Raw genomic sequence first — 141213 nt, 5'->3', positions numbered from 1 at the left:
TTTGCGTCACAGCTGACTTTAGATACTTGACTAGTTTGGTGTGTTCACGCAGATGATTGGCATTTATGACTTGTCTTGTCCTGTAGAGTGAGCTGGACAAGTAGTTAAAGCTGAATGGATTCCAGCAATATTCAATGAAATTCTAGCTTGAGGAAAAATAAATAAATGGAGAGAAGAACGTCGACCTTATTGTTGGGTTTGGTATCTGAAAGTACTTTGGGGCACCAGAGCACAAAACCAAAACCACAGAACTTAATGGCCATAATGATTTTATTCTAGTGTACTAAGCCAATGTAAGCAGATTTTTTGTCTTGAATTGAGCAATTTGAATGTAGTTTTTGAATATTGGGTACTTTTTTAGCTGAATTGATGAACCCTAAAGAATATATATACTGGAAATAACATTTTTGAAATTGCACAACTTGAAATTGACTGTTGACAGGGGAATTCAGACCACATAAATTCAGATAGATGGTGCTATAAATTCCACGGAATTTAAATATCAACAATGTTAAAATTTAGTGACTAAATTTAACAACTCATCACATACTTTATCTCTCCTTGTGTTTGGAAGCGTGTGTGTATGGCTGACAAGCGTATTGAATGTATCTTTTCCTGTTTATGTTTCCATGGTTGTTAAATCTTTATAGTGTGTGAATCTTAACTCCAGCACTCGACCAATATCAGCCAGAGAAACAGAGGTTTCTTTTGGACCTCAGTCAATGGGAAGTTGGCACGAAAGGAAGCACACGTCTCTTTAATTTGTTATTTCTGTTTTTAATTGTTTTATTAGATGCAAGGTTCTTCACACCTTCTCCTCCTTCAGCTTGATTTTTATCTTCCCTTGCAACATCCACACTCATCCTTTCAGCAGATACTATCAGAAAAACAGACTATACAAATGTGTATAGAAATACAGCATGAGCACGTCATGTTCTTTTTCTGTCAACACACGGTGGTCATGCTTTCTCTACCCACTCTTTCTGATGAAAACCAGGGAGAGACACAGAGACAATAGACCTCAAACGATGGAGAGGAGGAGAGAGAGAGAGAGAGAGAGAGAGAGAGAGAGACTGGATTTTTTCCCCCCCGTCTTTGAATCCAGACCAAGTTTCTGTCATTTAAACGTCAACACGTTGATTAAAAAGGCTATGATGACACATCTCACACGAGCACGTGCGCACACACTGATACACCCAAAGCACAGCTGGAAGAGCTTTCTGGGATCAGGGGTTTTGTAAACATGGGTTAAGTGGTGTGTGTGTGTGTGTGTGTGTGTGTGTGTGTGTGTGTGTGTGTGTGTGTGTGTGTGTGTGTGTGTGTGCGTGCGTGTGTGCTTGTGTGCGCGCGCGCGCGCGCGAGAGAGAGCATGTGTGTGTATGTTCAAGGGTCTTACGCTTTCTGGGAAATAATATCCCAGCCAATGACAGATTTTCTAGCGGGGAGGGGGGGTTGCCGGGCAGAATAGCTGCCCACTGATGTCATGAGAATCAGAGATTGCAGGAGAAGTTAAAACACTAGACTGAGAAAGGGAGAGAACAAATTGAAGTTCTAACCTCCAATGCTTCAAATGAAATGCTAAATTACAAATCAAAGTGTTTCATTGTTAAAGATTTGCATAGATTGGCTCATATGCTGTTTTTTATTAGAACATGTAATTCAATATTGATTTTGTAAGCCCTTTTTCGAGGGCCAATAGTCCTCTCCATGATCAGTAAACTGACCTTCATGTGTAAAGTTGGTGGAAGGCCCCTTTAAACTGCTGGCTTTAAACTTGTGGATCTATTAGCAAAACTGGACATTCTGGATCGTATTTTATCTTCTCTCTGGACCAGTAACAACACGGCCACTCGCTGCCCCTTCAGTGTATTTAATAAAGGGCTAGCTTTCATCTCACTCACTCAAATTTCAGGTCATTTCAGCGTGTCAGTAAAAGTCAGTGATGATAGATAGATAATTTTGTGTTGCACAAAGGGTGGGTCATTGGAATTTGGATTGGAAGAGTGGCCAGTGCACCATGGCCATCTTGATACACTTATAGCCACGCCCCTGTAAAACCAATGTGTTTGTGTGTGTGTGTGTGTGTGTGTGTGTGTGTGTGTGTGTGTGTGTGTGTGCGCGTGTGTGGAGGAGTTGTAACAGGTGGGAAACTGCAGTCATTGCTTTGATGGTGTGTAGTGCATGTATGGTGTTTGTGTTTGTTCTCCACCCCTCTCTCCCGCTCGCCTTCTCTCGCTCTTTCTCTCTCTAATTATCCCTCCATCTTTTCTCCTATCCACATGTATCTCGCCCTCTCATCTCCACTCCTTCCCGGCCACATTCAGGACTTTGAAGAGTCTCTCTCTCTCTCTCTCTCTCTCGCTCTCTCTCTCGCTCTCTCTCTGATAATGAGCCAGAATTGGCCTCTGGCTGTAGGAGATGGAAGCAAGCTGTGCCTAATGTCTGTGTCTGTGAGTTTAATTTTGTTTAGGTGTAAGTGTGTGTGTTGTTGTTGTTGTTGTTTATAGTGGATGATGCCTCTGATGGTAAAGAAAAAGTCCATCCTTAAACATCATTAAAAAGTGTTAGTGTGCCATATGTAGACAGTGTGACCAACTGGCCTTTCAGAATAACACTTGAAACTCACACTAATTAACAGTATTTCAGTGGATCCGAGGCACACCGCCAAGATTTGGGGCTGGATCCCCAACTGTGTCACCCATCCTGATGTGTGCTCTCTGGAACATTTTAAAGCAGAGTTGCACACAATTCTAATCATATTTCTACGTCTTTCACATTCTTTTCTAATGATTCCCCTGGTTGTTTCTACTCTGCTGTTTTCCCTCCTGATTTTCCAGAAGTAAGTCAGAGGGCTGTTGTTTAAATTGTCTTGTGTGTCTGAGCCGTGCGTTGGTATGAGGAAACCCTGAACACACATCCGCTCACTCATCCCTCTGTCTGTGTGTCTCTCTCACATATATGTGTGTCTAACCTTATCCATATGTTGAATATTGCGAACATGAAGGGAGTCACTTCCTAAGAGGAAACCGTCCTATGGGAATTTGTCTGGAGAGATTTTACATGTGTGTTTGGTTAGGCTGTCCTGTAATCACTGCTGTAATCATTGGACTTTTACTGTTGAATAATCCAGATCTCAATTCAGGACATGTGGAGTGTGGCAGAGTCTGTGCAGTACATTCTTGTCATGTGTCCCTCTGGATGCACAGACAGTAATTGCATTATGTTACTGTCTCTTTAGGTTTATTTGAAACCTATTTGTTTGTTTTTTTATCTCATCTCTATCGTGCTGCTAAATCCTCCTCGCTTGGGTGTTTTTACATTGGTCCCAGAAGTAGTACTGTACTAACAGTTTCACTATCAGCACTAACAAATAATAGTTTACAACCCAGACCCCCGAGATTTATCTTGTTACCGCTTGCATGGGACCGGGCTAAGCTACTGAACTGTACTGTAAATAAGTAGCTGCGATAAAATTGTTCCTTTTTGATGCATCTGTATTAACAGTGGAATAATGTAATAATATATCAGTCACAACTGCCAGTCTGCATAATGAGTACTTCTGCATGTGTTCAGAATCACTGTTGTGTTGTATTAAACAGTGATGATTTCTCTTCTGTCCCTCATGTTATTGAATCTGTCTCTGCTCCTCTCTGCAGTTGAGCCCACAGGGCCAGAGCTGGTCAATCCCTGCTATGCTGGGAACCATGACTGTGACACCACGGCCCAGTGTATCCCGCTGGAGGGCCAGGCCTTCCAGTGCCAGTGTGCCACTGGTTACAGAGGGGATGGACGCAACTGCTACGGTACCTTTGTCTGTCAGCACTTTATATGGGCATGCATGTACATGCACATGTACAAGATATACTGTCCAGCACCGTGACAGTGTATGTACACCTCCTTTTTGCTTAGTCTATTGCTGTCTCTCTCCCTCACACGCTTACACATGCCGACAAAGTTAAAGACAGTTCAAGGCAGTGTGTCTGTGTTTCATCAACATCTGTCCATCCAGTGTAGAGGGGTCAAGTACAGGCTGGATGGAAGGAATCATGTGTACTCTCATCTGTCTCTCTTCTCTTCTCTTCTCTTCTCTTCTCTTCTCTTCTCTTCTCTTCGCTCCATCCTGCCTCTCCCTCCTCCTCCAGTTAATTCTTTAGTTAACAGGGACTCTCAGGGCTTAAAGCTGGTGCGTGGCCTGTCATTAGCCCAGCAGCAGGTCTTTCTCTCCTGCTGACAGCACTAGGAAAGCCCCAGGCTCGGCCTTAGTTCCCATGACTGGGCCTCAGTGCCTCTCTCTGGTCACATAATCTGTGTGTGCTTTTGTCCTGTGTATTACACATTTAAGAATGCAGACACAAACAAGCAGGCACACAATGTATATACACTAAAAGCACCAGTAATGACAAGTAATGATTTTACACTGCCGCACACATGCAGCATGCTACATGTTGTCATAGAAAAACTGTCTCACTTAACTCTCCTTTTCTCTCACTTCAGATGTAGATGAGTGTGCTGAGGGCCTGAGTTCATGCGGTGCTCACGCTCAGTGCATGAACCTGCCTGGTAGCCATCGCTGCCAGTGCCAGAGTGGCTTTGAGTTTGGCTTCGATGGCCGTACCTGTGTTGGTGAGTTGCAATGAGTGAAATGTACTAAATCCAATAGTTGTTGAGATATTTCATTCTGGAACGAAGTGTTGGACAGGCCAACCAACGGACCAATGTTGAGCCTAGAGCCCAGCATGACTAAAATTTTAACAAAAAGAGATCTATACTATCTTGATAATTTGATGTACTCACTGTTGGTATATTAACTCTCAGTAAAGCAACTCTTAAGTACTTCAAAGTTCCCTAAGCATCATCACCTGCCCCCCTCTTTGTGTTTTTGGTCTGACAAGTTTCAACACCTGTTAATTATTCTCTAAAATGAATGACAAACCCATTGTAGTGGTTTGTCTTTAAGCTGACATTTCATCATTTCACTGAAAAACTACATCAGCAAAGATAAAGCCACTAAACATAAAGGCCTGACTTTATACAACGTCATATAGAACCATTAAAGATGCTGCTGTCTGCTGAGTCGAGCGGCATCAGCCTGTTCTCCTGCATGTACTGTAATTGTGATACATGTAATGCAAATACACTCCGTAAACACATACTTTATTACAATGGCAACCATGTCATTCTCTCATCTTCACCATGGTCTCATCTGGTCCTTTACATGAGATGTTTTGGAGCATGTCCCAAAATGAGCTGAATATTTGGAAGACACCCACGTATTTGTCCAAGCGCAGGCAAAACATTTCTTCCACAACAGTAACGCACAGCTGCAAAAGCCAGGAAACACAACGAGAGGGGAGGATGGGTGACAAATGTGAGAGCAAGAGTGGGAACGAGAGGACTAATGTGAGAACGAGAGGGTGAGATTAGACAGGGGAGGAGGGGGTGAACGTGAAAGACAAATGGAGCAATGACACAATGTGTGTTTGGCTTTGGAATGTGTGGAGGAGAGTCCTGTGGAGTCCTGCCTGTGTGTGTGTGTGTGTGTGTGTGTGTGTGTCCTCGTCCTCCTTTCACCCATCAGTATGAACTTCTGATGAACTTCCTTTAAACCCTCCCTACAGATAATGACAGATAATGTAATACTTTACACAAGGCTTTGAAATTAACCAAATACTGATACGATAAGATAAGATAAGATACCACTGAACTGAATTATTTCCAGCCAGCAGCCAGACATCATTTTATATATCCATATACATTTGTGGAGTTAGTGGAATTTATATTTATGAGTTTCTACATTTTTGGTTATTGATTTTGTTTTGTTTTTTTGCCCCCTTCTGTTTTCTTAGATATGGATGAATGCAGCTCCTCTCCATGTCATATCAGTGCCAGATGTATCAATGGACTGGGTTCCTTCCAGTGTCAGTGCCTGCCAGGGTTTTATGGCGATGGTTTCTACTGTTCCCAGCAGGAAGGTCAGAAAAATTGCTAACTATAGTCATGCATGAATTTTTGTCATGCATGAATGAAAAAGTTGCAGTATGAATTTTCAAAACAAATCATATTTTTATAATGTTTTGTACAGTTAGGGATAATTTTTGTCTCTAATTGCAGCATTATATTTTTTTAATTACTTTCATTTCAGTTCATCTTTGTCACTTGTTCTGAGCTCTCCCCATGTGCACTAATCAGTTCTCCTATTAAAATACTGTAGCTATTTTATAGAAACAAAGTACAGTTTGTGAGATAGGATCATGCAATGTGGATATAACTGATAGTGTAGATATACTCTATAAATAACAATACATATCCAAAAATAACCAAATACAAAGATATGGGAGTAAAGAAAACTAAGCAATAAAATGTTTTTACAGGACAGACAATTCGCCCAAAGAGCCAGTGTGAGCAGCACAGAGACAGTCTGCAGAGTGGTGATGAAGGTGGTCGTCCGAGTCTTGGGGCCTTCATCCCTCAGTGCGACTCTGACGGACTGTACCGACCACTGCAGGTGGGCACTGACTGATAGACAGGCGAAGTGCATGGCCGACTGATGACCTGAGTAAAGTGACGTACTGATTTGGAAACGTTTAATAATTCATTCCAGTGTCACGGCTCCACTGGACACTGTTGGTGTGTGGACGGTAGGGGACAGGAGAGAGCAGGAACCAGGACACCACCTGGTACAGCCCCCAAAGACTGTGACAAACCAGGTGAGATATACACCCACTGACAAAAACACACCTATAGTCTATTGTATCAAAAAGCATCAGAGTGATTGCTTGATGGTAACATATGTGTTTTCAAAGTTATTAACTCTTTCCCTGGTAGTTGGTCTTCAAGAAAGGGGTATATATTTGTTTTTTCTATTTTGCTCGTCATTATCTCCCCAGATGAACCAGAGCGGCCTAAAACTCACTGTGAGCACCACAGAGACAGTGTTCAGACCACCAGTCCAGAGGGATATCCTATAATAGGAGCCTATGTGCCCCAATGTGGTGATAATGGACAGTACATACCTTTGCAGGTTTGTTGTGAATTAAGTGAAAGGACTTTTTATCACCCCCAACTGAAAGAACTCTCATACTGATAAAATATATTGTTGTTGCTTTATTGCAGTGTCATGGTTCCACTGGACATTGCTGGTGTGTGGAAAGTAATGGACAGGAGAGAGCCGGAACAAGAACTCCACCTGGTACAACACCCACAGACTGTGACAAACCAGGTGAGGAAAATGCATTCTTCTCAAAATCTAGATATTCTCTTGAGTGTGTTGTAAACCAATTTGGACACACACATATTATCATGACATATTAGTGTTTTAGGCTCTAATTTTAGGATCTAAACTTGGTATGTCTGGACATCAAACCTCATAAAATGCTCATATATGCAAATGACACCACCCCGGTGTGCCTCATCACCAGCGAGGAGGAGGAGGAGAAAAGATGAAACTCAATTTAAAAAGAGAGCATCTCATTGCTGTGTAAACCTAGCTTAGCCTGAGAAAATTGACAGGACACCACTTTCCAATTTTTGAATAACATTTTAATAAACAAATTGTCTTGAAGCTTATTATTTAGAGGATATGATGGGGTCAAAAGATGAATGAATAATGAAGGTGCTAGAATTTGCTAACCAGCATGGCAGAGACATCACACAATCTGTTCCTGAGAGACCACATTAGTGCAAATTTGTTCAACAGCACATTCATTAGTAATTGTCAATTATTTAATTACTTCCTTTACAGATGAACCAGAGCGTCCTAAAACTCACTGTGAGCACCACAGAGACAGTGTCCAGACTACAGGTCCAGAGGGATATCCTGTTGTTGGAGCCTACGTACCTCAGTGTGACGCTAATGGACAGTACAGATCATTACAAGTCAGTGTTTGTAATTTGTTTAATCCATGAAACATTATTTTCATATCAGTCATTTCAACAAACTTAAAATACATGAATTTATTGTGTTTACTGCTGTTGTTATTTTAGTGCCATGGCTCCTCTGGACATTGTTGGTGTGTGGACAATAGGGGTCAAGAGAGAGCAGGAACCAGGACCCCACCTGGTACACAACCCAAAGACTGTGACAAACCAGGTGAGGTTTTGGCTGGCAGCCTGTGCACACTGCACCCGAACACACCAAATGTAATCAACATTTAGAGGAAACACCCAGCTCGAGAATGAGCTCATTGTTCAAGCAGACAACCTCGCGTCCTTCTTGCTGGAGAGACCTTCAGGCGTTAAAGGTTCAGTTCAACATTCTGGGGAATCAGCCTATTTGCTTTCTTTTGGAGAGTTAGATGAGAAGATGGATACCACTCTCATGCCCGTACAGTTAATATTAAGCTAGATCCAGGAGACTGTCAGCTTAGCTTAAATACTGGAAGCAGGGGGCCACAACCATAAATTGTTATTTTTACATTTCATTTTTTTTAAACAAACATGTTAATTAGCGAGCTTTAGAGATACTGGGTGGCAGTGTTTGTTGTACCTTTGGACAGAGCCAGGCCAGCCGTTTCCTCCGCTAGCTAGGCAGTTTCTCGTGTAAATACATTTTATGCTTTCCTCCCCAGATGAACCAGAGCGTCCTAAAACTCACTGTGAGCACCACAGAGACAGTGTGCAGACCACCAGTCCAGAGGGATATCCTATAATTGGAGCCTATGTGCCCCAGTGTGATGCAGAGGGACAGTACACACCACTGCAGGTCAGCATCTAATGATTGATTGGCTAATTGACAGACAGATGAACTGATATTGTTTTTGAATTTCATTTGATATAACATGATACATTCTGCCTGCATGCAATTAATAAAATGTATATTTTTCAGTGTCATGGCTCCACTGGACATTGCTGGTGTGTAGACAATAGGGGACAGGAAAGAGCAGGAACCAGGACTTCACCTGGTGCACCACCTACAGACTGTGACAAACCAGGTGAGAAAGAAACATATACATGAATAGACAGACCTCTCCTTCTACTCAGCTTCCCATGAGTGCTTAAAACTGTTGTATCTGCAGTAACTTTACCAGCATCAGCAGGTGTATTATGTCATGGCTCTCCGAGGCTTTCCTTGCCAAACATTGACCTGTGAACCCCATAATTCCTCACGTCAATGACAAGTCAAACAGACACGTTTACGTGAGCGTGTGTCTAACCTTTAAGTGGTGCACTATTGAGGTCATTGGGTCATAGCCTTGGAATGCCTGGAAAAACAGGTGATATCACTGTGTGCGGTGGGAAGTTAAAGGATGGCAGAGTGAAACAGTAAGATGAAGCTAAAAAGATATGAGAAAAAAGAAAAAAGTACATTTGATGTATATACTGTCGCTAAAAGTAACTGCAACTTTTTTATATTAACTGTATATATCAGCTAAAGGAGTCGTCAATATTACTCCAGTCATCCCTTTAAAATGTGCCTTTTTAAAGTACATTTGTAGATCTTAGCTCAAACACAGCCCAGTCCACACATCCAGCATTAACCTAAAGCAGTACCCTATGCAGAAAAGGATAATGTAATTATAATACAAAATTATAATTTGCAAAAGGATATTTAGCAAATGCGTTAAAACATGTATATTTGTAACAATTTTTAGTCGTGATTGATTATCACTTTATGATAGGCTGTACTTGTTGTTCATAATTAACTATGCACTCCATATGGGCATAATCAGTAATGATTATATACACTTGATTAGTCTGTATTAGAAATATAGACATGTCTTGTAGTTACAAACATTACACATGGAAAATCACTTTTTACAGTATATAATAATTTAGATCTAATTGTTGTTGTTACTCAATGTATTTAATGACTTACCAATCCATTGTGGAATGATAGGAGGGTTCCTGCTGTATCTGCTATGATACATGCTCTAAAAGAATATGTATATTATTATTGTCTGTCTTTCTCATCGAGATGAACCAGAGCGTCCTAAGACTCACTGTGAGCACCACAGAGACAGTGTTCAGACCACCAGTCCAGAGGGATATCCCATAGCTGGAGCCTATGTGCCCCAGTGTGATGCAGAAGGACAGTACACACCACTGCAGGTTAGCATCTGATTGACAATTGGTAGGTTTATTTATCAATTTCATGAAGCTTTTAGAAACATGAAGAAATATAACCATCATTTTTTTATTGCTCCAGTGTCATGGCTCCTCTGGACATTGTTGGTGTGTGGACAATAGGGGGCAGGAGAGAGCAGGAACCAGGACTCCACCTGGTACACAACCTAAAGACTGTGACAGACCAGGTGAGCGAAAAGGTCAATTCTCTTTGAGTGAAGTATGATTCAAATGTAAAGAGAGAAGTATCTGCTCACTGGATTTAAGGCCTCTGGAGTGACTATGTATTTTCTATTATTTAATCTGAAATGCTCAGATGAACCCGTGCGTCCTAAAACTTACTGTGAGGTGCACAGAGACAGCGTACAGACCACCAATCCAGAGGGATATCCTATACCAGGAGTGTTTGTGCCTCAGTGTGATTCAAATGGACAATACACAGCTCAACAGGTAAGATCTGGTTTCAATGTATGGAGACGTGATGTCTTTCCTCTGTCATTATGATTACTATTATTCTGTATTACAGTGTCACGGCTCCTCTGGACATTGTTGGTGTGTGGACAGTAGGGGACAAGAGAGAGCCGGAACCAGGACTCCACCTGGTACACAACCTAAAGACTGTGACAGACCAGGTGAGCGAAAAGGTCAATTCTCTTTGACTGAAGTATGATTGCCCAAAACTTGTTGCAGAACATATAGACACATTCAATTCTCAGCTAAATGGGAAGCCAGAATAGATAATCTATGGTGGGTAAAATTAAACATTGTGCAGTTTACAGAATGAGCTTTAGGGACTTAAGAGAATACTTTAGGAGCCCAGTCAGAATGGATTTATAGTAGTCCATGCAGGATATGTGTAGATGTTGGACAAGGTAGCAGGAAGGTCCTGGATTGTCCCAATAGAGCTGTGGGGTTTCGTGTGTGGAGGAATAGTAGTGGGCTGAGTGCTGAACCATGTGGTACCTCAGTGCAGAAGATGTGTGGTAAAAACTGAAACCCTATGCACAGTCAGGGAGGAAACAGTACATCCTAAACCTCCTAAAAGCCTTTAAAAATGGAAAGCTTGTACGGTTTAGGAGGACAGGGACTGAGGAAAGAGAGTCCATCAGCAAAAGCAAGAAATGAGGTCATATAACCTTAAAACAGTTATTTCGACTTTGATGATATTTCTCTGTGAAAGATATTGATGTATTAAATTGGTATTTCCTTAATGTTTTTTTTACATTTTTCTTATCCAGATGAACCAGAGCGTCCTAAAACTCACTGTGAGCACCACAGAGACAGTGTCCAGGCTACAGGTCCAGAGGGATATCCTGTTGTTGGAGCCTACGTACCTCAGTGTGATGCAGAAGGACAGTACCTACCTCGACAGGTACAGCTGTGATCTCTGTGCAGACAGTGATGATTCCTCTGTTTCTTGTTTTTGTTCTTCTTATTGTTATCATTATTGATGACATTGTTTTTAATCGTTATGTATTTCAGTGCCACGTTTCCACTGGACATTGTTGGTGTGTGGATGGTAGGGGACAGGAGAGAGCAGGAACCAGGACACCCCCTGGTACACCATCTGTAGACTGTGACAGACCAGGTGAGACAGTTATCACTGCTTGAGACATATAGTTTGACATTTTGGGGAAAATGCTTATTTGCTTTCTTGCTGAGATTTCGATGAGAAGATCATTAAAGCTGAAAAGCTTTAGAGGCTGCTGGCTGCAGTCTATATTTAGCAGACAGATATGAGAGCGGTTTTGATCTTCTCAGCTATCATTTATCTCTTGGCAAGACTTAATTTTAAGACTTTAGAATAGACACAGTGATTCGACCAAAGCAAGAGCTTTAGAACAAGAAGGCACTTTTATGAACTTTGCATGTACAATTATTCATTTGATTAGTTGGGTAGGAAGAAGCAGTGTACACCACTGCTATTGATTGAAAATCTAAAAAAAGAAGAAAATCTAATAATGTCTTTTTGGAAATTAACAATTTAAACTGAAAAACCATCACCTGATTATTTGCCTCTCTCTCTCTCTCTCTGTTTGATGCTCTCTCGCCCTCTCACTCCCACTCTATCGTACACACTGTGGCCGTTCTATAAATTCACTTCTTGCTATAAATTCCATTTATGACCGTCCAAACATCTGAAGGGGTCATTACGTGGTAAGATGAGCTGTCGGCTGTTGCCAGGAAACCAAACCAAAACAAGACGGTGCAGCCTGACCAGCTGAGTGACAAAACAGTGTCACACCCGCCCTACAGATGCACAGACGGACAGAAACGCATGCTTGTGGATTTGAATGTTTGCTCGGCTAATTTATCTGAACGTATAATTTATGACTATTTTGTCTCATATTCAGCTGCAGTCAGCTGCACAGTACAACTACAGTCTTTTTGTGTATTTATGTTTTGGTGGTTACTGCACTGGAGCCTTATTCAGGGATTGCCTTGCTGTAGTTCATGATGAAGGAGGCAAGGGCATTTCCAGCTCATTTTCGGTTTGGCCATTCATATCCTCTGGTCCAAATCAGCAGTTGAGACAAGAAACATTATTTGAGTGGATGTAACCCCATAATTTGTATTCACAAATTAAATTTAGCAGTTTACATGACGTAGGCATCAAACACCCACATTAAACTCTCAAATTTGTGCGCTGGTTGAAGCCAGTCTGTATTTATGTGTACCCACATAAGTAACGCAAGTCATTGCCAACACAGTAAGTCAGCCTGAGGATTGAAATCTCATTGATTTTGTGGATAATCCACATGCAAGGTCGTCAGAGACACAGGACCCACTAAATTCATTTGGTCATGTGGTTAAATAGAAGTAAAACCAAGTGATTTATCAGACTGGGTTGCAGCACGCTAACCTCCACTATAATCAATCCTGCTGGAAAAACCTATTGCGAGACGTCAGCCTTGTTGTTTAGTCAGTCTTTGTCTCTCTTTACCTCTCTGATGTCTCACAACAGAGCTGTTCTCTTCTCACCCACCTTTCAAATATTATCCTAATCTCCTCCTCAGTCTGGAAGCCGTGCTGTCTCACATTAGAAGTGTAGAGAGAGAGAGAGGCCAGTATAAACATTAGTGGAAGCCTAAAGTGGTTTCAGGTTTAGTTTTAAAGCTCTCCGATAAAGTGAGTTATTAAAGGGATTTTACAAGGTAAACAGTATTGACAAAAGCAAGATGTGTGTATGCGTGTGTGCCTGTTTAAACACAGGGCCTCCCCACCCCATTAATCAAGCACTCCACCTATCACTGTTATATAAACTCAAGCTAGAAAACACCCTAAGAATCTAATTAAACAATGATAAACTACAACAGAATATGATCTGAATTTTAATCTTACAACCACGTGGCATTTTATTTAACTTTAAAAATGGTGACAACATAGGGTTTGTTTGATTTGTGTCCCCCTCAGTCCCTGTGGTTCCGACCCAGCACCCCGAGAGTGTGTGCGAGCGCTGGAGGGCCAGTTTGATTGAGCACTATGGTGGAAAACCAGAGCCACAACAGTACGTGCCTCAGTGCGAGCCAGATGGACAATTCAGGTACACACCACACACACACACACACACACACACACAAAACAGTAGTTGAAATTGTTTTTTTATGACAAATTACTTGAGAAAGTGAATTGTCTCTCAGCCCAGTCCAGTGTTATGGAGAGACCACATACTGCTGGTGTGTGGACCAGGACGGGCGGGAGGTTTCTGGTACCCGATCACATGATGTCGTCAAACCTGCGTGTAAGTATCTTTCCGCCTGTACCACACGTCTGTTTACATGGTGGAAATGATTCCTACTGTTTTGTGCAACCATTCATGGCTGAAACTTATTTTTTTTTAATCTATCCAATCTTGTCCCAGGCCTTCCCTCAGTGGCCCCACCCACCGTGCGCCCATTGCCCCGTCCAGATGTGACCCCTCCGACAAACACTGACATCACACTGCTGTACGCTCAGGGACAGAAAATAGGAGCGTTGCCTCTCAACGGGACCAGACTCGATGCGACCCGGTCCAAAACACTACTGACTCTACATGTAAGAGCATACATTCTGTCAAGTTTTACTCTCTGGTGTTTATTTTGTTAGCTGGTTCTCATGCACACAGTTAGTTCTTGTGGTTCTTTGATAATATAGAAAGAAATGCACTCAACATTATCTCCCATTTTGAAAGCCAATTTTCTCTACATCAGCATAAAAGTGTGTTATTGTGAAGTGCTCCGTTGTTTTGCATTTTAACTTCCTGTCTTCACCAGAAGTGGGAATGTGTCGCATTATGTAGGTTGACATCTGCATTTTACCTGAATATCTCACCGGTTCTACAGTTTAATGTTGCATTAACTTTAAGGACAGAACACTGACTGCTATCTACACGCCATTGCTAATTAGATCAGCTCTAGCCACTGCTACAACATAAAGCGAGCTAGTTGAGCTAGTTATCAGCTAGTTAATGGTGACCACCTTTGTACCAAAGGTCTTTTTAATCTGAAATCTGCGGTGAATGAGGTGGTGTCAGGCCATATGACCTCTTCATAAATAAAAAATTCCGCAATAGCAACCGGAAATGGAACAAACAATAAAAGGGGCGAGGTCAATACTGATGTGGCGGTAATTATGTTAACAAATCTCATTATGTGTGTGTTTATGTTCATATGTGTGTGTCCAGGGTTCCATAGTTGTTGGTATAGCCTATGACTGCCAAGAGAACCGAGTCTATTGGACAGATTTGTCTGCAAGAACAATCAACAGAGCTTCGATGGCACCTGGAGCCGAGCCCGAGATACTCATTAACACAAGTAAGAACGCACACATGCACTCCTTACTTTCTATCAAAAATCTTGTGTGACGTTTTAAATGATCTTAATGCTTTCTATATGGTCCCCCTGCTCCATGCAGATCTGGTCAGTCCAGAGGGTTTGGCGGTGGACGCAAAACGTAGGTTGATGTTCTGGGTCGACTCAAACCCTGACATGATCGAAAGCGCCAACCTGGACGGCAGTGGGAGGCGGACGCTGTTTGACGCCGACTTGGTCAACCCCCGGGCCATCATAGTGGACTCTTCCACTGGGTAAAGCCCTCTGTCCATCCACCAGCTTCTGTTTTTGTCTTTCTGGCGTTTGTTGTTTCGTCTTGCTTAAAGTTTTAAGTGCCAAAAAAAAACTCGAGCCACAACACTTCTAAAGCCTTGGGACAGTTTAGTCTGGATTTGCAAACATGTACAAATCTCTTCCCTGAGCAAGAAACAAACAAGCGCCCACACACTCTCTTCGCGATCGAGTGTAACATCCTGGAGGGGCTCCACTGAGGCAGAATGAGATACAGCTTTCACTGTATCCACAGTGAGTTTATACCAGAAGAGGGCACAGATGGTTTTCAGCCCATTAGCACGACCATGAAGTCAAACACATTTAAATCCTCAGACAAGCTATGAGTCAACAAGGCCTGTGTCTAATTCATTAGCACAGTGCAGATTATATTTAAAGCCGTTTAGCAGAAAGGGTCTTTGTTGACTGGATTCTAGACTTGAAAACATGACTTCATCAGTACGAGACAGGCGATCGCAGGAAAATCGATGGGATTTAGGTTTTAGGGTGGAGTGTCCCTTTAGCGACGCATGTTGATCATCGGTGACTTTTAATGCTTTCGCTGACGGTGTTGCACCAAACTGAGCCAAGAAGGCTGTACTGGATTTACTGATGCTATTAATCCTACACCGTCCCTCACACACACACACGCGCGCACACACACACACACACACACACGCGTGATGAAAGCATGAGGCCTTCATCGGTCAGCTCTCCAGGAATAACATCTGCTTTTCATCATTGCAACTAATCACATAATCAACAGGTATGCGTGTGTATGAGGCAGAGAGTGTGTGTGTGTGTGTGTGTGTGTTAATGTGGTTGATACAAATGATTAAACATAACAGCAACAACCCAAATCATAAAACCTTAAATGTGTGTTTCACATTATTGGTTTGACAGTTTTAAGTTTATTTTCTGACTGAAAGCCAAGTGTGTGTGTGTGTGTGTGTGTGTGTGTGTGAGAGAGAGAGAGAGAGAGAGAGAGAATGTATACATATAAATGTGTGTGTGTGTGTATTCTGACAAAAAGCCAAGTCCTAAAGGTAATTACTGCTTCACACGGGTACACTTATGATTAGGCATGTGCTCTGTGATTTCTGAGCCTGCACATGTTGCCCTTACACACACACACACACACACACAGAGATGTAACCACACACAGCAAAGCAGACACCCCAAAACTACACGCACACACATTCTAAAAGCATGCACGTCTCATACACCAACATCTGCTCGCCCATACGTTCATCAAATTGATTAACACACGCACTCATAAACCCATGGTGTGTGTGTGTGTGTGGGTAAGTTGATTGCTCATGTGGTGTGTATTACCTGTAGATCCCAGTGGACTGCCCACATGTACACCATCATCTACAGATGAAAAGCAGCCCACACACACTCTATTAACAGCGCTTCAGGCCAACAATAAATATGATTTCATTCATCACAAAAACACACCCCTGAAACATGAAGGCACTAGTTTATTCAAAATTAGGAAATGTGTATATTTTCTGATATGTACAGATGAAATACAGAAAAATGCAGTGGGAGAGCTGCGGTCAAAGGTCACACGTTGCTCAGAGTAACCTGACCGTGACCTCATCAGTATGAGACAGCTGGTCCCTTGAGCCCTGTGCTCTTGTACCTCTATGTACCCACTCTGTGTGTGTGTGTGTGTATGTGTGTTTTTCCTCTTGTCTCCTTATATTAGCCAGATCCCAGCGCTCAGTGTCAAAACAACTGCATCCCAAAAACACAGTCTAACTGCAAAAACAGGTCTACTTGTCCACTCTAAATCAACAAAGATGCCAATCCAGCCGAGATAAATCGTTCACAGAATGGAGTTTAAGCATCATAACTTAACCTATACCCCTCGTGTTTTTCTCTCTGCAGTACTCTGTATTGGACAGATTGGAACCGAGAGGCTCCTAAGATCGAGAGTTCGTCAGTGGACGGTCAGAACCGCAGGGTGGTGGTGTCTGACGGGATTGGTTTGCCAAATGCTCTCACGTACGACTCGTCTTCAGGACAAGTCTGCTGGGCCGATGCAGGTACACACTTTCACTGTCTATGTCACCACTGGTCCACTGCTTCTGCCTCTATTACTAGTCATGTCAGGAATTAGTAATACTTAATGCGTAATATATGCATAATGTATAAAACCACAGACAGAGGCCATGCTGCTTATTATACTTAAGATAGTAATGATCCACCTTTTCCTTGGCTCTGTGTCAGGTACAAAGCGTTTAGAGTGTGTGTCCCCGGACGGTTCAGGTCGAAGAGTGATCCACCCCAGTCTCAACTACCCCTTCAGCATGGTGTACTACAGGAACCACTTCTATTACACTGACTGGAGGAGGTAGCCATCTTCACTCATCTTTCTGTCTATGAGGTTTTTTTTACAGCCCTGTTGTCTTTATACATTACTGATCACTGATCAGTGAAGCCCTGCCGCCGTCCCCATCCTCACCGCCTCTCTCTCTGTCTGCTGCCTCGTAGGGACGGAGTGATCGTAGTGAGCAAAGACAGCAGTCAGTTCACCGATGAATACCTGCCTGACCAGCGCTCTCACCTGTACGGCATCGCCATAGCAACCAGCCAATGTCTATCAGGTGAGATATGAATTGTACTTTTTCATGTTTTAATGAACGCTAAACATGGTTTGATGTCTTATTGATTTAATGTGGATGCCGCGCTGTTTCTTACAAACACACACACACTATCACTCTCTTTCACTTCTCTTTCACACACACACACTCTAATCAGACTCTGTTCAGGTGTGTAATTTTGGCTCTGTATAATAACAACCAAACGCCCTCTCTCTCTCTCACACACACACACACACACACACACACACACACACACACAGGCACTGACTTCAAGGTGTACCAGACAGTGAGCTCATTGGTCTGTGTTCAGTGATGTCATCACATCAGTCAACTCCCACCAGATGTCACCTTAACCCTGAAGGCTGCATTTACACCAAGACAGAAAACACAGCTAACATGATGTAGTGGAGGAAAATGCTGCATTCAAGTCTAATGGAAACACAGGATATATTAATTATATATATAATATATATATATAATATATTAATACACACGTACCCCATGTCTGGGGGAGTCAAATGCTAAATATACATCTGAACAACCTGCATAAATGAATCACATTAGATATCAAATATGAATAGTTTTCATATAAAGTAAATCATTACCAGTATATTGGAGGCATGATGGGCCTGAGTGAAAAAAAGAATCTGCAGGTTTCAGTGAGAAACTGAGCTCTGAAAGTCAAAAAAATTATTTTTTCGGCTGATGTAAATGCAGCCAAGTTTGTGTTTCATCACCCTGCACCCAGAAGACAGTCATCACACAGCTGGCTTACACCCTCTACTCCACACCTACACCTGTGAGTGTGTGTGGTGACTTCACGTACACCCACAAAATACACACAAGATTACACAGCTGTCTGCGACCCTCTACTTGGGACCTGTGTGTGTGCGTGCATGCGACCAAAGAACAATGATTATGCAGCTGTGTACGACCCTCTACCTGTACTTTGTGCTTGTGTGTGTCATGTTTGATGTGTTGATGTCTGCAGATGGCTTCGCGTCCTCTCAAAGCCTTGTGTTAAACACCTTGAAAGTACAAAGTACCCCTCTGAACGCAGGATAATCCCTAAAGTAGCACCTTGGCAGATGTCGCTGTCAGAGCTACACACATCTGCAGAGAGCGTGAAATCTGGTCGTGATAGAAGAGTTTGCATGTCCGGCTCTCAAAATGGTCAGAATGATGGCTGTCACTGGTGTGTGTCGCTGTAAATGTCACGCCTGCGCGTCCTCTAACGCTCTCTAAAGCCTCAGACTAAATAACAGCCGCTTGCTTCAAAGACGTCGACGTGTGGTGTAATTCTGACCGTGATGACAGCTCTAAAACACACTTGTTAAGGAGCTGGTTGTAAGAGGCTCAAAAGCTGTTATTGTTGAATACACACACACACACACACATGCACTTTACGGAGATAACTCTCAGTCGCCACAAGTTGTTAAGTGTAGGGCTTTGTTCACGATGGAGGGTCTGTTTGTTCTGTCATTAGGCCTCTGGAGCACTCAAGCTTTCATCCTGTCACAATTGGAGTCACACAGGAAGAGAAGAATCAGACCTTTAACTCTTCGTTTCCACTCGTGATGGGAATTGCCGGGAGCCGGATCTCATGGCTCTGTTGCTTTCAAAAGAACGGCACATCGTTCTTTTTTCTTTTCTTTTAGGGGGCGGGGGTTACTGTGTTTATCTGCAAAATAATCACTAATGATAGGGTACCATTTGGATCAGAGTCAAACTTGCCTTCGTTCGTACCAAAGAGCCGCTGAAGAGAATCGGATCGTTTCGCAAACGTAACGTCACTAATTTCCACCTGCAGCTAAAAGCTTAGAGAAAAAAAAAAAGGTTTGTACTGCCACTAGAAATGTAATACAAGTCATAAAAATGAGCTATTTGATAATAAATGTGTGATTTCTGTGTCTCAGGGAGCCACTAACGGAGGACTGGCAGCCGCAGGGTCCTTTGGTGCTAAAGTTCTGGGGCGATTCCTGATCAGAGGGCAGGACCACCCTAAAAAGTGCCCCCTCCGGTGTCCCTCAGAAGAAAGGACACTCAGCAGGGAGCAAGATGGCTTCCTGTCGCCATATCGACCGTCAGAACAAATTTACAACTCCTCCACTCACCCTGACCCCAACCCCATTATCTCACCATAAAGATATAACCCCCAAAATAAATGTTTTGTAAATTTGTTTTATACCTCATTTTTAGTTGTTTTTTTTTTCTACTGTATTTTTGTACGTGAGTTTTTTTGTTTTTCTATCAATTAAAGCTACAGAACAATGAAATCAGATTGTAAAATGTATGAGTGTAGGTTTTCTGTTCTTTAAAGCCAAAGACTAATGACGAGAAGAGCTTTAAAACTGTTCCGGCCAAAATTCTGTCGTGAGCATCAGATTTTGTTTTTTGGTCAGAGGACCACAGGGGCTTTTAGATTCAGTCTGATTATTTAGCATTCAGAGTGGATTCTGGACAGAAATAAAAACAGGTTAAAGGAATGGTTAAATGTCTTGCTGAGAGTTTGATGAGAAGACTGATACCACTCATGTCTGTACGTTAAATATGAAGCCACAGCCTGGAGACGGTTAGCTTAGCTTAGCATACAGTCTGAAAACAGGGAGAAACTGCTAGCTTGGCGAAAGTTCACTCACGTTATATCTTGTTATACCGGCTATTTTTTGGCAGGTAACCAGGCTGGCTGCTTTGCCGCGCTATCAGTCTGTATGCTAGGCTAAGCTAAGTTTATTGTTCAGATCACAGCGACTACAGTCCTGCCATACTTCTCTGCACTACTAATCTGTATTTCACACACGATGACATGACGTTACATTCTTTTTTTTTTGGCCAAATATTTTTTACTACTACTACTTTTCAAATCTTTATCTTTTTATAAGATGTGATATTTATAACAATAAAATGTGATTTGGTACTTGACAGACTTTTCGTTCTTTTGTGTTTACGTCCAAACTCTGATGCTCCTTTTAAGAAGCTTAACGGAGGAAAATCATCACCAAACAGCCACCCCACAAGAAGCACAGGAGCCAGACTCTGTTCAGCTGTATTTATGTATTTTCCCCACACAGCGTCAATGTAAACCATTTCAAAATAACATTTTTCTCTGGAAACGGAAGAAACAAATATAACTGTCAGTTTGAATATTTCAGGAGCTTCTCTGTGATTCTACTGAGGGAGAGATTGTGGCAGCCAGGAGATAATCAGAAGGTTCAACCTCAGTCTCTGAAGAAATGAAGGACTGAAAGAAGCATTAACAGAAACTACAAAAATGAAAGACAGCATCTGAAATCTTGGCATCAACTTCGCTCCAAATTTCCAACAGTCTGATCTCATGCAACAACGGAAAAAACCCCAAACCCTTTATGTCCAGCTGAAACGAAGAAAGGCTTTTCCACTCAAAATCAAATTAAAACTCCTGTGGTTCAGTCCCTCCTTTTCCTTCCTCCAGCGTCCCTCTTCATCCTCGCTCTCATCTGCCGACCTTGCCCAGCCTGTGGTCTGTCTTGGGGTCGGCTATGATGGCCTGAACGGCTACGATGGCCTCGTTGATCTTGGTCTGGAGCTCCCTCAGCTCCTCGATGTGCAGCAGGCGCAGGATCTGGGCCGCTTCGTTCAGAGTTGCGTCTGAGAAGAAATGTATTTTACTTTCCCACAGATGACTGCGTGTTAACGGACACACAGGAATGCTCAAGAGAAGCAGCACTCACCTCCGGTGTCAAAACCCAAGATGTGCTTGTCTAAAGTTACTGGAATGCCCTGGGAAACACAGTGACATAGAAATGTTACAAATATACATGACGGCCGCTGCAGTCCAACCAAAGAGACAATATCAACCTGGGTGACGTGAATACCAAAACAGAGCCACAGAATCTAAGACTTTTCCTTATGGAGAGAACGCTCCGTTTGAATTTCAATCCATCTCTCGCAAGCCCCCTCAACTGTGTGGAACTGCAATGCTAAAATCTCTGCAGTAAAACTTTAAGGCTTTCATTTAAGTACTTGTAATGTAAAAAGAAGAACCTCTAGATACCATGAAGCAAAATATGTTTATCTTTAATTTACAATACCTCTCTGTTCTGGCTGACTTTAGTGATGGCTTCTGGAGAAAGTCTCTCCTGGATCAGAATACGAATGGCCTGGCAGGAGTACACGAAAACACAGACTGATTAATATGACAATTTCAGTTACATAAGTGTATATATTAGTATAGAAATGTAAAAGCAAAGAGAGACACGTATACAGCTCATGTGCAGACTCCCACCCTGAGCATAACCAGGTAGTCATCATGTCGCTGTATCTTCAGGATGTTGGACAGAGCGGTCACCCCTGCTTTGAAAGCTGGAGAATTACCTGCACAACACAAACACACGGTGATTCCCATCTTTCGCCTGGAGCGAAAAGGGGCGAAGAAATCAAAAAAGAAGAGGCGAGAATGCGGAAGGAGGGGCAGAGGGGCTTACTGTCAAGATTGACCAGAGGGTCCACTGCTTTGTCGCTGTTGGAGGCTGCCAGCGGCTCGCAGTTCTTGTACTTCTCCACTGAGGACAAACACATCCAAGTAAAAGAAAACAGAATAAAAGAGTTAACCGTGCAGTGAAAGGGGGCTGGTGAGCTGGCATCTTTAGAAGACATCGATCCTTTTACAATGCCTCCATCTACTGGCCATCATCAGTATTGCAGCATGGCAGCACACATTCAGACATGTCTATGTAGGGATGATCAGTCTTGACTACAGCTTACCATTGTCTCCATATTCGTATCGTACAGCCAGGCCCAGTAACCAGTCCAAAGCCTCCTGCCTCTCCTGAACTCCAAATGGACAGTTCACGTCCTGCAGGTACTGCACACAGGACAAAGGACACTCAACACACACATCATGCATGTGAAAAAGTGCTCCACCACAGTGATAGTACAGTTCTCTGGTAGCAGGCCGAATTCCTATTCATAAATACCAAGTTTGGCAATGGACCACGGTATCATAAACTCTCTTGACAATAGCAGCAGGACGGTGGGGCTCACCTTCCGGTAGGCTTGTGGCCAGTCCGAGCTTGGGATGTTCCTCAAGTTTCCTCTGTCCTCGATTTTATAATGTCGGATCTTCTGGTCCTCCAGCCACACGATGCAGTTCCTAAACTGTGTTTCATCTGAGCAGAGAGGAGAAGACGGGTGCACATTTGCAGATCGATGGACAAACGTCGACTTCTCAGCAGCTACGTACACTCATTTGGCGTCGTGTAAGGGAGACAACTGAATAAATAATGAACTACAACATAAGGGGCTGCAGGGTAACATGTTGCTTTGCGCCTGCTACTTTTCTAAATTGTCACATTTGCGTTATTTAGCAGTTTAATGCACTGCTCTGACCGTGGTACATTGACATTTACAGCCCAGTAATGAGCCCTTTTTCGTAGTTTTAACGTTAGCTACATTGCTTGCTAAATTGCTAATTTTAGAGTTAGACAGCATAACATTGACATTTTGTCAGAATAAAACGGTGGACACAACTAGCTGTGCCGAATAAAAGTGTGGCGTATTAACAGGCTGTAAAAAAATTTTATCTCATATTTCAATGCACGTAGGTTTGTCAGCCAGAAAAAGCACTATAAAACTATTTTAATAGTAGAGTCCGGCATGTCGTTGTCGCCAGTGACGGGACCTGCGTACACGTTAGCCGGCTCCACGTTACACTCACCGAACCGCATTCAACAGCTCACTGACGCGTTTTTTCTTACCTGTGCAGTCAAATCCATTTGGATTGTGATAATCTATCGCTGTCAGCTTTCTCCGAAACATCTCAATGTGTGTTTTGTAAACAACTGCTTTCTTTAGCTAACAGTTGGCTAACTTGCTCTCCGCTAGCTGACGGTATTACGCATGCGCCACCGGATAGCCTACAACGTCCTGTTGTTACTATCAGAATAAAATTCTCGTGACTGACCACCAGCACTACCCCACACACATCAACGACGCAACAGTTTGATAGCATTGCTACAACTGCAATTTTTTTGAGGTACCTTGCCTGCCCCACTTCCATTTTGATATATACTGGTGTTTTTTGGCTTGACATTTCATTTTGTACCTAATCTTAAATGCAACATTCCTGCAGTTTTGAGTAGCATTTAACTTATTTCAGAATTGGAAATCAACCATAACTGCATTAGCTTAGGATTCCCAGAGCAGTTACAATTTGCTGCATTAGTAGTTTATACAAGCTTCGAAATCTGAAACATCACTGTGGTGCCACCCGGTATTCTGACTCCAAATATGACCTTAAATACGATGAAATAGTGATTTTTCTTCCACAGTACAAATGCTGTTTAATGCGCAGAACAAAAATACTTCAGTTAATGAAGACACAAGTCCTAATACCATGTCACAGTATATTAAGACAGAAAGCGGCAAAAACTTTGGAAAAAATTACAACTTTATTACACATCAATTTTTATAAAATGAGGCAAGAACCATCCAAGATGATGCAAAAGAAAAAATAAATCAACAAAAAACAAACAACGATTGATGTGTGTTGGTTCATGTATGCATATCGGTGTGTGTACGCTCAGAAGGGCCTCATGCGTGTGCTAAGGGGCGGGGCTCTGTTGGGTGGTGTGATAGCTATGTCCAGATAGTCTCCAATCTGGAAACGCTGAGACTGCAACGTCATGGAGTCATCTGTGCCCTTCCTGCCAGATACAGTGTTGCCGATATCTTTCAACCTGAATAGGGAGGGAAGACAGCACACGGTTCAATATACAGTGCTAACAAATTCACCAGACCATTTAGTAAGTGGCCAGCTCCATGAATCCCGTGCTGTTGTAGCATGATACCAACCTGTAGACTTTCCCTCTAGGGTCAGGGTAGACGATGGAAAAGCTGAAGTGGGTCCCCTTTTTCCTGGCCTCTGGATACACTTCTTTCACAAGGCTGGTCAGCTCCTTCAGAGTAGCATCCATCCTGAAAAAACAGATGCAGAATCAGATATCTTGTCACACCAAATTGTACCTCAACAACGGTGCTTTTATTGCCTTAGTAACTCAGATTAAAAAACACTGGAAGTTGCTTGGCAATCTCACCATGTGTATATCTGCAGTTCACTGGAGGGGACGTTGCCACGGGCAAATTCATCTACTCTGTGGTGTCGGCCACTGTTGGTGGTGAATACTCTCAGTAGAAGGGGGCAGGTCTGCAGCAAACACAAGGGTATAAAGAAAAAAAGTTTAGGATGCAGAATGGCTGGCTGTGCAAGACATCAAACAAATCAGAATACAGAAATTATATTTAAAAAGCGTAATAGATTCCTTTTGAATAATCCAATTTTGAGGCACTATAACGATCAACATGAATACGACTTAATACAACACAGGGATCTCTGTGTATTTTGAAAGTTTTATTTTGAAAGTTTGCCGTGGAAGATATGGAATGCCTTTAGCATGACAGCGGTGAGTTCACTGCCCCTTAGCGGCCACACCGTGTAACTACAGCTCGCCAATATACAGTAGATATTAACACCACTATCATCGCCCTTAGAGGTGTTGAAACTGATTAATAGCCATGACCGTACTCATGCAAACACGATCTGCATGTACGCACAAACAAATATATACATCAAACGTCGTTATCAAACTTAACGAACTCGCTTTGTTAACACTTTGTCCACCCCAAATGAACGGAGGTGGAAAGAATATTAGAAACACCTGGTCAAAGTGGACTGGGTCATCTCAAATCCCACTAAAGAGTCTCCTGAAAGTCACCAGTGTACTACTGTAGCTTTACCGTATTTCTTTTGCAAAACACGACCATATAGCGTTCAACCCATCAGGACTAACGATACTGAGCCGTCCAGGGTAAGTTTCATATAGAAAACTCGGTGTTAGTTGCGACTGGATAGAGTCCCAACACGCTAGTTTCGTAATAGACCTATAGTTACATTTAGCTAATTTTGTGGGTTTACCCATAAGCATGGAAACATGTATTTTTCAGTACAATTGCATTTTTCCAATACGTGTCAGTGGAATGCGAGAGAATTACAAGATGTCGTTACCCGTTGATTGATTGAATAGATATGTATGAGTAGCTAGCACGCTAGCACTAGCACGCAGCAATATTAAATTTCCTTTTATTTACTCTAACTGATAATGCAGGGCACCGCGTGGTTTAAAAATAAATCAGGGACGCTATGTTGTACCTATGTTACAATGTTTTGGAGTTTGTCCTGAACATAAATCAACCAGTCTCCGAACTGTTACCATTCAGGGCTAACGCTAGCAGAGCCCAGTTAGCTTACGCTGGAGCTCGTAAGGTAAACAAGCTAAACCAGACTCTGAAATAAGAGTCCCGCTCTCTACCTTTTCTCTGTCAATGGGCTTCTCTGGCTCCTTCTTGATTTCTTCCTGTGTGATCCGCGATTCAAGAGCCATTGTTATTTTTCACCGATATATTAATGCACCTAGGCAGCGACTACCACCACCTCGCTTGAATATTTTAACGGAGCTGCAGCAACGACTGAGACCGAGGCCGTTTCCGTTTCCGGTGTCCATTTAGCTTATAGCGACAATTTTATCGCCCCCTACTGTTTCGGAGTGAGTATCTCTTAGTATTTCTCCGGCATTTTACTGTACAAGGGCAATAATTCACATGTTTTGTTTGCATTTGTTTGCACTGAAGATCAACATAGTTTGTTTTAAAAACGAAATCTGAGTCTTGCAGAGAACATATTCAGTGTCAATGAAGGAAAACAAAAAAATGCAAGTGAAATCACCATCCGGATGTCTTGTAGTGCTTGTGCAGACATTCAGACAGTAGAGTGGCTGGTCCAGGATCAGTCAGCCAAGTCCACCTACGGATCTGAGACCTGCTATTCGGTCACATGCTGCGCTCCCCCTCACTCATTACAGTGTATGTGTGTAGTTTTCTGGGTAACGTATTATGCGAGTGTTGTACAGTGAGTGTGTGTGTGTGTGTGTGTGTGTGTACAGTGTGTGGTTGGGTGTGTGTATCCGGACACTGGTCCCCTCTGTTCTCCTGCTGGCTTGCTGATCAGGAGCTACTCTAACAATCAGCTCTATTTTACCTCTCTCTTCCTCCCTACTCATTCACTTTGTGTGACCCCCCCCCCTCCTCCTCCCCCCCCCCCCCCCCCCCCCCCCGACCACACCACCATCACCACCTCTCATCAGAATGGATGGCATGGACCTGCTTGAAACAATCCTCCAGCCTTTCTCCCTCTGTTTTTTTTTTTTTTTTTTAGCCCTGTCCTGACTGAAAGATCAAACAGTGGGTCTTTGAGTCTGGTCCTGACACTGATATCCATTCATTGATATGCATCAGGAATACGTGTCGCTGTTATTCCCCTAATGACTCCATCAGAATCACAGACGCCCTCTCTGTCTCACCCCAGGACAGATCATTGCCACTCACTTTGCAGGGTCATGTTATATGCAGTGATGTGATGCAGAGGAGACTCTAGATACAGTGTCTGCTGTAACATCTCTTGCTTCATTAGTTATCAAAAGTCATTTGTAATCAAATGATAATTCTTAAACAAGATCCTAAATAGTGGTACATCCCAAGTGATATACCTGTCCTATCATTGCTCAAGCAGAATGAGGAGACTAGCCTCTTGACAAGTTTTCATTTCAGTGTTGTGAGCGTCTGCAGTGTAAACGGAGGAAGTTGGTTTTGCTCCCACGCGTCAACAAACAGTCGGTCACAGTCATTAGCAGCACACAGAGCTGCACTGTCCCGCAGGCTGGCTGCTGCCAAGTCAGTTTGGCTCTGAGACACTTTAGACTCTCTACCTGTGTCCTGTTACAGTCACAAAGGCATCACACACACACACACCTCTGCACCACAACGCAACTTTGTTTTTTCAACCCCCTGACTTCCACACTGCGTGGATGATGACCATTTTATTGAAGTTGATTTGTGTAACATTTGTAAACACCCTTCTTGTCAAATTAATATCCAAAGCAGAAATCCACGGCAATCCCTCCAATAGTTGTTGAGATATTGCAATCTAGTGTGGCTGAGACCCGGAGGTGTGACGTTTGAAAGAAGTGGGCGTTTAGGAGGAAGGTCTAATAAAAGATGTGCAAGATGGAAATTGTAGGATCAAGTGTTTTCAGAGCAGAGCTTGTCCCATGCCAGAGACTAAAAATCAGGATGTCTTGGTCTCATTATTTTTAACATCCATACATTTAATATGGAAATGAAAAAAAAAACAACAACCCTAAAATACAGTTATTAATACAATATTAACTCCATGCCTACTTCTGTAACATTTATATGACCCCGTGCTCAAATTCATTGCAGCAGCTTTGCCACTGCGAGGTTTTATTTTGAAAGTCCTCACAGGAAGTCACCTCGTATTGTGCCCGGCTTGCTTCGACTCTGAAAGGCGCATCTTTTACTTCATGCAAAGGAAGCGGGAGCTGCAGGTTTGTGTTTTGTTCAGCACGTTAGATCCAGGTTCCGTTCCATTTCCATTGTCACTTTGATGACGCCCGCGGCGGTGTGACAGTGAGCTGTTCTGTTTGTTGTTTCATGTTGGACAGGACCATGTGGACCGTTTTCCCGCAAACAGCCTGACTCCCCAGACACAAGGTGAGAAAAGTTACTTTATCTTCCCGATTTGAAAAACATCACTTTTTATTCACCATAGTCACCATAATTCCTATTTTACAGCATTTTACAACTGGAAACAGCTGCTCTTAATGACTGTGTCACAGATGTAATATCAGTACAATCCACATTGAAATAAACGGTGAATCAGTCCATCGCTGAGTGTGAATGGTGAGGCTTGGCGAAGGCTGTAGTAGTGTGGGGTTTGTACAGTGTGCTCAGTGTGTTTTTACTGGAGTGGGTTTAGTTCAGCACAGTCCGCAGTGGGCAGAGAGGTTCATCAGTTCACATGAATGTTGGCGCCGGGCCTTCCCTCCTCCTCCTCCTCAGTTTCATTCCTTTTCATCCTCTTCTTCTTTCAAAAAACTTCTCTTGTTGTTTCACGGCCTGTCTCTTGCTCTCTCATCTCCTGCCACTGCCTGGCACATAAATCCAGAAGAAAAAAAAAACAACCAAAACCTAACTTTTAAACTGGCAACTAGTGTTAAGTTATTGTATTCTCATTCTCATGTTTCTGACCGTCTCCCCAGGATGTCTTGGCCTGCTCTGTACGCCCAGTTGGTGGGGGCGAACCGTCACTCCACCAGCCTGGGTAAAGTCTGGCTCTCGGTGCTGTTTATTTTCCGGGTCATGGTGCTGGTTGTCGCTGCCGACAGCGTCTGGGGGGACGAGCAGTCCGACTTCACCTGTAATACGCTGCAGGTCAGAGACATCATTTTCACGTCTTGTCGCCTTCTTGGATGTGGGATGTTATGTCATCAAGATGTCACTTACCTGTACGTGAATGCAACACCTCAAAAGCAGTACATCAACTTAACCTCAGAGTGCTGAAGAAATCCCTGTCATTAATATATATGTTTTTAATAGCAGCGAGATCACTCAAGTCAGAATATTTGACTGTTCTTGTACTTTACATTTTCATGACAGACTTTCTATACTTTTTTTCAGCCCGGCTGTGAAAATGTCTGCTATGACCAGTTCTTCCCCGTCTCCCACATCCGTCTCTGGTGTCTTCAGCTCGTCTTTGTCTCCACGCCAACGCTCCTGGTCACAATGTACGTGGCCTATCGGAACCACAGGGATAAGAAGAGGCTCCTGCAGGTGTGTGTGTGTGTGTGTGTGCTGTTTCATTTGTGGGACGGAAACCCACTCTTTCATATAACGTCATGCCATGTGACGTAATGCCATCCCGCGTCTGGTCTTGGTTGTGTCTCGTTTCATTTGATGTCATCCTGTGCAACAGGGTTCTGGCAGAGCTGGTTTCCTCAGCAACAAGAGCCAGGAGGAAGAGCTGGAGACCCTGAAGAGACGGAGACTCCCGATAGCTGGCGCCCTCTGGTGGACGTACGCCTGCAGCCTGGTGTTCAGACTGCTGTTTGAAGGAGGCTTCATGTAAGACCTGCGATTCTGGTTTTCTGTCTGTCTGCCTGCCATTGTCGCTGGTTTGGTGTAATCATTACCGTGCGGTACGCGTCCTCCCTCCAGGTATGCCCTGTACGTGGTATACGATGGTTTCCAGATGCCACGGCTGGTCCAGTGCGACCAGTGGCCGTGTCCGAACCTGGTGGACTGTTTCGTCTCGCGGCCCACCGAGAAAACCATCTTCACCGTTTTCATGGCCACTGCCTCTTCTATCTGCATGGTCCTTAACATGGCTGAACTTGCGTATCTTGTCGCCAAGGCTGTTACTAGGTAGAGGTATTAATCACTCAGAAAGTCAGGTGATTAATCAATTGATTCATTTATTCATTATTCCGTCAATTATCATGTTTTTGTGCACCCCACGTGTGTGTGAGCCTCTGATCAGCTCATACAACATAGATACGTCCCTCATCCTTCATCTGGGTTATCAAAATGCAGGAACGTCCACGTCTACCTTCTTCTTCTTCTTCTTTTTTTTCTCCCCAGGAGTCTCAGCGGACACAAGGAGAGGAAAACATGCAATAAATCCGGCAGAGAGAGGACGCAGAATAAGACAAACCACAAGTTCCTCGTCTCAGCCTGAGGACGCAGCAACAAGGTGGATGACACATGCTAGAAGACAAAAATGACTTTCCAAAGACTTGAAACACTTTAAAGCTGCACAATTACAACACACGTGTAAATGCAACTTCAAAAAAAAACAAAACATTTTCTATGATACCTGAGATGTTAAAATGTGACATTCAAGGGGTGGAGAGAACTCAAAACTGTATTTTTACATGACATTCTTTGTCAGCACTTAGTTTCCGATTGTAACTTTTGTATATTCTAATGTAATAAAAAGACTGTCTGCTGTCTGGGAACGCTAAGCTGACTAACACAGGGATTCTTTTGGAGGTGCAATTTCAAACAAACACTTGCATCACACATGAAAGCAGAACCACGCGACTGTATTCACAATTCATATTTAACCCTTTTTTTTTTTACAATGACTTATGATGATGAACTCATTAAAACAGATGCACGAAGAGAATCAACTGACGTGTAAACTGTCCAACTTTGTACCTTGGCAGTGAGGCATGAGTGTATTTTAGAAATTTAAATTCCAATGTACTTTAGAAAGTATTTTTATCATGACAGTAGACTGCACATTACTGAAATCTTCAAAAAGCAAAAAATGGAATAAACCAATAATAAGCTCCTTGCAGTATTGTTTCTTTTGTCTTATCTCTGATAGATTTAAAGATTCCCAGCGCTGATATTATATTTACATTGAAATTTCAAGTCAAAACGGCAAAACAAATTGCATTTTTCATTTGCAACAGACGCATCAAGCGACCTGTCTGCGTTAACCTCTGCTGCCCTCTGCTGGCGACCAGCTGCGCCTGCAAACAGCTCCCTCCTCTCCTCTGAGGGACACAAAACCCAAGTTGCAACAGCAATGTACCGCGATGAGGCGGTGCATCATCCCATAACAAGCGACCACAGTGGACTAGTTACGCAGTCATCTTTCACAAATCCCAGTGACTTGGAGCTATAAACCGACGAAGCTCTTTAAAAGTAATAAGTACTAATTCAGTAAGAAAAGTATGCAAGACATGCTAACTTTGATGCTATGGAGATATTTCTTTGTCATTTTGTGTTCCATTTAATGTTTGTTGTTTCCTCATTTTGACATATCGCCAGGACAACTCTACTCTCAGGATGCTAGGCTACTGCTAAATATTAGCTATTTCTATAACTTCCGTGACTACAACAACAACAACTATATAGAACTACCGATATTATTGCCGCTGCTAGCCTACACCTGTAGCAGTTATAAGAATCCTTTTGTTTTATTCAAATAAATAACAGGGCTCTTTTTTTTCGTCGTTTCAAGCAGCTTGCAGCGGTATTAAAATGCGGCTCGTCAGTGATGTGACGGAGTCGCCTCTGCCCCTACCTACTCAGTCAGACGCACGCGCGCGCGTGCACACACAAGCAACGTACCTTCCCACCCCCCTCGTGCGTCCCATGCGCGGGGACACCCATGTGTGACAGTGGCGGGATGGCCTTGGCCACGCGGGACGCAGCCGCTGCGCTTCGCCTTCGCGGGACAGGTTCCACACGCGCGCCCTTTTTTTTTTTTTAGACTAGACTAGCCTCGCGTCTTTTTTTTTTAACTCTCTCTCTCTCTCTCTCTCTCTCTCTCTCTCTGTAACTCTCTGTAATTCTCTCTCTGTGTCTCTCTCTCTCTCCCTCCCCCTCCTCTCCCACTAATCTCACCTACTCCTCGTTTGGTCGCCTCGAGCCCACCCGTGGGAGTAAAAGAAAGAAGAAGAAGAAGAAGAAGAAGAAGAAGAAGAAGAAGGAGGAGGAGGAGCAAAGGAGTGAGAGAAGAAGCGCGCGGCCGGGAGGGAGACGTGTTCCAGAGGAGAGCGGTAAGCAGGTGGATGCTGGAGTGATGGTGTGCTGGTTGAAGTGGGAGGGAAGAGGAGGGATTATCATCCTTCCACCTGCTGGATTATCAGCACCTCTCATGCTGCGTTCACTTCCCTGTGGGAAAGACGGCAGCCAGGAAGCCACGAATATTTTCATGAATTGAACGTAGGCTAGTTTTCTGATGACCATAAAATCTTTAAAATGAATGATGACACCACAGCTACTAGTATCAATAAAAAAAACACATTAACCTGAGCCTGGATAGTAAATCAGGGAGTGTTACATAACGTCAATTTGCCTTGATAGTTTGTCTCCCCATTGCCGGCCACCCTATTCTCTTAAAAAGGTGGCTCGTGAAGTGTGTAAGATCAACTTTTGCGTTAGTTTTTGTATTTATTCTGAAATTGATTGATTGATATTGATAATTGACATACAACTGAAACACAACTTGCCATTTTTATTATAATGCTGTATTTTGAATATGTACCCAACCTACTAAAAAAAACAGTGTTCCTAGTGGGTGACTAATGTTGTGTTGGCAGACCAAAACAAGGTTTAAACTTTTTTGCAAACTGATTAAGTTATTATTATTAATTTTTTGTGTGTGTGAAAATGTCCTCGTTGATTCAGGTGCCTTGTATTTTGTAGTTGACTACTGCTAGCTCCATGTAAAAGCTATAAAAAGAGGGCGGATGACGGAGGTCCAGTACCTGAATATACAGCGCATGAAGTACTGTAGACCTACATCATGCATCTGACCTGTTACACTAACTTACACTAACATGTTCTCTGTGTGTTGGAGGAATGCTTTGCCGTATAGGTGGAGTATCAGTGTTGCAAATTCAACAGAAAACGTCCATCACAATAACACACTGAAGCTGCTGCTCTTAACCACCCTGTTGTTAAAATGACCATTTCCATATTCCCTGTTTATTCCGGGATGTTTCACCCGTGGACGCCGCTTCCTCGGGGCCCAGAGCTCGGACACCTGGACACGCTGGTGGACTCTTTCCATCAAGGTTTGCCTTCGCACATCTTTATCTGCATTTATAGGACTGTAAACGCCCTCTGTCATACTGTTATGTACTTTTACACACATTTAGCATTATTTACATTTGTGGTATTGCACACCTTTATCCACCTTTACATTCCTTTATACATGCACTTCATGCACCTTTTTGTGAAACATTTATTCACTTTTACGTACATTACATATGCAAACCGTTGTGCATCATCATCAAAATGTTTTGTACCTTTACACACTTTGTGCACTTCATGACCCTGAGGTGTCCGTATCAATCTAACTGATTTTGATTGTAACATTTATGGCTGTGCATCTGACCAACATTAGGCCGCCTGATTAACCGAGTAACAAACAGAATGGCCTCTCATGTGGACATCGCCACTGTCTGCATATCTTAAAAAAAGGGTTTCGGGGTGCAAACGGCAGGCCAAGAGTTAACTGTTTGGGCTGTTTTAGCACAAAGACCTCTGATCCATCAAAAGCACACGCCAGCCAGGACAATGTCTATCTGGCAGCTTCTCCATTGTCTGTCGTGACAGATGGTATTTCATCACGTCAACACATCATGTACATGTACACATGCCACTGTTAGATCGGTGTATCAGTAGACAGTGACAGTAATTAGTCTATTCATGGGTTTGCGTGAATATTATTCAGCTGTAGGGTTTGGAAAAAAGTCACTGAATGGGACTTCCATTTAGCAGAGGTGTATGACATCATTTATGAACGTGGACTTTGAAACTTTTATTGTATTAAAGGGGCAATGTAACGGAACGCAACTTCATTATGACGATGATGTTTCCTTTATTCGGTGCTTTTTCAAACTGCTGATTTACTTCTTGTGAGGGTAAATCAGATAGAAGTCTTGGGTTTACCTTTCATATTAGAAGTAAAATAAGTTGTCAATGGCTTATATATACAGGAGTAGTGTAGGCTGTGTGTGTGTGTGTATGTCTTTTGCGTGTGTGTGTGTGTGTGTGTGTACATATCAGTCGATCCCAGGCAAACATTTGCCCTCCTCAGCATTCCTGGGATGTGATGAGTCCAGCATTCAACTGGGACACCCTGTTATCCACTCATTCACTTCCCACAGATGGCCAGCCATTGTCCACTAGTCAGCAAGCTCTGCGGCGCACACACACACACACACACACACACACACACACACAGTATGCACAAATATGTGCACGTCTGCAAGCAAATGTACATGTGGATAAAGTAAGAAACAGGCGTGCATGTACCAATTTATCCTCACATGCATAAACACAGGGATTGACTCACAGATACGAGCATGGATCCAGTTTTATTCTGTCTTTATAGTTCAAAAACTATAAACAATCTAATGATTTCTTTTAATTATTAATTGTAAGGACTAGAGCTACACCGATAAATCGCCTATTAGAGTATTGCAGATATGTAGAAAGGACTAAAAACGGAGAGTCTGTCATTTAGCAGGCCTAGATTTACTAAACACGAATCTGGTTTAATTTGATGCGTTTTACACTAAACTGATTGCCTCTGGTTTATTTATTATTTATTTATTATTATTATTATTAGTGTTTCAAGAAATTAAAGTGGTGAGATTGAATTCATGTATTCGAAATTTGACAGTAAATGAGAATTTAGTGTGATTTCTGTTTGACAAAGTTGTCTCTCCTTTCCAGATATTGTTTTCCTTCTGATCTCTGGTCGATGGATTTATCACTGACAATACAACAATATTTTAGTAAGTCTGCTTTCCCTTTTCATTATTATGGCACTTTTTGTTGTCTCCTTTCAGTGGTGAAAGAACTAATGTGTTTTAGGTAAACGGGGATCTATCATCCATCAGTGAGCCACACCGATGCACTGGGCGACTGGTGCCATAATTACTCCCTGCACCCTAAATGTGTATTAGTCCCCCACTGGAAATAGATCCAAACAAATGCACTGTTTATTTCTGTTTGAGAGATGTTTGCTAAAAACTACAGTGCCCAGCCTTTTTTTTTTTTTTTAACAATAAACCTATTGTTGTATAAAAGTTGTGTCTTCAGTAGGACACGATGGGCTTGGGTCCGAGTGCCACAGTTGAAACGTTTTTCAAATTGAGAGGCAACCTAACGCATCATTGGTTTCGGTCTTTTCATTAGAAAAATATAGAATAACACCAGCCGTATCCTTCACCCCTGAGCCCTAACTCCATGTACTTCACAACCTCTTCATCACTCATCCTGCAACTCCTCACTGGGGCTTCCTGTGTTGTTCACCTCAGGCTCTCGTTTCTCTCTCCAGGCTAGAAAATCGAGTGAAGCATGGGTGACTGGAGCTTTCTAGGGCGGCTGCTGGAGAATGCTCAAGAACACTCCACTGTGATTGGAAAGGTGACTTGATTGACGACTGATGAACTTGATGAATATGAAACAATATCACATTTGGTTTTCGTCCTGATATTGGACCAACCTTCCTTAACTTTAACCATACCGAACCAATGGCCGCATTCCAGCTGAAGTGCCTGGCATAACCCATTACGTGACCGTCTCCATCTGGACTGACTCCATTTCTTTAATCGTTCCATCCTCCCTCCCCAGGTTTGGCTGACCGTCCTCTTCATCTTCCGCATCTTGGTGCTGGGCGCAGCAGCCGAAGAGGTTTGGGGTGACGAGCAGTCCGACTTTACTTGTAACACGCAGCAGCCCGGTTGCGAGAACGTCTGCTACGACGAGGCCTTCCCCATCTCCCACATCCGCTTCTGGGTGCTGCAGATCATCTTCGTCTCCACGCCCACCCTCATCTACCTGGGCCATGTGCTGCACATTGTCCGCATGGAGGAGAAGAGGAGGGAGAGGGAGGAGGAGCTCAGAAAGGCCGGACGGCACCAGGAGGACCACGACCCTCTCTACCACAACGGAGTGGGTGACGGAGGAGGTGGCGGGAAGAAGGAGAAGCCGCCGATTCGCGACGAGCACGGGAAGATCCGGATCCGAGGGGCCTTATTGAGGACCTACATCTTCAACATCATCTTTAAGACTCTGTTCGAGGTGGGCTTCATCCTGGGACAGTACTTCCTCTATGGCTTCCACCTGAGGCCGCTGTATAAATGTGGCCGCTGGCCCTGCCCCAATACTGTGGACTGCTTCATCTCCAGGTTAGAGAGTGGGATTTTATTAGATGATGTATTTTATTTCCTTCTCTGTTTTTATTTTTGCTTCAGTTGACATTGGCTAAGCCCTGTCCCCCCTGTTAATGTTGCTACGCCTACCGAGCTTTCTGTTCTCACACGACACATTAGCTGCTGCGATAACAATGGCAGATCTACCACTCGGAATTCTTTGAAGCTTTTGCAACAATGGCTCCTGGGTGCCAATGCAGGGTTGTCCAGCTAAACGCTGCGGTTGCCAATTAAATGTGTTTCTGCTGTTGACCTCGTGATCGTCGCAGTGTACTTTCTGTCGTCATAACTTTCCAGACTTATTTGAGTATTTTGGCATGTTATAAACCTTTAAATGTGTTAATCTGGTACTCCATTATCAAAAATGGTGTGTATAAAATGATGTGATATTTCCGTTGTTATGCTACTTCGTCATACATTTTCTACAAATACATTTGCTTTCATTTGTGAATTAAATCATGCTCGTCTGTTGTCGCAGGCCCACTGAAAAGACCATCTTCATCATCTTCATGCTGGTGGTCGCCTGCGTGTCTCTGGTCCTCAACCTGCTGGAGATCTACCACCTGGGCTGGAAGAAAGTCAAGCAAGGGGTCACCAATGAGTTTGTGCCCGACAGCGAGTCGCTGCAGCTGGGTGCAGATGAGCCTGGCGACGCGGAGACGATTCCCGAGCAGACCTCTCCGTCAGTGCTCGACTGTTTGCCGGTGTATGCCAGCGTCAACGTGGTGGGGGGTGGAGCAGCAATAGGAGGAGCCTACGGTCCAACTGAGGCCCCCCCTGTAGCGGTCTCCTTAAACCCTAACACCAGACTCAAGATGGACGGCACAGCGTTCCACCCAGACGACTTCCTGTTGGAGGCCCTGCCCGCCTCTTTTTACGGCAACGGTGACAAAGCGAGCGTCGGGAGCCACGGGCAGCTGGAGGCTATGGAGCAGAACTGGAGCAACATGGCGCTGGAGCTCCACAATCTGGATGGGAGAAACTCCTCCTCCTCCTACCCTCCTCCTCTCCCCTCTCCTCCCACCTCCGCCTCCTCCTCTGCTCAGGAGGAGAAAAGCCCACCACTTCCACAAGGGGAGCAGCACTCCACGTTTCCTACACTGCCTCGTCATACCCCTCTTTACCCCCGCACGCCGGAGGAGGCGCTGGCGGACGAGGACAACACAGCACCTTGCGTGGTCCCACATGACGACTTCACCGTGGTTACCAGGGCAGAGATGCATCAGCCTCCTGCCGCTGCGACAGACATCCGGAAGCCAAGTCGGGCCAGCAAGAGCGGCGGCGTCCGAGCTCGCCCTGACGACCTGGCAGTGTAGCTAAAACACACACACACACACACACACTCACACATTCACACAACCACGCGTACATGCTGTGCACACATAGAAAACCTACATTTTTTTCTCCACATATGCACAACAGCATAAAACCACACACAAGCATGCCCTCCAGCGAAAGACATGCCTGCAAGCAAGACGTGCAAAACGCGTTATCACTGGAGCTGGCTGCTTATTTTCATTTCAGAATCGCGAAACCAGAAGTAGGGATAGAAAGAGTTTGGCCAGATTACTCTGATGGCGCCGTACTGATGCCAGCAGCTCACGGGTGCTTTGCAGAAGTCTCCTAGCAACACACCTGGAGTCATTTTGGAGAACAGCGGAGAGGTGGCTGTGCATCATGCTTATTCACATCAGATTGGAAAAAAGAAAAAAAGAAAAAAAAAGAACACACTGTCATTATAGTTGATACACGAGCCGGGAGGACACCATGGTAAAAGACATGGCTGCCGGAGGGTGTGGCACAGCACCTAGATTATTGTTGCTGTTCTGGCCATACTCTCACTTCTCTTTGGAGAGGCTGCACAGAGGAGGTGTACAGGCCCAGGAAGTGGGGATTACAAACATACACATTTGTACACACATACTTACATGCACACCTACAAAACAAACACAAATAAGGAAAGGTTATAGTGATGATGATGATGATGATGATGATGATGATTGGACTAACTCATGAGTTTGGGAGCGTAGAGGCAGCAATACTATATTCCTTTATTTCCATCTTTCTTTTTCTTTCTTTGCTGGGAGACATCAGAGGAGAGGTTTGCACTTTTGTTTCTTTCTTTTTCATTTTTCTTGTGACGTGATGATGGAGCTGAACAGTCCGCGTGCTGTCGTTGCATCTGTCCGTGTGTGTGTGTGTGTGTGTGTGTGTGTGTGTGTGTGTACTGCTCTCAGCCGGCCTGTAGTTTCAATGAAGAGAGGGATGCACTGGCGTTAGGACAGAGCAGGTGACTAGGAGGAGGGCGATAAAGCAGTCCCACCCTGAGACATAGGCTTTGGCTTCACAGGCTGTGTGTGCGTGTGTGTGCGTGTGTGTGTGTGTGTGTGTGTGTGTTTAGGTACCTTAATCTTGTCTCAGTGTTTACAAAATGACATCTCTGCAGTTACATCAGGGTAAACTATATAAAGTATATAAATATGTAAATATAGAATGACTAATAGTATTGGTAGGCACCACAGGATGTTACATAGAGCTAGCTACTTTCAAAATTAAGTTTCTGGTCAAGCTGCAATTTATAACAAAAGTGCTTTCGCGTTTTTCTGACATTGGCCCCACTGGTCACTTTATGCAAAGATCCAATGTTAAGAGTTGAGGCAATTTTCTTTTAAAAAAAGAGCACACGATCAAGGGCTTAAACTGCTTTTCAGCGCGTTCTGCATTGAGCACATTTAAGCTTTGCAGCTTGAACAGAGCGTAACAACCAGTACACCTTCTTTCTGATGCTTGTGTTTGCAGTGTGTTACAGAACTGTCGAGTTCCCCCTAGCCGTTCTGTATAGGAGGACTCTTAAGTTCATTTTCTAGACTTAGCTGTAGATTAAACAGTAGCTTTTAGATATTTTATTTTGGAAAAAAAGAAAGCAAAGCGATCACTTTTATTTCTCTGTCAGTTCTTAACAGGCATCCCGCATAGGAATGTTCATTTTTTTCCTGTTCTTCTTATTAATTCCTGCCAAAACAAAAGCCCCCCCAAAAAAAAAACAAATACAGAAAATGCTTAATACAAGTTCATATAACTTCCCAACAGCTTTAGTTTATCAAATGTTTCATCCAACATTCAGGAATAAAACATGTACCCTAGTAGCAAGTCAACAAAGGAGAGTGGTTTAGCGTTTTGGGGTTTGTACATCTTTGTGTTTCTCTCTGAGCAGAATATTAGTTGATTACACTTAAGATACTTGAAAAATGCTAGAAAAATAGCTCGATTATATGACACGTGCCTGAATTAGCATTTTAGCAGCATAGCCAAAGTAAGCAAATGAAAGCAAAGACGTCTGATTCAATACGTTTACTTTTCAACATAAACAAAAATGTTTTTGTAGTTTGACAAGATAATCTTAACTCAAGGTCCACTTACTCGCTTCTTCAGACACTTTCAACCAACATCTCGCGGTCGTCGTCGTCGTCGTCGTTATTGTAGTTTTATCCAGGTCTGGTCAAATGTTTTACCACCAGGTACGTAAACCCATGACATCGTCCTGGGTTCCTTCAAGACCGTCATGCTGTGTGAGATTTGTTTTTTTAAGTTTTAGCTGGCTGCCAAATTTTAGAGTGCCTCGATTAACATTTGACTCTAAAATGGACACACGCCTTTCAAATAAATGAGTCAATATACCGGGAATGCTGCTCATCTACATTCATGGCAACTTGGAACCTGTTTATGAGCTCGATAATCAAATTAAAAAGTTTGGGTAAAACAGCCATGGTAGATAAATAAAGTAATAAATAAGTAAATTAGGTAGCTCAGAATTAGCACCGAGGCTAACTTCTAAATTGCTAAAGTTAATTGCATGTTGTATGTTCATCGCACATTATCAGCACCGTCGATGTTTCGGATTAGTCACCTGTTAAAGGAGTAGCTTGGTGTTTTAGTTTGGGTGGATAAAGCTAGCGTCATATTTAATGGAATGGACACGAGTGTGTTACGCATCATCAGCTTTTGGCATTAAGTGAGCAGTTAACAGGTCCAGGCTACAAACGTTGTTCACTGTAGCGTTCCAATCAGGTGTTCCAGGTGCGTCATGGCTTCGTCAGAGCCATCGTCAACACCCCCCCCCCCGCGCACGCACGAAAAGAAGTCTCATTTGATCACCGTGTGCTCTTCCCTCCAATTGTGCTATGATGCTACGCTATGATTTGAGCATGAACATAAAGTTTGCGATGACGGCTTCTTATGCAGTAAAGATGAGCTGTGGCTTGACTTGGGAACTGAGCTTGGCTTGTGCAGGGCCTTTGGCACGGTGCTTGTGATGGTGCATTTTTAGAACTCTTTAGTTTGAAAACGTCTGATTTCCAACTTGTCATGAACGCAACCGCTTAACTTCTAGAAAGCAAATGAAACGTGAGGTGACAAACGAGAAGACTGGATGCAGTAAAAGGCTTTTTTTTAGCTACTTTTTACGACATATTTTCCAAAGATAGGAACGATCCAAAGACTGAACCTCTGCTGTTTGCTGGCTCTGTCAAATGTTTACATGTCTCTGATCAAACCTATTAGGTGCCAATAAACAACCTCAGCACACCATGGCAGCTGAAGCACTTGATCGATTTTTATACAAAAAGTCATTAGCTGTGATGTATAAGATTTAGCCAAAGATATTTAACAAACCAAAGGTATTTTGTGCCAAAGAGATCACAATACATGATGGATTTTTAAAGAGCTAAGCTTGGGAACCTCACCCCTGACCTTGACAATCATGGCTCCAACCACGAGGTCAGTTTTACGACTCCTTTCTCATGACGCCGAGAAAGGAGAATTCCACCAGAAAAAAGACTTCATGTTGAACTTTGTCTCTAAAAGATTGTTGAAACAAGGTTCATTTTACTTATTTCTATTGCTGAAATGTTTTTCATAACCTTGTCGTTCCAAGCTGTTCTTAGTACCTTTGATATGTAGATAAAGATTTGCACAATTAGGTAGTTACACACACCGCTGTTATGAGGATATGAAGATATTATGAATAGAAGAAAAAAGGGTGTCCTTGGAGGAGGGATATTAACATATTTTTGTTTATTTATGGAAATAACACGATCAAATTAGACTTGGAATGGACAAGAAATGAATCTAAAGTGATTGTTCTTTTTCTGTCCTGAATATGAATTGAGAGGCTTTTGGCTACTTCAACTTTTACACCATGGATGTGCCTTGAATCAAAAATCCCGCGACGGAAAACCGAGGTTGTGTGACGGGATTTTCATGGCGCCCCCACCAGCAGGGACACAGACTCCCATGTGTTAAAAATGAAGAACAAACCCCCTGCTATTGCTCCCGTTGTAACATGACAATGTCTTTGAAGAGAAGTGCCTTGCGTCTGAACCTTTTGTTAAAGAACATGTTGATGTAAATGTTCATTTACCTCAGATGTTTACAGAACTGTTACTGAATAAACTTTTTGTACCATACCTGCGTTTTCTTTTTGGATGATTTCTTTTCCATTTGGGGTCCAGAAACCAAAACCATTTGACCAGTTCCCCATCCTCAAACTGAATTTGCAAAAACAAGCGACATTGAAGGGTCATGTCTATTTTTTTTTTGCCTTTCCAAAACCAAAAGCACAAGCCAACTTGTAAGGAATGGATGAAACTGTTTGTTTGTCTGCTGTAAAGTAAGGCATTAATAGTTATATAACGTATAATAAGGACATTATTATGTTCGGGTTGCAAGTTATGTTTAAAAAAAAAAAAAAAGCCCCATTCAGGAGTGGAAGTCGGTCTAACACCAGTTCCGGATGCTAATTTGCCGGAGTGGCCAAACTGTCACCAGTTAGCCTTTTTTCATGTAAAAATGAAACATAGTATTTGAAAACACAAGTAGTAAAGGCCAAATCTCATAATAATCATAATAGAAATCTGAACGTGTTATGTTTTTTTGAGTTAGCGTGACATCATAACCCCTGGTTTCTCATTTCCATGCGAGTCAACAGTCGAAAACTACCTGACTCACATAGCATTTGTTTAATGAACAAGTTCACTAACTAACTAGCCAGCTAGCCCACTACAGCTGATAAAATCTGCCAGCAACAGTCAGACGAAATCGACGGTCGGCAGCTAAAAGCGAGAACCCTGCTTCTGTCTGTTTTTCCCTTCTTTCGTCTGAAATCAAGGGCTCGTTGTTTAAAAATATCACGAAGAATTTTAAGTGTTAAATTTGTCGTTTCGCTGCGCGAGTGGGACAAAATGTCAAATGGGGCGACGTCTGCCAGTTTATTCAACACTAGTTCCACCTTAAAGCCTTAAATAAAGACACTGAGAACTAATGGCTGGGTTGTGATCACATTTGCAGTAGATGTTCATGGTCCCCAGAGAATTAATGACTTCTGCTGCAGTGAAATATTAACACCTAATACTCAGATTGGGATCAAATGTATTGATCAGAATTACGACACTTTAGAATCTGAACTTCCGTCTTCCCTCTGAGTCAAAAAAGATATCAGCGACACCAGCTTGTATCTTCTGGGAAGGAACGATTAAACATCCCGGCATTTTTATTTTTGATGTTTTTGATCAAGCTCAAACGTTGCCTGTCCCAGCCACCACGCACTCCGTCTGACCTGAAGTCAGTTATATTAACTGGAGATAACACCTTAAACATGCTGATGATTTTTTTTTAGGAAAACAAAACATTAAATAAATAAAAGAATGCATGTTAATTATTTTAGCATTATCGCAGGTATTTCTCGATTTGTGTGTGTGTGTGTGTGTGTTTGTGCACGATGAAAACAGCCTGTACTGTCTGCTATGCATGTGTGTATGTGCGGTAGTGTTTCTATGTGTACATGCATGTGTGTTCCGGTGTGTGTGTGTGTGTGTGTGTGTGTCCTCATGGCCTCACCCATTAAGCTGTGCTGAGGCCAGCACTTCCTTTATGCTTGCTGAAAGTCCCAGGGATTTTGGCTGAACAAAAACCTCTCCAGGGAGTGAAAAGGCCTTGAATGCCTGCTAATGCCGTCCCGACCTCTGGACTCTTGCAGGCTGCTGCGTACGTGTCCATATGCTCCAATATGAGCGTGGACGGTTTGTGAAAATACTGTACATTGTAATAATGACAGAGACCGGGACTCTTAAATAAAAGAACCACAGTTTTTCTTTTTTTTTAAACATCTTGGCCACAGACGTTTTGAAGTTTGGAGGGTGGAAATGGAAAGCTTGACTTGCAATTCAATGTTAAATTAGAACTAAATTGAAAATGATCTATCTCTTTGGTTTTAGACAGAACGTAAAGGCCCAGCACGCTGACACTGCAGATGATAGCCATTAAAAGCGAACAATAAAGAGATACCATACTACCCTCGTTCCTGAGTGGGGAAAAAAAAAACCCCAGCATGACATTGAAAGAAGCAAGAAATAGTCCCCTTCAAAGTCAGTCTACTGAAGGAAATACCACAAATAAAACACGCGCCCACAAAGACAGTAACGCTGCAATGGCCGAGCTACGAGAACGCCCATTGCTCCCGTGTGCAAATGATGTTATTTGGGCATTATTTCCTCGACTCTCAGTGGCCTTGTGGCTTTGCAACACTGTCGCGCCGCTGTCCACACACACATCATCCATGTATAGGGATGGGGAAAGGGTTCTTTTTTTAACCCTGGTTTTCACACTGGAGCAGCACTTAAGCTAACCAGCGGGGCATTTGGGCTGACCACACAGGCTCTTGGAGGGCACTTGCGCGTACAAAAGAGCCACTTAGACCACTTAAGTTCCCATCAGGGTGCAGACGTGCTGGTTAAAAATGGGCACTTTGACAGTTTGATGATCGGGAGGTGGCCTGTGAAAAACGGCTGCTTCTTAATGTTGATACATTTCATTTAAGTCTGTGTTAAGACTCTGTTAATGGAGGTGTTTCAATCAGTCAAGCTGATTCTCTCATAACGGCCAGTGTGTAACATTCATTTGTACAGTAGGTCCTCTAGTGGCCAAACTCTGACATTACAAGTTCCCTCTGGATTTAGGTCTTTGTAATTGGTTTTTGGCAGTTTCACATCTGCAAACTCAAAGTACACAAACCAATGAAACACTTCTGTTGTATTATCATAAAGTTGTTTTCATGGTCATAACTGAAATAACACTCCAGATGTGCAGTTTTCCACTTTTTATTCACCAAACAACTATCGACTTCAATTCTCTTTTATGATGAAACGTCCTTCCCCTCCATTGGTGCACAAAATCAAGATCTTTTGGCAGTTTATTACTGTGGTTAACCTTCTTTCATCCAGTCCGAATCACTGTGTGCATGAGGGCAGAGAAACGTTGATGTTTGATGCTAATGCTGTCTCTCTGTATTGTTTGGGGACAACGATCAAGACTGTGAAATATTCTCTCATTCCCTGGTTAACCTAGTCCTGACATCCCATCAAGGCTGAGGTAATATTCAGAGGCACGGGGGCGATTCTGCTCGCAGCCAGTGTCAGGGCACTTTCATATTGGTAATACTGCGAGCCCTTGAACACTTTAACTCCCTCCGGACTGCACAGGGCAGCATCGATGTCGGACAAGGGCAGGGACACGTCTCGGGTCACGACCCTGGGCGTGGCGGTTAGGTCGACATCGCGAATCCTCTGTCCTGTTGGACGAAATGTGTGTGTAAAGATGTTTTGTCAATCGCTTGGAAGCAAATATAAATTTCAAGAGTTCAAAACCTCAAGGAGAAATAAGCAACCATGGAACCCGACCTTGGATTAGATGAACTGTGTGTCCGTCAGGACAGAGGAAAGCAGCGTCCACGTGTCCTTCGATGCCGAGCTCCTCCTTCAGGGTTTTAGGGTAGCCTTCAATCAGGATGGGGTGAGCAGCTGCTTTATAGATGTAAACCTGGTCATCCTGCAGGTGTTTGGCAGAACGGGAGAGATTTTAGTTTTAACTTTGACCGACACACCGAGAGACAGAACACATCGTCCGTGTCCTGTATCTGCGACCAGATGGGAGTCAGAATGTAGAATGGGATGAGGTCTCTAATGAAAGCAGGAAGAATGTTGACCTGTTACTTCAAGGTCTACCTTAATGAAGTAGGTTCTGTCAGAGTGGGAAAAGACAGCATCCACCCCGCCGGTCACCTCCTTCCACGTCCTGGTGATTGGGAAGCCGTGAAGGCCGTCGCGGTGGGTGTCCAGACGCATGAAGATGCGGCCTGAGCAGATTAAACTGTAGCCTTAGTGAAAGCTCGAAAGAAATTATCAAGGCAATAGTTTGACATACTGGGAGATATGCTTATTCGCTTTCTTGCCGAGAGTCAGTTGAGAAGATCAACACCACTCTCATGTATGTGTATGTTAAGGACGAAACTAGAGCCAGCAGGCAATTAGGCTTAGCTTAGCATAAAGCCTGGAGCCAAAAGGAAACAAGGAAATGCTGTATTTCCCAAAATGTTGCACTATTCCTTTTTAACAAGACTACTGTCTTGGTTTATGTGACTTTACCTGCGAAGAAGTACGTTTTGCCGTCATCATCCGTGGTGATGGCATCTATTTTGACCTCACTGCATTTGGGGGTTTTGTAATCACCGCCATGACCTGCAGTCGGATACAGAAGCTTACACATTTACCTTACTTTGAGGTTAATACTTTTATCAATACTTTTATGTAAGATTTGAGACAAAATCTGACAGTTCTTGACTCGATGAACTCACCAAAGTTGGGGCAATTCATGAAGTAATTGCGGGCGTCTTTTGGGTAGTTACCGCTGACCTCACCGGTTACCGGGTTGAACCTGGTGAAGTTGTGTCCATTGAAACAGTAGTAGTGCTCCAACCAGCGCAAAGCAGAGGTGCAGATGGGCAGGTGAGACCACGTCTTGGTCTTCACTGTCTTTGTGGAAATGTCATAAACATGCACATCATGTCCTGTGGGGGGAAATGATTCGTTTTAGAAAATGGTTGCCAATTCTCATTTACTGACAGTATCCTAATTATATCATAGTTTTTCTGCCAATATTAGCAGGACTACCTGATATAATATAGGCATGCAGTATTAGGACAGTTTGACTAACAGGCTCTAATTCCTGGTTTTAATTTGTGGGCGGCTCCTGCTGCAGCTAATTTCCTCCACTAGGAGGCAGCATTATTTTTATAATCCTGAGATAATCCACAATTTAATTGTAGTCTTGAGTTAGTGAGATTAATAAAGTTTTTTTGCTGTGAATGCCGACATACCCTTGAAGAAGAGAACTGAGTTGGTCACGCACTCTCCTTTGGGACACTCCACAGCAGCATCCAGGTGATCGGGGACTCCTGGGAAGTCCTCCTGGATCTCTTTTGGATACCCGTCCTCCAGAGTGTGGTTATAATATTTGAACACCTTGTCATCCTGGAGATTACGCCAGAAAGAGTAAAGACCAGTGGCAGATATTCGAGTTTCATCATATCACAACTGAAAAGTATCTGTGGGTCATACCAGGAAGAAATAGATGTGGTCATGATCGTCGGGGTTCTCTGTGTTGTGCATGCGGAAGGCAGCGTCAACATGGCCGATGTGATGGATGTCATCCAGCTCCTTGAAGGACTCGTTGGAGAGCTGAGCTGGACCCCGGAAACCCCCCCACAAGTGGGCGCCTGAAGGGAAGACATCAGAGGAGTTTCATTACACTGCAAGAAATATGTTTTCAGGTCGGAAAAATATAGGAAATGAAACTTAAATAATCTCATGAGAAAAAAAAAAAAAAGTACATCATTCTGAACCAACCTCGTGTAAAAAGAGACTCTATTTAAAAAAAAAGTGTTCCACACCTTTGAAGAAGAAAGTCTTTCCCTTCTCGTCAGGAGTGATGGCGTCAAACTCAATACCATCACACCGGTCTGGCAGAGCAGCTCCATCTTTATTTCAAACATAGATACTAGAACTTTAAATATATATATATATATATATATATATCATTAATGCAACTGAAATAATGGTAAGAGAACGTCTTGTTTCTGTGAGATTACCTCTGTGATTGATGCTTAGCTATCACGTAACAGACAAATTATGGACACACTTTTAACATGTTTAGCAAAAACCCACCTTCGACTGTTGCCTCTTGTGGGTGCCTGGGGATGATAAAATAGATCCTTATTTTTCTGCAGTTCGGCAAAGCACCACATTACATTTCACCCCCCCCCCCAAAAAAAATCAATCAATCAGTCAATCAGTGACACACCACCAAGGGCATACGATGACTTTGCATTCTTTTATTTGCTCGATTGATCCAACCGGTGAACTTTGTGAACTAGCAAATAGAGTGATGAAATGATTGTACAGTGACTGGCGCATTTCAGCTGCACTGGTTAAACAGATAAGAGAAAATGAGCCGTAGAAATGATTCGAATTAGTAACGGGGGGGGGGTGGACAAAATAACAGGAACAGCTTACAGTTTTGATGTAATCCAATGCAACAAACTCTTGAAACGCGCACACGACGTGAGCAGTGAAGGATCTTTGGGATCAGGATGCGAGGACTAGCACCGTCCTGACCTCAATGACCAATTCTGAGTGTCAGTTCATTGCAAGACAGAAGAGTTCTTTAATACTCACGCGGGTGCTCCATGTGTGGGGGCAAGTGCTAAGCACAGAAAGAGAGTTTTGGTTAACAGCTCCATGCTGCGCGGTCCTCTGGTGAAGTCCTCTGACGTCTGAGTCTCACTCTGTAGCAGAGCTGTGGCTGTGCAGGAGCTGAAACTGCACTTTTATACTGAAATGTGTGTGTGGGTGGACAAGTTAGGAAACTGCCTGCGTGTGTGCATGTGTGTGTGTGTGTGTGTGTGTGTTTGCATAGACAGGGTGTTGGAATTTTTGTCATTGCAAAATGAGGCTTTGTCATGACCAACTTAGGATCAGACATTACAATTTACTCTTGGTGATATACTTTATTTTTCTTTAAACATTAGTATTATGTGCAGCACAAGCTATGTTCTATACTGTCAGCATTTGCCTTGAAGCACATTATACATATCTATGTATGATAATATCTCATGATGAGGATTTCGTATGAAATGATTGACGTTTGGTTAACGTTTTACCGATTTCTTACTGTGTTTGTGAATCACATGTTCAGGAGCGGTAAGCTCCCTTTGTCCCCATTTTTTATTTGGTGGTTTTTGTGCAAACATCAGTCACCAGAGATATACCCAAAAAGCTAATAAACAGCCTTGCAGGTTGCGTGGTAAGGTGTGGTTAGGCAATAGACCCAGTAACAACAAAATCATGCAAAATTAGATGTAAATCAAAGTTTAATTCTTTTTACTCAGACAAATCAACAGTACAAAAATTATTAAGGCCCTCCCAAACTTAAGCCCACTAAATAGTTTGCGCTGCTGATTAAACTGATAGATTACACTGAGAGTTTTCACATTTGTCTTGATTATTGATTGATTAAATGTTTTGCAATATGGGCACAATTCCCAAATTTTCATTCCGTATTATTCAGGCACACAGAATTATGAGCTACCAAACTTTACTGTAGATTAATTGAGAAAAAAAAAAAACATTAGAAACACTCAAGGGTAATTTAAAAGCATGCATTAGTACTTGTATCCACTACTTCAGTATCTTTTGTCCTAAATAGATATGATGCTATTTTTCTTTATACTAATCTTCTACACTTGCCTTGCTTCTACTGATTAATATAATGGGAAGCACAAAGTACTATGTCCATTTTGAAATCCCATCAAACATGATCAAATCAGAGTGGGTTGGAGGTAGAGGCTGTAAATGATACTCAAAGAAACTCACATTATACATTTCCAAGGATATTGTCTGCAATTACAGATGTAACCCTCTCAATCTCTCACAGCAATTGGTCTTTACTCTATCCATGTTTGTTTCTATCTCTGTCTTCATCATCCTCCGTAGTTCACTTGTAACGGTAGATCTTGACACAGTGATTCATGCTGTCTGACACGACCATGTGGCCATCAGGGAGCAGTGCCAGGCCCCTTGGGCTACTCAGGTTTTCGGTCACCAGAGGCCAGCCAACTCCTTTGGATGGGTAGATAAAAACACGGTGGTGCTGCTTGCCCCAGTCGGCCACCAGAACATCTCCATTGCTGTCGATACAGAGACCCCAAGGGCAGGTCAGAACAGGCCCCAGGCCAGAGCACACCCCCAGGATTCGGATGGTGTTCCAGCCAGGCTCCAGGACTCGGATGCATGGGACACGTCCAGTCTCATTTCCCCGTTCAGATACTGCCATGAGCCCAGTGGTGAGACAGGCTGCCACCAGGTAGGGTCTGTGGTACCCGGTCACCACTGTACGCTCCAATCTGGCCCCTGTTTTGGGGTCCAGCTTCAGGGAAGTAAGGGTGCCACGCTTGATGTCAGCAACCAAGAACTCATCTTGATGAGTAACAGTCACCCCTCTAGGAGCATCCAACTCTTCATTGGCAGAACCAATCATTGTGCCTCCAAATGTTTGCAGGAGGCGTCCATGACGGCTGAATACCAACACAGCTCGTTCAGCAGCACAGGTCAGGGCAATGAGGCCCTTTGAGTTCACAGCTATGTCAAAGTAGTTGCAAATGCGGGAAGACCTTTCTGATCCTGAAGGAGACACCTGTTGTACAACATTCTTCTGGAGATCAGTCACCTGAATGCGGGCATTTCCACAATCCACCACAAATAGCTGCCCTTTGACAGTCGCATGGACGCCGCTAGGTAGGTTGAAGTCAGTGCGACCTGATCCTTGTTTTCCAAACTGTTTGACCAGATAAGCCGAGTCAAGCGCAGTTGAACCACCCTCTTCCTCCAGGTCCCTCAAAGCTGGCACAACTCTCTCTTTCTTGTCCTTGCTGTATTGCTGTGATTCCTTGACTTGATGTAATTTGTCTCCTTCAATAGCTGACATTGACAGAGACCTGCTCACGTGGTTTAAGCTTATACCCTGTGTAACACGAGTCTGGGATCTCGATTGTCGTTCATCAGAACTCATGGTGTTCCTGTCAAATTCTGTGTCATTTCCTTGGCCTTGTTCAAGAGTTGAAGGTTCAGAGGCAAGACGCATTCTGTTGACCTTCCTGATTCCTCTACGCTCACCATTGTCACTGTTAATCAAAGGGCGAGGTTTACCAGAGAGGTCACCGATGGACATTGAGTGGTAGTGCTCTTGCTTGAGGGATCCATTGACTGGAGTATTCACAGTATAGGTGTAACAGGAATCCTCACTATCTACTGGGGATGGAGGGCTTCCACTGTCCATTGAAGATTCATTGGAGGTCTTTTTCTTGGATAGAGTGTGTTGAGAAAGCCTAGTGGAAAGATCTACAAGACTGTGCCTGGAGAGTGAACCTTTGCGCCTAGTCTTTGGAGATATTGCTATGTCACTGCTTTTTTCATCAGTTTCTTCAGGAGGGCAGGATGGTTCTTCACACGAGACCAAGACAAGGGCCTTTTGCTTCCTCTTACCCTTGAGTGTGGAGCGCCTCTTTTTTCCATTTTGTCTGCCATCAGATTCATCACCTTCAGATTCACCTTGACTAGAGACTGGTGGGATAGCAAGGAAAAGGTCTTGCCCCTGTGTGTCTGACCACACGGACTCCACTTCCTCATCTTGGGATGACTCAGATACACCACGGTGTCTTGGTATGGATGACTTCAAGGTGGGTGATTTGAGCTCGTCCTCATTCTCTGTAGAGCTTGACAGACGTAGTTTCCGGACAACTCGTATGTTCCCACTGTTTGCCTTATTGCTCTCCTCTGGATTGTACCTTTGCCCTGCTCTGTTTGGTTGTGGTTCCTTTCGAATTTCAAGAGGGGTAATGTTTGAAAACGTTGTATCCCCTGAGTGCAAGGCACACTTTTGTCCTTGGACACCACAGACACCAATTGGGTATGTCATACCTTGCTCACGAACATCAACTTCCCCTATGCTTGAGGTCTTGGACCCAGGGTTTGGTAAGAAACTGACCCTTTTCAGTGTTAGAGAGATCTCCCAAGGTTGGGTGACCTCTGCCACTCCTCTTTGGAGCTGATTTTTGTTGGATCCACCAGCTGTACTGCCCCATCTTTGTATCTGCTCCTTTAGTTGTCCAATTTTTCTAATTTGCATGTCAACAAGTGACTGCACAACTCGCACCGCGGCAGCATTCTCCCTCTTCACCTGACTAAGGTGCTGCTGGGCTTCTCTGTGCTCCTGCCCAATCTTCTCAAGAAGGCGACGCTCCTCTCTCTGAGCTTCAATCACAGCATTGTCCAATTTGCGGTTCACCTCCTCCACTTCGGCCTGCTGTCGCTCCCTGAGGCTCTGCAGTTCTTGTTCTCCTTTCTCCAGGTTAGAAAGGGCCTGAGCCACCCAGGGAGGCGGTGACGTAAGAGATACAGGTGTAAAGATGGACTCTCGTGGGGTGAAGGATAGGGGAGGTTGGGAGGTCACATCTCTCTGTTTTGGAGTGCTGTGTGTCAGCAGGGCTGAGAACCCAAGGAGGGCTCTTCTCTCAGAATGAGACCGCATTAACATCGTGGATGGCAGATTTGGACAATCCTCTTGTCAAATGGAGTTTCACTTATCAGTTCGCTTCTTGTCGCTGCTTTTTGAGTATGTGTCTGTAAAGTCAAAAAGAAAATGCAAAAGAAAACCTTTATCATCAGCCATTAAAAACAGTGAAAGATTAGACGTAAAAATAGAAAAGGCACAGCCCTTACAACCAAGCATTTAAGGATATTACAACATATACTTTAGTTTCAATTCAAAACAAAATGTCCAGCTTTGGAAGAAAGTGACACCGCATTTACAAAACAACATTTGAAACAATTTGTATGCGATAAGAAGGTCTTGGTTCAAATCCGTCATTTCCTCACCAAAGCAGTCACCTGTTATCTTTTGCAAATGAACTCTTCAGTCCTCCTGGAAATCTTTTTGACCTACCTGTTGACTCAGGTGTATCAGATAAATCCTGGGAGGACTTTTCTGTTGCTGTTTTAAAACTGGGACACAGGTTCCCTTTCGTTGCAACTTTATCCATCCCACACAATATTCAGTTTCTCACGAGACTCTAAAGTGCTCTCGGGTAACCACTGTCCTGTTTCCCTGAGGTCAGCGTTGTATTCAGACTTCAACACTGTTGGCAGCCACCGATCACTACAACAATAAATGTCCTAAATTAGATGTTAATTAACAGCTTGCTGAACCCTAACCCATTGCCTTGAATTACCAGATTCGTGCTGTACTTCTTCATCTAAATGATACAGTTCAATCAGTATTTACAGCTATTTCCAACATCAGACTATTAGTTGGATGCCAAGTTGAGGCAGAAGGGTTCGTGAGTCTTTGTTTGCCAAGTCACTTCTCTTAATGTCACTCATCGTGAAACCTCAACAGTCTCAAATAGTTGCTTCCGAATGCAGCACAGACCCTCATTGTCACTTTGGGTTGAAACAGCAGCGCTTATCTGCTCCAGGCATTGAAACTGAACTCTGTCTTTCACCACCAACACAAGGTATGTGAGAAACTGCCAGCAGAGGGGTCAGTTCTTTCTTTCTTTCCTTTTTTTTTACTGACTCTTTCTGACCATGCAAAATGGATCATATTCTGAGTTGGCAATTGTGGGTACCAGCATGTATATGTTAACAGTGTAGACCTAGTTAGAGAGCCTTTTACCCCCCTGGAGCAAAACAACAAGGCTTTTGCAAGGATGAAAGGGTGAGGTGTCAGTTTACCTCTGCATGTTCACAATAACGTCCCCCTGGAAACATGTGACCTCGGAGTGTCAATGGATAAAATCTGTTTCCCATGTTTTAAGACGATGTCAAAGATGTTATCGGTGACATTTGTCATATGCCGCTCAGGAACAGTTTAAGCGTTCCTTCAAAGAGATTTTAAAGGAGAAATTCGGAGCAGGAGAACGCGGAAAGCATAATCTCGAGTACAATCTCAATGTCAAAACTGCACTTTATGCACAGACGGGTCAGCAGTCATCAATCTGTTTGCTGGAATGAGGGAAAATGTAGGTTACGTGTCAGTTACAAATCCCTGTCACTCTCCTGGAGTGAAGGCCACTGGGTCTTGTCATGTTACACTTTAATGTTGAATGAGAGAGGCACTCGTTGCTAAGCTACCGGATGGCCTTCGCTGAGGTGCTGAGACTATGGAATAAATGATACCATTCATAATTGAGAGCATTATGCGGGATGTTCAGGAGCATTCCAGCGTATCGAAACTAAACAATGGAGCCACTGACTGCAGGTTGCAGAGCATAACGCTCACAGGTAAATGCCTCTTTGAAATGTTGAATGAAACGTACGTCAGTCAGTTAAAAAAAAGACATCTGTTGGCAGCAAATTGGCCCAAACGAAGGCTTTTTTTTATTTTCAAACTTACGCTCTGAGTACAAACGCATAACAGAAGTTTTTATTCTGAATGAAATATCCGATTTCACCAACGCATACACACAGAAATAGCATTTTAAAAGGTTAAAGATGTCCTACCTGAATTCCAGGTGTGTGCCTCTTCCTCCGCTGCTCTCTCTGCTCTGTCCTGCAGCCCCCACTTCTTCCTCCCCCCGCCTCTCCCTCTGTCACTCCCCCTTCTCACCCCTCTTCCCTCCCTCATTCTTTCGATCGCATTCTGCACAGGTTGTCGTCTAATAGGACTCACAGCAGGGGCGTCTTCATGTGTGCAGATAAACAAATTGATATTTTTGGTATCACTCAACTGACCACTTGCATGTGTTGACTGAATATAAAGACGGAGAGAGAAACTTTGGGAGTAACAGCAGGTTTTGAGATTCCCTCTTTAAATTTAAGAGAAACATTCAGCACACTGAAGGTCAAACGGTTAAATGTATAACGTAAGAGGATATGTCCTCTACATTTTACAGACTCAAATGAAAAGGGACCTTGCTTTTTTTTTTTTTTTACAAATTAACTTCTGAAACACGGCCTGCTAATAAATCTTTACAATCTAAAGCCACACAAGTAATAATCATACACCATGAAATGAATGAACACACTTTTATTGATGCAGACGCCTGTTCTCCAGATCCATTGTATTGTCAAATACAGTTGAACCAAAACATTCAACCACTAGGTGTCAGCAAATACAAAGCTTTGAAGAGAGGACGGCCTGTGCAGTCGATGCATTGCATTCTCTCTAATCAAATGGTCTTTAAATAGAAGATCATATATTACTATCATATAATAAATAATCAGTCTGCTTGGTTAAAACAATACTTTACTTTGTGGAGGCCAGTCATACAGTAGAATAGCCATGTGCATTAAGGCAGAGGTACTGAGGGACAAGTCAAATGAAAAACTAAAAAAAATGTATCTTTTACTGGGTCTACTTTTTCTTGATTATTTAGACACCTGAATCCTACCCTCTGACTATATATTTCAGAGAAAAACAACTTTTTTAAATGTAAGCAATGTCACAGAAAGGTACTTAAACGAGTGAATTTCCCATTGCATAACGTGTTGCAGATGGCTGACTTGTTTGTGCTGTTTGTAGGTTGTGTGCTTTGGTCAATCAGCAGTCTGTTGCAGGTCTGCACAGTTTTTTCTTTTTTTTTAACAAGGTTTGGTCCCAATTAGTGAATTCGCCTCCAAACGTTGGCTTGTTTAATTCCACTCACACTTGATTTCAGACATCAGTGCAGGGTGGAAACTTTGGAAAAGAAGTGAGAGTTTTCAAGAAATTCATTTGAAATCAGCGCATGTGATGCACGTCTACAGGTTCCACGGCTGATGTCGAAAAAAGCTGTGAGAAAAAAAAAGAAGAAATCCCTGCATCATTGATGCCATACATGTTCAACATCTGACCTCAGGTCTTCAGATGCATTCTGGGGACTTTATAAGTACTCTAAAGCAACTGCCCTGGTATGGATTTTTGGGTGTTTGGTCCAAATTGAACTCAGTTTTCAGAGACCGTATCCATACACTTCGATGTTGTTATCACACTCTCTCTGTCCCTCTGGGTCCAGTGTCTCTTGAAATGTCTCAGGTGGAGAAGTTAAAGAGAGTGAGCTACGTAGAAATATTGGCCACAAGAAGAATTCCGTCTTGTCGCGTTCTCTCGGCAGATGCTTTTCTCTTTCTGTCGTCACCCTGCTCCCAATCTCGTCCCCCGAAACAAGACAGGATAGCTAAGTTAGTTTAAGATCTAACTTTTGGAGCAAAGTGTTGGTCATCCAACGCAAGCACTGAACATACGGCAAAGAAAGCGTCCCTAAACTTGTTGTTCATAACTCATATGAACACATATAAAGGCCTCTGATCAAGTCACGTTGGCTATTTACTGTATAAGCCTTTAAGCAGAGTGACAGATTTCCTCTTCTTATAGGATCCAACGTCTTCTCAGCAATTATCCTCACACACACACATCGTCAAACACACACACACACACACACACACACACACTGAGCGTTGCCCCCTGGACACAGATGGGTCCTGAGCCATCAGTGTTGCTGGATGTCACACGAGGTCCTACAGGCTGCCTGGCTGGTGTTGTGACTGATTACTTCTATCTTCCGCTCTGTCAGGAGAGATGGAAAATTATATCGGCCTAAGGTGGCGCTCCGTTATTGATATCACTGTTAAAACTCCCCAATCCAGCTGCTCGCCTCGCCTGCAACATCACTGCAATTAAATCCACCAGCCTTCTTGTATGCGTGTGTGTGTGTGTGTGTGTGTGTGTGGCAGAGAGTAATGGGCCCAATAGTTACTGTAACAAAACAATAACGTGATCCAGCATGGCAGCATAACAGCCACATATATACAAATAAATACCAGCGCGATATGTGACAGGGAAGTTAATAGGTTATTATTACAACTCCCAAACAAATGGCGGCATCACAGCAAAGCAGGTAGCAAGTGGACTTGTTGCAAACAAACAATTAAAAAAAGAAGTCAGCGAGCTTTCACAGATGGAATTAGAAAGGTGGTCAAGAAAGTCACATTGCGCTCTTCTCTCCCACTTTGCATACAGCAGGCAATATTAGGTGATGAATATGGTAATGGTCCTCATTCTATTGGGACTATCTCCTTTCAGAGGGGAAGATCTGGTTCTGCTGTTAGATTCGATTAATTCCTCTTCATGCCACTCCTCATTTTTGCCCCCCATCCCCCCCACTCCGCTCCCCCTTCCTCTCTAACACTTTCAGGCCTATGATATTAGACGAACAATCGCAGAAACAAAACGAGCTGGAACAACCAAGATGGGAACAGATGGCACGTAATTGCCTGGTGGAGGAAGCCAGGGAGTCAATTTTTACCCGTCCTGGGGGAGTTGCAGTTGCAAGAAGGGGAGGGGGGGAAAAAAAAAAAAAAGAAAAAGAAAAAAGAAAAAAGTGCAGGTGCATTTGTTTTGATCAGATATGGCCTAGAGGAAGCATCTGAAAAATATTCATCACACGCACATTAGGGAAGAGGAATTTAACAAAAGTGTCGTGGGCGAGACTCGGGGATGGGATGCGACGGTGAGCCTTCGTCGGGGCACGGAGGAAGACGTGTGGCTGAGTCAACAGCAGCAGATGCATCACAAATTAATATCACACTGAAGTGTTGCGAAAACTGTAAAACTTTCAGACGGTGGCTGTCTGTCCCAACAATTTGCCCAACCTAATTTCAGGGTTTTGTCATAAAGTGGCACTAGAAATAATGTGAGAGCACTCTGGAACGAATTATATACTTTGAGGAAGCTGATATAATAATACATTGATAGATAAAACACAAACATTTGCACTTCTATATATTCTAAACTTATATGAGAAGTATTAACCAGCTTCTGTAGAAAAAAAACAAATCATATTTTGGCCAATTTTAAGGAGAAATTATAACACTTTATTTTTCTTATTCTATAGTCCTAGTAAATCTCCTCTTTAGAAACAATTAATTCAACACTCTACATAAAGGCCTTAACGTCCTCCATAGACTGTGACCTCATCCACAAATGCCCAGATTATGAAAATAAGCACAAACCCTTTCATTTCCACACATGTTGGACTGATTCAATTCAATATATTGCAAAAAACATATCAAATACCAAAAATGTGAAATTACAAATGCAGATCTGCAACAAAAAAAAAAAAACCTTTTGGAAGAACATTACTAATATAAAACTTCCACTTGCAAGTACTCCTATGATTTTCTATTATTGATTTTGGTTTTTAGACAAGAAGAGTCGACAGCTTCACATTTAATGGACAAACATGAGAGTGGCGTCAATCATCTCGTCCAACTCTTTTTTATTCCTTTGAAAAATCCTTTATCGCAGACGTTTTGCATACATTTATAGCGGAAGGTTAACTCTGTCAAGACTAACAAAGCTTGATAACACTATTTGTCTGCACCCACTTCATCCTTGGACATGAATCAGTCACATACTGTACTGAGATGAATTCCTTTTTTCTTTTTTTCTTTTTTTCTTTTTGGGTCCTCTAAGCTCTGACCACATCTGTTCAATTACCAGCATGGAAAGTGCATTACCATTGGCTTTGTTGTTGGAGATGCTTGATTTTCTTAGTAAAAAGCAGATGAATTTATAATGTTGTGCTCCCCTCTGTTGTGAATCTCTTCAGCGGGCCGAGGACCGGGATCAGAATAAGCATTTTGATGAGCTATAGGCCGTCTCTTCTTTTTACAATCCCAAACTTGCGCTGCCTGCCCAATATCAAACTAATAAATTACAGCCCCCGTCTCCCACATAACTCACTGATAAATAAAAAAAAAGGGTCTGCCATAGTGTGCAGCTGTGACCCAGGGTTACCTAGCAACAGGTCATGCCCAGACGTGATGCACAAGGTAGAGATACACCTCTAAGGAGCGGGAGAGGAGGGAGGGAAGGAGATGGAGGAGATGGAGGAGATGGAGGAGCTGGGGGGGAGGGAGGGAGGGGAATGGGTCTCATCCTCACTCTCTATGACCCTTGACAGATAGAAAACGCACTCAGAGGAAACGGCGTTTGATTGACAGGGATATTTGAGGAACCTGAGACTCCTTGGTTTCTCCATCGCTGTTTTCAGGCTGGACTCGGCTTCATGCCTGACAGAAGTGGGCAGAAAACTGATTTGTGTGGAGTTTTATGAAGCCACTGACTGACAAACCCCGTAACAATGACGCTTTTCACACACACTGACTTAATTTGTATCTCCTACATCCGTATTGGAGACGTGACATACAGAAAACAATCCGATTCTGTTGCTCTTAATTCCCCCTGAAGAGTCCCCCCCGTCTCTTTTATCTATCTCCTGTATACATGCATTAAACACACACGGAGAGCACATTTGCCACACTGAAGCACACAATCAGCTTTCCAACCTCTGCGCCCGGAGAATTGCCTGATGAAAACCCTAACTGACAGGCCTAAAAAGATTGAGCAATAGCACCAGAGACGCACATCCACAGCGGTGTACAATGTCTTTGCCAGAACAGTGCGGCATGGAAATGAGAGTGTTCAGTCCCCCTTCCTCCGCCCTTCCTCTGTTGCCTGTGCGACAAACCCTCAAGGGGACTCTGCAGCTGTGTGGGGTTAGCACATGGTCGAGTTAGGGGCCACACACACAAACGCACACATGCACACACACTGACAAACACAGCCTTTAGTCTTTGTAAATATGGACTTTTTTATGCCGCGCATTCTGTAATAAGTTGTGAGTTTAATGAGAGTATTTCTCAAAACGCTGTTGACAGAGGCAGACAGCTGCCATTTTGAGTCTTTTGAGAACGTTTAAAGCAGCTATTCTCAATATTTCCGCATTAACAACGGCTCAAATGACTATGTGTGTATGAAGGGTGTCCCTTGTAGCGACGAATCAAACAGAGAATTATAACCCAACTTACCCCTCAGGTATAAGGAGCATTTTGATCTCATCAGAACGCATCAGGCTCCTGTCAAAAGTTTTAACATAGTGAGAGATCTGCATTTAAACCAGCAACATCCGCAGCGTCCAGCTGAACCATCTAACCTTCGGCTGAATCTTAGTTTTAAGCCGGGACCATACAGACGGACACACAGACATAAGGCGAGCAGCCAAAGCCAATGAAGAGCTTAAAGGTAATCAATGAAATCTTAAAATCAACCCTGGAACACACTGAGAGCCAGCGTAAAAGAGGCCAGATGAACGGTGTAAAGTATTTTAACCACGCTACTGGCATGGCTCCAAGGAGGGCAACGTCTGCCACTTTGGCCGGACGGAAATATCTGAACAGCTATCGGATGGATTGGCGCAAACATTTGTGGCCCCGAGACAACGTTTGCGCACGTATGTACATACGTGTAACGACTTTGGAGTTTTAAATCTGTCCGATACATTTGTTTATGACCCAACACCTGCAAAACTCATTGCAGTAATCACGGTGTGGAAAAACAAGCAGGAAGTGGAAAAGGAGGAGGAAGACCTGTCATATCTCCACTTGTGCTGAATGTGTGCAGGAATAAAACTGGCCTGAGGAAGATGAGCAACCCTAAAACAAACCCCTGTATTGTCATTTGATGCTGCGAGGCGCCGCATCAACCTTACAGAGTGAGCGTTTGTGGTTTTTCACCTTGCACCCTCACACACCTGTCCTCCACTTGTTTTCCAGAAGCTCAGCGTGCACCAGTTGAGGTAGTGGGCGACATGATGGTGGTGGTGGTGGTGGTGGGGGGGGGGGGGGGGGGCAGCACACACGGCGATAATTCACAGCTAGCAAACATGACGTGTGCCATCAGAGGCTGGTGTGAGTAAAATGGGCATCCATCACAGATGCTAACAACTCTGATTAAAAATACATAATCTGCAAGCGGTCCCCTGATACCGCCGTCAAGCCATTTTGGGTCTAATTGCAATTGGTCTCCGTTATGATCAAAGGCAAGTCACACCTGCTCGCCTTTAGCTTTCGTTTCGCTGATTACACTTTCAAATTTCATCAGCGTCAAGTTGATAGATATGAAATTATGGGGTAAACCTGTTCTGCTAGTGGTCAACAGCACCACAATCCCAAGTCCCATCTTCTTCCTGGACTTGCATCCTTGTTTTTCTGCTCTCTCTCTCTCTCTTTTTGGAATCAAATCAAATGTTTCCTTCGTTGCATTGGAAAACACCAGGAGCGAAAGGCGAAAGGGGTTGAAGAAAGAGCACAATGGAAAAATCACAGTCGCTGATGCAAACACAATACCGACCAGAAAAGTGAGCCAAACTGGATCATCCTCACCTTACCCACCGCTATGTCTCGGGGTGCGAGTGAGTGACAAATCATCAAGAGGACAAGCACCAAGCAGTCACTCGTACGGCTTTACACCCGGTGCTCACCCAATTTACACCTCTCTCTTTCCTGCAAACCCCACCCAGGATCCCCTGGTGACAGCACCATGCTAACCGTCACCTCCCTGCTGGCATGACCGTGTGTGTGTGTGTGTGTGTGTGTGTGTGTGTGTGTTAGAGAAAGAAAGGGTGTGTTTGAATGTGTGTGTGTGTGTGTGTGTACAAGAGCGAGTGGAAGAAAGCGGAAGAGCATGTGTGGTATCCTTGTGGGAAGCAATTTTAGACCTTCATACTGGGTACTTTTTCTTTTTTTTCTTTTTTTTTGCAAGGAGAGATCACCGTGTTCCCGCCTTTCTTCTCCAAGGCTAGAATGAGAACTTGAGTTTAAGGGAAGGGAGAGGGTGAGGGTTAAAGTTAACGTTAGGTGTGACTGTTGAGAGAGGTTTAAAGAACAGCTCTGTTGTTTGTCACATGGCCGCTACCACTTCCTGAGATCAGTTTCATTACTGTTTGCCTGCCGCCGGCCTTTCCTGTCGTTTCAGACCCGAACATTCCCTCACCAATCAGCAGTGGCCCTCACCTCTTCCTGCCAATCCCCTATTACCTGATCCTCACCTGCCTACACACCTGCTCCTCATTCCCCTAATCAGCTCCCTAGTATATAAACCAACCCCCCCCCCACATTGTCTTTGAGCTTTTACCTTACAACCTGTTCTCTGCCTGCTTGCTATGATACCTTTATTTTTGGGTCTTGTAGGCCTTTTGGTCTCCTGGCAACAAACTTGGCTTTACACAGCTGATGTCATTTTTTGTTTGTTTCACTGCTGCAGCCCAATATCATGAATGATATCCCAATCACATGCAGTATGTCAGCGTGGTATCCCACCTACCAACCCCTCAATTAACATTCACCTTTTTACTAACCTAAACCGAGATCTTCCCCTAACCTCATCAACACTGCAGTTGCCGTGTGCAAAGTGATCGTCTGACATTCAAAGTGCCGAAAGACTTCAAATCCGGACAAACAAAATTAGCAGGAAGTGGCTCAAAAGAGGCAGAACGACTGCTGAAGGAAAAGCAAAGCATCATGACGATCCTGTCTGAAAAGTAAGCGGAGGAACGTCCAATTTACTGCGACGATGACAGATAGAGTCGTGTGAAGAATTAAAAGAGGGTCCACAACCCAGCACACCCGCCCAGCCTCCCATTCCAGATAGAAAGAAACTCTTGGATATTTTAAAACAGCACAAACAATCCCATACCTTCTGTTCCTTTTGATTTTTTTTTTGTTTGTTTTTTTTGGTCACGACCATGCCGTCGGTCACAACCCGGATAAGCAAAGAGACAAACCATAGCGGGACACAGCTGCTGGCTATTACACAAAAATGAAAGCTTGATTTTACAGCCACAGCCTTAATTTCACTTCTTTTCTCTTAAGGAAATACCTCCATAATGTCGAGACTGTGTGAATACTCAAGGTGCTGAGGCCAAACCACAGAGAACACTAAACCCACTCCCTCCTGAGCTTGAACCCCAACTTTAAGTGATGAGTAAAGGCGCTAAGAAAATCTCAAAAAAAAAAAAAAAAAAAAAAAACCCTCACTGACAGGGTTTGAAATGATGTACCTACTGTACGCGAGGCCTGTTTAAACATCTTGACAGGATTAGAGTGGAGTTAAACTGCTTTGCAGGCGCAGTTAATTGAAGCGGATGAGGTTTTTAATAAAGCGTGCAGTGTTAGCAGCTGACAAATGGCTGGGCTGACACACAGGGGAAATTGCATTTAATGGCATCAGGTATGTGCTTTGCTGGAGCTTATCACATTACACTGGTGGGTGCGCACACCCTGCTTTCGTCCTCGTTCGTGTGTGTATTTGTGCACGCCGGCCCACGTAAACACACACACACACGCATTAATTTACGCTTACTTGAGCCAGTCAAGGTGTTTTCCCTAATGGATTTCAATTATGGCTCAGCGGGATGTGGAGTAGGTAGGTAGGTAGGTAGGTAGGTAGGTAGACGGACAGTCACACTGGACCCATTACCGTAACGCTGCAGGATTTTCAGGCTAGCTCAGGGAATAGACGCGATGGGTGGAAAAACTCCCAGCGGCTGCGCGTACACTGTATGTATGATGTGCGTCGACTTCACTTAACCTTGCAGCAACAGCGCATCTACTTGATCGCCGATGCAAAAGCAAGGAAGTCAACGAGAGAATGAGAAAATGGAGCGCGACAGAAAGAAGAAACACAAAATCCTTTAAGAGTGGCACATGCATACTTACTAAAAAAGAAGGTTCCTCAAACAGGAGGGAAGTCTAAATAAACTACAGTTGTGGCTCCTGGATGTGTTTTCAAGGATGAGGATGAGAGAAACACAGGATATCACAAATCTTATCCTTCAAAGTGGAACAAATAGCAAACGCATAGACAGATTAAAAAACACACAGGAAAACAAAAGGGGAAGGCCTTATTGTCGCTGTGTAAGTTACTTTAGTAATGAAGTCCTTTTCCATGATATGACTAGCTGTAGAGGCCATAAGGAAAGCAGAGAGGGTCCTTGCCATCTTTTGAAGAGGCCGTGTATCCATTTCTTCCTGACATGTGTTGTGTCCGGATCCACTGGATGCAATAAAGGCAAGAAACTGTCAGAAAGGACAACGAGACAACGTGAATTATTTCAAGTGATATGTCGGGACACCGCTGCATAGATGCCCTTCAGGAGTTGTCAGTTTGATATCTCACCCGGTAGTGCACGCGCGCACACCCGCAGATGCATGCACAATGCACACACACAGCGTCCAGAGTGTGGGCCTGTAAGAAATTCCTCATATAAGAGGACAATTAGAGTGTCTCATTTTCCCCTAATATCAATCACACAGCTCATGAATAAAGACAATTAGGTCTTCACGATTCCATACAATTGCATCTGCCCTTTGAGCTCCCCCTCTGATTTGGGAGCGATGCCTCTTGGGTATATGGCGCTCTCATCACCGCGACTCAGTGTGAGGCACCGCAGTCAATAATAGGAGACAAAACAGAGGAGGCAAGGGCCCAGTTTCAGACTAGATCAGATCCTCCGGACGCGTGTCACTCTTCATTAGGGAGGCGGGGTAGCAGGGGATGCCCCTAAGGTGAGGATGGCCACAGAGTGGAGCGGGTAGCGGGAGGGGCGGAGTGGCAGCTGTGGACAATGACAGAATCTGTGTCCAAGGGCCCCTCGGGCCAAACACCAGCTCTCCTCCACCCTGAACTGATCTCTCGCCTCTAGACCCACGTAGGAGGGAGGCGGGGGAGGGGAGGAAAAAGAGACAGAAATAGACCAGTCACACTCAGTGGACTTTCTATCCAGACTTGCTGTGCTCAAGACTCGGGCTGACATTGATGTAACACATCACATCAATGTGTCTAATGTCATATTCATAGAAATGTGATTGGTTTACCTCAGGCATGGGTGGTTCCCCTTACAGCACAGCAGCTTGGATAATGTCAGATATTAATCTTTCATAGCCTCCATTAAATTAAGCACTTTGATTCACCTATTATTAATTTATACTGATTGCTGCTATATTGGCGTACATACAGGCGGAGGCGGGAGCTAAAGGATATCCCTCCCTGGCATTGCCATTTGGGAAGACGGTGATCTTTCCACAAGGAGGAAAAAACATTTCTTAGTGTCAATATTTGCACCGTTCCTTTTGTGATTTTTTATGTTTTTCACTTCAACTGATAGATCACGTGATCTTCCATTGGTTTCTAATCCAATTGGATGTTCCTTAAATGCATTGTCAAGCGTAGGGCTGAAACTGAGGCTTGTTTTCATAGATCTATATAAATGTCAGCAAAACTGTAATAAAATAGTAAAATAAAACACAAAAAAATGGCCATCACAATTTCCCAAAGCCTAAAGTGACGTTATTATTAAATTTCTATGATTAATCAAGCTGAAACTCAAAGCTGATAATTCTCTGTAGGTTCATCAAAGTGACCGCTTTCACATTGCCACACTGTTTTCACATCGACTGTTGATTTTGTTGTTGTAAAAATATCGATTATGACCACTTTAAGATTTCAGTCACTGGTTGATTAGGCGCCACCTGTGGTTACTGTTAATAATACAACAACAACCACTCGAGCAGCTGCTCCGTCAGAGGTACAACAGCAAGTGTATCTGTTTACAGTGCAGCCAAACAAACCCACTTGTTTTCAATATGGAAATCGGAAGTGTGTAGAAAGAAGTAGGAAATGTTGGGTTAGCGTTAGCGCTAACTTAACGCAGCTCTGATATCCTGAGATCAATGAGATAAAAATTGCTCAGGATCACATGCTGCATCGTTATCCGTGAATCCCTTGTGCTTAGGTAAGCAATCTTGATCCAATGCGGGAATGGCGGACTCTGCCACCATCATTTAAAACCATTTCATTAATGAATGTAAATGTATGAAATGGCTATTGCAGAAACAAATGTTGACCATGAATAGTGTCGGAAATGGGGTTTGATTACAACTTTAATTAGTTATCAAAAAGTTGACATTTTGGAGACATGAGACAACAACTGTGTTCTGCTTTTGCACCATCCGATCAAACATCACACCGAGCACTGCAATAGGGATGTTTTACCAGCATGCACGTTTTTTTGTCATCAGCAATGCATCAAACTAATAACCTTCTCTAAAAGTGGACAACGGGGGCTGTGGCGCTCTCCTGCCACACGTAGGTGGCACACACTCGCCTTATTAGCCAGGTCAAACATAATCAGTGATAGACACGGCAGGGCTGCTTAATTATGGCTGGCAGCTGGCAGCGGGGGCCTTCCTTTAGGGGCCGGGTTATGCCCATGCATGAACCCCCCCCCCCCCTCCCCTCCACACCTCCTCCACCTCCACCACCCACCCACACTGCCCCAAATGAAGAATAAATCTAACCTCCCTTTTGTTTGGTGTGACGCATGTGGCAGCCCCTTCATTTAAAGCAAGAATCAAAATGTGGACAGAATTCGGGATTAATAGAGGGGAATGGGGCATTAAATTAGTGTAATTGTGAGGTAACAGCAGTGCATGCGTGTGTGTGTGTGTGTGTGTGTGTGTGTGTGTGCTTGTGTGTTTGTGTGCATAAAGGTAATAAGAATATCCTTCCAACAAGAGCGAATCATTTTCTCCGAACAAATCCACAAAGCGCCTCAGCTTAGAGGGGCTCCGATTTTTCAATTTCATAAGGCAGAAAGACAGACAGCCTGTTTGCTGCACTTTGGATGACACAACAGATGTATTCACACGGCGGCTTCCTCCCAACTAGGCAGAACACATCCTGAAAAGGCACCTAAGCTCCTGTCGCAAACAGCTTGTAAATCTGCACTTAAATGAGAGCAAGCGAGAGCCCGACTCCTGCCTGCCTGCTGCCTCACTGAAGAAATATGGCTTCATGAAGTTTGTAACCAACACAAGGGGGAGAACGAGGCAGTCACAGGCTGATATACTGTGTGATTATAATGTTTCTACACCAAAATGCTGCTCCGATCACAACTGTGTGCTGTGTGTGTGTGTGTGTGTGTGTGTGTGTGAGAGAGAGAGAGACAGAAAGAGAGACACTGTTTGAAGCCGCAAGCAGTTGTGCACTCTGATCTCCCAAGGCTGTCTGTCTCCACACACACACACACACACACACAAACACACACACACACACTCTCACACATGCAGACCCCCTGATTCAGCCTCCTCTGGTATATTGATCCATTTCATTCTGCCTCAATGAGATGCAGACAGCATCCCAGCGCCCAGACCGCTCATAATCATGATATAACACTCGACTGTATTGAAACCTGCCATAGGAAGGCATAAATCGGATAATGCAGCGGCCCGGGATAATGAACAATATCAGATGACATATCGACGTTGTCATGCACGGCCTGTAATGGAACATAAATGTGCGTTGTGTGGTGTTAGGTTTGAATTGGTGCACCCGTGCAGGAGCAGACACACAGCCGCAAACGCACGCTGTCGTCTTTTTGTCCTTAACGCTGCTCCATACAGCGTGCAGGGGAAGTTAAGAAAGCAAAAGGAGCTGCGCACTTTGAAAGCTGGACCTTGGAGAGCGCTCCATTCAGACTCAATTGTGTGCTAATGTATGGCTGTGTGTGTGTGTGTATATATATACATGTATGTGTGTGTGTTGTGGCTGTGAACTTAAATCCACTTTCCCCCCTCTGCTCCCATTCCCCTCAGCCTCTCCCCACCACATCACGCTGTAGCCATGGCAACATGCTCTGATCGATCCGGTGCCATCTAATACCGAATGTTTTCTCCAAACCAAAACTTAAACAATCAGGCTGCAGTCGTCAGCGGCTCGCCGGCGAGGTGGCGGCTCCAGCAGAGGAGGACGATGGGAGCGGGGCTGGCTCTCTTGAGCCTGTTGGTCCGTCAGTGTTATTGTGAGCAGTGGCAAGAGGCTGAATTCAGCTCGATTAAAATTCAAACCGTTATTGTCCTGTGCTGGAAATGTGCTTTGCAGACAAATAATACAACTGATAGATACCTAAATAAAACACAATGTACTTCCCGATGCACGTGCGGGTGTTTTCGTCATTTGCATGTGCTCTCTCCTCCGGAGCCGCCGTCTAATACCAAATGAAACAAAGAAAATAAAATGTAACACAGACGCAGCTGGAGGGGGGGGGGGGGGGGGGGGGGGGGGGGAGCGCGGGTTTATGTGAGGAGGGATGTGTCACGTTTACTTTATGTCAACAGCCATGGATAGCTGGTCAGGGTTCAGGGTTCACACTGTGATATTTCACCATGCCTCTGCTCCCCTAAACTCACAGCGTCTGAGCACAGTGTTTGTGTCCGGAAGCGATGCGGCCCCTCATACCAGACCTCTCAGTCTGGCTTTGTGTGCGTGTGGAGGTGAAAGATGGACAGAAAACCTTCCGTAACAAAAAGTAGGTAAAAAAAAAAAAAAAAAAAAACGCACAGAGGAAGAAGAAGTGGAGAAAGGGAGAGAAAGGATGAATGAAGAGAAAGCTTATTACCAGAAAACAGATGGCCCCCCAATTCACAGTGGCCCCGCGGGGACCTGGAGGGACAACTCTTTGCACCTCCGGGTTACCAGTGTTGCAGAGAGGGGTGGGGCACTTAAACACGACTCTGTGTGTGTGTGTGTGTGTGTGTGTGTGGGTGTGCACTTTTGTGTGTTAACTTGTAAACAAAAAAAGCAAATTGGTGACATCTCTGGCGAGGTGCCGTCCTTAGCTCGATGCAGGTTTTAAGATTTCCCAGGACTTGGGTGTTTAAAGACCGTTTCATTTCGGGTGTCTCGTTACGTCTGAAAATGGAGCTCGGAGGACGACACAGCAACTCAGCGACGCCATGATGTTGACTCTTCTTCCTCTGCGGATGCTGTGAAAACCATCGGGCTTGCATATTCAAAAGGGCGGAATAATCCTTTTAAAACACACACACACACACACACACACACACACACACACACACACACACACACCCACACACACACACACACACACACATTTGGCGTCACCTTTTTATTTCATCAAACCCATCACTCAACATCATCGCTGGACGAGCTAATGTCACAATATCCGTAAAATGAGATCTCACACGCGCTCAAACATTCACACCCTTTCGGTGCATGTGTGCATATGCAACTGTACGAGTGGACACACACACGCACACACACACACACACACACACACACACACACACACACACACACACACAGATGACAGGCAGTGAGTGGAAATGAAGGATTTGGAGTTCTATCCCGTTACATTATGCAGCAGATGGCGTTCAGGCCAAGCCCGGCCAGGCCTCTCCCAGGAGAGAAAGAGTGAGAGAGAGAGAAAGAGGGGAAGAGGGAAGATGGGGGAGGTGTAGAAAGAGGGGTGAGGACAAAGCTGTTGTCTTTTTTTCTTTTCTTTTTTTTTTTTACTTGCGTGAATGCACGTGTTTGTTTCCTATTTTTTGACGGACTCCCTCTTGGGTCGCATGTGGGACAGAATCCTTGTCGCCTCCTCTCCTCTCCTCTCCTACCCCTCTCATCCCCCCTCCTGCCCAGCTGAGGCTACACCTGAGCCCAGCCACGGAGGCCCCGACCCCAGCTGACCCTCCACCACAGAGGAAGGAAGCGGAGGACAGGGGCGGGAAAAGGTGAGAGTGTGGAGGGGAAGGGAAAGCTGAAGCTGCAGGTGAAGAACTGATTCAGAGGGAGAGAGTAAAAATCTTCACTCTAACTTGCATTTCTGTCGCTATTTCACAAGATTTCTGAACTAAAACGAGGAGCGTATCTCGTTCAGTACAGCAGCTGTACGCCTCGACTAATTTGAACAACATTCACACACACATGCACCGCAGTTGACTTGATCAAATGCCACAATCAATACGCACACACACACACACACACACCGATAGACACACATACAAAGCGGCCTGTTAAGTCCCCCCAGATCTTTGCCCCCGGCGCTTTTTGTTTTGTGTTTTCCGAATTAATTGAGCCAACGCTCAAGTGTGGGGCCAGATGTCACTGCGACCTGTGGGGATTATTAGAAATCTGTTTCCCTCATTGTTTATGTGGACCCCTTCAAACCACACCGCCTTGCGCTCTTCCCGCTGAAGTTTCAGGGAGACACGAGCCCCAAACCAGATTGCTAATGTACGAAATAACAGTCTCCGGCTCCAAGAATGGACACGGAGCCTGAATATCGACATGTGGGACATTCTGGGACTTTTCTGTCCCACCTCCAATGACCATAGCCTGTGCCCAATGACCACCAGGGGCCCCCGTGATGCCCTCCCGGTTTGGCCCGAACAGCTCCACGCTCCTTGGCAGAGCTCTGGGCCTAATGAACTCATCAGCCAGCTGGAGGCCCTGGATGGAGGGACAGGGGCCACTTGGGGGAGGCTTGGGGGGCCAGAGGGAGAGAGAGAGAGAGAGAGAGGGGCAGCCGGCCGGGATGTTAGGTATGAGGAAGATGGAGGTGTGGGGCGGCGGAGGAGAGCTCACCATCATGGTAAATGAGGCAGGTGCAGCTTCGGGGGGGGGGGGGGGGCAGGGGGCCAAGACAGGAGGGTCAGCCGGCAGGAGGAAGAGGTATGGGAGGCTGTGGAGATGTAGGTCTGTGCTGAACAGGATGGGACGGAGGCAAGGACTGGATTTATGACTCGGGGGGGGGGGCTCCAACATGGAGTTATCAGAACTCAGTCTCAGCAGGAGACTTTTCGACTTTCACTTTTCACTTTGAACGCTGAAATCCGAACAACTTGCAATCCTCATTTGCGAAGAATATGTACGTTGACGTGTTCCGCAGTGCAATGAGAGAAGAAGAGATGTGGGTTTTGTGTCAACCGCGGGAACACAGCTGGGCTGTTTGCTGACTAATAATGCCTCCTCTTGCTCTCTGAAGTCATCACACTTATGTCAGCAGCATCAACAAGACGCTATCATCCTGTTCGCTGCACAATCAACAAACTCATCATCCTTCCTCCCATCTCTCACTGTTCAGTCCCAAGTGTTTTCTCCCACTGTGTGTGTGTGTGTGTGTGTGTGTGTGTGCATGTCCATGAGAGAGAGAGAGAGAGAGAGAGAGAGAGAGAGAGAAAGTGAGCACCTTTGTGTGTCCATATGTGTCTGGGTGGCGGAGAACGCGCTGGGCGCCCTGCTGGGAGCACAGATGGTGCCGAGGCCTGCCACGGCAGCGCTGACGATGGCCACATTCTCACATGGGACCCCCAGCTTTCTGGATCCCACACCTCCTGTTCAGGCCTGAACCGACACTCAACCCCCCCACCCCCAAACACTACCACCACACACACACACACACACACACAAGGCCAGGGTCCGGGCCACTGCCTATTTCACTAGCCTGGAAGAAAAGACGGAACACAACACATGGACAAGTTGGCGTTCGCACACTGCCCAGAGTGTTTCCCTGTGCGTGAGCGCGTGTCCCGAGTGATGATGCAAATGCGAGAAGAGCCGAGTTGCATCTCTGTCGGATCCGTCGGGCTGAACGCTCCGCCGCCGCATCTTGCGCCGTCTCCTTTTTGTGTCTCACAAACGACATTGTCTCCCACTTCGTCTTCATTTTTACACACTTTCATATTTCTCCTCCGTGTCTGTCCACCCCCCCCCCCCCCCCCCCCCCCCTGTCTTCTCTCTCTGGCCTCTAATTCCTTCTCCCTCTCCCAGATGCCCCCTGTGGCTCGCCATCCACCTGAGAGAAGCCTCATACATCTCCTGACAAAGTGACTAATCCTTCCCATTTCACAGCTCCATCCCACTGCTCCCTGAATGTTCAAAACTGTGTGTGTGTGTGTGTGTGTGTGTGTGTGATAGGTGACAGGTGGGAGTATGTCACTCGAGTTCAAGGTGTTTTTTTTTGTTGTAACAAGCGGCTCAGACAGCTGCGGGGTCCACCGAGCTCTGACTGATTAGAGAAATAACTCCATTACAGACGTCTCATCAGAGTGACACCGCTTTGCAACTTTCAGCTGACGGCTTCTTTTGAAATGAAGTCCACCTATACACACACACACACACACACACACACACACACAAAGACGTGCCTTAGCCCGGAATACAATGTGATCCTCTTCCCAAAAAGTCAGGTTTCAAATTTGCATCCCATTTCCACGGAAACTCTGCGATATTAGGCCCCAGCTGCATTGGTGATATAAGCCCTGCAAAGAATAATCATAGCCATAAATCAGTGTACTGCTCCCTGTGTGTCTGCGGGCTCTGAACGATCATGGGAACCCGCGTTCCTAAGGTGGTCTTTTTTTAAAGGGATATTTCACCCTAAAATGAGTAAATCAGGGCCTTTTTGATTTTTTTCTTTTCTTTTTTTCCAGAGGTGTAAAAAGCTCTGTTAATTTCAACAGCTGGCGAGAGCTGGAATGAAACAACCGCTGAGGCTGAGTTTGGTTAAGCCTGTAATGCACATTGAGTCGCATCTCCTTGGTGATGGACGATTAAGTTTCCCACAATCTTAATATTTTTTTTAAAGGAACATGTTGCGGAGGGAGCAAAATGTTTCCTTGAATATGCAGCCGCTCTGGTGTTGCAGAGGTAGTGCATCATCTCGCGCATTTTATTGCTTGAGTGCATACAGAGCTGTCTGTGACCTTATTTCTTTCCAGACAGGATGCCTAGAAGTGCTCATCTCTTCTTAATCCAAAGGAGGGCGGACACGTTGCTTATCTCATAGCATACATGAAAAAAAACAGGACTTGATGCCTACCATGCCATTTTAACTGATGTTTGGCCGCATTAAAGCAAGTTGTAAACACAACACTGACTTTTTAAGGTAATATGCAGGACGTGCGGGCAAACAGCACCTCATTTATACATCTAGCAGACACAGGGCGACATTAGCGTTCATTTGGAGTCGCAATTGTGTCCACCTGGCAGACTCCTGAGTAAAAGATCTGGCTCTTTAGCATCTAAATGCTGCCTTTTGTCTTTTTTGCTGTTTGGCGCTGGGCAGGTAGCGTACAGTCAGTTAGAGTGAGAGCTGTGAGAAAGAACCCAAACACGAAACAGCTGTGGGCCTTTTTAAAACAATGGAAAAACACCAAAAAACAAAGCTGAAAGATGATAAAACTTTGTCACTGTGAGCATCATCTTTCACATACAAGCAGTCATTTCATCCAGTGTTAATACGAGAATACTAATTTGGGCAGTTTTAACTCAGGTGGAGCTATTTGTATTTTCTTTTTTAGAGCTGTAAAAAATGTGGGTTTGTTTAAAGGATTTACTGTTTAATGCAGCATGAGTTTAGCATATGAGGGTCTTTTTTTTATTTTTCCCCCCCATGATCTTGCCTTGAAATACCTGGTCAGGTGTTTGGGTGCTCATGCCGTCTTACATCTGATTGCTGCTTCGCAGAGTAATTTTCTTAAACAGAAGAATGACTTAACGTGAGATTCGGTGCACTTAAACAACACTGAGACGCAGTCTTTTACCGGCAGCGTCACGACTAAAGCAAACGTCATCCTTTCGACTGAAATGACCATCCTCTGGTGACTGCACCACCCTGCAGTTTGCCTCCCCGTCTCCACGGCCAGTACATCAGCTGTGGCATGTAATTGCAGCAGGCACAAACAAAACAGCCTTGGAGGGGTCCTTCATGTCTTTGGCCCTGGGCCTTGCGGATTGAGGAGGGGTCCGGGTGCAGACCACCAAGCACAGACCATCTCCACTTCTCCGTCTGTGGAGCAATTAGGGTGGTGGGCCGTGTGCGTGCGCGTGTGCGTGCGTGTGTGTGTGTGTGTGTGTGTGTGTGTGTGTGTGTGTGTGTCCGTGGGCTCCAGCTGTCAGGAGGCCTCTGTCTCCTGGTCCTGACATGTCTCCGATACACCCCGCTGTGAGTCTCTCTGTGTCACACACACTCCACGGACCCGGCCGGAGCCCAAGGCAGGCTGTCCGTCATCTCACACACACACACACACACACACACACACACACTCACTCACTCACTCTCTCTCTCACACACACACACATGCTGAGTTTTCACTGATCTGGTAACTGGTCCTTCTGGCACTGTGGTAGTACTTCTCTCTCTCTCTCTCACTCACTGTGTGTGTGTGTGTGTGTGTGTGTGTGTGTGTGTGTGTGTGTGTGGTGGCAATAAGCATGGCGGTGGCTGCGGGCCACGGCAAGTCATCCGTGCTTCCCCTTATCGTTTTAATCACCTCGTTAGGCGCAGCTAGTCCCCACACTCACTGGCCACTGCCCCTCCTCTGGAACCATGCCCCCTTGACCCGACGCTGGTGCTGCCACCGGGCACAGGGGTGCATGATGGGAGGAGGACGAGCAGAGTGGAGGGGAAAGACGAGGGGAGAAGTTTGATCTGGGTGTGTTTACTTTTCTTCCATCTGCTGCTATCTTTGCCACACCTGAATGTGTGGCAGGCGCAACAGTGGGCAGCCGAACGTCTTATTCCCACCCATGGGTGCTAAAACTTTATTATTATATATACTTTATGCCAGCGGCTCCCAACCTCACCAGAAAAAAAAAGCAGTGTCATGTTTCAGATGTCTAGGAGTTATAAGCAGCTCCACCAAAGAGACACCCACCCCCCCCCCCCCCCCCCCTCCCTATTAATATTCCATTGGAAAATTATTATTAAATCATTATTCTCTTCCAAATGCTAAAATGATACAATTAAGTATCTTATCTTTTTCTTTTTTTTTTTCTTTTTTCTGGATCTGACATCCAAATAAATGGCTTTTTTATCAGATTTTGTTTTGAGCTCCAAATCTCATTTTTTCTCATTGAAGTGTGGGAAAGGTCGAATTTATTTTTTAAGTCATTCACATCAACCAAAACACAAGTCAGGTCAGGTGTATAAAGCAGACAAATAAAGGTCTTGGTCCCACCCACAGCCAGGCCTGACTCATGCATCAGTATCATATCGGACGGGAATCATCAGAAGCCGTTGGTGACAAATCAAACGCATGTCAAGGAGGTACATTCACAATGTCACAAGAGAACATGGAAAGAGTTTTATTCGAAGCTTAGACAGAATACAATATTTGAAACACGGGTGCTTCTTAAAGTCCATCCTAAAAATGACACAAACACTCCCCCCCCTGTTGTTGAATCCCCCCCCTGGGTAAAATCATCCCTTATCTCATCTCATCTCATTTGATCTTATCGCCTTATCTTATATCTTAAATGGCAACGAGAATGTAGAAAAATTAAATCGAGACATTTTCGGATGGAGTTCTGACTCACCAGATTTGTTTCACGTTCTCTCGTCCTCTCTGTCTACCTGCACTTAAAACAAACAAACAAACAAACAAACAAACAAACAGAGTTAATTTTTTTTTTTTTAAAGCATTACTATTCACCCAAAAAAAAACTGGCGCACGTGCACAAACTCACAACGCGGGCACGCGTATTTATTTCATTTCTTTCTTTCTTTTTTTTTTTTTTTCCTTCTCTCTCTCTCTCCATCTTTTATCACACACGCACATCTCTGCTCTCCCCTTGCCCACTGCACTCCCACGGGAGGGAGAAGCGCTTGAGGGCTGAGGGGCGTGAAGAGAGAGGGAGGAGGTGTGTGTGTGTGTGTGTTTGTGTTTGTGTGTGTGTGTGTGTGTGTGTGTGAGAGAGAGAGAGAGAGAGAGAGAGAGAGAGAGAGAGAGAGAGGGGGAAGGAGGGGGCGGCGTTAGACAATACCATTCCTCAAATATATTCCATCCCCTCCGTCCCTGAAGTGAACCTTTATTAGTCGGGATCGTTTGGATCTTATCTCGCATATGACACTGGGTGGAAGGAAGACCGGAGGAAAAAGAGGGGGATTATCTGTGAACTGCCTTCAGATCCGCTGATTCCTGACACGGGCGAGCCTCGCTTATCTCGCCCCTTCATCCCCATCTTCCACAGGCGGACGGACCAGTAGCCCCGGCTGCACTTTCTCCACTATCTGCCCATCTCGCGTCTATTGTCTCTCCGTATCGCGGGGATCACACGAGGAGGAGCAAGGAGGAGGAGAAGGAGTGGGGAGGGGGGGGGGGAGACGGGCTGACTGATCCCTGCTCACATCATTATTATCGTTATTAGTATTTTTTTTTTTTTTTTTTTTAATAAATCGACTGATCACTAATCATCTTGAAGACTTCGGGGGGGGGGCCCCGGACTCTTTCGATCTGCAGCTCCTCGCCTGACGTTTGACCCCGCGTGGTTCCCATGTTCCCAAGTTCGCGGCTGAAAAAAAAAGAAGCAAAAAAGTAAAAACAACTCGCCCCCAGTTTGTTTGTTTGTTTGTTTGTCTTGTTTTTCTCGCGGAGACCCGTCTCTTGGACGTCTGGTGGTTGCTTCGGCTCGGTGGAACATGAGTTAATTTGGAGTTGAAGCTCCGCTCAAGAGCGCTTTTAAGTTGGTTCCGAGAAATCTTTGCCTCCCAAACTCTTTGTCAAGGTGAGTCCCAAATGTGGAAAAATTAGACGTACATTCTGAAAAAAAAAAAAAAAAAAAAAGAGTCACGTCCGTTTGTTTTGAAATGTTTGTGCCTCATCAGCTGTTATGTGTGGGCCTGTTTTTTTTTATGCGCCGTCCATATTTATATATATACATATATATATATATTTATTTTACCTCCCTCGTTCTATAAAAACACAATAGCTCCAATAATTTCATGTCCAGCAGATGTCAACATTATTTTTTGCCGTCTTATGCCTCCATGCTGTCAAGTCACTCTGGCCTCAGCCAAGCAGATGTGTTCATCACACTGTGACAGATGGCCAATTCTGATTATGTTAATTCACACACACACACACACACACACACACACAAAAAAATAAAAGGGGAGTTTTTTCTTCATAAATGATCACAACTTGCATTATTTTGTTTTAGGGGCAAAAAAAAAAAAATCAAATATCAAATGCATAATAATAATAATTAGAAAGACAAATCTAATTTTAAAAGAAATGCGATGTTTTACTTAATTGTTCGTCTGTTTTAAGGCCCTTAGGCTTTAATACATTAACCATTACACGAGCCATTCATTATGTATGGTGTTTAATGTTATTATGCAACGAACGGAGGCTGTATTTTGGATTTATGGCGGCGGGGGGGGGGGGGGGCTGGCACCCAAACAAGCACCCTCTATGGGATTTCTCACACTGTGGGGGCCTCAGGGTGGCAGAAAACACTTTATCAAAAATGGACATTTCTTCGTATATTTTCTGTATTCTTTGTGAGTTTCAATCAGCAACAGACGCAAAGGGGGGGGGGGGGCGCGCTGGGATCATATTTGTAAGAGAGAGAATCAGTGTTTTAATGTGTGCTTGTCTGTGTCCACTCTACAGGTTCTTCAGGAGGAGCGACTGCCAACACCGGAGAATAAAAATGATGCTGAGCCCGGACCAGGCGGAGGCCGACCTCTCCTGGACTCAGTCCGACCCGGAGACGATGCTCAGCGGCCTCAACTCGGCCGGCTGCGCCTCGGACGACCCGACGGAGGGCGAGGACCGGCCGAAATGCAAGGCCGACCAGCCCCTGAGCCGCGAGGAGAAGCGGAGGAGGCGGAGGGCCACGGCCAAGTACCGCTCGGCCCACGCCACCAGAGAGAGGATCCGGGTGGAGGCGTTCAACGTGGCCTTCGCGGAGCTGCGGAAATTACTCCCCACCTTGCCCCCGGACAAAAAACTCTCCAAGATCGAGATCCTCAGACTGGCTATATGCTACATCTCCTATCTCAATCACGTGTTGGATGTCTAAAAAAAAAGACCCCCCCCCCCCCCCTACCTAGCCATGAGACAGAAAGGGTTTGGTTGGGCTGGTAAACTGGACTCAAGCGCATGCCGGGCGTCAACTGGGTATGGCAAGGTTGACAGTGAGGGTCGGAGGTCTCTAAAGCAGACACCCTGTATTTCGTAGCTTTCCACAGCTGATATTTTGTGCAGACGCTCAAAACCTTTTTTAGAATTCTAAACCCCCCCCCCCCCCCCCCCCCCCTTAAAAACAAACCTGAATGGACATTTCAATTAACGGAGGCCAGAGAAATGATTTGGGGTTTTTTTTTTTTATAAAGCTATATCCAAGCTCCCCTCCAAACTTGCTTGTGTAAAATGTCAATATCGGCTCAGTAAAGCCCAACAGATATATCGATCTAACACCCCGACTTCAGGGACTTCAATTCAATCCGTCAGGTTTTAATTACAGCATACTAACAACAACAACAACAACAACAACAAACAAAAAAAATGGAAGAATTTCTCCTGCCAAAAGAACCCATCTTGTCCCCGGCTGCTGGGACTTTGCCATACCTTTATAGTTGACTGAGTTGACCCCCCCCCCCTCCCCTCCCAGCGTGAGTCCAGTGTGGGTTTATTATTGATGGCAGTGGTGTGTAAAGTTGTCGAAAAGTGAAAGACCGCTCACTGAGACGACAGCAACAAGCGTCCAGTCGTTTGAGCTGCGAGATGCAATAATGAGAATAATGATTCTTTCCCGGTGTACAGTGATGGCTCTGTCTCCATGTTTCCCTCCCAAACAGTGGTGGAGTGGAGGTGTGTGTGTGTGTGTGTGTGTGTGTGTGTGTGTGCGGGGTAGTTATCATGAATATGAAGAATTTGGTTCTCAAAGAAACTTAAATTTCCACATGAAACCATTAAATATTAGTATAACCCCCCCCACCTCTGAACATATTCAAGCCTAACAAACGAAGCCCCCCCCCGCCACCCACCCACCCCTCATTATATCAAATCAATTTGAGGCCCAATAAAATAAACACTGGGGCATTTTTCACATCGACGTGAGAAGGAGACGTAAACGAGATATAGCTGCTTTAGATCTAGTTTAGATTCCGTAAAGGAAGGAGAGAGAAAAAAAAACAACAACAACAAAAACAAAAACAAAAAAAAAGATTCAATGCGTAAGTGCCACTTATGACATATAAAATTGTGACCTTAATCATTTTTGTTTGTTTGTTTGTTTGTTTTGTTTTTGTTTTGGAAAAGTGTATGGAATTATTTATTTGATTAATTGTGTTTTGATATTTAAGGCTAATTTATTTCCGTTGATACCATAGGCTGGCGTCTTTTTGTATAAATGTGTATGGTTTTGTTGCTTCTATATTTTAGGCTGTGAAGTTGAACTTGGAAAGTGATGGTGTTCTACTCTTAAAAATGGCACTTTCTGTTGATCCATAGCATAACTTATTCGTTTTGATGTGTGTTTGATGTGTGTCATTATCTATTTTTCTTTTCTTTCTTTCTTTTTTTTTTTGAAATGTCTATTGTCTACCAATAGCAACGATAAGCACTTCGATATGGGGTTCAGTGTGGCCCCACAAATGTTTATTTCCCTACATTGTTGTGTTAAGAAGAATAAGAATTGGCCTGCTTAAAAAAAAAACAAAATGCCATTCAATTCAAGAATTAGTTTCACGGTCAGAATAATGATTATTTCCACCACCAAGGGGTTATCATTCAGAAGCAAACCTCTTTTTTATTTATTTTTTTGCTGTTACCAAAAAAAAAAAAACCCCATAATTATTTAAAAAAAAAAATAGTCTGAATTTATTATCTTCAATGTTTTGATGTCATTATTTTGATGAATTGGTTAATTTATTTGTCTCTGCTTTGTATTACGAAATTCAATAAGTAATTTTATAGTGAAGAAGGAAGGAAAAAAAAACAAAACATATCCTCTATCCAAAGATTTTTTGTCTCTTCAGGGTTGTGTAGGCTACTTGTTGCTTTATGCAGATCTTTTGTAGTAGAGGTATCGTGTGACAGCTGGTTTCTAATGGACAAACTTTTCATATTTTCCGGTGTTATTTTTAATTAAAACGGAAATACTTGAAAAAAAAAAAAAAAAACAAGATTCCCTTTCCTGTTTGTTTTCTTTTTAAAGAAAGTTCACGAGGGTTTCTCTGTGTTTGCAATGTGTGTGTGTGGGGGGGACAAAATGAGCTAACAGCTAAAAGCTAGCAGCGTGATAGCCGCTAATATTCAGCTGATTGGCAGGAGATGGACGCAGCTCAGGATGACGTCAGGTGCGCTGCAAACGCGGGGTGATATAAGTGCTCGTGCAGATCAGCGCGCACGTACTGCGCGAGCTCTCGGGCTCTCTGAACACACACAGAAGCCTGTACACACACACACACACACAACACACACACACACACACACACACACACAACACAAGATGAAATCGGTGTAAACCCATGCAGATAGGCCGAGAAGAAAACTCACACACACACACACACACACACACACACACACTCTGCCTTACACACACACACACACACGCGCGCGCGCGCACGCACAGTGGTCAGCAGCTAAAGGCAGTGGTAGGCTACATGTGTGCTCCTGGCTGAAAGGCTCCCTCCCTCCCCAGAGAGGGGGCAGGTGTTACTCCAGACGAGCCAAGACAACCAAATTACTGGCCGTCTGGCACCTCCCGTGGGAAACCCGGGGAGAGAGGAGGGATGGGAGAGATGGAAATTTATGAGCGAGCGAGCGAGCGAGCGAGATGTAATATTGCCAAATGGTACGAACAAAAAGATCCAAATATTTATATTCATCTGTGATATATATATATATACGCCTATTATTCCCCATCGATCGCGCTGTGAAAAGCGCGCAGTTGAGTTACAGGACGGGAGATGTGTGAATGCTTTTATCCAAGCTTCATTAGATTATCATGAGTGAACCTTTCTTTCTGTCTTTCTGTCTTTCTTTCTTTCTTTTGGTGTGCGTGTGCAAGCATGGGGTTGGCCCCGGTGGGAATCGAACCCCTCACCCTGGAAATGCCACGGCTAAGCTGTTCCAGTTGAGCAACAGAATGCATTATGTCAAATGTGTACGATGAGAACCAAAACGAGTCAATCGCTCCATCCGTCTGTTTACATCTGTCCATCTTCAGGTGGCAGCTGCGGCGAGGTGTTCGCGGAGCCATGTTTCTCATGTGTGGAGAATGAAGGTAGCATGAAACGTTCTTTCCCTTTCAGCTCAAGGGCCTCCCTGTGTCTCAGGGTTTTTTTTTTTTCTTTTCTTTTTCTATTTGGCGTCTGTCAGTTTGTCAGTCTTCTGCCTGACTTTCTTGCTTTTACCTTCAGCTGCGCCCACACCGGGGGGGGGGGGGGGGGCCGAGAGAGCTGCTTGTCGGATTGTCGGATTGACATTTTGGAGACAAAACAAACTTAAAATGAGACTCTTTTTCATTCCCTTTTTGAAAAAAAAACAAAAAACGAATTCACACATTGTCCTTTTTACAGTTAAATGCATACGTACGCCACAGCATCCGTTGGTCTGGTATGACCCAGTCTGACCCGCCGGATGTGGGCTGTTGGGATAAGCCTGCCATTGGCCGACTCATTCAGTCGGGATTCCCCTCCCCTTCCGCTACCTGCATGTTATCGTTTTGCCGGGACGGGAAACAGCGCACAAGACGACGGTGAGTAGTTTAAAGAAATAGGAACAGGCCAGAGCGTGTCCCTGGAGAGAATTATCACCCCAATCTGCAGCAAAGAGCTTTATAGCGAGATTCAGCTTTCATAAAAAGCTAAAAAAAAAACCTGCTCTGAACAGCAGGCAGACACAGTTAGGAGCTAGCTGGTGGGCACGGCGGCGCATTTAGCAGCTAAAGGGGCAGACATTTCCCTCAGGAGTTGGTAGAGACCAAACCAAGAGCTAAAAGAGAGAGTCAGTTTGTTGTATTCGCGAATAAGCGACTGGTTTTCAACTCGTCACTTTGCAAATTCACACCCACTTGCCTTGTCTTTCCACTGACTTTATATGCAAACTCTGAAATGTTCTTTCTTGCACCGTAACAGTAAAAAAAAAAAAAAACATGCCACTTAGCAGAGGAGCGTCACAGGAGTCACAGAATAAATGCAGCACATTTGTGGTACATTCAGTTGAAACCGTTTTTTTTTTGCAAATAAATAAAAATTTAAAAAAAAAAAAAAAACAGAAAGAAAGAAAGAAAGAAAGACAGAAAGGAAAGAGCACCAATATGTTGCGTCAACAGATTGTCCTCTTCAGAACACAAAACAAGCTCCGCGATCCTGGCATGGCGTGGAGATAGACTTCTGCTCAAGCTTATTGAATGGAGGAGTCCATCTGCACGTCGCCGTGAAGCACTTACAAGGCCATTTGTGCTCCTCATCCCAAAAGCTTCCGTAGCATCAGTCCTCTTCAATTTATTCTTTACAAAGCCACAGAAGGGGCAGGGGAGAGGAAAGTGACAGGCGAAGCCCAAACTGCTGAGGGCACTGAACAGCCTGGCTGACAGTGTGGCCGGTGCATGCTTGTGTGTGTGTGAGAAAGTACCACGTTTCACCACAATCCCCCCCCCCCCCTCTACCACCACCCCTCTTTTGCGCTGTGGGCTTATGTAATGGTGGAGGCCGTGGAGTGACCATATGTCAGGAGGTGTGTGCAGACAGCAGGGGATTATACGGCGGCCATTATCAATGTTTGGACATCCTTCTCCTCATCATCATTCAGGTATACTCAAAGCCAGGAGGAGCACACACACACACACACACACACACACACACAGCTCCACACACACCCATTTAATTCTGAGAGCTCACTAGCTCTGTGTAAATTGGACAGGGAGAAAGAGTATGACAACAAACAGCCATATGTTCACAGTACGAGGAACAACATTTGGGGCTTTTTGTGCTGCCTCATTTTTTGCCCTCTCTTTTATTCTCCACCTCGTTGGGTATTATGGAAGTGTTCATGTTCAAGGCGAGAACTCCCCCATCAATATTGCAACCCCCCCCCCCCCCCCACCCCCCCTTTCCTTCCTCTTGCCTCTCTCATAGAGGTGTGTGTTTGTGGGTGAAGCATGCACATCCCCGTGTGTGTGTGTGTGTGTGTGTGTGTGTAGTATGAAGAGTGCTCGTGCAGCAGAAGTACAAAGCCTGGTCCATGTGTTGAAATGCAGCCCCCGGGATGGGCCGTATTATCCCTGCCTACTTCACCAGCAGGGTCCCGCGGCTCGAGCTGGCTCGTGGCCCTTTGTCTCCAAACAGATGGAAATGGGCAGAGGAGAGGAGAAGTGGAGAATCAGAGAGGGTGGGGTGGGGGGTGGGGTGTAGGAGGGGGGGGGGGGGGGTAGAATGGACAGAGGAAAGAGAGGAGGAAGGGTGGAGGGAGAAAGAGTCAGTCTGTTCTCATTAAGTGCTGTATTGAAGACGACGTCCCCCCACAATGCGTCAGCAGCCGCGGATGGTCCCCCTCTCATTCAGGCTCACGCTTGGACCATCTGTACCGCGGGCCTGTCAGAAGGTGTGTGTGCATGCATTACGGGCCCCGGCACACACGGCCCAATCTGGCGAGTTAAAACGGTGATATTCATTGGGCTTCAATTTGGTTAAGATCTCTTAAATCCAATTGTTGGGCCCTTTTGTTGCGGACGTCCTCATTGGTTGTGAGTCACTGTGAGTCAGAAGGGGAGTTTATTCAACATCCTGCTGTCCCTTTTTCCTTTTTTCGAGCCTCAAAGGGCACACACACACACACACACACACACACACACACACACAGCCAAGATGCAGATTTATAATGACTGAATCATAAAGACATTAAGGAGGAATTATCTCAGCTTTAATCCTCCGTCATTATGAACGAAAAAATGAATTGTTTGCTCATCGCTGCCCTGTCTTGAAGTTAATCACCCCCCCAAAACATTTTGTCCGTCCTCATTCTATCATGGCCGCCGAGCACATCGTTCAGTAATCGTTCTGCGATTAATGGCAAATCTTCATAATGGATTAGTCTGCGCGTGATTTTCTCAATGGGCTGATGAGTTGTTTGGTCTAGACAAAAAAAACAAACAAAAAAAAAAAAAGTTCCCAGAGCCCCAAGGTGACGTCTTCAAATGTCTTGCTCTGGTCAACAAACTGTTTCCTTCAGTTGATTATCATAAAAGAAACCCAGAAAATGCCCCCCCCCCCCCCCCCCCCCCACCACTCAACCTGCTAGGGGTTCACCAGGACAACAATGAGCTGTGGGCCCCTGTGAATGTGCCTCCATCCATAACTACACCCATACAGTATGCATATACCTACACTGTCACGCACTGAATGTAATGGGCCCCTGAACAGAGAATCTCGTCTGGCAGATCTCACACGCGTCTCTCTCCACGTGCATGTATGCGCGTGGCCTCATAAACCTCTCTTCCCGCTTCGTCTTCATGTACACGCGCTTTCATTTTTCTCCTCTATTTACCAAAAAAAAAAAAAGGCCCCTGTATACTCATAAACCCCGTGTCTTTGAGGGGGGGGGGGGGGGGTGTCCATCCATCTTCCGGACACCAAATTGAATTGATCTCAGGGGCCCCCACCTCGCCTTCTCAATAGGGGCCATCTGCGCGCGCTTCCCGCTTTGAATAAACATGAAAAAAAAAAAAAAAAAAAAAAAAAAGTGACAGCACGCGCTTGCTGCTCGCCGTCACACGACGCGCGTGCCTTAAGGGGGTTACCTCGCGCTCCCATTCAACTGTGTAATCTGATTTCACCGCGGCTGATTGATTCACACATCTGGGCGCGAGGGTCTTTGTTAACTTGCAGAGGCCATATTGATTTAGACAAATAGTTTAATTGATAATTCCCCGATATGAACTTTGTACGTTTAATTTGGCTGCAAAATGACTTCTGAACGAACACAAATAACTACAGGATTTGACTACAAGGGTGGATTTATTCTTTATTTCAAAACATTTAGGTTTCAGCTGTTACGTACATGAAATGTGTAGAAAACGTTCATCTGAGAGTTTTTGATGTGCATTTTAAAGCTAAAGGGGGGGGGGGGGGGGGGCATGTAATGGCGGCAAAGTACCACGTGGTGGCGCACTCATCTTAAACTACGATGCTTGAAAGCTGCTGACGCACAGATTCAGAGAGAATCAGAAGTTCAGCCGCAGAGAACGAAGCGAAATGATGATAAACTACAAAACAGCCCAATAAAACAGGAGTTTGGTCTGTTATTCTTAAGTAGCCTGCATCAAAAGCCCTTTTTAAATGTGCACATATCACATAACCACTGCTGAAGTCTTCCTAAAGCACATGTTGATGTTGTTCATGTTCATTCATATGCCAATCTGACTCCGAACATGTCTTATCTTTTAAATACAAATATTGATAGAGAATTAAACAAAGTCTCTATCCGGCAGATAGCCCTCATCTTCCACCCCCCCCCCCCCCCCCCCCCCATCCTTGACACAGCATTTGGTGTTTATTTGCCTCTCCGCGGGGAGGGAAAGGGGTCGTGTCCCAGTCATGACCTCCATTGTGTTCTGGAGGGGATGAGATATATATCTCAAGGTGTGTGGAGCGTGGAGTGTGTGTGTGTGCGTGTGTGTGTGTGTGTGTGTGTTGGGCAAAATATTGATTCAAATATATACAGCCGTGTAATTGCTGGAGGCATCTGTTGCCTTGTGGTCTGAACTTTAATGTGAGTTTGGAGTCTGAATGAACTGGCCCGAGACACCTTTGTCTCGTGGCACAATAGAAGACGGATGGCAGCGGCAATAGAGAGATGGGAAATCAATTGGTGGGGATATATGTTTTAATTGATTTTGTGTAACCTTTATTCAACCAGATATGCTTATTTGGGTTAGGTTAAAGGTGCCCTAGTATAGGAATTTGTCTCCTTTTGCACAGTAAGAAAAAGCATTCTAAAAAACCTGCCAATTTTACAGGCATTTCTTAATTCATCAGAATCAGGTTTATTGCCAAGGAGGTTTTCACATACAAGGAATTTACTTTGGTATTTTGGTGTATAACAATAAACATAGTAAAAGAAAATAATAAAAGATGAGATGTACATATAAAATGGAGAAAGTTGAAAATATTATAAACAGCACGTCCAATATAAGGAATGTGCAAAAAATAACACTTTGCAATTTGCTTCTTTCGCTTTCTTGCTGAGAATTACATGAGATCCGGCCTTCGTGCTAAGCTAAGCTAACCGGCAGCCATAGATATTTACCGTACCGGTAGAAGAGTGGTATTGATCTTCAAGGACATTCCTCAAAAGAGGAGAACTATTCCTTCAAAAGGAGGAGAAGAGGAATCTTTGTTTATTTTCCCTTTTTAAGAAGTTGCTCCCAGGCCTCGGTGACTTCATTGTGTGTTTCGCTGACTGTGTCCAAGGCCAGATCGCTATCGCTCCGCTGTTTTGTTTTCGTTGATGCGACTGAGTGAGTTTTTGTACCACTGACAACTGTTGATCTTATTCAACTTCACAAGCTGTGACAAAAAAAAAACATTGCATGGGTGCGAAAGAGAGAACAGAGCCGGGCGTTTTTGCTCTTGTCTAAACTTTATACTAGCAAACAATAGGATTTAACCTCTGAAACCAATTTTTGGTTTCATAAACTTGTCATATGTGAGCTTGGTGTTAGGAACTGAAGCTAAAAAGCTATTTCTGCCCAAAAAACTGTTCTTTAATGGACTTGAGTAAGATATTCTGCCATTGCAAAAAACCCCAAACTGCCACAGGATATGCATTAAGTGCCTTTTTTTTTTAGAGATAGAACAGAAGATGTTCCAGCTTGTTTCCATGGCATCAACAGTTTTATTTTTTTTTTTAATTTTCGCCGCTGACATGTGTGACTTCCATGCAATGCAAATCCCAAGACTTGTTGAGGCAACAGCAACCGTGTGAGATCCTTCCACTCTCCGCTCGCTGTGAGGGCCATCTGCTTGTTTCAGGCAAATGGCTTCGAATGGCTTTTAGATTTTTGGGAGATAATTGTTCTTCAGCACGAATATTTGCCGGGGTGGACAGCAACAGATTATGAAACATTGACATGCATGCACACTCAGCCATCGGTTACATCACCTTAACTGGACGCCCGTTCTTCTGAATGTTGCACACGTGAAGAGTGCAATATGATCTAGTGAGTGCTTTCTATATATCGAGGTATGACGGTAGTTGTATGTTTACTTTGTTAAAGCCACCCTCCACTCAAAAATGTGTTTTGCTCATTTTTACCTCACTTGGACGCTCGAGCTTCACCGTGCAGAACCTCTTGTGCTTACGTTAAATCTGAATCTAAGACGTGTGCGCGTGGGATGATTTTGTGACATCACAGCGAGCTTGTAAAAAGTGTGGTGTTTTTATGAGGTGATTGAACTTTTTGGGTGGAAAAAAAACATATCAGACACATTCATATTCAAGCAGAGTATTGCAATATCTCTTTAAAAATGCCTGGGGGGGGGGGGGGGGGTCTTTAAGTTTATATTTTGGTATGCTATATGTTATATGAGCTTGCTCCATTTGTCTTGCATCTCTATTCGCATACATTTTCTGCCCGAGAAAAGAATACTTTTATTAGAAGTCAAAGATTCACTCCTACTTTGCATCTGTAATATTGGCAGTGACAAACTGTGGGCTCCCCCTAGCGCCAGGCTTCCGTACTGCAGCCCCATACGCTGAGAAGCACTGCCCCCTGTGAAATTCCTGACTGCCAGGGTGATTCCTACGGTTACTAAGGGCTGCTTCCTACTGTAGCCTACTGTGTGCTCTGGGGCAAACTCTTTTACAACCTCCGGATAAATTATCAACTACGGGAATGATATCTCCGCCAATAAAGGGTGAGTTATGTTTTAATAACGCCGGAGAGGCTGTCGGTCATATGTATTCTGCAGATGTTAGTGTGCGGGCTCAGTAGGCTAGTGTGTGTGAAGCTCTGCCTTACAGTCTCTAATGTCCTGTCGTGTTTCGTGAAGCCTACAAAAAAATGTAGGTTACCGCGTCTACATATTTTTATATACACAGAACAAGGGCTGTTGTTCAGTGTTCGGCTGAATGTGTGTGTGTTTTAAAGGAAAGTCTTGGGAACACGCCCTTGCTGTCTTGCCTACCTGTATGAAAGGGAACGCTTTCAACTTCATTTGAATGCCCTCAAACTGCGGTCAGACCGACGCACGAACCCAGACCGGGGCAGTGTTCGTTCATTTGTCGCTGCAGTTTCGAGTTTGTTACAGTGTCGGTTTGCTAAAATAGCCGTTTTCCACCAGAAACTCACAGAGCCGCCGCGAGACCTTGTAAAAAGTCAACTATGTTTCATACGGTTGACTTGGTCCGCGTTACCCCGGCTGGTGCACCGCAGCTCAGCTGTGAACCGTAACCTGCGGCGGCAGAGTTGACGCGGACGGATACGCCGTAGCACTCCCAGCCTCTGAAAACAACCAGTAAGCCAGGGGAAAAAAAAAAAAAAGACACCATGAACACCGGTTTGAAGCCACTGTGGCGTGCTTCGGTTTTTCAAGTTGTCGCACAAATAGGTGAGGGAGAGCAAGAGGGGGAGGGGGGGGGGCTTCCGAGGCCACGGTGAAACCAGGGAGTTTCCTGCCTCAAGGTCCGCCTTGCCTGTCGGGTCACAGGTAGGGGCTGGGCGCGTAACCTGCTCTGGAGCTCCACCAGACGAGAGAAGCGGCTCCGTGTATATTTCTCCTCATGCAGCCGACTTTCCTCTTGGCTTAAATTCTTATTAGAAGCCTCAGCTCAGCAGTGTGTTTTCTGTGGGATTTATTCAAATATATTATAAGTTAGTTATAGCCATTTGATATCGGTCAGGAATGCTCAGCAGGTGCTCCTGTTGTTAATAACCGTTAAGGGTCATTGTGTCGGCTGCTGGCGTCCTGGTTGGATGTCTGAAACCTTGTTTATTGATCCGTTTGTGATGTTGAGCTAATTATTATTTTCCCTAATGATCGATTAATCTGCTTATCTGCGCAATTAATCATTTGGTCTAGCAATAAAAAGTCAGAAAATACATACATTAATATATTAAAAAAAAAAAAAAAAAAAAAAAAAAGCCATCATAATGTATCAGAGCCCAAGGTAACATTTTCATATTGTTTTTGACCAAAATCTAAATATATTGTATTTACAATGATGCAAAACACAGGAAAATCCTCACATTTTTGCTCGACAAATTACGCATTTGTAACTGATGATAAAGTTATTCTGAAGTACTGAAACAAAAGGAGTCAGCTACACTGGATTCACTGCCATCACTTGAGACATTTCCTTTTCTATTACAGCACTTGATATTCAAATTTCAGGCTGTTAAGAATATCCTTCCTGCTTGGTGTGCAGCCGTGCAGTCACATGATCTAATTTAAACACTGTTAACTACAGTGTGAGTAAAACGAATTGCAGTAAAAGCACATACTAAAATCTCAAATCAGTCTGAGCAAAAAGCTGCACGGTAACGCAGGTGAGAGCCCAGGCCGACGTCTATTGTTGTCAACAACTTGTTTCTTCCTCTCTGTAAATTATGCAAGACTCTCGTTATCATTTTATGTTCTGGATGAGATAAACATTTGAGAGTCGTGTGATTCCTGTCGCGTCACGCAAGGATTCTTCTTTACTTTTCCGTCCCAGAAAAGTGGCAAAAAAAAAAAAAAAAGTTCAGAAAAGTTAAGTCTCCTGAGAGGAAATAGGCAGTTCATCAGTGTCATTTCTTTTTCCTACTGTCTGTTAACTGTGGGGTTTTTCAGTCCAGCTATGAGCTCGTTCTTGTGACACGCAACATCAACAGGACCGCAGTGGAGTACTTGATATGACATAAGATGAAACGATGATACCCCCGGGGAAACTGCAGCAGCAAAAAGTGATATACACTGAGGTAAAATGTAACACACCACCACACGTCACAGAACAATAAGAAGCTGTTGGAACGCTGGTAATAATAATCCAAGTCTAAAATGTTTTCAAACTCTACACTGTTCGGAGGCGCCCGATTGACGCTCTTTGCATTAAAAATCAAACTCCTTCTTGGAGTCATAGCTCAGTCACAGATATGATACACATATTTTTAGATTCATCACCTCCAGCAATTAACGTTCATTATTCAACTTAGAAATGATGGAAAAAGGTACTCCAGAACTTGCCTGAGAGTTGTCACATTTAGCTGTCCGTACATGCCTGGGTACACTGCAAACAGTTCCTGTTTGCAGTGTACCCAGTAGCTAATTCTGCATAGTTTTAATGGTGCCAATTTGCCAAAATTGTTGGGGGGTATGGGGGTGTAGTTGACTGGATTTTGACTGAGGGGTGACCCCACAATGTCAGAAACCCCTGGTTTATAACAGCTAGATAACCTCACTCCAGCTAATGCAGTCATCAACAGCTGGTTGCCTAGTAACACCAGCACAAAAATGCAACAGGTAAAGGCCAAATGTGAATGAAGCAAGAGGTTTGGAGACGGTGTTGGTCAGACATACCTCACATTGAGAGAGCAGACAGACGCTGATCGTGGTCTGTAATTAACACTGCACTAAAGGTGCATGTCAGTGATCGCTTCAGTCAATAACAAGTAGATTCTTATAACCCCGTCTCTTTAAATGCTAATAGAGACTGTCTCCGTGTGTGTCTCTCTGCTTCAGTGCGCCTCATTCATATCTTGCAGGATACCTGAGGGGTTCAGTTCGGTGACCCCGGGGAATGTTGATTGAATTCCACAGAATTAACGGCCCTCATTTGCTCAGTCACGGACAGCAACACAGCGAGCATGTGACCGGGCCAGACTTCCACAGTGACTTGTTTTCCCGTTCCCTCGCGTCCCGCCCGGCATGTCTCGTGACCGTGGCCGTCGCAGACTCGCCGCCCCCCTCCAAGCTGAAGTGAAGTCATTATTTCGCGCGGGCTGGTTGTCTCTGTTTAAAGTGTGAGGAGATGTGTTATCGCGGTGCTAATAGAGGCAGAGCTACGGGGGCGCCATGGTTACGGAGGGCGGGAGGAGGCGAGAGGGAGACGTGTCGGCGAGACAGACGAATGAGCTGCATGCTGATGGCTGGAAGTAACATGGCTAATTTCATTTTTGTTTTAAGAGATTGTGTCAGAAAGTGAGGTCAAATCTCACATCCAGAATGAGTCATTTGTTACTAATTATCTGTTTATCCCCAATTTTGCACGTAAACCCATCATCTCATGTTGGAGAGCTTTTCCACTGAGTAAACATAGGTCATATACACCATTAGCTCTAAATACTGACAAGCTTTTAATAGCATCTTTGCTCAAACTGGCATTACTCCAAGACCACGTGTCGTCTACAAATTCAGCCCGGATGATTTCAGTCAGAGTGTGCTGAGGAGAAATCGTCTTTTCCTGAACATTAGTCTACTTTTTTTCCGCCATGGCTCCGTGGGATTATTATTTTTTTTCTGTTGTTTCCATAGCAGATCACTGTAAAAAAAGAAAAAAAAAGAAAAAGCTAGTGTTGGAATGGTGCAGGAATCAAAGGCGTGCCATAAAAGGCTGTGGGATTTCAGGATTAATCGCTGCCGAGTGTGAATGAGCTACAGGGGGCTTTTCACTCCCATTCTCCAAAAAGGAAGAACGGATGAACGGCTTGTGTGAAAGGAGGCTTCGAGTGAAAACGTAAAGGTTCATCTCATCTGGTTCATTAGATGCTTAATTTGCTGCCGTACACAAGGAAACTGGAAGCTCTTTTTCAGCCTCTTGCTTGACTCCTACTCACGCTGTAAGTGTGTCTGCAGAGGCTCAGGTCAGGTTTGCAGGGCAGCGCCTCGGCGGTTCAGTGACTTTAGACTGTGTGGCTGTTGTGTGGCTTTAAAAGTTCACCAGTGTGTTATGGGGTCAGTTGGTCCAGCAGGTTCTGAGTCAGCCGTGCGCTAAACAGCTTCAGAAAGGTCAGTCTTATAAATTACGCAATCTAAAACGATTAGATACACCGGTTGATTGTTAACTATCCCCCTGTAATATCACTGTACAAGTCACCTCTTTCTCTTTGTCCCGTTTCTTTGTCCCGTTTCTACCCGTTTCAGTTCAGTTCAGTAAAGTGCCACATGACGTGCCGTTAGTCACCGGAATTTGATTGGAATTTTGACTGGAATTTGGTTCATTGTGTCCATGTAGCGTGACGATGATGCAGAATGACAGTTGCCACAACAGTCCGATGAGAGAGTTACCTGACAGCCCTGAGGACTTCATGCTTACAGCTCTTGGTTTACAAGCAACATGTCAGTGTGAGCATGAACCAGACCGGACCTACAATGCGACAATGTCTAATTTTCTCACTGGAACTGAATCAAATGAACCAAACTACAGCAGAGAAATCTGTGTCTTCGTAATCAGTATTGTAAGACAGGTGTTTAGTTTGAATAGCTCCATTTGGAACAACTGATTACTCCAGTAATGATTAGTATTATTAGTGCTTCAGTTGTTACTCAACATGGCAACTGTGTTCAGGTCAAACACACCCATCAATCCAGGCTGAACTGCAGTCTGCTTCCCCTTAAAGTGTGGTGGCTTGTCAGTGGATTTGATGGAAGTAAGGATCCTTAACACTATAACTATTGCATATGCTTACATTGCCATTCAGCCAGTCACCCAAACCACAAAAATATCCTACAACACGGGGACACAACATGCATTTTTGTGAAAACTTAAGTTTGAAGCTGCGCGGCGCGTGTTGTGTCGAGTGTGACAATGAGAATATTGAGAATAATGATGTCAGGGTGTCAAAGTGTTGGCATTTCCATGTATTCGCCTGACACCGTTGATAATTGAATCTCGCCAAGTGTGCGACGCTGACTGCCTTCTCATTGGACGTGATGTGAAAGGTGCAGCCGAGCAGCGCGCATGTGTTTGCGGCGGCTGACAGCAGATGCCTCGTGGCTCCACTGGAACTCCGGCTCTGTGCTCACAGATAAAAGTCTTTCATTGGGCTGTTTGCACGAGGTTGTGTGTTTACACTCCCAGTTCAGGCCGCTGGATGTTTACTCTGTCGCTGTTCCTCGAGTCTGCGCTCAGGTTGTTCCACCTGTTGTCTGGTGTGTGTTGGGGGTTTTTTTTCAGAAGACACTTTTGTGTTTCGTTCGGGGCATTTGAGTCTGGTGGTTCTCGTTTCTCCTGCAGATCAAAATGAAAACGCCCAGGTGCCATGTTACCTCTAGGAATTTGGGATAGGGGCTGGCACACAGACGCTTTCCTCAACAATGATTCATGTTTTCACAAAGTGAATGAAAGGGCCTTGTGAGCGATCATACCCTTCACGCTTGGTTGCCGTGATCATTTCGCTCTTCCTCCTCTCCCGCTCCTTGCTGCCAGAGTTTGCCAGGACAAACAGACAAGCCGGCAGCTCAGCAGGGGTCTTGGATTACTGTGAAGAACCTGCCAGGGCTCTCCGCCTCCCTCCCGTCCAGAGTGGGGGATTCCTATTTCAGCTTCAGACTCTCCCCGCAAACTTGAAGTGGTTCCGCTTACCAATTTCCTCTGGCATGGCAAAGACAGAAACCACATGTGAGAACACCCGCGTATCCTGTTTCACTTCAACGTAGACCTCAGAGCCAGGCCTCTCGCCGGGTTTACTGGTGTGCATGTGCAGGGACTGTACAGTTTGCCCGGAGTGAAGTCCATGAAGTGGCCAGAGGCGATGTGCCGAGACACTGAGTCCTGCCTCTTCCCACTGAAACAGGAAATAATCGATCAGCTCTTAACCAAGCTGCTGTCTTCACCCGTGGCTGCACTCTGACTGAACCTGGACCACGCACTCATTTAACCCCATTAATCCCTCACGTAGCCGCGTACCCTTGCTCTTAAGAGGATTAAAACAGGTGATGGAAATGCCTCTGTGATTGTGTGCAGCTTGCTTATCAGTCATTATTCTATCTGTGAATTCCTGCAGCAGAGCATTAGCAATGCCTGGCCGCTTCCATCCTGGTGTAGTTCCCTTTAAACCAGGAAACAATTTTATAACACCCCTCATGTGTTAAATATAGGAGTCCACTCTCATACCTGTACACTAAATATGAAGCTACCACTAGCCGCCAGCTAACTTAGCTTAGCATAAAGACAGGGAACAGAGTCAGGCTAGCAGTTTCCCCAAGCGTATTTTCCAAAATGTTGAACTATTCCTCAAACAAGCTGAGCCCGAATGCGCTTTGTCATCATAAATACTTAAACTAGGACCAACAACACTTTGATCTGACGTGAGATTTTTTTTTTAGCAGCTGAGTGGACCCCAGGTAATTTGAGTCCTGCGTCGATTTTCATATCTGAGTGACCAAAATAGGTAAAATGAAAGGAAAGTCATCTGTTGGACGCATTTTTTCATCAGAGCGGATTAAAAAAGTTGCTCATGTTAACAAAGGCTTTTGGAAGACCCGGCTTCAGTAATGCAGCTGGCTGGCGGTGGGACTGCGAAGAACCAGTTGAGGGAGGATTTGTCACCATGTGAGGATGATTCAGGCATTTAAAAATGATTTGCAGAATGAGCTTATCCAAATATGCAGTTGCGCAACCTTCAAAGCATTTTCAGGAGTCTGTGACAGTCACGCAAGCGTGCATTCACACAACAGAGTCACCCACAGATGTGCCGACACCACACTCCTCAGAACTGGGTCATACGAGATGTTTAGTGCCACACTGTGTATTTGTGGACCCAGCGATGTGTGTTCCCCCTCCAAGTGGCAGATAAGGATCGCAGTTTTGCGCACTAAATCTGGCGAAGTGATTCTTTTTCCTTGAGTTGTGAATGCAGAAAAGCAGGGATGTCTTGTGAGGGAGATGGCTGGCTGAGTTTCTCACCGCCTTATAAGGCGACTGGGGCCATAAATCAGCCATAAATCTTGGTGTTTGTGCTCCGAGCCTGGCCTGAGAGCCTCGGGGCAGGTTTCGATCGGGGCGGCGTACTGCAGCTTCAGACTATGTCAGGACAGAGTGGTGGTATGAAAGAGGAGATAGGAAAGCGTTTGAAGCACCCTGGATGACGGATGCAGATATTCGAATAAATAAACACGGCTGCTGATAGATAACTTGAATCCCAAACATGGTGCCCTCTGGTTAACGTCTGCTCAGATTTAACAACAGGCATTTCTGTCCTCCACTCCATAAGGTTCGTGGCTGTTTAATGGCAAGTGTAGGCGGGCTAGCTCAAAGTGCACACGTATAGAGGAGTGAGTGTTATCCGAGCAAAATTTGATTTAGGTCGTTTTGAGTGAAGTTTTAACTGCCGGTGTATTTCACACGTGTTTACAGCATGACTCACTTTTCGGCTTTTCTCCCTCTTTGTGCAGGTACTCAAATATGCGCCTTTAATCTGACTCATCTGAGCCAAATGTGTCTGATTCAAACGCCTCTCACCTTTTCCGTTGTCACATAAACCGTCTTTGCTCCCTCTACTCTGACCATACCGAAGCAAGTGCACTCAATAAATCCTCCGGCCCTCCACTAGGTCCACTTAATGCAGTCTTCAGCCCCTCCTAAATATAGTCCTCAAACCCTCCACCTGCTCAGGGACAGTACATGGAATTATTTGATGCTTGAGTGGGCTTCCGCAACTGCACCTGATGCCATCAGCGGTTTTTTACTGCAAGTTGATCCCCTTGGGGAAAGAAAGCAGCTTGATTTTTACTGGAAATGACTTAATGTCGGTCCAATCGCCCAACACAAATCCCCTGTAACAACCACTAATAGTAGTAAATGCATAATAATGAATGTAATCACAGCTTTATTAAGTGCTTTGGATAGAAGCATCTATAAGTTTTTGTGTATGCACCCATAGATATCTGTTTTATTATGTATGTTGATGGGTGGTAGTTACCTACTGAGTACACAGTGGCATTGTACAGTTTCCACTGTGGGTGGGGAGACACGTCCCCTTCACTTTTCAAAATCCTGTTTTTGTCCCCCTCACTTTTATAGTTTCACTTTGATTTCCTCACTAAAATCTCTCTATAAACAGTGTCCCCTGGCTGTCCAGATGAAAATGTTGAAACTATTTTGATGACTAATTGCTTTTATTTGAGTTTTTTAAGTCATTTGTAACAGAAATGCCCTTCCTCCGCCCTGTCAGATGTGAATGTTTGCTGGTTTTCTTAGTCTTTTTGATATTAAACTGAATATCTTTGGGTTTTTGACTCGTTGGTCGGACAAAACAGGACATTTTTCTGACACATTATAGACCAAAACGATTAACAGATTAATTAAAAGGGTGCAATACTGAAATTCCCCCCCCTCACTTTTCAAAATCCTGTTTCGTGCCCCCAAACCTCAGCAACACGTTGTGCGGACGTCAGGCCTGCTGATTGGTTGATTCAACTCCTCTGTTGGGAGGCGGGTTCGAAACAGAGTTGTATATGTGTATCCGGTTTTTGTAATGATATGAAATAGAGAAAGACCAAGTAACTCTTTAACAGCATTGTTTTGTATGTAGGTAAAATGAGGACATTGTTTGTTTGGAGCGCTTTCTTCACCTTTTTCGTTTGCCATCACAACTCCCTGAGACTCGCTCCCAAACTGGCAACACCTCCGTCTTCTTGAACTTCTCCCGTGAAGAAGAAGCCTTTATCTTCGCCACACTCTCGCTGTGTCAGGCTTAACTTGTTTGCTGTGTGTCAGAGACTTAAAACCGCCTCTGAACAACAGTTGTCAGCCGCATGGGAATAAGGGGAAATTGCTGTTTCGCGGTGCTTTTAATCTGTGACGCTCAGCTGGAATGTAACCTCCTGAGAGCTGCCTACCACGTAGAGTGTTGTCACTACAAGGATTGGAGCTAAAAGATTGTAATGCAGCTGCAGATAAACTAAACACATCTGAGTGTTTACGCATGCTAACAAAGGCTAAAAGATAAAAATAGATGTGATGAAAAGGCCTGTGATTTGAGTGATTGATTCTGTAATGTTCTTTATTCCATTACAGGCTCTGTCTCCTCCTTGTTGGCTCCTCCTGTCTCTTAACAGTCAAACGTGGTGCACGTTGCCCAGATTTCTTCCCCATTTTTAATTCAGATTCCCCGTCTGTCTTCCCCTCCAGGTTGATGTTTCCTCAGCGGGCGCCCCCAGGGTCGCTTTCAAGCTCGCCACCTCTGTCAGCCTCTTGAGCGAGCCGATTGGTCGCCTCTAGCTCGACAACGCCGCGCACTACGCCTGCCAGCGGTCCAGCCGAGCAGCCTCCGTGTTGCCCCGAGCCCAGCTCCCGGGGCCGGACCGCGTCACCATGGACACAGAGTCCACCTACTCGGGCTATTCCTACTACTCCGGGCGCTCCCGGGGATCCCACAGGCATGGGTAAGACTAAACCCCGCCATAATTCTGTTTCCTCCTGTGTCTGCTTTTACCTGGAGGGTTTAGAGTGTGTTGTGTTTTCAAAGAGCTAAATCAGGTTAAATCAAATCTGTCGTAACAGTTGCTTGATAAAAAAAAGCAAATTTTGATCATTCAAGTCAATTTATCAAGAAGAAAAGGACACATTTCCTGAAAGTAACGTTAATAGCTTTGGGTTTTGGACTGTTAATTGAACAAAACAAGCAGTTTGAAGGAGTCGCCTTGTTTCACAGTTTTCTCACATATAAACATGTTTTTATTGAACAGTGTGTTTCTCATACAAGTGATTTATTAAGTGAATTATTAAGCCAAAGGATGTCCCATACAATTGTCCACTTGACATTCAGTCAGTAAGTGAAAAACAACAACAACAAAATAAACTGAAGAGGAAGAGAAACAAAGGGGGTGGAAAGGGCAACAAAGAGCCTCTGTCACCCAGATTCCCTTTGTATATATATATATTACTATGACACCATTTTAATTACCTTTAATTTTTATCTGGGAAATCATGGCGGACGGCTCAAAACACCACAACACATCGTGAGCCTCGGCCACCGTTGCTATGGGGATGGTGCCAGTCAGAGACATGAGTCAGAGCATGCTTCATGCTTGTGTCACGGTCGTTAATGTTTTGTACCGATGATTCAACCCGGAGAGTTTTTGTGTCCATCCGCAGTGCAGCGAAGAAGTGCTCCAGCTGTCGGTCACGTGACGTTGTCTACGGGAAAACTTGCATTTACATTTTAGAGCACATGGAAGAAGATGACGTAAAGTTTCCTCTGAGGACACATATGGGAGAAACCTCTGTGTCGATCTTGTGTAGTTTTGAATTGAAAGTGCTGAAGCCCTTCCTCTTATAAGTCATGAGAAATAGGCACTCAAAGTTCTTCTTTCTATTCCAGTATAAGCTATCCGTAGGAGGGGGGGGGGGGGGGGGGGGGGTCCTCTGTTACGAGTCGTTGGTGTTGTTTTATAACTGATCTTGTTTCATTCTCAAAGGTTATTAAATATTTACATACATAATCTGTTATATTTTCTTTTCATCCAACATTTACTGACATTTGATAGACGAAGCGATGGCCGACAGAATGGATTTCTACTTCCTCGCCCTTCCCTTCCCTACACGTCCACCCCCCTGACCCCACCTCTCGAGTATCTCTTCTCTCCCTCTCGGGCCTGGCATGCGTGGAGCCCCCCGCGGCTTGTGTAGGCGCATTAGTCTGTCAGCGGCGAAATGGCCGTGGTTGACAGGCCTCAGGAAGGCAGCAGGAGACAGGTGCTGAAGAGGCCTGACTGACTGATGGCTCTGCGGATACGCTGAGAGCCTGAGGAGGACATCGGAGAGGAGGCTCCTGTTCCACAACAGCCCCTCCCTCGTCACTGGCGGCCCCCTTCCTGCTTGTTCGCCATATTCTCGGTTCTCTCGCTGCCACCTGTTGCCTGTTTAAGGGACTATCACTGCCTCGATCGCCTTCACTCTTTATCCTTCTCACTCTTGTCCTCTCTATCTCTTTCCTCTCCTTTTCCTCATCATACCCTCGCTCCCACCCTTTTTGCTCCCATGTGTCCGTCCTGATATGAATGCGGCAGCTGCCCCTTTCTCGTTCGTTCTTGACCTCTCCTCTGTACCCCCCCCCCCCTTAAATGGATTCCTGGCTACTCTCTGAGGATGGGTAAGCGCAGGCGTATCAACTTGTTCCCCACTGGCTTGCATTCCCCTGGGCTGGAATGTGCCCTTGTAGCTCAGTGGTCTCACTTCGTTTGGAATCAAAGACAGGGGGGGAGAGGTTGGTGGTTTGGTGGTGGGTAGTGGTGCGAGCTCCTATCCCCTGCTTCTTTACTGTTTCTGCAGCCTTTCAAGTGAGTGACAGCAAATTGGAAAGGAACATATGGGCATCCCTGCCAAGCGCCTTTTCCGCTCCTCCGCTCCTCCGCTCCCACCACGACTGTGCCAAAGCCACCGGCTGGCCTCTAATTTGATATTCAAAAAGCAGAAATTGTTGCCTTTGAAACCCCTCGCCGCCGCTGTCTGAAAGGTAATCTTTTTACGCCGAGGGGTGCCACGCGCGACGCAGTTCTGGATCACTGTCGTCTAATTACACTGATGCCGGGAACAGATGCAGACACGTGGGAGCGTGCGCGCGCTACTTGTGCGCCAGTAATCACACACAGTGGCATCGTTGCGCCGCTGTGTGTTTGTATGGATGCGTATTTGTGAGTCAGCCTTAAGCATAATTTGTCAGAATATAATAGGAGAATGGAATGGGATTGGCTCAGGTATTCACTGACAGGCGGTGCAGGGTTTTTGGAGTTGTTTTCTCTCGTAGCTGGCTTTTTGCCCCCACCCCGCCGTGTCAAACAATCCTTAACTGGTGTCCAAGATACTTCGACAAAAAATTCTCCTGGCTCTGGTGATGGCAGAGTGGCAACTCTGTCCCATGGACATTCCCTCCTGCCAAAAGCTGAGACCAAACATGCTGATGACACTGATTTTTTTTTTTTATTAATTTGCATGTAGTCATTCTTTTATTCCCTTCTGACCGCGTTCAGTTGCACTAGAGCAAAGCACTAATACCCAAGAGGGCAATCTTCTCAGTAATTGTGGTTATTATAGGGACGCCAATACATTTTTGTATTTAGCCAGAATCCAGAGCTGCACAATTAACTTTGAGGGAGCAGCGTTAATATGATTTTTACTCCTCAGTCGTAATATTCCACTACCACATGACTTCTTGGAAGTAGAGGCTGCCATGATGTTGGGTTTTTTTCTGTATATTCTTTAGTGCAGTGCATAATCGTTGACATTCACATTAGGTTGCTAATGTTCTCACCGGGTAAATCCGAAGAATCTGGTTTCAAAATCAGGCCGGTATTTTTTTTTTTCCACCTGCAAAAGTGATTGTAGTGTAATGAATAAAAAACAAATGCGTTATGTCAGTGTTTTGCATCTGCCATAATTGTGCCTCATATCAGTGAGATTTTAACCGCGCTAACCACTTTAAGGAGCGTGGTAGTATAGTTTGTGTGTGTTGAGCCACTTTACTTCAGTTTTTCTCCCAGAAGTTCCCCCAAAGCTTGGCTCCCTCACCGTCACTTCTGAGTATTTAAATGACTATAAAACTGTAAATCTCATATTAGCAGCCGCTCATGTGGAAAATTGGTTCTTTTGATTGGTGTAACTCCAATTATAGGGCGGCACGCTGCATTCGCATGGGACTGAGTGAGCCATTTAAACTAATTCATTCACAGTTGTAATACCATTTGGAGGTTCCTGGATGATGTTCCTCTTAAAGGAGACATTTTATATAGATTTGTGAGTTGACCGTACATTTTTTTTTTACTGGCTTAATTTGTCTGAATGACAATAACATGCAAAGACGTATAGAGGAGTGGTAACTTTTAGTAGTGGTCTCGATCCAGGGTAATTATCTGCGATGTGCTGAATAAGACCCAAACATGGCTCCTGAAAATCTGAATTAACTTTGCAGAAAAACACACACTCTGATGATACTGATGATCATCGACAAAACTGTTCAATCCCTCAATACAGAGGCCTGTCTCTTATCTGTTAGGCTGTAGTATTATAGTACTAGGGGCTTATAATGTGGCAGCCTTGGTAGCTGAAGGACACAACGGTCAGTGGGAGTGTGTTAAGGCACCAGCATGCTTCATCTGAAAAGCTTATGGGATGATCAAAAAGCTTTTCGGGGCTGTGTTCGACAATTTCTGTAACTTTTTCCGAAAACCGACATTCACATTTTCAACACTTTCGCTTTCCGACGCTCAGACAACGAACGTCGTACATGCCACTTCTTTTCCAGCATAACCCAACCCTTATTTGTCACTGGAATGTGTCACCTTACTGTGGTGTCATCCTCTGGAGCAGCCAGGCCCCGGGACTGCTAATCTCACCCAGTGTCCCTCCAACTCAGCCTGGTCACGCCAGGGTGCTCGCGCTGCAGTGGTGACTATATTTGGTGGAGTTTAAAGGGACTAGCAAGAAGTTTGAAAGTGTAATTGTTAGTCCTATTAAGCCAAATGTTTTTATCGAAGCATGAGAATGCTTGCTCTCCCCTTCCCTCCCTTGCTTTATAATGTGTTTATGGGTTTGAGATGACCCAGCTGAGTGTGTGGTCGGTCAGTTTCTATTTGGCTTCATGACTCTACCCATTTGGCTGAGGCAGAGCCGTCGACCAGTGCCCTGGCTGCGTTGGCCCCAAAGCTCTGTCACACAGGTGCGTGGGTTGCCCTGCCAGCCACAGAGAGAACAAATTGGTCCACAGACAGTTTGGCGTGCCGTGCTAGTTGGCTCGGCTTCCTTCAGTCGCCATTGCTCTCCCCCCTGCGTGGGGTGGGGAATGCGATCATAGCCGCACTCATCCTCAGGTGTTAGAGGGAAACGGTGCTTCCACAGCCTTAATTGGCAGGACTCGGCCCCAGCTCGCCAGGCATCTCTGCCCCCGCAGGAGCCCTCCTCCCTCCCCTCCCATCCTCACTGTTCCAAAAAGCCATACCCGTTTCAGGGATCCACGCTGGAAGTCAGATTCCATTAATCAAATCACAGCACAGCACGCTGTTGGAATACCAACGAGCCGGCTGCATGCTAATGAGGCAGGAAGAGGATGTGGGAAGGGTGTGTGTGTGTGTGTGTTGAGAGCGAGGTTTCCACACAGTGCGATCGCCCCAGAAGCTTGCTGGAGGGGGAATGAGAAAACGGGCTGGGGGAGGGGAGGGGCTGGCAGACAGAGGCTGATCTGTTCAAACCACTCCCTGGCTGCCCACAGGTCTGCTCGCCTCTGTATTTCCTGTCTGTGTGTATCCACAATTGCACATTTCAAAGCACTTGCATACTACAATTTTTGATGTCTAACATCGATCTTTGCACCTTTTTCTGACACATTTGTAGTCTCGCCAGCATGAGAACCAGGTGTTCCTTGTTCTTGACTTTCACAGTGAATCATGCTTTGCTGGGACACACAAATAGACATAACACATGCTGTGTGTACACATTGTTGCATGCTCTACGCCAGTGGTTCCCAACCTTTTTAAAAGGAAATACTTGTGAATCCACATTACAGGTTATCGCAGATAGTGTCAGATAGTTTCATTTAAAGGATTTTTAGAGAAGAGGCCTGAACAGGTGAAAGTATCAGTAATTCACTAGAAAAACCAGAGAGGTCATAAAAAAACAAACAATTTTGTGCGACAGAAATATATTTTTCTCAGATTGTAGGGAATAAATGTAAACGTCGTTCCTTAAATCATTTTGTGACCCCTCTGACTTATCTTGGTACACCACAAGGGGTCCCAGATTGGGAACCACTGCTCTAGTCATGCCATAGTCTCAAAGAAATAATATTTCATGCCACCAATACACTTGTGCCTAAAGCTAGGAAAGGAAAAACTGCCTTTCCTAGTAAGGATTGTAATTGGAAAATGTTCCAGGAGTTTTCTTACTTTCCTTCGACTTGCTTTACTTGCTCCTACATTTCCCAGACTGCTTTGCACTGAGAGAAAGGGCTGTGTAGATGGAGGTCAGTAGCTATATTACTAGTCATCGTCAGTGACAATAAAAGTATTTGTACAGATGATAAAGAACAGCATTGTTCTTGCAATGCAGTGTAGAGCTAGTTAGTCCTGTAACTGTGAGCTCCGATAATGTGTTCATATTTTCAAAACAGTATGTTTTCACTTTAACCAACATCACATGTAAAAAGGGTTTTAGGATGAGGACTAACCGACGTGTTTGGCGAACATAACATTAGCTGATGTAGTTAGTGGGACTTGAAAGTAACACTCGGTTACCACTGTAGTTAGTAAGCTAGTTAACCGGACATGTTTAAACCATTCCTTACATTTTTGCTTGTGTGTTTCTTGGTTTTGGAAAGGCTTTAAAAAAAAACTCAATTGTTGCTGAAATGTCTTAACATGACTCCTTTCGGACACATCAGCCCAGTTATCCACATTTTGATAAATCAACCCAACACCTAATAGACCCTGAAATGCTACTCTCGGCTCTTTACTTACTGCGGTCATTACCTTTCCCTTCCTTTACCCCCCCCCCCCCCCCCCTCAGAGCTGCTTATTATTCTGCGGATGACTCTGAAGTCTTCTTTATGAGCCCTGCCGCTCCTCCCATTCTCCTCCCTGTTCCCTCTTCCTCCAGCACTCCTCCCCAATTAATAATCATCATCAGTGACAGCCTTTGACTGATGATCATCCCGGCTGGAATAACCATCACTACAGCGAGGACGATAGCCATGATAATATTTAAAGTAATAATGATAGCTGTAATATAATCTCCTGGATTTATTAGATAAGAATACGTCAGTCACTCTGTCAGTGGAAGAAGCTGCTGCAGGCTCCTGAAAATGAGCTCTCTCTTATTGTGTTGGTTGCGGTTGGGATTTTCTGTAGGAAATCATGCCCACAATCGGCAGGAAGCACAAGAATAAAGGCGGAAAGCGGAGTGGTTAACACCCTTTAATCAAAACACTTGGATCCAGTGCAACTCTATTAGGCTGCGACATTTCCACTGCTGTCAATCACGCTGATTCCTCCATTACCCCTGCAGGCAGGATATCCTGTACATTATGGTTATGAATTGTTATTGTGTGAGAGAGTAGTGTTCAAGGGTCACTTGAGTTTTGTGTTTCGTCATTTATAGTTCAGTACGAGTCTATTACCCATGGGCACCAGGTCTTATTTAGCTGTGTCATGACTGTTAAATTAACAATGGAACAAATGAGTATGTATAACGTGGAGGAGGAGGTGTTATATATATATTTCATATTTGTCAGGTGGCCAGAAACGCCAAAGACTCCAAATTAAAGCCAATGTTGCTCTGTATTTGCTGGATGTATAAATAAATGAACACAAGCGGCCAAAAAGTCCGTTAATGCAGCTTTAAACAGTGCCTTAATGGAGAGGGCGCTGTGGAAATTTGATTTGTTACACTTCTGTTCTAATGTCGCTCATACAAAAGAAGTGATTACCGTGGAACAACATGCTCGGAGGCAGCAGGAAACTCAATTAGCATTTAGCAAGACAACAGCATTGAGAAAAGTCCTTTGTTCTCCACAGACGTGCGGCTGAAAAAAGAACCGTATGAAGTCTCTTTCCTTCACCTGATTTCCAATATGTTTGTCCGGTAATCTCTTTACAGCATCTTCATCGTGCATTATCAATATGAGATCTGACAGCCTCGGCTCTGGTGTCTCTCTCATTCAGTCCCAGAGCCCTCCAACAGCTCTCAAGCACAATCCCTTTGAAACACAACTGGTGGTGCACATTAAACTTGAGGTTTATTTTGCATTTGCCGCGTTACACCTCAAACCAGTGTGTTTGTGTAACCAGTTTTGCTATGCTAGAACCATAAAGGACTGTATATACTATGTCCAGCGGCCAGAGGGGGAAGGTGACAGAGGAGGGATTAACTGGGGATGTTGAGCTTTTCTGTGGTAATGGAGCTGCAGAGTGGGCACCGTGCCATGTGGCGATGGTGATGCTGGGCGGAGGATGTGGATACCCGCCGTTCACGCTCTATACAGGATTAGGGCTGTAAGTGCAGGGGGTCAGTCTGACTAATGGAGCTCATATGTTAGAGACAGACTGCCTTGTAAAGAGAGTGATACAGTGTTGGAGGGAGGAGGGAGGAGGGGGGGGTTGGACAGAGTGAGGAAGGATGTAGAGGGAGGGGTTTATGTGGGGCAGAGTTCACACAGGCTTTATACTCGTTCTGTCATTGGAAATTAGATGGAGACTGAAACAAAGTGCAGTTTAATTTCCTCTAGTGTCTCTAAGCCCTTAGTGGCTGGGCACCATATGGTTGCAGGACACTCAAATAAACAAATCAATCAGTCACTCCTATTTGGTTCTTAAAAGTCTTAAAGTGTAGAGACTCAAAATAGACAGATTAAAACAATTTTGGTCAAAATCAAAGCAGCAGTGGCTGAGATGTGCTGGCCTTTTGTTCCTAGTATGGATCAAGTGGCAGAAACATCGGATCCTACATGTCCCATAATGCAACACAGTAGTGTCTTTCATCAGACCCTTAATAACCCCGATAACTTTGGCAGACATTATGCAACTGTTTTCTCTAAAGCAGACGATTACTCAGTCGCCAGAAAATTAAAACATTAACCCCCCCCCCCCCCCCTCAAGTTCTCACAGTACTCCTTGTGATGAGTACATTGAACTTAATGTATGACATTTGGTCTTTGTTTCCAGGCATGTGCACTTGTAGTTCTTCATGGCAGCACCCGTACACTAACTATGATTTCCTTCTTTGTCTTACAGGGAGCGAAGCCGGGACCGCCACAAGTCCCGAAGTAAAGACAGCCGCTCAGAAAAGTCTGTCACGATTAACACGCCGCCTGCAGAACCGCTGCTGGGCGACTCGGCTGTTCGGGGCGAGCAGGTCCAGGTAGGGCTGAACGCAGCGCCTCACACTTTCTGTACGCTCGCCTTTTTAGGCAGAATCACCCACCAGCACTGAGCAATGTTTTCACCAGTTGCTTTTTTGGATGCCTCCAACACAAGATAGGATGACTCTGCTCGTCTGACTCGTAGGGGATTTAGAGCACAGGAGATTTATCAGTCACTAGTCAAAATGAGTTGAGAATGATGATTATGTTCATCAGCCTGGGCTGGGACAGGCCATCTGGTATTTGAGCGCAAAAGCCAGGAGGGCCGGTCCACTTTTGGCGAGGTCTGGACTGTCACTTTCAGGAACACTGTCAAACCTCCGCAACAGGACGTGGATACAGCGGGTTGCTTCTCCGGCCATTACGACTTTGTTTTATCCCTTTATGTCCGAAGCAAACACTGTATTTCACGGCAGGGAGTCAATAGATGATAGGGTCCAGTGCGAGGTGGGGAGGTGGCTCCAGTGGCCCCCGCCAAAATGGGCCAGACCAAGCCAAAACAGCGGCTTAGCTGTTTTTGACTGAATTCAAACTCTCCCCTCAGAAATCATGCTGACTTTGATGTCAGTTATTGCAAGCTCAAAAACTGGGATTATGTGATGGATTATTTGTTAAAAGAGAAATATAAGGTGGGTACATTTATTATCAAATACATCTTGATGAAGGTAATGCATAGGCTACGCCATGCTGTATGTTGTTCTTGCCAAATAGACAGCCTACTCACTCAGTCTCATTTCACGTCGCAGACTGCCATGTGGTTATGTTTCTTGGAGAGGGATAAAAGGCGGAACAAATAAAAGAGAGGTCGATCAGATAGCACTGTGTTAGCTGGGCCGGTTGGCTGCAAGTCGGCATGTTAAGACCTGAAAGCCCCGGTAGCACTTGAGGGATACAAGAGTTCTCGGCCCAAAAGCAATCAGGAAAGGAAAGAAAATGGGTAATAGCCAATTTGTTACCTTAAGTCTCGAGCCAGAACACGATTGAGTTTTATGATCCTTAATGAAAGAGAAGTTTTGTTGTGCAGAGTACCGTGTCTCGGACGTGTGGTAGGTTATCAACGCTGGAAACAGCATTGAGTTAGCTGCGGGGGTTGCTTCTCTCAGCGCCTCGCTACTTCTTCCAGGGGATGGGTCTAATTGCTGTTAGCTTACAGAAAAAAGGACTCCCAATAAGTTTAAAGCATGCAGATTTTTAATTTGGCGGGAAACGAGCGCTTGGATCGGATCTGGACTCTGTAGCGGCAGAGTTGAGGAGGAAATTGGATCGCTGCATCCCTAATATTTTCTGGTGCATTTTAGCATCCGTAAGCAGTGTAACTGTGAAAGTCCAACGCTGGCAGACTAAAACCTGGGCAGTTTTTGTAAAAAAAAAGAATGGCAAAGTCACAGCTGTCGTCTTTTTGCTTCCCATTGAAAATTCAGCAACTCCCAACCAGTGTAGCAGACGGTCTTTCTTCCCTCAGGACTTTATGACACTTGGAGCTTCTGTTCAGCTTTGTATGACAATTGAGTCAGTTGTTTTGTGTCTGGATTGGCGTTGCCACAGTGTCCTTTATCTGTGTGTAAACGCTCAAAGATGTCAACTCATTCATAGCTGCGTTACCAACAAATAACTTCCATTCGCATCTGTTATCCCTCTCTAAATAACCTTTATCTACAGCTCTCCAGTTTATCGCTCAGACGAGGCTTTCATGGCACGGCAAGAAAGTGTGAAATGCGTGCAGCTCTTCTTCCAACATGCTTTGAAAGCAGGAATATCAACACTTGGCCGCTGGCACGAGTCAAACGCATTTAATGGAAAAAAAAAGAGATTGAGATTTTAGCGCACAGGCAGCCTTGGCTTACCCAACCCCGACCCGCTCTTTTAGCCAAACAACTGTCTGGCGCCGTGGCCTTCATCAAGTGTTCGGCTTAACCCGCTGAAGGGAGAAGATGACAAATACAAACACACGCAGACGCTATCTCAACGTTCACCCATCATTTACTGACCTACTTGGCGCTCACTTTCCCTTGTGGCAAGACTCGTTAGCGGTGCCCGCGTATGTGTGACTGTGTTCTTTCTTTTTTTTTCTTTCTGTCTGCGTAGTGTGTCTAATTTTAACACATGACAGGATTTGCCACAGAGAACAGCCATCCTTAGCGTCTCGCTCTTCATGTCTTATTCATGCCGTGGCCTGCAGTAGTGCTGCTGACAGGGCGGGGAGTGTGTTTGGCTTTAGTTTGAGTAATCAGGGCCACCAATTCTACTGAGAGAGAGGCTCAGCACAAATCCTCGTGTGTGTGTGTGTGTGTGCGCTTGTGCGTCTCGCATATGCTCCTGTATGCGAATGTCTTGTGTCCGCACGCGTCAGCCTCGTCTCGGGAGTCTAACTGTGCAGCGCTGCGCTCATTACTCCACTGCTGGGACTTAATCAGAGTCTTGGCTGACAGAGCAGCGCATCGCTCCGGGCAGGGATGTCCTCACGGTCCGAGCACAAAAGTTTCTCATGGCAGGGATGCGCCTGTGATGCCTCGTCGTCACAGGAAGCATAAAAGAAGAGGGCTCGCCTCACACGCAGATGTGTCGTGAAACGCGGCCCGGAGATTTGAGATTAACACCAAACCAGCCAGAGAATTGTTGGATGGATTTGCCTGCTGCCAAGAGATGGTGTTTGTATGTGTGAACGTTTTCACTTGGCAGCAAGTGTACACAAGACGCCGAGGACATACCAACATTTATAGGAATAGTTACATAACACATAATAGGGGCACCTCCAAATCTCACTAATTAACATGTTATATGTCGTTTGTTTAACCTGTACAACAAAAACCGGAATGTAAAAATGACAAGTTGTCGTTTTACAGGGCTTTTTTCTGGGCCGGGCTATTTCTTGGCTGAGACCAGTTGCCGGGACCAGCTTGCAGCGCGAGACTCCAGGAAGTCTTTTTTTGTTTCGCATTGAACCAACGTGATATAATGAGTTTTTTTATTTAGCTTTCCCCCTGTTTCCCCCTGTAAAATGCACATCTCCCTGTGATGGGATTTCAGCGCTGCTTGTAAATGAGGTTGATCACACACACACGCACACACACACACACACACCTCTTTGTGTTACCTAAGATTGCTTGATATGTTTGAACAGAACACTTCCAGCAGGTTGCTCCAATTTCAGGTGGCAGGCCAAAGCTCCAGGCTGTATGCTAATGTGCGAATGTGAAAAATACACAAATACACACAATACAGCGCTCGTTCAGCAGTAAAGTCTTTAGGTGGGAACGAGGGGGCCGGGTCTTTGTAAAGGACAATGTTGGTGAGTATAGAGTGGACTGGGGTATGGACATTCTATAAGTGGACTTGACACTAAATCATGTGAGTAATTGGGTCAATTTATCCTGCTGTTGTTGTTGTTGTGCGAAACTGGATATTTGAGTGGATAGCGAGAGGTGGCTCGGAGTAGCTCAGGTCAATGTGGCATGCCAGCTTTGCGGCTTAGGAGTGTGATGTGGAGTGGCATTGTATGAGGTGTCAAACAGGAGAAATGTGATATCTTTAAACCATACAGCATTCTTTGAGAATTAGCGCCTTCCTATCCCAGCAGACGGAGGGAGAAAGTGGAGCTGGGTTTATTTTTGGTTGTTTATGTGCACTTCAGAGAAGGAGCCCTACATTGCCTGGTGTGATTTGCGATTTGCACCGGTGGATCAGTCAGGTGCAGTCACTGCTGTTTGATCTTGTCGGCCCCCATGTGAAGGCCTTCTGCCCCTGCGGTCGCCATTTGTGTGGCCTTTGTGGTACCTCTTATCAGTGCTTACCACAGACATGCCGGTGCTGTTTTCCGACCACACAGATGTGGCAACTTAAAAGTAGAGTAAAAGAATTGTCGTGCTTTGACTGCGGCGTCTGCGAAATTAAACGAAATGCTGAACCAGCCGGTTCCTCGAAGTTGCACCCTCAGCCTCCCGTCGTTTCACCCTCCCCACAGCTCAATTCATTCAACCCAATCAGACTCTTCGCCATCTCAGCTGCTCGCCGACTCGAGCCGGACCTGGTTATGGTAACAGCAGCACCACTCCTTGGCAGAGCACGCCGCCCTCAGCAGCCATGTTGGGCGCCAGCACTCGCGTTCATGTTTGGGATCTCCTGCCTGTGGTGAGTGCTTCCTGGCTCCGTCCCCTGTGAGACAGAATCCCGCAGAGCTTCACGATTATCCCGGTGCTTTGTGTGTGTGTGTGTGTGTGTGTGTGTGTGCTTGTCGTAAGCTGTGAGCCACCGCCAGGCTGCCATCTCTGTGGGTGGGTGAAGCGGGAGAGAGAAAGAAAGATAGTTTTAACACTTTTCCTCTGTGAATTAAGAGAGGGTGTTTTTTTTTTGGGGGGGGGGGGTAGATTTTTTACTAATAAGCCGACAGTGGAGAGATGACAGGCAGTAAGGGGAGAGAGAGATGGGGAAGAACATGCAATAAACGGACTCAAACAGGACGTTGGGGTTCCATTGGAGAAGTTTATTAGCACCCAGAGAGGAACTTTGTGGCTAAAGACTCAAGGTAAGGTCGGCATAATTAGATCATTTTTCCCATGTTCTGGCTTCGCTTTAGTATTTTAGGGCAGTTTTTTTTATTTTATTCATTGCTGTACATGTCACAGCAAAATGAATCTGCACGTCTTCAGGAAATATGTGGTCCTAGAGGCTTGGTGTCGTGGCGACGCCTCGCAGGAAGGGTGTGAACTCCTGAGCTAACTGCTAACACACTGGTCAGCCAGGAATATGCTAGCGCCAGCTAATCACAGTAGCTCCCCTGGACAACGGGCCTCACTGCTAACTGTTCAGCTAGCTCGTTAGCTTGGTCAGCCAAGGGACAATAAGTTCACACAGCTTATTCACAAAAACGTATTGGTGCTATTGACTCCTGTCTCATAACTGGCTGCAAAGCATTCCTCTTTTTGGCTTGCTATTGATCAAAGGTGCAAAGTTGCTCTTGCGTTGGAATTAATTGCATTGATTTCGCCACAACATTTTTCGGTTTTAAATGTTGATGTAACAGGGCTTTAAGGATTAAGGATCTACTCTTGAATGGGAGCACCGGCACTGTATAAAATCCCCCCGGGGATCAATAAAGTATTTCTGATTCTGATCAGGCTGCTGTTATTCTGCATTTTCCTTATTGTCCACCTATCCCATGAAAAGCCAACAATGCAGTAGTCCAATACTTGTTTTAAAAGGCTAAATAATTTCCCAAAACAGCTGGGCACTGACGTCTTCACACAGGAGGAAATAGTGCATTTGTTAGGGACTATTTTTATACATATTTGGTGCTCTGGTGAGTATTTGAGGCAGCAGACCGGTGTGTGTGGGATTGAGTCAAAATAAACTACAGTGTGTGTGTTCATGGTAATGAAGGAAGATGATGCCCAGTGCTGTTTTTCATAGTTTTTGGACAACAATGCAGCTCTATGGCACAGAGGAAGAAGATATATCAGGCTTTGATACACACAATACTTGATTCATTGTTGGACAATAATAAAAATATAGAACATCACCGTACTTATCATGTTAAGACACACTGTCAGGTTGTTGTGTTCTACTGTAGATCAGTTGGTTGGATGAACAGGTTATGTCTTACCTTCCTGACATGCACACACACACACACACACACACACACACATTAACACACATGCAGCCATGCCAGTGGCAGCACGGCGACACCACAGTGCTCACTGGGTCAGAAGCAATGGACATAGAGTGGCGCTGAGGCAAGGGACGAGCAGAGAATGAGGAGGTGAATAAGAGAGCATGCCTCGAGGGAAGGACTGATAAAAGGGAGGGAAGGAGGAGAGAGAGAGAGAGAGAGAGAGAGGGAATGAGGAGGAGGAGGAGGATGGGAGAGACACATTTAGAGAAGAGTGATGGCACCTAATTGGTGTGTTATTTTGTTAACTCTCTTCTCTAGACTTAGATGTTTATTTACTGTACTCCTCCACTCATCTGCCCCCCCCCCCCCCTTCCTCTCCGTCTCCACTTAGCCATCCACCCCCCCCCCCCCCCCCACGCACACACACAGACACAACTCTTCTTTCTCTTTCCTCCTCTCCACTCTCCCCCGCTCTCTGCCCGTCTCCATAAAGCCCCTTACATTATGTGGCAAGTGAGCGCACAGTGCCATACAATGCCTCCTGAGGCATGATGGGAGAGGTTTCTATATAAAGACGGATAAAGCAGGGCTGGGCTGCAGATCAGGAGAGAGTCGGGGAGGTCAAAGAGACTCACACACACACACACACACACACACACACTGTGGGATGGATCGCGGGAAGGAAAGCAGTGGCTGAGCACAGAGGCGGTGTTTGCGCGAGCTGGACCGAGCGAAAGTTTGGCGGGTGAGGATTTCAGGATGCTGTCGCCAACGGTGATGGAGGCGGGGGGTGAAGTGTTGCAGGTGCTTGAGGTTTGCGAGACCGTAGAGGACATAAAGGAAGTGATTGTCACCACCATAGAAGAAGACTTTAATACTAGCTCACCTCCAGTGGCCAGCTGTGGACCAGGGACTAAAACAAGCCAGGTAAGACAGAGAGGACCAGCTGCCTCAGTGACATTACATGGGTCTTCTTCTACTTAAACAAGTGAGGGGGGGGGGGGGGGCTGAATGTCCAGTTCTTCTAGAAATGCTTTGTGTGATCCAGGATGCAGGCCTGCTCAGGCATTCATTCTCATTGATATGGTTATAGCTGTATAATATATAGAATATATGTGGGTTTCGATAATCGATTCATCGTGAAGACATTTTCAAAGCAAAACGTTTGATTCCTCCAGGTTCTCAAATGTGAGTTTTTTTTTTTTAAAAGAATGAATGGAGAGCGTAATCTGCTGATTAAATGAACATATTTAACAAACAATTCAAATTAGTTGCAGACGTTTTTGGCGTGACATAAATGTGTCTTATTCGTCACACTCAGCAAAGAACTTCTTTACACCTAAGTCCAGGTCCAGGTTCCTACGTCAGGTCTCGCGGTAATACTACGTAATCGTTGCACCGGATTCTGTGTGTTGCTAAATTAGAAGTTCTGTATTCCCCTCATAGTTACCTGGCATTTCTGTGAATAATCCATTTCAGCCATACTGCAATTTACCTGTTTTGTCAAGTGCTGCTCAGCTGTCAGCCTCCCCATTGTCTCACAGTCACTCCTCTGTGCTGCGAATTAGTCCAGGGAACTTTTTTTTAAGTGCTTCCTTGTCCTGACAAGTTCTTGGCAGCCTCGCACGCTGTCCACAGTTTGAAGAAAGGTGGTTTCAAATGGCTCTTTGGGAATGCATGTTGCTATATTTTACACAAACACACACACACACACACACACACTCACCTTGCCTCCCTGGAGTGAGTAGAGTGCACTTGTTCCTGCACTGAGCGAGGGGCTTTGTTTGCAGCCCACTTAAAGCTGAACAACAGACAAACAGGCTTTTAGTGGACATTTGATTTATCGTGAGAGACAATAGCTGTTATTTATACTCAGGTGGGGAAAGAGTGCGGGAAATACTCCGTTGAAAGCTTTGTAAAAGCACGCTGGATGACATGGCAAGTTAGTGTACGTAGCCTGTGTGCTATATATACCTGTGCACACACACTGTGCTGTCTGAGCATCCTTTGCTATGCTGCCAGACAAATCATTGCTTTACTGCTCAGCTATTTGTGTTTTCAGTGTGCAGGAATAAGGCTCCGGTTATTAGTGAGCAGGCAGGCTGTATTTACCAGTTGAAGGCTTACAACAAAATATGCTGGTTTCAGAAATGAGCTGTTATTTCTCCAAGGACCAGAATAGAATATCGTAAGCAATTGTGGTCTTTTTATTTTTAGGAGCGACCCCTCCTATCCTAACAGGCAGACCCCTAATGCAGTATGCTGCATCCAAACCTGTGTGCAGTTGGAGTGGCGTGCGGGATGTGTCTAAAGCTCAGCAGCCACCGTATCGTATTGCAGCACTTTTTTTTTGCAGCCTCGCCAAAATTTCATCAAAGAAATACTTTGATGGCGCATCCTGCGTCTTATCACACCGCTCTCGCCATGCTTTTGAAGCTGCTCAGCCGTTTATTTTTGTTTGTTTTGTTTTTAGTGATGCCGTATCTTTTTCTGGGTGGGTGGGATGGAGGAGGCGATTTCCCCCAAGAGCTGCTTTGGTTTCCTGGCTGTACAGAATTGTCATGCTCTCTCAAGTCGTGTTCTTGCAGGTGGCTGAGCAAATTGCCTCTGAAGCAGTGCCAACGTTATCGCACAATATGAAGGTAGTGTGTCACTGCCTCCCGCGCTTCATTCATATATAGTATGACATTTTTGGGAAACACATTTATTCTTTTTTTCTTGCCAAGAGTTAAACTTTGAAGATTGTTGCCAATCTACACCGTAAATATGGTGCTAGAAATGGCCATAAAGGATAAGAGGAATATTTCCATGATATATTTTCATTTTTCTCCTTTTCTATCCCTGCTTGTCCTGGCTCTCTTCTTCTCTTCTCTTCTCTTGTCTGGTGTGTTCGCGAGACCACGTCACATCGGATGTTTTTCGTTATTCAGCTGTTTAGTTTGCACCGGAACGCCTCAGCTCCTCCCCAAGCAGAGGAATTGCTTGTAAAACCTTGTCTGGGTTCCATAAATCACTGCAGACGCGGGAGAGAGAGTCCACCTGACAGGTGTTTAGTTGCAGTGCGTATATTCATGACGCATATGTAGTTGTGAGCGGAAGATCTCACATGTTGGTTTGTCATGTAGTCATGTCTGGCCCTTGAACTGCCACTGCCCTTACCCCCCCCCCCCCCCCCCCCCCCCACCGTGGATCAATCCCTCTCCTCCCTTTTAATTGGCTGTCTTGTTATCGAACATTTCTGTCACGCTCTTGCCCTTTTCCTCTTTGTTCTTCTGTCTCCTCGCTGTTCCTCTCTGTTTCACCTATTTTCATGTGATGAATGGGACTGGGCCTCCTGCGAGGCTGCTGGTACTGAACCGGATCAGCCGGTGGTGATTGGTTAATCCCGTGAGGAAATGTGGGTCACTAGCATCTATTTTTAGTCATGCTGGCTGAGGGAAATCCCAGGTACAGTAGTAAGGATCCAACAACAACAACAACAACAACAACAACAATGTCCCAAATTTCATTCGCATTGAGGCCAGAGTGAGTGGAACACACAGGAGGGCTTGATGACAAGGCAGAATTAAATCCTCACGCTAATTTTGCTTCACATTAAATCATTTGAAACACCAGGGGATGTTCTGTTCATATATTTATCAATGCATACATGTAGAGCTAAAATTAATCAATTATCAAACGAGTTGCACATTCATTTGTATACAAGTCATTTCTTAAGCAAAAATGCCAACCACTCCCTCGCTCCACCTGTTCAATTGTGAGGATTTGCTGCTTTTCTCCATTATTGTTTATGATAGTTAAGTTCATATCTTTGGGTTTTGGACCGTTGGTTGGACTGGGAAATTACGGTGGGCCGTTTGGTCTTAAAATGTCCTATTTTGTCTGACCAACACTCCAAAACCTTAAGATATTTAATTTATTATCATAGAAAAACAGAAAATACTCCAAAAAAAATGACACGAACTGTTAAGAGATTATCAACGTAGTTGCCGTTTGAGCTCAAGTCGCACAGCCCTGACTTGAACCCCGATGTGCTGTTTGCCGGTCCTCCTCTGTTTGTAGAGATGCTGAGCGTGTTGTGTGAACGCTGATGAAGCAGTGTGTGATTCAGACGTATGAGACACAGGCAGTGAGTGTTAAGTGTTGATGAGTGAAGGCATGAGAATACCGTGACTCATGTCTCCCCCCGGGGTGTTTCTCGAGGTACACTGTGGTGAGAGAGGCATTCTTCCTTACAGCTAATGCCTATTGATTTCCTCTCTCACACACACACACACACACACAGAGCGCATGCTTGTCTTCTCCAGCTAGACGGTGGTCAGACAGGATTGAGACTTTGAGAACAAGCAGGGAAAAAAATGAACTCAGCAGACATCCAAACATCGCTGCTCCTGTTTTAACAGAATATCTCCGGTGGTGCTGCTGCTGTGTCGCTGCTTCGATGTGTGAGTCTCCATGGAGCTGAGGCATGTGGCTCGCCTTTCGTGGGAGCACTTCTCTCTGCTAATACGAAAGGAAAATAATGGGGTTTTGCTTACTTTGGCTCTCTGCGGGGAGATAATTGCTTCATGTGAGTAAAACGCCTGTTGCTCAAGTCTCTGTGGAGAGGCTGAGGGCCTCTTCAGTCCGCCTCTCTCATTATTAATGAAGTGGCTTTCACTGTTCTGTTTTCGAAAACAACAATCTCCACTCCAATTGACTAGACTGGAAAATGCATCATTTATGCTTGTGCGTGTGTGTGTGTGTGTGTGGCATTATGTTATCAGCCTTGTACTGTTCCGTCAGATACAATGAATCAATGAAACAGGTTAAAGCCATCAATGGTTACGTGCCGTTCATGTACCGGACGTTACGCGCGCTCAGTGCTGCGTTCGGCCTGCGTTATTCAAAGGTGGGGGGGTTTAGCTGGCACTTTGGTCAACTGTCGTTTTTAGATTTATAAATGAATTGGATCGGATGGGTCCCGTTGTGGTGACGACTGTCAAAGCACACGGCGACGAGTTGAGCTGTAATCACACCACAGAAAAACATAGGCCCCCAGCTGTGGTGTTATCACTCACTATCAGTCGGTACCAAAACCCCTGCCCCCTGCAGGACACCAACACTCTTGCCTTAAATGTCTATTTTAGGTTTATTTACTCACATGAATAGATGAGTTGCGGACGTTTTGCCCCTCCAGCACACCTAAATGTCAGCACGCGTCCCCACGGGCACGCAGTAACATCTTCACCCCTCTGACCTTTTGAACCCGAGTCCTGCATTCCGCCGTCTGGTTTACTGCTCATGAGATCGGTCAGTCGTGATGTTTGGCTCTCTTCTGGCGGGGCGCGGACAGTGACAGTGAGTATTTACGACCACGTTGTCGTGTCAGAGGTCAGATAGGAACTGAGCCAGTTTGAGAGTGCTGGACCTCATCAAAGAGACTGTACATGAAAACCGATACAGGCAAGTCAACAGTGAACGCGTCGTCTCCCGTGAGTGATAGTGCTGCTATAGATAGAAAACGTCGCATCATGTTTAAGGCTCGTCCCAATTGGTTTCCACTGGTTTTCGCTGTGTGTTAAATGGAGCAGAATTAAACTTCACATCAAAAGTTTTTTGGTAAATTAATGTGATTTTTCTCTCTGAAAAACAACTCAGCAGGGGTACCATTGGACATCAACACACATACACACACGCGCCCTGTGTTTAGCATACGAAATAGACTTAAGATGGCGATCCTGGTAAATATTACCTGCCAAACATCAGCATGTCAGCATTTGTCACTGTGAACGTGTTAGCATGCTGATGTTTAGCACATTTAGCTCAGAGCACCACTGTGCCCAAGTGCAGCCTCATGGGGCTGCTAGCATGGCTGTAGACGGTAGGTTCTGGGGGGAAAAAAGGCTCCTAAAACTGGACTGTAGGTTTTAGCAAACGTTGTTCGGGACTATTTTCAGCAGTGGATCAACACACCAGGATGCATTGCAGTGTTTTCAATCGTGATTAAATGGCACAGACAAATACACTATATCAGGCTCCGGCTACCTGGGCACTGCTTTTTTATGGTATTTGTTGACGATGAAAAAAATGAAGAATATCACCAGCTTCATTCTGTAATAGTGCCTAAAGGCTGGACCCTGTGTGTGTGTGTGTGTGTGTGTGTGCAGTATTGATATCCTGCGTAGTAGTGAAAATTCTATTATTAGTGTATGAGTACACTCAGTAGCTTCTTTCTAGCTTCAAAGACAACCTGAGCATACTGCCTGGGTACTCCCATTGTTCTGCTTCATCTCATTCTCTGCTGCTTTTAACCCCTGAGGCCAGTGGGATTCTCTCTGTCCCACTGCACCATCCTCCTCCCTCTCCTCCTCCCTCTCCTCCTCCTCCTCCGCCTCCCTACCCCCTCAGTCTAAAGTGATCATAATGCATCTCCTCCGTGATCCCCTCTCCACTAGTGTGGGGCTGATGTCATTGATGCAATACTTAAAATGGGATTAATCTCCAATAGTATTTCATTTTGCTGACAGTGTCTTTGGTTAATGGGGGGAAAAAAAGCTGGTATTGAATGTTCTTGTAGCTGATGGCAGGTCATTATCTGCCCTTTTTTTTTCCTGCTGGCAGGGGCAGCACTCAGCAGCTCACAGGGCCGCGTTAGCAGCTTGTTATGGCTGCTGTGTAAAGAGCCCTTATCTTTCTGGTTCTAGCGGCTCTGCCCCGACACCGCTGACCTTCATTATGTGCGGATGCAGTCAGACCGGGGACGGCAGCAGCGTGTGGCCCACTTGGCAAATCGCTGTTTCCTTTTTTTTCCATCTTCTATTCCTTTCTTTCACACGTGCTCGGAAATAACCTCCCCTTGCCTTGGTTGAGCTGACATTTCAGTCAAAAGGTGTGTTATAATGCAGCTCCACCAGCTAAAGGAAAATGTTGCAGTAACGGGAAATCCACTCAAACGTAGTGCAGATACCAAATGGTATTCCAGGAGCACAGTTCAGATAAAAGCTTTCTCCCTTCTGATAACATCTCTCACATATTCCCCTTGAGCAAAGTAGCTATATTGGGCCCAAACCTCTTTCTACTGTTGTTGTTTTGTTATTTTGCATCTGCTAGACCTGCTTAATTCCCCTTTATCCTCTTCCTCTGTGCTCAGTCCCTTCCATCCCTCCTGTATTTATTGTATGTTTATGTTTTTTATTGTATGTTTTTGTATTTCCAGGATGACAACTGGGGCGAGACCACCACGGCCGTCACAGGCACGTCAGAGCACAGCCTCTCGCAGGAGGACATCGTCCGCATCACCAAGGACCTGGAGGACAGCGTGGGGCTCGACTGCCGCCGCTACTTCACCCTGACCCTGGCCGTGATCCTGGGCCTGCTGGTGTTCCTGACGCCGCTGGCCTTCCTGGTGCTCCCCCACCTCCTCTGGCCGGAGAAGCTGCAGAGCTGCGGCACGGCCTGCGAGGGCCTCTTCATCTCCGTGGCCTTCAAGCTGCTCATACTGCTGCTGGCCGTGTGGGCGCTCTTCTTCAGGCCGCCTCGGGCAGGCCTCCCGCGGGTCTTCGTATTCCGGGCGCTGCTCGCCGTGCTGGTGCTGCTTTTCGTGATCTCCTATTGGCTGTTCTATGGAGTCAGAATACTTGACTCACAGGTGAGCGAAGCACAGGGTAAGAGAAGGGAATGCAGGCATGAAATATAATAGCTGTCATTGCTTTTAAGTGCACACTCTAACTAAAAATATGCTGAATATATATTCAAGTGAGTCTACAGACACACACACAGAGAACCAGATATTTCCAATAGCAGTGGGAGAGGTCTCATATATTGCAGACGCATTCATTTTTAATGCCTTTAGGAGCTTAACAAAATCGCAAACAACCAAAACACAGATATTTGGTTTCCCCAGTGCTGTGTGTTTTACTGTGTGAGTCATAATTTAAAATCCCCGTTGGTCCCTCATTCAGAATGCATGTAGGAACACACACACACACACATATATACACAGAGAAGTAGGGGGTCTGAAAAGCTTGCAATCCTTTGAAATGTTTCTAAATATTCATACGCTCTACATCTTGTCTGACATGTGTATGATCTCCTTATTTACCCCTGGAGTATTTTATGCTTGTTTTTTGTCTGTTTTCACATCTTTACTGCTTTTGCGTGTAGTCCTATTTATTCCGCGTGTCTACTGTACATTTATTCCATAAGAGGTACAAATGACCCCTTAAAACTTTCGTTCTTCACAGGACGAGAACTACCAGGGTATCGTGCAGTACGCCGTGTCGCTGGTGGACGCTCTGCTCTTCATCCACTACCTGGCCATCGTCCTGCTGGAGCTCCGGCAGCTCCAGCCGTGCTTCTCCGTGTGCGTCACGCGCTCCACAGACGGGGAGATGAGGCACTACAACCTGGGGCAGCTCAGGTGAGGCGCACGGAGTGACGACTTTCAATGTATGGGTGTTTCCTTTCTTAAGTTTGATGTTGCGTCATGTTCGCTCTAAAATCTACTGCAGACATGTTCACTGATTTGTGTTAATGGTCGGTGCTGTTATCCAGAGTTACTATTAACTGCAGAAATCAGCCCTGCGTTAAAATAAGGCTCAACCGGGAGGAAATAGTGCATCTGTTGGGGACTATTTTCAACAGCGGATTAATACACATTTGGTGCTGTTGTGAGTATTTGTGGCAGCAGGAGGGTGTATGTGTGATTGAGTCAAAATACACTGCAGTGTGTGTGTTCACGGTAATGAAGGAACATGTCACCCGGTGCAACTGTGTGGCTCGATGATGATAGCTTACAACATATTAATAACAACAATGGAGCTCAGTGGCACAGAGGAATAAGATATATGAGGCTTTGGATACACACACGCACAGTAGTTGCTCGTTGGTTTTGGTCTTTCCATGAGATTTGACGACAGATTTATCCTTTAATGTCTCTCAACAGAGTGTTAACTGTCTGTTCAGGCTTGCTACTGAGAAGATTTATGGCTTCTAAATAAAGCTGACACCGGAAAATAATTTGGTGCAAATAGTGTAAAACCCCGCTGTCATCAGTGGGAGGAGATGTGAAGTTCTCTGCTGTCATAGCTCCACTTTGTAAAATCGTACATATACAGACGGAGCAAGAGGAAGGGACGAGACAGAAGGTAAAGAGGGCGAGGTTGTTGTGAGCGACCAGGGGGTAGAGGAGGAGAACGTAGGGGGGGGGGGGGGGGGGGGGGAAACGGAGGACGTGTGGGCGAGATGAATGCAGAGGGAAAGATAGAAACTGGGACACCTCAAGTGAGAGAGACGGGAAAGGAAGAGGGAAGTCACTGGTTACATACTCGGGAAATGGGAGGGAGGGAGGAATTCATACAGGAAAGACTCGGGGAAAGTCAAGAAACTGAGATTATGTGCCTGAAGGAAAAGAGTGGCGATCAGGCAGTGAGGGGGGGGGGGGGCTGAATTGTAAAGCCAGAGATGGAAGAAAAAAAAAAGACGCGCAGGCTAAGTGGCTGATAGCGAGAGGAAAGGAGAAAGAAAAATAGGGGGCGGGGGGGGGGAGGGTGGGGAAGACTTCAGAGAGGAAACTCCTCCAGAAAAGAGCTGCAGACAGAGGGTGGAGTACTGAGGGAAGACCCAGGAGACCGATGCAGGGAGAATGCTGCGCGAGGGGCTGAAAGAGAGAATAGAGAACGAGGGATTAATAGTTAATGGGAGGGTAGTGTGGAAGAATCCTAAAATGTATGTGGGAAAGAAAGAAAAGGGAAGGCGTGTGTGTGTGTGTGTGTGTGTGTGTGTGTGTGTGTGTGTGTGTGTGTGTGTGTGTGTGTAGGAAAGAGCAGCTCAGACTAGACCAACCAGGGTTTTGTTATGATCTTCGCGTCTCTGAGTGAAAACAGGAAGATGCCATTTTTAGCCAGCAGCTCTCCTGTTGCTCCCTGGTATCAAGATGCAGCCCCCAGTCTCACGTACACTCTGAAACTGTAGCTACTATAACACAAGATGGATTTATAGACGGCCCTCTCGCATGACAGGATGGATGAAATATTACACTCTACCTGCTCTAAGGTCGAGCCAGCCTCCTCCTTATGTGCTATGTTTTTGTTTTTATTGTTCAGCTTTAATGTTCCTATGTGTGTTTACCAATGGGGGGGGCGGGGGGGGGGGGGGGGGGATTAGCTCTCCCAGCAGAGTCTTTGTTGCCGCTCGGATACTTTAAGAGCTCTTTTTTTCCAGTTTCCCGACATCACAGGGATTTGTACAAAAATAAAATAGAAGTAGAATTATAGAAAAATAGAATTTGTCACCAGGAAACATAGTGTGGACATTTTGTAGTGTAAAAATGTGATGGAGACACTTTTTCTAAATGACCTTAAACTTAGTTTGGCATTTCTGTGCTGCAATTTCTTCACATATACACTTGATACCGATACATCTGCAGTGAGCTAATATCTTCAAATAAATAAATCAGCCCAGCTCTAATAGCTACTTTATGGATTGACTAAAAGTGTTGAGAGTGGGCGGGAGCATATATTATTCTCACACAGCTGAAGATGACTTTTCATCGCCAGCTTTGCATGAGCCGAGAAAAATTGTGACAAAACCTGATTGATTCAGTTTAAGGAGTGGAATAATCTGCTCACCCCATGCAGGAATCCTGAGCTTATTTGAAATTAGAAAAATTTAAAATCATCAAAATTGGAGATGCAGTGACAAAAGGCAGCTTCAGCAGATTTCCAGTTCACCCTTAGCATACCAAGAGTACACGTCGTTTATAATGAATGGGATCATGTGTTCTTGTTTAAAAACATTCTGTAAACCTGAACTTTTAACAGGCAAGTGTGTAGATTTTCATATTGATTTTGCATCGGTAGAAACAGGTCAAACAAGTGTGTGTGTGTGTGTGTGTGTCTTTGTTTCTGTGTGTTTGTGTGTCTGTGTCTGTGTGTAATGGTCTGGTTGGTGTGTTAGCTGGCTGCCTTGGGGGTGTTGTCCTTTGTAAGCTGTGCCATGCAATTCAGCCCTGCTTGGCCGGCGGCAGGCCTGGCCTCGCTCTGTTGTCCGTCTGCGACTGTGAACACACAGCTAATTAGTGCTCCCTGCAGACTGGAGCCCAGCATCTGGTCAGCCTGACACGCACGCACAAACACAGATATGCTCGTGCGTGCGCGCACGCCATGCATGCGTGCATGGGTAATTGCATCATATACATGCAAATATCACATTTGTAGCCACAAACATGCCCAGTGTATCATGCGGAGAAGCCCAAACAGGAGGGGGTGTATGCATCTCCTCTGTTAACAGGCGACGGCTGCTGCTGCTGCTGCTCACATTCCTGTTTTTCTAGCATCCCTCTCTTGCCTTATCATAATGGGGACCCAGCCTGGGCCCTGGGGCCCTGAAGGCTTGTCTCTGTCTGCCTGGTCTTTGATGCCAATCTGAGGGGCAGAGGAAGCCTCCCCCCCCCCTCTTGTCAGACCAGACAAGTCGAACATGGAACGCATTCCTTACAGCCGGAGGAGGGGCGGGGATTAAACACATTCACAGCTGGGGACCCAGTTTACATTGCCTGACTGGTCAGTCCTGAGCAGCAACATTAGAGAAGGCAGAGGTCCACTACCTTGGTCTCAAGGGCAGCTGGTTTACAAAGCAGTCGTTCCTCACTTCCCCGTGCGACGCTGCTGCGCCGACCAGCCGAGCTGCTTGGTTTGAATGCTTTTGTGTCATGTTTGCTCGGTTTAATAATTGATCGAAGTCGGGAGGCGGCAGGAACTCTGAAGAACTCTGACTCAGCGCTTACACAAGTGGCCACTGAACAATGGTCCTGTCTGTAGTGGCTCTGAAGGCTTAATGCAAGAGAGGCCTGTCCAGGAAGTTGCTATCACACTCCTTGCTGCCCTCTTGGAGGAAATTGCTTACTCCTTCTGGCAGATTTAAAGGGCCTGGGAGCAGTCTGTACAATTACTTCACACACTACAGTATGTGACGCTAACACCCGTCTGTAGGATACAGAATACAAAAGCCATATCATTATTTCATGATTTCTCCCTGAACGCAACACTTTCTCTTTGTATTTGTTTCCAAGACACATCCAGGTAACCTTTTTTTAACTGTAAATAAAGGAATATAGTGTCTTTGTGGGCAAAAAAAAAATGCACCGTCCCGACTTGTAAAAATGTAATGAATAAAATAAGTACTCCTGTTTGAGCAAGACCTCATGGGAATGCATGAGTCGTTATCTGAGCAATTATGCATGCTGAATGTGGAATCATGACGAATTGAGCTTGTGGATTTTCCTTAAATGTTTAGAAAATTTGAAGAAAGAAAAGCGTTCTGATGGAGGGATTCAGTTTTACACGTTTCCCCTTTCATTTTTTGAAATTCTACAGAGCAACACGAACAGACAGCCCCCATCCTCTTTTCACAAGTCGTGTATTTTTAGTCTGCAAACCAATCTTAACATCTGTCTTGTAACTCCGTTAGCCTGTCGTGGTGTTACAGTCAGCTCTTGTGTACATGTGACTGTCACCAGATGGCTAAACAACAAGAATGAGGGATGTTCCAATGCTGACTGGATGCCGGGTTGGTCTGTCGCGCTGCTTAGTGTTTGGTCTGTTCCGAGGGAGGAATGGAAGCTCAGAAAGTATCTGAAGGTGCTTTCATGGGTGGGCCAGAGCAGGTCATACTGTGGTCGTCCTTTGGGATAACAGGAAGCGCGTGCTGCAGGCCAGCATGTGCTGTTGTTGTTCGTGTATATTGAGTTAGCTCTCTCCGCGTGGCCTGAAGAATGACACAGGACACAGTGAGGGCTCACGCACCTCTGGACACATCCACGCAAGCAGAATGAAAAGAGCGCAGTGTTAAGATGTAAAGTCATGTCATGGGTCAGTTAACAGCTGTCTCTTGAATATTTGTGGTGTTTTAAAATTCGGAATGAATGAAAGAATGTGCCGCGGTCTGACTTTAGCCTGTAATGTAGCTCACCTCCCGGAAAAACAGAGGCAGTATAAGGAGCCGGTGATTTATGCCGTGTAAACATGTGAAAACGCCTTTGCTTGTGTGCAATTGGTTTAACAGAGCCGTGTTACGAAGGACAAGACCCGGCATGCTCTCTGATCCACTGTGTAAAGGATCAGGATCTAGGCTATGGCTGCTGCTGCTCCGGAGCCATTATTTATTTACCTCCCTTTCTTGCCTCCCGCTCCTTCTCTCATCGCCTTTCTCCTGTCAGCTCGAACATCACTCCCTGTGTCTCGGTCGTCGGTCTGCATGTGGCTAACTGTGGCAACCATCGCATGCACAATACTGTTAACTGGTTTGGGAAATAGTTCACGTCCTAGAGGTGGATATGAGCAGGAAGAGCTGCCGTTTAGGAAACAAAATCTCATTAAAAGGGCAACAAGGAAATGTGGGAATCTGATTTGCTGGTTACAGTCAGGAGCTCTGAATGAATGATGTTCCAGTGTTAATGTACCATTACCCCCCCCCCCCCCCCCCACACACACACATACACTTTGTGGCGTCACAGCATTACGGTAGTTCCCCTCTAAGGCATTAACTTAAGTATTACTGTGAGATCTTTTAGTTCTCGTTTCTCACCTCCCTTCCTCCGTCGGAGTCTTCCCCCCACCCTCTTCTTCTGTAGTTTCTCATTTCGTCTTTGAGTTGATATGTGAGGTTTGTTTGATTGTCCCGTTGCTTATTCTGTAATTATTTCACATTGTCCACACGAGAGCCATTCGAAAGTCTTTTCTCTCCACCTCCTTGCTACCACTCGCTGTCCTCAAGAAATACGAGAAAAGGATTTTGTCGGTCACAGCAAGTTTTCAAATACCAAAAAGGTCTTTGGGCTAGTACTTCCTTCTGTTTTTGCCCTCTCCTGTCTCCTTTACTGTTCTTCTGGAAGAAGGGTTGTAGAATCACTGCAGGGATTTCCTGGTATTTGGTATTACAAGTGCAAAATGTCCCCTAGCTAATGTTTCCCACATTCTATCTCCAGTTTTTTAGAGCGCAAACTCTCACACTGGCACAAAGCTACCTGGATTTTAACTCAAATATTTCCCTCGGCTGAAGCTAATCTTTAATCCTTCCGTGTCCTCATCTCCAGCATTCAGCGGGCGGCTCTGGCCATCTTAGAGCACTACTACTGTGACTTCCCAGTCCACAACCCCGCGTTGCTTTCCGCCTCCAAGTCCCGCGCAGCCAAGCACCTGGCCGGCCTCAAGGTCTACAACGTGGATGGTGAGTTCCCAGCAGCTCCCGCTGAGGGTGAGTGGGACGTCTTTGAACTCCATGTTGTGTTTCTGTCAGTGCTTTGGCTTTCCTGTGTGTTTCCTTCCTAATGTTGGTTTTCCTGGACAAAATATATGCTGGGGTCACGCTGTAATTTTCCCTCTGCATTTTCATTGGTTGCTCATGTGTAGTGTTACTTGATTTAGAGTATTGTTGGGCTGCAACTAACAATTATTTTCATTATCTGCTGATTATCCTCTGGATTTTAAGTTTTTGATTTAGTCATATTATCTATGAAATGTCGTAAAATAGTATTAAATAAATAAAATTTCTCAGAGCTCGCAGGGATGTATTCCATTTCCCTGTTTTATCTAACCAACAATCCAAAACCCAAATATGTTCAGTTTACTGTCACACATGACAAGGAAAATCATCAGTGAACTTTTGGCATTTTTGCTCGAAAATAGTCGATTTTATATTTTATATTTAATGCTTCAGCTCTAGATGTTTTAGCCCATTAACTACAGTTTTTAGATTATTTTCTTCTCGGGATACTTCCTTTCCATTGACTACACCATGAGAAGCTTCATCCCGGCATTTGCAGCTACTTGAGACGTGTGTACATTTTTTTTCTTTCAAAACTGCTCGCAACTGCAGTAGCGCGCAAAAACTATGAAACGTGTCCGAGTTGCTGCCTGTGACAGGATAAGTCTCCCTCGAAACCACATCTCAAGTCTCTGCAAGTTGGTTTTTCCGTGCTGTGGAGGAATGTGCCGAAACAAACGGCTGCCTTGGAGGAAAGAAATCGATCTGCAAACGTATCATAATTTGAAAATTGCAGACAGTCGTACGAAGCTGTAGGTGATTTGTAGTTAATGTGCTTCGACATGCAAAAATACAAGTGTGGTTATTTGATATCTGCCTCAGTACACCCTCTGGTGCCTTTTTGAGCGGGTGGGCTTAAATGTTGACTTTCTCTTCTCCTTATGTGTCTCCTTACACTGACGCTAACCCTATAAGACATCTTTAGAGCTAAACTGAAAGCCTACCTTTTGGACAGTAAGTAAAGGCAACGCTGCTACGAGCTAGAGCACCCTCACAGACTGCTGGTGTCCACTTCTATGCCCCAAAGTCCCCCTCACATGTTGGAAGCCGAACGAAAGCCTCCTTTTCACACAGAAGCAATGAAACACACTCGGATCCACTCACTCTTCCCCACTCCCTGCATGCCACAGGTTGGTGAAAAAGTTCAAAGTCGCCCACACAGCAGCTGGCAGAATGTAACACAAACCCTCCATTAAATTATTGCTCTCCCTTAAGTGTACTCAAGCTTCATTTAAGTGCACTAACTCGACTCCCTCCTCGTTTTTCTTTTTTCTTCTGCTGCCATTTGTCTCCGTCCTTTCTTGTGCCTCCTCTCAAATGTTAGTGGGCGACAGTCGCGGAGATGGCTGATAAATCAATAGCTATTACGCTGCCGGTCTTGTCATTTCTCTCTCGTGTCTCATCCTCCTTCATTTTCATCCTGCAGCAGCTGCTGAGGGACCTCTCTCTCTCTCTCTTGTCTGGAGCTTTTACTTCCCACTCCTGTCTTTCTCTCTGCAGCCGCACCGACATTGTAATAAATAAGTCGAACGCAGGGACAGACAATAATCTCTCCTTGATTAAAGAGTGGTGGAGCCCGGGGGGCACGAAGCGGCCATAACACTCAATTACACTGCATCCAAATGGGCTCAGGTGATTTTATGATGCCTGACAAGCTGTTTGGTCCCCGTATTGTTTTCTCAGCGCTAGATATTTGGCATTGGAAAGGGAATTCCAGCGGATAAAAGGTGTTTTCTTTTTGTTTGTTTTCTTCGTAAAGAAATCCTCCAAAATGTGGAAGGTTTAAAATGCCCAAATAGAAACAACAAAGTGAAATGCAATACACATTGTTACATGTTTCCTGTCCTAATAAAAAGGAAAAAGTTATTAAGCTTTTGTTAAGTGACTTAGTTGTTTTTCGCTGATGCATGTTTTTTATGTTTATGAAAAGGGAACACATATAACAATGTGTATTGTATTCAGAGGTGAGTAGTAACGAGTTACATTTACTCCACTACATGTACCTACAGTAAGTGTGTTTTTGTACTTTCTCAAATATAAAGAGGAAAAAAGAAACTTTTTACTCTTGCTTCAGAAAAGTCATCACTTTTACATTTACATAATTATGTTAAGAAGCTGGTCTGCTGATCCCAGGTCTACTGGAGACATCTAAACTGGCATGATCAACGTTTAAAGACACCGTATTTGCTGATTTATTTGCCAAATCATGACGTAATACAGGAGACAACAAGCAAAGAATGTATATTTTAAAATGTCTTTACTTAGTGGTGTGCTAAGTTTTCGGCAGCGCTGTTGTGTTTCACTTGATTTCTTTGTTTGATTTCTTTTTATTGAGGCATTTTAAAAGGTGGTTAAAAAAACAAACGCATACAAAATTCTAAGTTCACCTACCCCTGACAGTCAACACATGGCTGTCAGCATGAAACATTTCTCCCCCATAAATCCCATCTAAATGCTGTAACACCAAGAGCCGGGTGTGCTGAAAACTCCCTCCTCTCCGGCCATGAATTATTCTGTTCATGCGCCATCCCTGCCCCGGCATTAATAATTCACCCGCGCTGCCTTCTTTTAACCTGCATTAACACCAGGCAGGGTTCATCAGCAGCCTCCTAGCCCACAGTAATTCCAAAAAAAAAAATGCAAACTTTTGAAGTTGCCGGAGAGACACTTCTTTAATTGGATGCCCCGCGCCTCCTGAAGGCAGCGAGTGTCAGAGTAAAGGGAATGTTTGAATATCAATAGCCGTACGCGGGCGAGCTGCGCGCTTTTTAGGTTTTACAGTGATCACAGTGCTCGGAACAATTAAAAATTACGACCTTGTGTGGCTACTCGCGCCAGCTCCCGGGGTTTTAACGTTGCCGGTGATAAAAGGAAATGGGCCGAGGTTTATGTGCATTAATAATCCACCCCTCCACTCCAAAAGCACGTTGCACTCCATGTCATCACCAAGGGATTTCTTTCGTCCTCTCCCTTCGCGTCTCAGGCTGTGACCGGCACTTTACCTGCTAGATTAAGAGAGAGACACTCTCACATGCGGTGACCATCCCTGTCTTATCTGTTTGTCATGACAGGTCCGGGGAACAATGCAGCAGCAGGACTTGCCCACTCCCAGTCCAGAGCCATGATCGCAGCCGCTGCCCGCCGCAGAGACACCAGCCACAACGAGCTGTACTACGAGGACGCTGAGCACGAGAGGCGCGTTCGCAAGCGCAGAGCGAGGTACGACAGGCGGTGACTCTGAAGAAGCTTCGAGCATCTATGGAGGAATATTTAGGCCGAGGAGTCTAAAATTGCCATTTGCTGTGGTTTGACTGGACCCATAATTACTGTCAGTCTCTCACGTCTTAACAAACAAGACAGACGGGGACCACATGACATACCCACAAAAAGTTGCATCTTTAGTAGCAGAATATTCCAGCCAAGAGTCCCACTCGTACCAGCTCAGAGCTCTCTCTCTCTCTCTCTCTCTCTCTCTCTCTCTCTCTCTATGCTGCCTCCACTTTCTTGGTAAATACATCCTGTGTGATGTTAGCAAAGTGAAAACTCTCCCCGGTGATTCCACTGCATGGTGGGTTGCTATGGTAATTGAGGGACCGAATCAACGGGAGGACGGGAGAGACAGCATCCAAATAAAGGAAATCGGACAGGATGTTGTTTGTCAAATGTCATTCCTTGGCTGAGCTACAGTGGGTGGAGCCCGTGCAACCCCACCCTAGCGCCCCGCATATGAACTAGGGAGAAATGTCTCCCTAAAAGTATCAGGAAGGTGGTGTTGCTCCGACCTTAGGCTCTAATCCAAACTTTGCCCGCTGTGTTTCCTCCCAGGCTGGTGGTGGCAGTAGAGGAGGCGTTCACACACATCAAGCGCATGCAGGAGGAGGAGCAGAAGAAGGCCCCAGGGGACGTGATGGACCCGCGAGAGGCAGCGCAGGCCATCTTCCCGTCCATGGCTCGCGCCCTGCAGAAGTACCTGAGGACCACCAAGCAGCAGCACTGCCACAGCATGGAGAGCATCCAGCAGCACCTGGCCTTCTGCATCACCAACAACATGACGCCCAAGGTCAGACCCCAGTCACGCTTCAAGCCAGTTTCACTTGCCTGTTGATTTTATTTGAGCTGACTTTTATTTATTCTAAGATATATCATTCCCCCCCCCACCCCCCCCCCCACCCACTAGGCGTTCCTGGAGAGCTACCTGACCCCAGGCCCCACCCTGCAGTACAGCCGGGACCACTGGCTGGCCCGGCAGTGGACGCTGATCAGCGAGGCGTCGGTCACCAGCGGCCTGAAAGACGGCTCCGTCTTCGTGCTCAGGTGCGTGGACTTCAGCCTGGTGGTGACGTCAAAGAAGATCCCTTACATCCAGATGTCGGAGGAATACATCGACCCCAAGTCACACAAGTTTGTCCTGCGGCTACAGTCCGAAACCTCCGTGTAGGAAACTTCTGCTTTGTTTTTTTATTCCTCGCCCTGTTTCGTTGCTCTCAAATGTTTTCATTTTGGGTTTGCAGTTTTTACTTTTTTGGAATTTTTATATATTATATATGAATCTATATATTACACACACGTTTGAATATATTGATCTTTTTCTGTTTGATTTGGATGAAAACAAAAGGTAGAATCGAGGCAGGATTATGACTTGGACGCCTCGGACACGGTTGTGTGCACATACAAGTATGTGTGAGTGTATGTGAGTGTGTGTGTGTGTGTGTGTGTGTGTGTGTGTGTGTGTGTGTGTGCACGTGTGTCATTTTGTGTCAACACAATCACTCGTTCCTTTTCTGTTTGGGATGCTGTAGCCAAACAAGACGGGAACATCTGAGGTTTTCTGACGTCCCCGCAGAGACTTTGTTGTCTCGGGTCACTCCTTTATTTCCATGGGACAGACTGACAGATGAACCACTAAGGACTGCTATGGCGGGACTCGGATTTTGATATTTGAAGCCACATGGAAACACATGGCAAATATCCTGCCGGCGTTGCCGTCTTTGTCTACAACATTTGAAAGTATTCGGATGTTCTTTTGGATGTCAGCAGACACATAAATGTCCTTCCTTTTCTCTCAAAAACCAAATTAAATGCATTTGACAAAAAAAGACGAAACTCAACATCAATCAGACTTTGCATCAAATGCACATTTATGTATGTTTTATGAATTTTAAGAACACGCCTAAAAAGGATGGAACATATGATCTCAGCCCGCTCAGAAAGGGCGTCCGACTGTTTTCCTCTCGCCACAGCCTCCTCATCACTACTTCAGGACCTCCGTAGAGCTCCGGAGAAACACTTTTCTTGACAGCTGAGATGTCAAACTCCAGCCTAAAGGCGCACAGTCGCACCCCCGTGGGCTAATTCTAGCGGCCAAATCCGGAGCTGTTTCGGTGCACGACTCTTCTGCCAGGTGCAGCGGCGCAAAGTCTGCAACATTTCCACTCCAGTTGGGAACAACACACACATGCTGCGTTAAACACCGGGGCGAACTCGGGAGTGAACCGGATCACAAGAGACGCTCAGAGGTGGACGCATGCCCAAAAACATTTGCCCTGCCTCATTGGTTCAGTAACCTTCTCAGGGCTTTCGTGTCTGCCTGACGTGATGGGAAGGGAAGGCAGCGAGGAGGAGAGACGGAAAAAGTACTACTGATTACTCCAAACCAGAATTCCCAATTTGTCCATCGAAATCAATTCTCATATAAAAGCACGGCCAGTCGCTAATGAAGGCCGGGTTAAAAAGGATGGAATTACCCGTAGCCCACTTCACCACTACGTTTGGTATAATGTTCATTTCCACAGCACGGATTCCATCAGTACAACAAGATTCTATTTTTACCAGAAACAATGATTTCATACTCGTTAAATTTCCTCTTTGCTGTTCTCGTATTCGCCGTCAACAAAACTCAACGCTTCCTGATGTTTTTCCCACATTAAAAGCCTACCCATTAAGGGAAAGCTGCAAGACTTTTATTTTGGCAGTCAAGAACAATTCTGCAGAAGTGTTGATTTTCGTTCACGGCTGCTGAACATCGTGGAACACCCAGATTAGTGCTGTGGAAATGGGCATTGCAGTTGTATCAAGACAACGGGGCAATTGGTTGATTTCGTCTTTCGGGGCTCACAGGGTTTTCTTGTATTACCAGAATGCGTAGTGGATGATAAAGGATCAACAGAGTGTGTATCAATAGTGAGAGCAGCCTGCAGCAGGGCGGAACCTCCCCACCTTCCCAACTGGACTGTCTGGTTTTCCTTCACCACCTTGTCTCACCTCTGTTGTCTGACAAAACGTGTTCACAGTGAATCCCTTGAGGTCCGCCACTTCAATGGAAGACTTACACGCGGGGTGTGTGTGTGTGTGTGTGGGGGGGGGGGGGTTCTTTCACCTGATGCATCTCGTAAAATCCAGAAAAAAAAGTACAGTTAAATTAAGCTAATGGCACTAAAATGTCACTTTTAAATTCCGTCAAAGGCTCACTTTTGACTACTCTGCTCCTGCCGTAACTGATCCGGGAGCAGAGAACCACACTGAGCTCACGAGTAACTCGCTCGAGGAGAACAACACACTGACGTGGCCGTGAGCAGGGTTGTCCCCTGCTGCCCCCTGGCTGGTGAAGCTCATATTGCCAGTTTGTCTGCCTGAGGGCAGCAGCAACATGTTTCCATATGAACCCTAAAGATGCTGTTCATTTTAGCAAAAACAATCTCTCACTCTAAACACCTGGGAAGAACTCCAAAAGAACACAGTCGATTTTTTCCTGCAGTAACAGCAGAGAACTTTTTTAAGCACGCGGTCATATTTTGTACCTGCTGACACATGAACTTTGTATGATCCCAATGTGACTGTGCCTCCTGTTTTTACACTGTATCTATTTATGTAAACAAGCATGTGTGTATGTAAGTGTGTGCGTATGTATGCCATTCCAGTTCATATGACCAGCCCCCCCCCCCCCCCCCCCCTTCCCCCCGTCCTCCTCTACATGCCCACCATCTGTCACGCTGTTGCCAGGTTACAGCCCTCCGTCATGGTTTGTTTTTTTTTGTCGGACAGCGTTATGATGGCGACGTGACATTGCAATGTAAGACATGTTTCGGTTTCACAGCATTAACATTTGTAAAAAAAAAAAGAATAATAATAATAATAATAAAAAATAAACATTTTTATGAACATTTGTAAAACGGCTGCATGGGAGTGTGTTGTGCAGTATTATCTCCATCTATTTACATTTTGGGTGTTTAGTGGGAACACTTACCCAAAGGTGTTTATCATGGAGGTGGAGGAAGTAAATCAAAGCAGGATGGTGGCTGTTACCACCTTCAGCTACCAGGCTTTTTTCTAGAAGTGAGGTCTGCATGCTCAAAACCCAACGTGTTTTATGGCTGCATTGCATTCTGGTGGACAGGGCTTTTTGTGTCTTTTTGTTCGAGGCTTTTATAACGGACTTCTCTGCTGATTGTACCAAATGGTGAATATAGAAAGAAGCCCTTGTAAGTCACCTAATCCTGACATTATTTCTAATTTCTTTGTATTTCTAACATGACTTTTAAAGGTGTAATTAACGGATCAATTATGGGTTGTGATATATTATGGTGTTTCTAATGGATTATATGCTCATTTTGTATTATTTTGATTGACTAATGGTTTAAGGGGCTCAAAACTGTGATGCCTTAGAAGTGCTTGAAGTTTCAATAAGTGTCAGAAATATTTTGTATGTTTTTGGTCAACTCCTTGAACTGTGCATATAGTCCATTGAAAATACGATAATATATGATAAACAAATGAAATTAGCCATTAATTAACCCCAAATTTGAGGTGTAAATGCCTGAATACTGATTGGACAACAAACCCTTTAAAATATAGTTGATTTTCACATGAAAACATGAGACTGTTGCGTCCACGGACGTTGTTCTTTGGTTCCCGTAGTCCGGAGGTTTAAAGGAATCCCTTCAAATGTAATTGATTTGCACCTGAAAATAGTTCACGCTACGGAAGCCGAGACACAATCAGGGTCAGAGTTGATTATCCCGTTGTCACGAGATAATGAACTCTCGGCATAACGCGAAAAGGGATTGTGACCACGGCCGTTCTTTCGTAGAAAAAACAGTGACGTTAACCATTGAACTGCCTTCGAATAAGGGTTTTTCAAGTGTTCCTCTCTCTCGTTCTTCCACACTTGCTCCTCGGCATCTCCATAAGCACCAGTTTCTTGCCCCGGGCTGCGGGCCCTGCGAACACTCTGCCCTGTCCCTGCCCATTAAGCGTCTGGCCCTGCTGTGTGAAATCTCTTCTTTTTTTTTTTTTGGGGGCCTTACTTCTGGTGGCTTTTTCTTGTCATGACGCTCGATGGTAATTGGCTTGCCATCACCCTGTCAGAGCGGCGCAGCCGGGCCTCGTGGGTAAATGAATGTCAGTGTCCGGTGCCGAAAACAAACAACCTCATCCCTCCGCGAGCCCAGGGCGCGGGGCCGCCTGTCGGAACTCATCTGTCCTCGGCTTAATCCCCCACCCCCCCCCCACCCCTGCACCCGCCTGCTCTGTGCAGGACCGGGACGAGGAGCAAGAGGGATGGATCGGGGAGGAAAATGAGGAGCATTTGCATCTAAATGGAATGTTTTTCTTGCCTTCATTCCTCGCTTTCTATTTGTTTGGTAATGACTTGGTTATGTGTGAGAGAGAATCCTTCTATCTACTAGTGGCTTCAGTTTTGAGCAGATATCTACCCCTTAATACATCTCACTCCTGTCTTTTCTTTGTTCTTCGCCGTTTTATATTGAATCTGTTACCCTCACACCCGCTGCGTGTTGCTGTCATCCTTCTTCTCTTGGGATTAAGGAGGTGTGTGTGTGTGTGTGTGTGTGTGTGTGAGAAATCAGTCCTCCTGCCCTCCTTCTAGTCAACGTTCATGTAAAACACCATCACACTTGACACTCACCGGATTATGTAACCTTAAAGGCCCTGGAGAACATCACTGCATTTGCACCATGACACTGTCTGCTTCTTTTTCCTCAGGAGAGAGTGTGACGTGTCGTCTTGCCTCGGGTCACGTTTAAGTGCGCACACACACACACACACACACACACATGCAGTTGAATGTCCTCATCTCAGCTATGGCCATGGATTATGTGTAAATCCCACGCCATGATACAAACATCCTGTTTACACACTGCATCACATCCACCTCCGGGGGAATAATGATTCTTGCATGGCCCCCGTATTATTAATTCATGTCCAGCCGTATGGGTTCAGCAGGAGTGTGTCCGCTCCATATGCAGTTTGTTGGGCCCCGGTGGGCAGCCTTTTAGCCTGTCTCACCCCGACTCCCTCACCCCCCGACTTCCCCCGGCCTCACTGTCCAGGTCCCCTTCTCCCATTAGGAGGCATAATGATGCTGAATTATTCACTGATGTCTGAATAATTCAAGGTGAAAAACCTCATTGACTGAAGGAGAAAATGTGCCAATCTGCTGTCTGTCAGCATCAGTCTGGGCCTTCTTAATGAGGGAACTGAAGTGTGTGTTCTCACACACACACACACACACACACACACACACACACCTTAAAAACAGCAGAGGTGATTCACATTAAAAGACACACATGTAGTCCATATGTACTTTTATTAACGCTGTCATGAAAATGTTCTCAAAAAAGCGCTTTTAATACTTTTCTTTCATTGTAATTCAGGTTTAGTCTATTAACATTTAATATACAGAACTATTCAACTATTCATTTCGTCCTGCATGAATCACAAGAAAACAATTCAAGCATTATTCTACTTAGAAGAACAAAAAGTCATTTATTTTAAAATAGATAGATAGATGGGTCAATCATGACGAACTCACAAAGAATTATTATTTAATTTGCATGTGCATGCAACACAGAAACGTTAATATGCTGATATCTTGATCCTTGGTGAGTACAATTACTGCTTCAGGCACTGTTGCTAACTTTATTATAAACTGGGCCAAAACTTTCCCATGATGACCTTAAATCACTTCTGTTTTATCTACCTAACTATTTAAACCACAGCCTACAGAGTCTAGAATTTTGAATACTTTAGGAGACCATACAATTTTTCTTTTCATTTCTATTTTTTTTTTTTAATTTGAGAAAAAGGGATAACGTTCGAACTTCCAGGACCCCGGCCCTTAACCCTTCAGGTTAGTCATCGCCGTCATCTTCCTCCTCTGGGTCCTGACTTTCGTAGCTGTCCTCTGTGACGTAGCTGTCAGGGTTTTCCTGGTCGTCAGCCGACTCGTCGTCGTCCTCCGTGTTCACCCTCCCTGACAGGACGTCCTCTATCCAGTCCTCCAGCTCCTCGGCGGTGGGCAGGTCCTCGTCGTTGGACATGTCCAGCCACACGCTGTCCGCCTGGAGCACAGACCAACCAAGAAAGTCAGGGTAAGGGTTAATAAACACTTCACTTTGAAGCAGTCGTGGGTTGGAACCATTACTTACGTCCGTGACATTTACCACACCAATCTGAGGTCTGAACAGATCCAACTTGAAGGTTTTCTCCCAGTAAGTGGTCAGCTGCAGGGGCGAGACAAACCAGGCTGATTTAGACAGAGCAGTCACCTGTTTTACATTTGAAAAGAACATGGTTGAAATGTTTTTGGTGCTCTCTTTAGAAACAGGAAGCTAATAATGAGGCAGAACCAGAGGGAAGTCATCGGGGTCGATCCAGACGATGCTGAGCTCCGGGTTGTTGGTGTTGTCTCGGGCCACGTCTTTCAGGATCTCCAGGAACTCATAGCCATCTGGGGACGACAGAACAGAGGAACCCATATCTCACCTGCAGGTACCGAAGCAGAAAAACTGCGAAAACCAAAAGGGAAAAGGCACCCACCTGGATCTTCCTCCTCGGCAAACGCCACAATATGTATTCCATCCATGTCGTCCTCCTGGAAATTGAAACGAATTTACAGAACAAGACTGGTGTTATTTATGACATATTCCTGATGTGGCTTCTCAAATAAGCTTTAAACAATTCTATCAAAATGTGCGTTTAAAAAATAGTTCGGGGGACCAACTCTGTCAGGTTTGGTAAGACCGAACAACTACTCACCCACGTCTCAAACATATTCTCTGCCCGGAGCTTCCTCAAAGTGGCCCTGTGAAGAGCACACTTTCGTAAATGCTTAACCAGGCTTCAACTGCGTTGCAATAACCTTTAGATAAAGATATAAGAAAGATATAAATCTAATCCACCTTCTGTGTTGGTTGACAAACTCCACGATGTCCATCTCTGACAGGGGTCTGCCGGGCAGGATGGCCGGCTCCTCCATGAACGGCTCGTAAAAATTCACCTCGTTCATCTTGAGGGAGAGGTGTTTGGCTACCTAAAACATCGCCATGATTAGCGGACGGAAGATATAATTATGGTTTTTGTTTAATGATTGGATGAACCTCAGTCATTTTCAAAAGCAATGCATTTTACATTGAAAGAAATATACATTATTATTAACTTTGTGCCTCACTCCTCTCCCCAAGTGTGTTCCAAACTGCACGTTTGCACGAGAAGAGTTTCTCATTTCATTATGTTGCTATTCATTGAATATTTTTCAATAGATATGAAGCGAACTGTAAGCAGGAGGAACCTGCTAGCCTGGCTACATCTGAAGGGAACAAAATGAGCCTACCAGCACCTCTGAAGGTTGCTAATTAACACATTGTGGTGGCACAAGATGCTGCTTATGGCTAAGAAACAGTCTGGCACACAAACCCAAAATGTCAAACAATTACTACCTTTTAAAGAGTGTATTAACAAGCAAACGTGTATGAGAGGAGTCAAATGTGGGTTTTACAGCAATATGTGATGTGATGATTTAGACGGACACTCTCAATGCAGGTTAGGATTTTATTTTTATATCAAGACTTACGGATTTATCAAATGTAGCAAAGAACTTGATGTAAGGTTGAAAGCGCTCCGAGGCCTCCTGAAAAGCTTTGTAGTCTGAGAAAAAGGGAGACAGACACAGAGAGAGAGAGAGAGAGACTGATGAGGAGCCGACAGAGACCAAAGTGAGTAAAACAGATCTAAGTGTGAAAGTTCGTCCTTCACATTCCGATCACATTCTTAGCCAAATCCACAGGATGTGATCAGGGAGGCAAGCAGTGAACCCTCGCTTCATTCAATTTCCCATCATGATTGTACTGTCTTCGCCCAAGTAACAAAGTCTCCCTTAATACAGTTTTATACGCTTGTACCGCGCTCCTGGCTCCGCTCACAACAAGGTCACAACCAAGGACCAACCTATCTCTCGACAGAAATAGGCTCCGTAATGAAACTTCATGCCACTGTCATATCGGACCAGATAGCATCTTCCCTGTCTCACTTTTTCTCCCTTTCTGTGAGAGGAACTATAATTGCAGTTTGACCTATTAGACAGAGAACTAGAAGCTATTTAAAGGCTCTCCTGAGAGTGTCGGTCTCGAATCAGGTTTCCCTTTAGCAGCTAGTTAGGCTACGTGGTTATGGAGCTCCATTAGCCTCTAGATCCCATTAGCATCTGGGGAACACAAAATGGCGACTTTATGGGTCGGGGAAACAGTGTAGGTGTATTTTTTTTTTAACCCATCTCACGCTCCTTATCTTTGTTAATGAAGTCACAAAGGCATTGAAACACTTGTTTCGTGTTGACACTAGCACGTGAGTTTGGCGGCAAACTGACATGAATCTTCTCCCTTGAAGTAGCCGATGAGGCGGATGTCTTCCTCCATCCTCTCGAAGGCTCGCAGCTCCATGGCGCTGTTGATCATTTCCACCGGGTCTTCCAGCACCTAGGGGGCAGTATAAAACAGGTAGCGGCCAAGAATCACTGCAAAGCAGCAAAAAACGTATAGCAATCATTCAACATTTTTGAAAATCGGCTTATCTGCTTTAGATGAGAAGATCGACACCACTCTCATGTGTGTCTGTTGAATATGAAGCTACAGCTAGCAGCCGGTTAGCTTGGTTTAGCATAAAGACTGGGAGCAGGGGGAAGTTAGTCTGGCTCTGTCCAACACTAACAACATAACAACAATGAATAGTTTTAGTCCCCTTGCATCTACTCTTTATGCTAAGCTAAGCTAATCGGCTGTCGGCTATAGCCTTAGGTCTATATTTAACATACAGATATGGGAGTAATATCAATCTTCTAATCTACCTCTCGGCAGGTTTGAGGTAGACGTCAACGACAACTCCCAAGGTGCATTGTGTCAAGAAACGTCCAATCGCAGAGCTTAAAATAATTTCAAGAAAACACAATCTGCAGCTTAAATCAATTAAATCAATTTTGGTTTTTGGGTCAATTTTAGATGAATGAATCAAAACATTTATCAAATAGTTTCAATAATTGAAAAGTAGAGGATCGGATATGTTATTAGGTATTGAGAATATTGTTTAAAGAAAAAATTTTAATGGGAATGGGGGAAAATATTTCCAGAAGCACTTTGCAAAGCTATTTCTCAAAATGTCAAACTATCCCTTTAAATGTATTCATGTGAAAATGTCAGATGATCACTTTACTAAGAAGTACCTTCAGGGGAAAACGACATGAAAGCTACTCCCGCTGATTCTTGTATTACTATGAAATACATCATTTACAAGTGTCCTAATGAGGCTGCAGCTGTCCAGAGGATTTCTTCCTTCAATGGCTGACAATATTACACATCTAAAAAGTAGTAGAGTCAGACTTTCCACTCACATCCAACAGAAACTCCACCAGTGTGTCTGCTGAGAGCTCCCCATCAAACTCAATGACACGGTCGTCCTTGAAGACATACAAGCTGCCCACCTCCTCCAGACCTAATTAAACAGCGCGAGTATACATGTAAGACTTCAAGGAAGCGGATTTTAGAGAGGCGTGGCCGTACAGTTTCAGTACAGTACAGGCAAGGAGGGGAAAGTAAAGAAGTCAATAGTTATAACAAGGAAGCGTAATAAGGCATTTTACAGAAAATACCGATCTAGGATCAAAGCAAAACCCGAGCTTAGACATTCAGCATGCACAGTGATGCCACTGATACTGCGGTAGGCTACTGTGGAACGATGAAGACGCGTGAGTCTTACCCAGTTTTTTGGCTACTTTGGCATCCTTCTGGGAGTCCACCATCCCAAAACCGATGTCTTTGTTCTCCAGGACCTGAGCTGTGAGCTGGGTGCATAAGACAGAAATGATTGTGAACCTCTTTATCTGTAATTGTCTGTTTATTTTATGCCATTTAAGCACTTTGATTTATTACTGCGTATGCGGCCGCAAAACTATTAACAGATGACAAAACAATGTTCTGCTCCACAAAAAAACTTTTCAAAAGTGCCCTCCAAAGTAGGCAAACTTTTGAGGCGTCATAAGGCAAAACATTTGGGAACCACTCATGTAGAAAGATGACAGCAAATCATAACTTCTTATCTTTGAAAAAGACTAAGTGAAATCACCTTAAGTGTTCAACAGAGACTCCGTGGGATCAAAACACTTCATGCTAACTAGTTTGGCACTTCGACGCTGTGGATTTAAGCTGGCATCCACAGCTGCGGCTATCTTCGTCAATACGTCTTTTCATTACCGAGGTGTGTGTGTGTGTGTGTGCTGAGAAGCACCCTGCGGAGTTTGCTTGTTAGATGGAAGCTGTGGGAGTCAGGACTGCTTGCCTTTCAGCTGGCGGTGCTCGAGGAGGGAAAACAGATTTAGAAATACCACCTGAGAGAAGAGCCTTGGCTTCGGTTATAAACAGTGCATGAAACATGACAGGAATGCGCGAGTGATGACCGAAAAGGTGGCCCAGAGAACAGATTCAAGGCGTGAAAAACATGGGTCCCCTTTTCAGCTCATAGATAAGAAGGGAAGGGACCCGCTTATTTCTGCTTCACAGCCAGATTGTAAAGAGTTTTGGGAACAAGCTATAATTAACAGAATGACCCAGAAACAGTCCCTGGATACGTGTGAGCCACAGAGGAGCACTGCTCGCCAGTTAAAAGGTAAAACATTGACTGTGTCCATCAAACTGTGACAGTGTGGCGGCTGTGAATCCTACTTCTCTTCACTTTGTGGTTAAGCAGACAGTCGACACGTCAAGGAGACAGGCGGAGAGTGAGACATTAAGTGTCTGCTGTTCCAACCGGGAGGGGATCACTGACTGAACAATGACTTGTTATGACAGCTTCGAGTCAAATGAGCACGGCGGCGATGCTGCAAGTCTGGGGGGTATTTGAGTTGCAGCTTATTGAAACATCTTTATGTTATCAGTGACATCAGATATATCAGGGCACTGCATGTCACAACAGACACCGCTCTCTTCTCGGATCACTAATGACGTCTTCTTGGCAGGATTCTAGGTGTGGCGAACCCAGAGAAGTCAGTGGCAGTGTCACTGGAAAATGAAGGGTGTAGGGGAAGCGCTTAATGTTGAAGCGAGCGGTTGATTAATGAGCCGAGGGACAGAACATGTATCGGTGTCACCTTTTGATTGGTTGATCGTGCCATTTGTCAAGGAGCAACACAGGGAGTCGACGGCCATGCCGGCAGCTCTGTGAGGCCGCACAGTGGTGCTTTGAGCCTGAATGCTAACAATCAGCATGCTAACACGCTCACAGCGACAATGCTGGCGTTTGGCAGGCAGGATGTTTTACCGCGTTCACCATCGTAGTTTAGCACGCTCACCTTTGCTAATTGGGACGAACGCAAAGTATGGTTGAGGCTGATGGGAATGTCATTCATTTTGCAGGTACAAATCAAAGTAAAGCTGAAATTATTAGTGGATTTATTGATTAGCAAATTGGCAACATTTGTCTGGTTTCCGTTTCTCCAATGTGAGTACTTGGCACCACTTTTTAATAAGGCAGCTTTTATTGAAGGACTATAAGTTGCAGCTAGTGGTTTTGTTAATGGATAATTAATAATTCACGTATGCTTTGTAGAAGACTCATAAACCATTAGTAACAACAACTAATTTCCAGGTTGCGACAAGTCCCTTTGACTGATTTTCACAACCTGGCAACCCAAAATTGACCCACCACTAAGAGAGGCATTAGTTGCAACTAATAAACCCTTTGCAAAATGTGACCTGTTATAAAGTGGTATCATATTTCTTTTTTTTTTTAGGGGGGCATTAAAGGGCACAGTGTCTCAAACTTTTGCAATCAACTAAAATCCCATAATGAAGAAAGAATAAGTCTTCCACTAACTAACTCCACAACCACTCTTGGGATTTTGTGTCTCTGAGCTAACTCCTCCGGCGCCCCCTCTTCCTGCGCCCCCCGTAGACCCTCGTCCTTACCTCCAGCACCAGCTCTGTCATCTGGAACCGCTTCTGCAGGCCCTTGTTGGCGGGCAGCGGCTCGTGGTAGAACAGGCACAGCAGGTCGTACCTCTTCAGCGCCTTCTTGTAGTTGCGCTCGTTGACGTCCAGCACCCTGTCTTTCCCGTCGAAATTAGGGAACTCCAGACCTTCCTCTGCGCTGCAGAGGACAACCAGGCGGAAGCACAGGCCGGACAGTAGAGAAAGCCAGATTTGCTGCATTGTTGTTCAGTTGTGGAGGTCGTTTGTGGGTTAGAATGAAGTTTGCAGAGAAATCAAAGAGCCTCTGGAAGGCCCAACTTGAAGAGTGCACGAGATAAGCTTAAATCCATCTACAGTTTTTACCTCTCTGACAAATCTGTATTTCATCACTATTTTCTGCCTATTGCTCTCCTTTGATATCTCTCCCTCTCCACCTGTCTTGTCTCCTCCTCTCTCCGTCACTCAGTCTTACTG

General features: G+C 44.8%; 9 protein-coding genes across 10 annotated transcripts in view; 5 read left to right on the top strand and 4 right to left on the bottom strand.

The window, feature by feature from the left end:
* Positions 1-20677, top strand: part of nid2a (nidogen 2a (osteonidogen)) — a 37338-nt gene extending 16661 nt beyond the window's left edge. The window contains exons 15-40 of the mRNA XM_070930458.1: positions 3657-3803; positions 4495-4623; positions 5847-5972; positions 6372-6505; positions 6602-6707; positions 6888-7021; positions 7114-7219; positions 7742-7875; positions 7984-8089; positions 8568-8701; positions 8825-8930; positions 9914-10047; positions 10145-10250; positions 10379-10512; positions 10589-10694; positions 11301-11434; positions 11545-11650; positions 13477-13606; positions 13704-13804; positions 13925-14097; positions 14726-14855; positions 14956-15127; positions 17040-17197; positions 17382-17505; positions 17646-17758; positions 19672-20677. Of these exons, the coding sequence (XP_070786559.1) occupies positions 3657-3803; positions 4495-4623; positions 5847-5972; positions 6372-6505; positions 6602-6707; positions 6888-7021; positions 7114-7219; positions 7742-7875; positions 7984-8089; positions 8568-8701; positions 8825-8930; positions 9914-10047; positions 10145-10250; positions 10379-10512; positions 10589-10694; positions 11301-11434; positions 11545-11650; positions 13477-13606; positions 13704-13804; positions 13925-14097; positions 14726-14855; positions 14956-15127; positions 17040-17197; positions 17382-17505; positions 17646-17758; positions 19672-19682 (3194 nt within the window). The 3' untranslated portion in view covers positions 19683-20677. The remainder of the gene's footprint in view (positions 1-3656; positions 3804-4494; positions 4624-5846; positions 5973-6371; positions 6506-6601; positions 6708-6887; positions 7022-7113; positions 7220-7741; positions 7876-7983; positions 8090-8567; positions 8702-8824; positions 8931-9913; positions 10048-10144; positions 10251-10378; positions 10513-10588; positions 10695-11300; positions 11435-11544; positions 11651-13476; positions 13607-13703; positions 13805-13924; positions 14098-14725; positions 14856-14955; positions 15128-17039; positions 17198-17381; positions 17506-17645; positions 17759-19671) is intronic.
* A 113-nt stretch (positions 20678-20790) lies between these two features.
* On the bottom strand, positions 20791-23614 carry rtraf (RNA transcription, translation and transport factor). The gene is made up of 8 exons (XM_070930697.1): positions 23491-23614; positions 22778-22902; positions 22499-22598; positions 22219-22296; positions 22020-22108; positions 21826-21894; positions 21466-21514; positions 20791-21382 (listed from the first exon to the last, which is right to left on the bottom strand). Exons 1-8 carry the CDS (start codon positions 23549-23551, stop codon positions 21228-21230), a joined length of 726 nt encoding a protein of 241 aa, XP_070786798.1. The 5' UTR covers positions 23552-23614; the 3' UTR covers positions 20791-21227.
* Positions 23615-24161: 547 nt separating this feature from the next.
* Positions 24162-26239, bottom strand: sap18 (Sin3A-associated protein). Its single transcript, XM_070930352.1, has 4 exons — positions 26101-26239; positions 24829-24938; positions 24587-24709; positions 24162-24471 (listed from the first exon to the last, which is right to left on the bottom strand). Exons 1-4 carry the CDS (start codon positions 26170-26172, stop codon positions 24315-24317), a joined length of 462 nt encoding a protein of 153 aa, XP_070786453.1. The 5' UTR covers positions 26173-26239; the 3' UTR covers positions 24162-24314.
* Positions 26240-28906: 2667 nt separating this feature from the next.
* On the top strand, positions 28907-30071 carry LOC139306482 (gap junction beta-6 protein-like). Its single transcript, XM_070930351.1, has 4 exons — positions 28907-29077; positions 29324-29478; positions 29645-29767; positions 29861-30071. The coding sequence occupies exons 1-4, from the start codon at positions 28907-28909 to the stop codon at positions 30069-30071; spliced, it is 660 nt and encodes a 219-aa protein (XP_070786452.1).
* A 5462-nt stretch (positions 30072-35533) lies between these two features.
* Positions 35534-37706, top strand: LOC139306858 (gap junction alpha-3 protein-like). Of its 2 annotated transcripts, XM_070930819.1 has the most exons (4): positions 35534-35602; positions 35810-36366; positions 36869-37149; positions 37219-37706. In XM_070930819.1, the coding sequence occupies exons 1-4, from the start codon at positions 35534-35536 to the stop codon at positions 37704-37706; spliced, it is 1395 nt and encodes a 464-aa protein (XP_070786920.1). The 2 variants fall into 2 exon arrangements, with proteins under 2 accessions (XP_070786920.1, XP_070786919.1); XM_070930818.1 differs by having other exon boundaries at positions 36869-37706.
* A 7080-nt stretch (positions 37707-44786) lies between these two features.
* On the bottom strand, positions 44787-48019 carry hpxb (hemopexin b). The gene is made up of 10 exons (XM_070930375.1): positions 47955-48019; positions 47445-47470; positions 47171-47257; positions 46839-46996; positions 46598-46751; positions 46076-46288; positions 45867-45959; positions 45447-45577; positions 45123-45270; positions 44787-45013 (listed from the first exon to the last, which is right to left on the bottom strand). The coding sequence occupies exons 1-10, from the start codon at positions 48017-48019 to the stop codon at positions 44787-44789; spliced, it is 1302 nt and encodes a 433-aa protein (XP_070786476.1).
* A 28433-nt stretch (positions 48020-76452) lies between these two features.
* LOC139306925 (helix-loop-helix protein 2-like) lies at positions 76453-76824 on the top strand. The gene has a single exon (XM_070930890.1). The coding sequence runs from the start codon at positions 76453-76455 to the stop codon at positions 76822-76824; it is 372 nt and encodes a 123-aa protein (XP_070786991.1).
* A 9784-nt stretch (positions 76825-86608) lies between these two features.
* On the top strand, positions 86609-128927 carry LOC139306709 (vang-like protein 1). Its single transcript, XM_070930659.1, has 9 exons — positions 86609-86668; positions 95862-96115; positions 104450-104576; positions 117384-117815; positions 118411-118586; positions 124260-124393; positions 127561-127708; positions 128315-128549; positions 128667-128927. Exons 2-9 carry the CDS (start codon positions 96045-96047, stop codon positions 128925-128927), a joined length of 1584 nt encoding a protein of 527 aa, XP_070786760.1. The 5' UTR covers positions 86609-86668; positions 95862-96044.
* A 5678-nt stretch (positions 128928-134605) lies between these two features.
* Positions 134606-140979, bottom strand: LOC139306599 (calsequestrin-2-like). Its single transcript, XM_070930498.1, has 11 exons — positions 140737-140979; positions 138533-138617; positions 138168-138268; positions 137151-137259; positions 136359-136432; positions 135688-135818; positions 135545-135590; positions 135326-135380; positions 135136-135236; positions 134935-135009; positions 134606-134847 (listed from the first exon to the last, which is right to left on the bottom strand). Exons 1-11 carry the CDS (start codon positions 140977-140979, stop codon positions 134638-134640), a joined length of 1230 nt encoding a protein of 409 aa, XP_070786599.1. The 3' UTR covers positions 134606-134637.
* Between the last annotated feature and the right edge of the window lie 234 nt (positions 140980-141213).

This window comes from Enoplosus armatus, chromosome 24 (assembly GCF_043641665.1).
Source record: "Enoplosus armatus isolate fEnoArm2 chromosome 24, fEnoArm2.hap1, whole genome shotgun sequence".
In the NCBI taxonomy this organism is placed as follows: domain Eukaryota; kingdom Metazoa; phylum Chordata; class Actinopteri; order Centrarchiformes; family Enoplosidae; genus Enoplosus; species Enoplosus armatus.
Note: the sequence above shows the minus strand (reverse complement) of the source record. Positions and strands in the feature narration are given on the sequence as shown.

Excerpts from the sequence above, each read along its gene's own strand:
- rtraf (XM_070930697.1), bottom strand. The coding sequence starts at position 23,551 with ATGTTTCGGAGAAAGCTGACAGCGATAGATTATCACAATCCAAATGGA. Across the intron at positions 22,297-22,498 it reads ATACGAATATGGAGACAATG|TGGAGAAGTACAAGAACTGC; the intron begins GTAAGCTGTAGT and ends GTTTGTCCTCAG. Across the intron at positions 22,109-22,218 it reads CCCTCTGGTCAATCTTGACA|GTAATTCTCCAGCTTTCAAA; the intron begins GTAAGCCCCTCT and ends TGTGTTGTGCAG.
- LOC139306858 (XM_070930818.1), top strand. The coding sequence starts at position 35,534 with ATGGGTGACTGGAGCTTTCTAGGGCGGCTGCTGGAGAATGCTCAAGAA. Across the intron at positions 35,603-35,809 it reads ACTCCACTGTGATTGGAAAG|GTTTGGCTGACCGTCCTCTT; the intron begins GTGACTTGATTG and ends CTCCCTCCCCAG. Across the intron at positions 36,367-36,868 it reads GTGGACTGCTTCATCTCCAG|GCCCACTGAAAAGACCATCT; the intron begins GTTAGAGAGTGG and ends CTGTTGTCGCAG.
- sap18 (XM_070930352.1), bottom strand. The coding sequence starts at position 26,172 with ATGGCTCTTGAATCGCGGATCACACAGGAAGAAATCAAGAAGGAGCCA. Across the intron at positions 24,939-26,100 it reads AGCCCATTGACAGAGAAAAG|ACCTGCCCCCTTCTACTGAG; the intron begins GTAGAGAGCGGG and ends TGTTTGCTGCAG. Across the intron at positions 24,710-24,828 it reads GAACTGCAGATATACACATG|GATGGATGCTACTCTGAAGG; the intron begins GTGAGATTGCCA and ends CTGTTTTTTCAG.
- hpxb (XM_070930375.1), bottom strand. The coding sequence starts at position 48,019 with ATGGAGCTGTTAACCAAAACTCTCTTTCTGTGCTTAGCACTTGCCCCC. Across the intron at positions 46,752-46,838 it reads ACCACATCTATTTCTTCCTG|GATGACAAGGTGTTCAAATA; the intron begins GTATGACCCACA and ends CGTAATCTCCAG. Across the intron at positions 45,960-46,075 it reads CATGAATTGCCCCAACTTTG|GTCATGGCGGTGATTACAAA; the intron begins GTGAGTTCATCG and ends ATCCGACTGCAG.
- LOC139306925 (XM_070930890.1), top strand. The coding sequence starts at position 76,453 with ATGATGCTGAGCCCGGACCAGGCGGAGGCCGACCTCTCCTGGACTCAG.
- LOC139306709 (XM_070930659.1), top strand. The coding sequence starts at position 96,045 with ATGGACACAGAGTCCACCTACTCGGGCTATTCCTACTACTCCGGGCGC. Across the intron at positions 117,816-118,410 it reads TCAGAATACTTGACTCACAG|GACGAGAACTACCAGGGTAT; the intron begins GTGAGCGAAGCA and ends CGTTCTTCACAG. Across the intron at positions 124,394-127,560 it reads CAAGGTCTACAACGTGGATG|GTCCGGGGAACAATGCAGCA; the intron begins GTGAGTTCCCAG and ends TTGTCATGACAG.
- LOC139306482 (XM_070930351.1), top strand. The coding sequence starts at position 28,907 with ATGTCTTGGCCTGCTCTGTACGCCCAGTTGGTGGGGGCGAACCGTCAC. Across the intron at positions 29,479-29,644 it reads AAGAAGAGGCTCCTGCAGGT|CAACAAGAGCCAGGAGGAAG; the intron begins GTGTGTGTGTGT and ends TGGTTTCCTCAG. Across the intron at positions 29,768-29,860 it reads CTGTTTGAAGGAGGCTTCAT|GTATGCCCTGTACGTGGTAT; the intron begins GTAAGACCTGCG and ends TCCTCCCTCCAG.
- LOC139306599 (XM_070930498.1), bottom strand. The coding sequence starts at position 140,979 with ATGCAGCAAATCTGGCTTTCTCTACTGTCCGGCCTGTGCTTCCGCCTG. Across the intron at positions 138,269-138,532 it reads CAAAGTAGCCAAAAAACTGG|GTCTGGAGGAGGTGGGCAGC; the intron begins GTAAGACTCACG and ends CTGTTTAATTAG. Across the intron at positions 135,237-135,325 it reads TGCCGAGGAGGAAGATCCAG|ATGGCTATGAGTTCCTGGAG; the intron begins GTGGGTGCCTTT and ends TGTCGTCCCCAG.